The sequence below is a fragment of the Ambystoma mexicanum genome, chromosome 11, assembly GCF_040938575.1.
Source record: "Ambystoma mexicanum isolate Mex_15411 chromosome 11, UKY_AmexF1_1, whole genome shotgun sequence".
NCBI classification, from domain to species: domain Eukaryota; kingdom Metazoa; phylum Chordata; class Amphibia; order Caudata; family Ambystomatidae; genus Ambystoma; species Ambystoma mexicanum.
Window position 1 is genome coordinate 1225062907 of NC_090934.1, and position 144179 is coordinate 1225207085.

The 144179-nt window shown below is 45.6% G+C and overlaps 1 protein-coding gene across 2 annotated transcripts; it reads right to left on the reverse strand.

Moving 5' to 3' along the window:
* Nucleotides 1-9631: 9631 nt before the first annotated feature.
* Nucleotides 9632-101972, reverse strand: STOML1 (stomatin like 1). Of its 2 annotated transcripts, XM_069624595.1 has the most exons (8): nucleotides 101774-101972; nucleotides 97503-97743; nucleotides 73545-73651; nucleotides 48054-48203; nucleotides 47366-47569; nucleotides 44950-45181; nucleotides 28152-28355; nucleotides 9632-18305 (listed from the first exon to the last, which is right to left on the reverse strand). In XM_069624595.1, the coding sequence occupies exons 2-8, from the start codon at nucleotides 97657-97659 to the stop codon at nucleotides 18106-18108; spliced, it is 1254 nt and encodes a 417-aa protein (XP_069480696.1). In that variant the 5' UTR covers nucleotides 97660-97743; nucleotides 101774-101972; the 3' UTR covers nucleotides 9632-18105. The 2 variants fall into 2 exon arrangements, with proteins under 2 accessions (XP_069480696.1, XP_069480697.1); XM_069624596.1 differs by lacking the exons at nucleotides 73545-73651; nucleotides 101774-101972 and having other exon boundaries at nucleotides 97503-97740.
* Between the last annotated feature and the right edge of the window lie 42207 nt (nucleotides 101973-144179).

Consider the following 144179-nt stretch of genomic DNA (forward strand, 5'->3'; position numbering starts at 1 on the left):
TCCATTTCTTTTTCTTTCTCTTCTTCCTCTCTTTTCTTGTCACGCAGTGCTGCTCTGGATACCCTTTCTGCTACTTCCTTTACCCTTTCAGCTTCTCTCTTTCGTTCCTCAGTTCGTTCCCTCATTTTTTCCAACTCATTCTTACTTTCTTTCCTTTCCCGTGCTCTCTCCCTTTCCTCTCTCTCAAGCTGCTTGATCAGTGCATTTTGCTCATCCCTTAATTCTGCTAATCGTTCCTCCAAAATCTCTTCCTTTTGTCGTGACAGCTCTTCCTCCTTTCTTTTTCCCCCTTCCCCTTTCATTTCGCTCTTTCTGTCATTATCCTCGTCCATTTTCCTTACTACCTCCTTCTCTTCTCCTGTTAATGAACCTCGTAATTTTAATAATACCTGCGCAGCTACCCACTCATCATGTCCTATTGCTGCGATTTGTTCTTCGCTAGTCCTCCCCTCCCCTGCGGGCATCTTCGTATAAGTTTGTCCCGTCGTACTAGTCTGCTCCCCTCCTGTGTGGCCACCTGTAGCTGTATATGGTGGCGGGCTGTATGCCGGGTTCGAGTACCCCTCAGACGCCCTTAATTGGTCTCTCACTATTTCTCGTAGTTCCGTTAAAGGATATAACCCCCCTTCCTCTTTTTTCACTACCTTCGCTAGGGGCATGTCGTCGCTCGGTTCCTTTTTTATTTCCTTTTCGTTTATGTTGTTACTCTTTTCTCCTCCCTCTTGTCCGTTCCCCGTGTTCTGTGTGCCCTCACTCTCTTTTTCCCCATTCTCTTCTTCCTCCTTAATCTTCTTCTCTTCCTTTGTTTCCCCCACAGTAAACATTCCGTTTGGTCCTGGTCGGGACCCCTGGAACATCCTCCATAAGTTAAACACCTCCATGTGGTGTGTCAACTTCTTCCCCTTGTATGTGTTATGCAGATGGGTTAATAGTGAATGTTGGGTATATGGATCGAAACTGCCATTAGGCGGCCATGGTGTCGTCATTTTGTTGTCTGCCCCCTGTGTCCATTCTATGCTGTATTTGATCAGTTTCTCCCTATGGGGTGACAGTGTTTTACATATATGCTGTAGCGGGGTAGTGAGGGTGTTCCCCCACCCTCCCGATCCTGTCCCGTATGACATAGTTGCACTTCAATTGTTATCCTCCCTCTATAAATTAGCGGTTATCTTGCTAATAGTGTACGCTATACAATTTCAGATCTTTACCTGGCCCCGTAATTTTGGGGACTTGCGATTGTCCGCTAAAACAAAATAGTAAAATATAGCATTTGCATTTGTATATTCTTTTCTCTCTTTTCTTCCTTCATCGAACACCGTTACGGCCCCCTACGGCCGAGGCGCACGTAGCCCCCTGCGGCTGCGTGCCCTATGTGACGTTCTTATACAGCCGTCCCACTTTATTTTACCCCTCCTCCTATTTCTTCACTTGTGGTGGCCGGCGTTCTCTGTGCACGGCCACGTCTCCCTCTTCACCTTGCCCCGATCTACTCGTTACCGTTTATCTTTGTCTCCACTCCCTTACCATTATTCTCTTCCCCACCACTCTCCAAAAAATGCCTTGTGTTCGAGATATCCTATGAAAGCCCTACTGGTGACGTCACCGACCTCTTCCAAAACTACTGGTAAGTTCTTTACATGTTTTTAAAAGTTTGAAATAAGTTTGCAATCTACCCGCGTTAGCCCCACAGCTGTCCTCTTGTCAGGCCTGTAACAAGGTAATCAACATATAATCAGACTGCGCACGCTGCGTCGCCTCGCGTGTGATACGCCCCTCGACAGGAGGGTTTAACCAGCCAATTATCTTCCGTATTAGGCAACCAGCTAGCTACCGCCTACAGGGAAACGTCATCTATCTATCGAGTTTCCTGCTCGATCAATAGGGATCCTCATCTACTCATTGATCAATAATCACCAAATCGTAGGAAACCGCACACACACACACGCCCATACAGGTGGTCGCGACCTAGGCCAATCAGTGTCTACGAACGGCCGCACGTGATGTTTTCGTACTCCGCCCCCTCCTCTTTCGTAACGTAGCAGACTGCTCTCACACTTGTCCAGCTACCATTCACTTCACCGTCAGCACTAATTTATCAAACCTTCGCCGCGCACCTGTGTAACACCTCCCACCTCCCGTATTCTATTCCTCCCCCCTCCCTCACAATTTCACATTGCTTGTTGGGCGTGGCATACTCACCAAGTTCTCTTGATGCGGGGCCGCTCGACCACGTGCACCCCTCCAAGCGGCTCGCCACCTCCCCTCGTCTGGGCCACGTCTGGACACTCGCCAACCGCGGGCGGGATACTTCTCAACCGGCTCCCGAAGGCCAATATCCGGATTGCGCTGTCCGGTCTTCTCGCAGTTCCGCGATGGTCCTGTAGTCCTCAAAAGGGGGCAGCGGCAGAGGTGGCCGCGCCGTCGGGCCTCCTCGCAACGAGAGCACTCGGAAAAATAAAATAAAAGCAGATCTTAAACAGATCTCAGCAGTGCCTCCAACTTGTCGGGGGGAAATTCTCCTGGGGTCAGCTGGGCCGTCCGCGGACCTCTGGGCAGGGAGGCCCCAACTCCTCCCGCGTATCCCAAAAATGAGTATGAGACACACACAAGAAACAAGGTGGTTCTGCTGTTTATTAAACAACGGCAGGGATGGGTCTAGGATCGTACGCGTCCGTCCTGACTCTCGAAATTCGTGGGGCTCGCAGGCCCTTTTTGCCTCAGTATGACGTGCTACTTGCGTCACCTGGGAAAGTTAGCAAAAAACCTATCGCCACTCTGGATTGGTTCCTCGAGTGGTAGAGTTAGTATAGCACACGTATAGAGGAGATTGTTAGTGGTTAAGGGTCAGTCAGGTGGTATACCTGGGTTGTCCCTTCTATTAGATACATGAAAATTGTTACACGAAGACCCCTGATGATTGGCTAATGTTAATGGCGTCAGTGATGAGTGCCCCGTGTTCTGATTGGTCCACTCGCGAGCCCCCCAGCCTGGGACCATCGTTGTTCCCAGCTCGCGGTGTACCTGTCATTTGCAACAATATGTAACTATGTGTTTGTGCAGACAATACGTGGATTTGCTCATACGCGTGAGAGCAGACCATTCCCACCGCCGTAGGTGTCCATTGTGTCATTTCATTGTTGCAGCCTGTGTCTCAAAACGTGGGACCCAGGCGACTTCTCCCTCCTGGGTCTGGCACCCTGTCAGGTTCGGCTTGGTCACGTGAGGAGAGACCGTGGTTGAGGCAGAATTCTGCACATTTAAAATTGTATTTGCCTCTGCGTGTCTCGCTTAGTTTGCAGGTGTGACCTTGGCTTCGGCTTGTGGCATGCGAGTTGCAACATTGCCCCCTTGGCTGTCAGTTCTCGCTGGGCTCATTCTGCAGGGTCAGCAATTGTTCTCTTGTTCGTTCAATGTTCGTGGAGGCTCTTGTTTGCGGCCTACTTGGGCCTGGTGCATAGGTGGGGATGTTTGATGCACGGCACTTTAAGTTACGGTATCATATTGCTTCATATCCAGTATCATGTCTTCGTTGCATTTTTCATCACAATGCATGGGTTAGGAGAAGCGTCAGCAAGCATTTTAGATGAGTGCTTTGTGCGTCTTGCGTTTCTGCATTTTGAAAACCCTATATGAAAAATAATAAAGATGTGCGTCAGTGGGTGTGTCCATCACCTACGTCATAGCACCGAGTATGTTCTTCGTGTGGATTGGTGTGGGAGTGTCCAGTGCGCATGGTTGCACGGGTGTTCTGACCGTTAGCTAGGTCGTCATGGCATCTCTAACGATGTATTTATTTACTGTTGAATGGTTCAGTCGAGTTCGTCCATGCCGCAGGTGTCGGCTTGAGCAGGGCAGGCTGGTGGGCACATCCATATGTTCCTGTACCAGGGTATTTGGTCGTCTGGTAGATAGGCAAATTCCTCTCATGGCGGGTGTCTGGGGCGCGATCCTCTAGGCCAGGGGCGTGAGGGGATTGGTGGGAGTCTTTTGTCCCATTCTCCCACTTCAGGTGCATAAGGGAGTGCTTAACGGGAGAGGGGAAAGAGTGATTACAGAAATCGGTCAAGGCTGGAGCGAGGGTGTCAATATGGTTCTTTATGGTTCTGGTGGAACAGGAGAGCACCTGTTTGGATGACACTTTCATAGATCGGACTTGTCTAGAAACCTTGTCAGGTGTTGTCAGAGAGAAAAAGGAGGAAGAGAGGTAGAGATGGCCAAAGGGGGGCCGAGAGAGGGTGAGGAAGAGGAGATGGAGGACAGGATGTCCTGAGTTTTAGCGTAGAAATGAGATGACAGAGCCATACAGAGGGCCTGGGAGGGAACAGGAGATGTAAAGACTTCAACAGGATTGACCAGTTCTTTTCAGATTTTAAAGAGTTTGGCCGTGTTGTTAGAGGCCACAGAGACACAGGCTTGAATGTGTGTTCTATTCTTGATGAGTGTTATTGCTTCGACTGCCGTTTTGGTGCAACCAGTCTAGATATGTCTAAATGTGGCCTGGCAAGCTTTACTATATTGTTATTACCTGTCTACACTAGTCTACGTTGTGCAGCCAGTTGGACATGTTTTCATTGTGGCATGGAATTTTTAATAGCAAAGAATTAATGTTCCTGTGCACTGCTGGTGACTTGCATCTATTGGATTGGTGTTACCCTACAAAACAATTGCAAACACTCTGGCTTTTTAGCCAATTTTTCTCAGACATTGTGTAGTATGTTATATTAAAACACATGTATATCTTTCTCCTAGTGCAGTGTGTGGCACATCCGTTCAGCAGCACGTTTGTGCGTATTGAGCAGGTGTGATAATCTGGGCTGGCCCAGTGTGTGGCACGACCCTTGATTTGTTGCTGAGTTGGGGGCCCCCTCAGCATGGCTCGCAGGGGGGCCCTCACATCTTGTGTTACGCCACTGGTGACCGCAGTACAAAAAACAAAGAATATTGAAAGATATTGGTTATGAACAGCCATTTCGGACAAGTCCAAGGTCTCCTGTAAACTTATCAAGTCACTGGAGAACTGAGGATTGGATCCATCCGTTTGCACTACCTCAATGATTTAAATTGGAGATATCTCCCACTCCACGTTTGTAAGGGGTGAGGCACTACTCGTGCTCCACTTGAGTCCTGAAGAAGGTTGGCAAAATAAGAGGGCAACACTAGAAGCCCATCATAACCAACTGAAATACGTGTCGATGAGTTCAATCTGTTGCAGAACAGAGATTCACATGTGTATTAGATATAGGTGGCAAGAAGTAATTGGAAAGATTTTGGTTAGATGGTTATACATAATATGTAGCACAGATGAAATGTTAAACGACTAATGGTGTGTATGATTGAGTAAGAGTGAATCTGTGATGGAGTGAAATGAATGGAGTTGGATTTACATCAACATAGAAATATGTACATGATTTGTTTATGGTAATACAGTATCACTAATTGGAGCATCATAAGTATGAATAGTTATATTTTTGTATAAGATTTAACGAGTTAGTCTTTTCCACCCTCAAAGCTATGCTCCATTTGTTGTATATATCTGGATTTCTGAGGCCATCTGATAGAGGCGATAAGACCAATGTCTGCACCAGAAGACCACCACTAATAAGAATACAATGTACCCTATATACACTGGTGTAAGTGGAATGAAAACCACCTAATCACTGTCAGCTGAACTAGTTGAGCAACACCTTCATAATCGTTTAGATAAAGCATTTTAAGCTCTAGCTTGTTTTGTGAATGCATTTTCCAGAAAGGCGTCCAACATTTGAGGCTGTGTTTTTCATGCTGAATGAAATCTGCAATATTCAAGAAGAAATATTTGCTAGTAAAGTGGTAGGAGAAAAATTGTTTTACTGGAGAAGGTCTTGTAATCAAATGCATATATTATAAAGATTACATTTTGCTAAAATTCCCCCTCATGTCTGGTCGATGTCCTTGCCTAAACAAAACCTCATTGTAGGACTGGAGTAACCGGGTCGGTATTTACTTTTTTTTGCCTTGCTCTGAATGTATAACCATCTAATTATTATGATCTTGTAAGGTTGGGAGGTCATTCTTCACAATAGGATGTCAATTTCTCTGAGCCCTACTAGATGAACAAAAGAAAAACAGGAATATGTTTACAACCTTGTCTGTATCTAGTGGGTGAAGTAAATTGGAAGATGTTCCCCTTCCGGTTCAGAGTCCGAGGGTGTATCATATGCCACATAGTCCCATTGGTGAGGCCAGGAAATTGGAAGAGAGAGATGTTGGGAATTGAGTGAGGCCACCTGCTAAGTGATGCTGATCCAGAGGAGAGATAGAGGGTATATCCCCCATGTCCCCCCAACCCCACATTCCACTCCTCTTGATCTTGGTCACTAACATGTGCAAAGAAATCACAGCTCCAGGCTTTGTAGCAAGAGGGGCGGCAAGCACGGATCACAGTCTGCACTGCAACCACATATGATTTTAGCCATGCTTCATTGAAGGCAGAATGAAGGAGGACCTCTGGAACCAGCAAGGCCTAGGGGAGAGAGGAGACATCCCCAACCCACAAAAGGGCCATGGTTGGGTCATGAGACCACCATGACCGGGATGAATGGTTTCAAAATGTCAGACCCTTTTTAAGTTCTCAGGCAACAATCAATAATGCAGACAATAGTGGTTGCACCAGGGGAGGGGGTCTGACAAAGGCCCTCACACAATCACATAGTATTGCTTTAACAGTTTAATTTTTCTAGATTGAAAACGATCAGATTTAAATTAGCTGCTCGAAAATGCAATACAGTGAAAATTAAATTATTGGAGCCTCAATAGATAGACAAATGTTAAAAGCAACTAAGGGCCTAATTGACAGAAGCGTTTTTATAAATGGCAAAAACCCAATAGAAAATATTCTGTGAATAACTAAAGCTTTAAATAACTATGCAAATTATGTTTCTGAACATAAAAGCAGAGATATTCGCATATTTTGAAGAATGAATGCAACAGCACAGCATGCTTGTGCTTCCCATCTCGCAAACATGTTCAGTGGTTTGTAACGGACATATACGAAGGTTAGTGCAGTCCGTGCTTTGGAGTCAATCAAGGGTAGGAAAGAGTGGGCCTACACCCTTATGGTGAATATTGGAGGGTAGCACAATACATCAAACATGAAAACATGTGAGGCTAAATCAGAAGAATTCTACAATATGCTGCTGGGTTATATGGTCATTCCCCATTAGAGAATGTACTGGAAGCAGAATTGAACATTTTGTTTACGTGCTTTGGAAGTTCTTCGAACTACGGCAAATTAAGTTGCTTACTCTGGAGGTGAACTTATGGCCAATCTTGGCCACTTTGTCCTTAGCGCCTGTATTATTGGGGCTGTCAATCATGTAAATTGAGAAAGCTGCGTTAACAAGATCAACTCTCAGGGATTTGATGGGCAAGTATAGGTGGTCCAAGAGTAAATGATCAAATATGTTAGGTGTATGCTCGCATGTCTTGGCTATGATGGGTTAGCTCTGAAAGAAGTCTCTCAGTATAATCAGCGATGCATTTTTGACACAGCAGAAAGAGGCATTGCTCTAGTCAGAAGCCACTAAATCTACAGTAAGGGCTTATCTCTAGTTTCTGGCTTCATGACACAATAGGTTTTGTTCCCTTTCTTGGTGTTCCAATGTATCAGCCAGGAATTTGGTAACTAAACTAAGATTGTATGTGTTACCTGTAGCAGGTCATAGAGCTAACAGGCCATCGCCTACAACCAATGTACCTAAATGTGGTGATCTTATCGCCATTGAAACTCATTCACCTGCTTGCTTTCTGCACATGGAAGGATATTCTTCGTAGGGAATTTTTTATTCCATTATTAAAGAATGTTCATCAGTGCAGGGTAATTTTTTTATCTGACGCAAGCCAATGCTAAAGGGTGTGATGGAGTTTAGGACATTATCTTCCAAGAGCCCTGTGAATTAAATGTAAGAATAACAATGTCTATGCGGTCTGATGGCTTTGATATTCGAAGGTGGAAATGTTTTAATACTAATCATTTAATTTCTGTTTATTAACTTAATCATGATGGCTTGTGGGCTATTAATTATCTGACAATTTGAATGTATTGTATATTTTAGTTTTGCTATTTAAAATGCTGTTTTATGGATCAAAAATATCTGCAATAAACAATTGTATCATCACTATTGTAAGAGGTGTATTTGTAGGTGGATGGGTGCACGGTGGTTCCACCTGGGTATGTATTGACGTATGAGTGAATAGGAAGGGAGGGTGATTTGGGAGTAGGGTCTCTCCATAATGACTCACTATGCTTTGTTGCAGGCAGGTTTACGACTATCGATACCCCCGAAAATATCGATTAAATAAATGGTATAATTGTTTGAATATCGGCTGTACTAAAATTTCATACAGACGAAAAAGTAGTATAATTTATACCATACTCTCTGGTTATAGGGAACAGGGGGGGAGCGTGGGTTGTTGGGGTGTCCCCGCTCCCTTGTTCGCTATTATGGGACCGGGGGTTGCAGGGCTGTCCCCCGCTTTCAATACAAAAAAAGATATCCTAAAAAAATAAATGTTAAAAGTCCCTGCAGCAACGGTTCCCATGTACGTACGTGAAGGGAACTGGCGTCGAAAGACAGGGGAGTCAGCAGCACACAACGAAGTGTCCCGCCAAAAGGCAAGTAGGGGGGTGGGTAAGGGGGTGTGGGCAAACTAATGCGTGATGATACCATGGCGTGCATTTCGTATTCAGCCTTTTCGAATTTGTAATTTCGTGCCGCTGTGTAATCGCGTGCATTCAGTGACTATAGCAGAGATCTCTTATTTATAGGCAAACTATTATTCATTTTGTAAAAGGAACGTGCAGTATCATTTTGAGATGCATAGGTAGATATGAGCTTCTGGGGTGCATGGGAAAACTGGTGACCAGTTTAATATTATGGGTTATTATTGCATGTTTATTTGAATATATTGCACGCTGTACTGTTTTCAAACCTGCTTATCTTTTCTTCAGGAGATCCATTTTCACTGTGCAGTGCCTTGGGCAGTCATGCTTGCAATGGCAGCCGTATTTATAACACCCAAAGCCTGATTTGACTCCCTTAAAGCATTTGCTCATAGAGCCTTATTTTGGGAGCATCTAGTGGGTTGTCTTGGGTGTACCTCCCCAGGCTAGAAGATGATGTGCACAATGGGTGGTATGGAGAGGATTGCTTGGTCACCCTCACTTACTCAGGGCCACCGGGTAGGGTCAGTCACATGAACAAACAAAAGGCTACTGGCCAATTAAATGAGGTGGCTTAGGAAGCAAGCTTGAGCTTGAGTATTAGAGGTAACGTGAATCTGCAGAAGTTTAACTCCTCTTCACTGCTAGAGTGCACGCACACCAAACAGAAACACGCCACTACCGTGGGTGGCATACACACCAATTAAACAACACTCATCGAACAAACGAGGACAGAAGACACCCAGGTCAGGCTACTGCAGTGACAAGGTCAGGGAGACACGTGGCTCTGCTTCTGGAGCATATCCGCAGACACACCTGAAAGGAAACTGGAATTCCAAAATGGCGAACTAGGCTTTTAGAGCCTTGGTCCACAAAGGGCACATCCGATCCAAAGTCCCACGCACACCAAGACACGAATAGAAATGCAAGTGAACCAATCACAACCCAACTTTAATTTGCCCATAATGGTACAGACCTTTCCAAAACCGGGCCCAAACAAAGGAGACAATGGGGTACGTTTTGTACAGAAAGTGTAGATGCTTGGAGAACAAAGAAGTAGAAGGAGGCTGAGACAGAGAGTTAAACAGAGAAGAATGATGACAAGTGGGGAAGAAGGAAAATAAGATGCTGGCAGGAGTAGAGCATCAGGAGGTGAATAACCACCGGTGGCAGCCGAGAATGTCAGGAGGAGAACATCAGTAGGCGGCAAGGCGAAGAAGGTCAGGAGATGGCAGGAGGAGGTCAGGAAGCGGCAGGAGGAGAATGTCAGGAATTGGCAGGAGAAGAACAGGAGGCAGCAGGAGGAGAATGTCAGGAGGCGGCAGGAGGAGAATGTCAGTAGAAGAATGTCAGGAGGCAGCAGACAGAGACTGTCAGGATGCAGCAGGAGGAAAACGGGAGGAGACGGCAGGAGGAGAAGGTCAGGAGACAGCAGGAGGATAAGGTCAGGAGACAGCAAGAGGAGAAGGTCCGGAGACAGCAGGAGGAGAAGGTCAGGGGACAGCAGGAGGAGAAGGTCAGGGGACAGCAGGAGGAGAAGGTCAGGAGACGGCAGGAGAAGAATGTCAGGAGTCGGCAGGAGAACGTCAGGAGGCAGCAAGGCGGAGAAGGTCAGGAGGCAGCAGGAGACGGTCAGGAGGGAGCAGGAGGAGAATGTCAAGCGGTGGCAGCGGGGAGTATTGGAAGCAGGAGGAATTATCCCTTAGTAGTGAGCAGCTAGATAGTGAGAACAGGTAGGAATGAGAGGGTATGCATTAACCAAGGCAGAGCATAATGGGAGACCCCGATAAGAAGGAGTTTAACGCACCATGGATGGAGGAACAAACGTGTTGTCTGACATCAAGTAAGGATCAAGACCAGAAGAGGAGTAGAGAGGAGGGACACAGAAGAAATCATGACCCGAGTGATGGGAGGTGTTAAGGTCTCCTTATACTGATCTATTGCTGGGTTCTCCAGCTTGTAAACATTCCAGAAATGTATAGGTTTTCTATGTATAATATGTTGCTGACCTGCAGCGCCCAAATGTATGCCATAACTGTATTCAGCAATGCTGCAGTTTTGGCATTTTTTTAATCCCATGAGCTATGTTTACCCAGAGACACACGTGCTGTTTTGTAGCCAGAAGAATGTGACAATCAGTGGAGTATCTTTCCTGAAAATGTTTGGAGGATGGGGGGCATGACGAAAGGAAAGGGGACTCTGCCAAATGTGGGGGGCAAAATGGTGCAACAGGAAACTTGGGGGGGGGGGGGGGTTGTCCCCCCACAGAATTATGCCCAGGGTGACAATGCATGGTAGTAGGCAATGTGGCAATGTGCTTTTGTTGGCGTGTTTTGGTAGGATTTTCTGATGGAAATAAGGGGAAATATTTGTGTAATTGTGCTTTTCCATGCATTACGGGCAGACAAACCTGCATGATCAGCAAAGCCATAGCTCTCCAGAATGTCTGTCATGGTAATTTGTACATGTAGTATTGGTAGGTGTTCCTGGGTATCAGTAGGCCCCAGGTCCAAAACCGGAGACACTACTTGTAAGATAGAAGCATGGCTGGTTCATCATGTGCGTTAAGTCACTGCATGTATGTCTGGTCTTGGGTTTATCACCAGTGAAAGAATGCAAAACAGTATGAAATGTCTTCGTAGAATGTGATTTCCATGTGATTTTAGAGGTAGTTTTGTTTGTGAATAAAAGTAGAAATTAACAAAACGCAATCACAAACCAAAATGACACGAGCACAAAGCCTCGTAGTGCGCCTCACTCAAATAAAATCGAAAGCCCATCTACCAATGGTTATTAAATTGTTGTACCCTACCAATCAAAATACCAATAGCAACAAGAAATTACATATATTTAGGCATGTTATTGTAATTCCAAAAACACATGGCGCGGACAAGGATATTTCGGGCGTTCTGCACACACAAACATTTATAAAATTCAGAAATGTCTCCTTAAAAATATGTACCTTAATGTGGTCAACTATTGCCGGCCCATTGTCTCCACGAGTTTGTTCATTTACATATCTTGTTAGTAGCATTTGTAGAAAAAAAACATTTTATGTGCAGCACTTTATTGACTTTTTAAAAAACATTTCGTTATTTGGGCATTTTTTTAAAACTGGACAACCACAAAGAACACATCCTAACTATCACTAATCACCAACCTTTCGGGGTAAAGGACTCAGATTTGGTGTGGGCATTTTTGAACTAATAAAAGTTGTGCAAGATTGAATGGGAGCGTGCCCAAATGTTTAATTTTTAATTTTAAAATGGGATCAGCAGTGATCTGATTATTAGAATCCCCTGAGCAGCCACGAGTTTCATGATTGCCCAAGTGAGGGAAGATCTGGGCAACCATTAATTTCAAGGGGAGCTGGACCCAATCGTAAGGAATCGCAAACACCTCTCCTAATTCAGGGATATTAGCGCTCTGGCATTTAAATGCTCTCCCCACACCCTTATCAGTTCAAAGTGGTCTCTTTTACGAGGACTGGGCAGGATTCTGATATAGGCTTCGATCTATGGGTGCTTAAAGACCTTTGCTAGTTAACACAGCAATGCTTCTGCTGGTGAGGAGTGAGCATGGCCAAATAGTACATACATGCCAGCGTGCCCCCAGTCCTGAATTTCTTTTGAGCCTTCTACGACTTGTACTTCTGGATTTATAATGGGGGGCAGCAAAACTAAGTCTAGGATTGCAGAGAAAAACCAGGACTGGATTAGCATCTAAAGAATGACATGGGATATGTTAAGGATGTTATGCAAGCCGCAAAGCTACCACTCAGCATGCTTTGAGACCAAAAGGCAGCCTACTACTTTGATCGCGCCTTGAAACGCTTGTGTATAGGCGCGTTACAAATGCCATATCATATATCATATCATATCATATATCATATCATATCATGTGGGCAGTGAATTTTGAATGCTGGGGCGAGGGGAGTGTTCAGCGGTACTGGACTGAGGGAAATAAGAGGGTGAACACACACCTGACTGTCAACAATAGAAACATTAAGCGGCCTAAAAGTGTCAAAGAGAAGTGGAGCTAGACAGCTACTTACATCTGGAAAGTGGCATCAAAACTTTGAAATATGTGAATCCGAGGTACCAGAATGATGCATTGTGGCAGTTCAGCTGAGAGGCACAGCATCTTTTGCAACACAGGACAACACTGCACACGCTACATAAACACATCGACATAAAACATTGTCCTCCTTCCTTTCAACACAATCTTTTCATCCTTTGTGCCAAAAACGAGAATGCTCGTCCTTTTTGTATAGACTGGAATAATAGCCTGCCACTTAAGGGGTTAAAGGCAGAACATGTTTTGAAAGTGCAAGACCACACCTCAAGCTAAGTGTTAGAGGCAGTCGCGTTTACTATCCTGCGCTAATCTGACAATGTCCGCAAGTTATGGCAACTCGAGACCAGCCTCAGCAAGATTGCAACATTGCGATTAGAAAGGAAACAAAGGTAAATATCCCTCATGAAAAAGATGTCGGAGTGGAAAACAAAGGTGGAGCTAATGCAAGAAGGTCAGACACAAAGGATCAAGCCCCAGAAGTCGATTGTTATGTTATATTTGTATAGCGCCTACTGTCATTGTTATGGCTTTGAAGCTTTGTTGGGTGGAATTGTATTGAAAACTCGCACTTAGTGAATGGGCTACAAATGAAAAATGGACTTTGTGCTAGCAGATCACTGCAAGGGGTGGACTTTCTGCCGTGGATAAAAAATTGCCACCTTCATGCTGTGGATGGCTACTGTGCCAGGGAGGCATGAAAAGAGGGCTGTAGGGGCACGGGGCAGTTACAATTGTATAGGAGGAATGGCTGCTGGTGGGAAATGAGAGTTGTTTCACCAACTGGAGAATGTGGGATACAGTACGTGTGTCTGTGAACTAAAATATCAGTGTGTAGCTATTTCGGATGGTGTGATTGAAATCATACGTATACTTAAATTGTTATAGTATGCAATTGTTGTGTGCCACGTGACTAATTTCTACTAATTTCTAAGTAGTAAGGACTGCTAATCACTAATGTCTTTGCCTAACAGTGCCTGGTAGAGCAATCCACGACTTTTATCCCTAGAGACTACCTAGTTTGGAGTTTGCAGGCAGCGCTGACGTTGTCCCTCCCCACTTACCAGCAGCGTGCTCCTGCCACTCACTGACAGCCTTGTGCTGTCCATGTCTTCTGTAGTTCTTAGGAACTACATTTCCTGGGTCTACCGGCCATCAAGATAACGTCGGCGGTGCGTTAGCGGTGCCGCGTTTGAGAGGCCAATTTTCGCCGGTTTGGGACAGGCAGTGGTGGGCTGAACATATTTTCTTTTCTTTGTGACTCTGACCTATTCTCTTTGGGCTATGGCTGTCCCCTTTTGTCATCTTCTACTAGAAGTATCTGAGTCGCAGGTATCCTGTGAAAATATGAAATCATGGACCTTCACCCTGCCAGCAACTTTTCAATACATCAAAATGTGTTTTCTACGCTCACCATTCAAGACGACAGTCAGGTCTGTACTACCTCCTTGCCTAATCCACCTAATGGGCAGGGCTCACTTTATACTGACATTGAACGCTGATATTTGCAATAACATAGTTGCTGCCTCAGTGCACCCCTCAGTGGCAAAAACTGTGGGAAAACGTCCAAAAGTCTCCCTCCTAAAGTTCCCCTGACTGATAGCATATCCACCCCCATCCTTTGTCCCAAACCCAACTGCTGCGCTTTGCTTTACAAGTGATACTAAGTTAGGTTTGCATTATCACGTCACTGAAGCACCCAGTGGTCTTCAGTGTTCAACCAGTCCATCTAAAGAGATTTGGGTTTCCCTAGATCAGGTGAAGCCCACTTCCTCACTTAGAACCTTATGTCATGATGACCCTTTAATGGCTACTCATAAGCTCTTCTCTCTACCTCTGTGGAATCAAACATGAACACCACTAGAAGCACTATATCTCCTGACCAAAGACAGTTAACAGGTCTCAAAGGAGTATTACTGAATACTAGATAATTATTAAAGCACTCTACAGAGATGTCAGATCTTCTAGAGTACAGTGCCTTGACTGAAACGTGGTTACATGATGCTGCAGGGCCTTCGCTGGCACTAGCCATTCACCAGGATTACACCATTTTGAGAGCAGATAAAGTTGCCCTTATCTTTCGTAAATCCTTCAATATACACAGAATGGACTCGGTGGGGATTGGCAGTTGTGAAGCCAACATTTTACTTGATCCTATCACGGTAAACATCTTTATTATTTATCGCCCTCTGCAGAGTATACCAGGTTTTTCTATCCATCCCAATGATTGGATTGCCCCTACTCTTAAACCCCCATCTAGGGTCCTGGTATTAGGAGACACGAATCTAGAATTCAACAACTCAAATGACACTCTAGCTCAGTCCGTCCAGACTTCATTGGAGGAATAGAACTTTGAGCAACACATTCTCATTCCTACACACAATGCAGGCAGGACTTTGGATTGGATAGCATCTTTTGGCTTAGCAATGGATACCATTAGAGTTGTTCTTTGGTCTTGGTCTGACCACTCGCCTTACTTGCTCTAAAAAAGAGAAGTATACCTGGAAAGACCCTCTGTCGTAACCCAGGCAAACCTACTCCACAGGCACTACATCCATTCTTTTCTTCTGTAGTTAACAATCTAGATGGCATGGACTCAGCAGACAAATTAGCCACAGCCTATGACGATATGATGATATTGGCAGTAAACACCTTAGAAGCCCTCCAAACCGTGGTACTCTGCAGTGATACATACATTGAAAAGTCATAAAAGACAAAAGCTTTTAAGCAATGGCAAGAATCCCCCACAGTGGATCACAAGGTTAACTACTTGGGAAGGGTCAAGCAGTCACATGAGACAAGGATTAAGGAAGCTTCCAATTCAAGAGAATTGTCCAAATTCTTACGTGAACTGGAGGACCCCTGCCCACCTTTTTCATTAATTAATAAAAATGAAAAATTGTGTCGGCTCATCCAGGACTCCATGCGCAGTAAAGTGGAAAACATTAAGGCGGATATCTCAGCCAAATTATCCTCTTTGCCCAAATTGCGGTACCGCAAAAATGCTCTTGGGGCATGCCCCACCCTTTGTCTTTACAGAAACAACTATCAGAGACACACTAAGCACTCTGAAGCCAACCAACTGTAAAGGTGACCCTTGCCCTGCAGCTATTGTTAAAACATGTTCCAGTTTACATGCCCCTTTGATCGCCAAGTTTGTAAACTGCTCTTTTAGAGAAAGCACAGTCTGCGCATTCATTAAACAAGCTTGGATTGACCCTCTTTTGAAGAAGCCATCATTGGACCCGCTAGCGGCTGGTAACTACTGCCCTATAACTAGCACGCCTTTCCTGCTTAACATTTCGGATAAAATCACTTATCAACAGATCCAGGATTACCTGAGTCAGTACAAAATCTTGGGTCCTAAACAATCCGATTTCAGAAGCTACCATAGCACCGAGTCTACCCTAACAGATCTAAAAATGAACATCATGCCGTCTATGGATAAGGGAAAATCTTTGCTCCTGATGCTGCTGGACCTTACAGCAGCCTTTGACCTGGTCGATCACACCACTCTAGTTACTAGGGTCCAGGTTTCTGCCTCCTTCTCTAAGGAAGCTGCCGGCTGGGTTTTGTCATTCCTCTCTGATCGGACAGCCAGAGTGTACAGTGAAAAGGAGACTGCAGGGCTCTTGTATGTTGCCAACATTGTTTAACATCTTCACTCTGCCCCTGTACGAGATGCTGGACTCAGAATGAATATCATAGGCAAATTATGCGATGACACTCAGTGTCTCTTCTCCATCACCGGCAATCACGCAGCAGACTCCTTGACCATCAATACCGCCTTTGAAGTCATTTACAGATGGATGATGTCCAATGGGCTGCCTTTGAACAATGCAAAAACAGAGATTATGGTTTTAGGCACTAGTTAAAAGCTGCGTAGGCTAGACCCCGTGTTGCAGTTCTTTAAGGTGCAGACTGTACACTCAAATCTTTATCTAAAGTCTAGACCCTGGGTATCATCTTGGATGCTGAATTGAGCATAAAAGCCCATGTTGGCCACCTAGTTTCTAGCTCCTCATATTACCCGAGGCTTCTAGCACTGATCTGCCCCCTTTTTTTTTAGCAAGAACAGCTGTGCCACAGTGGTTTGACCTACTATTCTAGCCTTCTGCAAGGAATTGGGAAAGGAGCATTAAATTGTCTTGAGGGGGTCCAAAATAATGTTGTTAGCATTGTCTGTCGCATGCATAAAACGATCATATCACTGGTTGCCCATAAGGAAAATTATTTCATTTTGCACCTTATAACCTACACGTGCTTGTCTTGACGGTTAAAGTCTGATCTATCTCTCCTCGCAGCTGAGTTGGCTCCCAGCAAGATGGGTTTTGAGATCCAATTATACCAGTCTGTTGCTAACCCCCAAAACCAAACTCTCCCTGGATCTGGAAGGGTGTTTTCCTCTGCAGCCCCTTGCCTTTGGAACACCTTACCAGTGGACCTTAGGTCCAGCGCCTACCTGGGGATGTTTAAACTTTGACTAAAAACATTTCTGTTTGAACCTGGACTCCCTAATTCAAACCGATCCTCTGCTTGATCTCCTGTTCCAGACACGTGCATTTGTTATTTGGTGCTCGTCTGTTCGTGCTGCTTTGCCCATGGGCCCCTGTCCCTGCGTGTTATAAAGAAAATAAATAAATCCCTGTGATCGGTTGTACCGGCATACTTGGGCATGGACGCCTGCTTGAGGATATGGGCCATGGAGTGAGCCCTTACTGCCACAAGCTGCCATATCTCTTCTACATTTCTATTGGAGCAGGAAGGGTGATACCAAAACAGCAACCTTGGAGGGATGTCAATCTGGTGTGGGGGTTATATGGGATAAGAAGGGGAAGCAAGAAAGGTGAATCCATATTAAGCAGCAGCAAATCTGCTGGGAATTTAGAAGGTGTTTTGGGCAATGAGAAACACCAATGAAAACGCTGGTAGCAGGTGAGGGAGTGGGAGGGAGAGGGAGAGGGAGAGGGAGAGGGAAAGAGAGAGAGAATATTTCTGGAGATGCAGGAAGGAACCATGCCGTGCAGAACATCCTCCATCGAGTGCGTGCTAAACCACAGTCCCACGGACCTCAGAATATTGTTGGCTTATACGGAATAGCGGTAGTCTTAGCCTGCTAATTGGTAGATGTGTGTATATTATTTTAGGGTTTGCAGAAGTGCTATGATTAGAATTTTGGGCTATTGGGGAATTTCCTCTACACACACCTTGCTGCTTAGGTTTCGGAACATTAGGTCTCAGTCCCGTGTCATGTTCACACTTCGGCGGTCCTGCTGCTATGAGAATTGTCCTAAAGATCTTGTAGCGTGGAGTTTGGACCACAGGGGCACCTATCGATTCTTTACAGTCTTGAAAACTTCATCCAACCTCATGGCGGTGTGCAGATCTCCCTCTATGTGCAACCTCCCGTTCATATAGGCACTCAAAGGTCGCAGGTCACCGCTGAACATGGATTGGAGGTCCCCTTCTGTCATTTCCAGAGTCACGTCTGGCCTTGTGCTTGGCTCCCCACGGCCGACTCTTCCACTGCCTGCAGGGAGGAGACACACAGACATGTTTGCATGAGAGTTTCATGGCATCACACAAGACAGGTTCACTTTAAAAAGGTCTGGAGAGTAGGCCCACAGGGCAGCCTCAGATTAAACTGTCTGCAGATCAGACATATGGCACATTTTCTAACATTAAGCGCAATGGGCGTGATGAATTTACTTAAGTCACAGGATGAGGGTACATAGAAAACTTTTAACATGATATGGTTGGTGCCCGAAAATGTCAATGATGATATATTTATTCTGCAGGATTTAGAAACATATATTAGCTTCATTGAGGGTGACGTGTTAAGATGGCCGACGGGTGTACAGTGTCCAAAGGGTCCCAATTGGTTGACCCCTTTTCTGCTACCTTGAAATACAAGCATGAGGTTTTCCAGTTTTTTCCTCGCCGCTCGCTGTGACTGTGTGTATAAATGATAAGGAGGATGTCTTAGTCCCTCGCGTAGACGCTCTGTTTAACTGGTGATAGAAAGCTGTAACTTGGGGTTGGGCTTCCATACTGATTTTCTGGTAGTGGCTGAGAAGGAGAACAGATTTATGATGATCGAGTTGGGATCTGGTTCACAAATATTGGGGTAAGCATGGGACTGGAGCCCCCTCAACTCCCCACGCCCCCTCCAATCTTTTGCATTGTACTGTGGCTTAGATCATGAATAAGACAGATATATTTGTTTAACAGTGTCTAAATGAACATGGTAAATGTATATTGGGAGCCCTAAACTACTGCTAGTTGTATGTAGGGCAATATAGGTTAGAAGTGTGAAACAGATGAAGATTAGTACTCTACAGTACTATTTAGTAATTTATTTATGTTCGAGTTTGATAAAAAGTTCGATTTAAAATAAACTTTATTTTAAATGAGGCATTTATTGGGATTATGTGATATCTTTAGGAAGAAAGAATATTAGCCACTGAAGAGGGAATGGATGTTAAGTTTCTATCAATGAGTAGTGCTCAATGTTGCTACATTTCCTCATGAGAGGGATTGATTAGGAATGGTTGTAATCAAGAAGTGGTTGTATTTATGAACTTGTGTATATTTCTTTTTGGAAAGTTGGATGCTCTTCTATTAGAATTATCACTTTGATTGAAAATGAAAGATTGATGATGCAACAAGGTGAATTAGATTACATTGTTTTCACAGATTAATTTACGATTCCAAAAAGAGCCTAAATAATATTCAACACGTTGGGAGGTTTCCCCTTGGAGGGCATTGGGAGTAACCAGTCGGGTAGATTGGTCTGTGTATTTACATATGGCAGATGCTCACGTCGGGTTCCCGAGTAAGGACACACAGGTTCATCTGTAGTGTTTATTCCATCTTTGAACCTCCTGCATTTCACTATGTTGTGCCTCCATTTTTAAAAATTGGATCTAGCTGTGTTTTATTCCATCTGTGAACTTCCTGCATTTCACTCTGTTGTGCCTCCATTTGGGAATCACAGATCTGGACCTGGCATGGCTTGCCTCCTTTCTTTCTCACCGTCCTTCCCAGGTGGAACTTGGCTCCTTTCTCTCCTCTATCACTCATTCTACTTGTGGCGTCCCCCAGGGTTCTCACCTACCCCTTGGTTCTTCAATGTCTACATGGCCCCTCTGGTCCACAGGATCTCTACCTTCACCTCTAACTTTCAGTGTTATGCAGATGACACAAAGCTCTCTTGCAGGCTACCCTCAGCCTCTTCCTCCTCCTTGCTCATTCCTGACTGTCAGCAATTCAGTCTTGGTGTGCTGCCTCAATGCTAGTAAGACAGAGATCTTCCTCATTGGGACCCCAGCCCCTGCTTTCCCAATTTCTCACTGGCAGGCCTCCCTTGGCCCTGCGCCCCATCTGCTAGTGAGACAGAACATCTGGGGGTCATTTTTGACTCTATTCTCTCCTTTTCTTCTCTCATCTCGGACATCTTCAAAAAGTCCCACTACCAGCTGCACCTCGTCAGAGGTATTCTACCTTTTCTCACCTTCCCCCAAAGGCTCACTGTCTCCAGAGCCCTGGTTTTCCCTAGGCTGGACTACTCCAACAGCCTCTACCTCAGTCTTCCTACTTCTACTCTCCATCCGTTACAACTCATCCAGAACAGAACTGCAAGACTTATCCCTCCACTGGCTCCATGTGGCTGCTAGGATCAATTTCAAGACCCCCTGCATAGTCCACAAGTCTTTCTGGGACCGAGGCTCGCACCATCTACAACACTCTCTTCCTAAATACTCTCCTTCTAGAGCCCTCTGTTCGTCCTTCAACTCTTTGCGGGTGAGCGATTATTTAAAGCATAGTTTTGGGGGTAGATCTTTATCCTCTGCAGGTGCTCCCTCGGAACAGCCTCCCTGACTCTCTCTGCCTTGAGCTGGAGCTCCTTACGTTCCAGAAACTCCTCAAGACCTTCCTCTTCTCTTCTCTTCCTCTTTCTCTCTCCCTTTCCCCTGCTAACCTCCTCTCTTTTTCTTTCCGCCTCACTCCTCCATCTCTCCCCTAACTCTGTTCAGCTTTTGCTGACTTGTCGCCTGGATCACCTCCAGAGCCTCACAGGTCCCAGGCACTCCTGCCAGTCTTTGCACTTGCCTCCTGGACTCTGCACTATGCTCAGCACTACTGAGAGGGGTAACCTCTCTGCACTTAACAGAGGGCCCTGCTGGACTGGGCGCCCTTGTTCCCCCCTCCCGACTCACTTGCAATTCTGTCTGTACACTTGCATGACCTGAATTTACTAGGCCTAGTTAGTTCTGTCTTGTCGCCCCTTTATCTCCCCTCCCTAATCTGGTTGCGCCTGAAACACCTCATGCACTTGCACTAGGAGAAATGCCAATAGGCCTAGTACGCTAGTTATTTTTTTGTTAGATCATTCGGAAACATCAAGACCTAAGAATGACTACTGTATTCCCCTTCTCCCTTCCCGCCTTGAAGCACTTTGAAGCACTGTACAAATAAACAATTACAATATCAATGTCTGGAGAGGTGAAGCATATGCCATGTTCATGCCACAGTAATTCAAGTTCTTACAACAGCACATGAGCTAGATATACAGGGGACAGATTCCAGAGTATGCCACAGAGGCTGCGACACACAGGGTAGGGTTACACCAGAAACGTCCCTGGAGGTACATGGGACATGCTCACACCCAAGAGCGGACAGGTGGCACACCAAACAAGTTAACATTACAACGCCTGAGGTAGGGACACAAAAGACAAATTTACATCATAGTGGAGACACACAGTACAGGTACCATCATGCAGGACAGGTACCATCACAAGGGACAGGTTCACATCACAGTATCTGACTGGTTCCCATGAAAGGGGCGTCCCTGGAGACACACAGGGGATGGTCACATCTCAGAGACCAGATAGGAGAAAAATGGGAGAGGTTGACATAGGAGGCTGGAGTGGAGGCACACAAGACATGATTCACATTGTAGAGTTTGGAGAGAAGAGACACAGGACATTCCGATCTCAGACTCTGGAGAGTAATATACATTTTACATTGATAGCTGACATGGCTTAGCTAAAGACACTGCGCCCTCTTAACTTGTTCTCTGTGACCTGGTAATTTCAGATATTACAAGTACATTTACATGGTCTAGCAGGAATGTTTGCTCTCCGTTGTTGGCAATGCAGCAAGAGCGGATATTAACTGCTAATTCAGTGCCTGTTCCTGGGGCAATGTATGAATGGATTGCAACAGGCACTGCTAATAAACTGGACCAATTGCATTAAATCATTATATTTAAACTAATCTCAGGTGTTCAAAAGCCCTGCCATATATGCAAGCTGCGGCATCTAAACAGAAATCTGGTCGGTGAACTATTTCACTGGATTCATCTCCACATGAAGGAAGCATGCCTTCAGAATGCATTTAGGGTTACCAAATCCTTCATCGGGAGCATTTAATCCTTCAGGATTCCTTGGTTTCAGTGCTCCACTCTGTTCCCTGAATATGGAATGGTGTTTAATAGAGTACTGTTCAATACCAGACGAATTGCGTGGACCAGAGCGGAACACAAACATCAAGGAACCATGAAGGATGCTCCTGATGAAGGATTTAGTAATCTGAAACATGTTGTACACAAATATTTTATTTTGGTGAATTGTCTTTCAAGTGAAGAGGAATTCATATAACATTGTAAATGTTTAAGCAGAACTGAAAATAATACATTATTGAATCAAGTGAGGAACATTTTAGATTGTCTTTCAATTATCAGATTACTCCTTTCATTGGCGCGCAAAGAGCCATTGCTGAACAGTGTCACCAACCAGATTTACATTCCCAGGCCATTGTCACCCATCAGGGGTGCAGGGTAACCTTTTTGGTTTTGTGCTTTGAGGGGAGGGAATGGCTCTACAGGGCCATAGGTTCTACACTACTCTTTTGACGTGAGGCTCAGATTATTTACGATGTTACTCCACCGGGTCTACTCCACCTCCCCCAGAGATGGCCCCCTCATGGATGCAAATTTCAATGTGTCTCTCAGAGACCTTAAGTCACTCTGGGGGCCTGAACACACCCTGTTTCTCCATGCAGGTATCCTTGCACAGCTGTCTGTCTGAGCTCCACTGATTGGTGGCAGCCTTTTTTGTGCTTGATGGGGGTTACATACAGCATGTTACCCCACGGGTACCCATACAGGAAACCCCTGTGTAAATACGGTACCAAATTCAAAGGGCGACATTGTTTTTTTTAAAATTATTTATTTTATTACTTCAACAAACAACACTGCAAACATTACTACTTTTTAGGACGTTCATGATCAATTTTCAAACATCATGTTATTGCTCTCCTCTGTCCTCTCCCCTCCCACCCCACTAACTTGAGCCATCATATTTGTGCCACCACCTTGGGCATCTTCAGGTGACTCGGTTTTGCCACCACCTCCCAACTTTCCGCATCCTGATCCACCTGGTGGGGATTTGTCATTGAGGCCACCAGCTGTCTCCAGGCTATCCAGGGGCCTACCTCTTCCTCTCCCCCACTCGTGACTGCTTCATACCAGACTGTGGTTTCTGCTTCAGCCCATTTCAAGGTCCGCCCACCACATCTCCACTCTGGGCAGCTTTCCAGCTCATCGCAATTCTGCGTTTGGCCAAAATATAAGCCAGGTCTTTCATTTTACTGATATGTTTTAAGTTACGTGGCCTAGGAAAACTCCCCAGCATGCATGCCCACACAGACCCCACATCCAGCACCACCCCCCGGCAGGCCAATCTCGTCTGCAGCTCCACCCAGAATGTCCCCACCTCTGGGCAGGCCCAGAACATGTGTAACAACCCAGCCTCTTCCTCTCCACACCTGGGGCATTTCTGTATGGTCGAGCCACCAAACCTGGATATCCTGCCGGGGGTCAAGTAAGCTCTTTGGCTGACATACAGCTGAATCTGCTGAAGTCTTGGGTTCCGGGACACCTTCTATGGTACCTTTGGGCTCTGTCCCACTGTCCCTCTGTTATGGGTTCTCCTACCTCCTCCTCCCAATCAAGTCTCAATTGAAGCAACTCCTTCCCCGCTTTTGTGCTCAGGAGCTCATATATCCTAGATATTTCATGCCCACCCTCCAAAACATCATACATAATTTCTACAGAGGCGTCAGGTTCTTCTGCCAGCACCGTATCAGGCCACCTCCCCCTCACCGAGTCATGATCCTGGTATAGGTGATGTATTGGCCTCTGTGTACCCCCGTCTCCTCCCGCAGCCTCTCAAAATCCACCGCCTCCCCCTCCTGCCATATGTCCCTCAGAGTGGCTAGACCTACCGGTTCCCAGTATCGGCTGACCCCTTTGATCAGCTGGGAGTCTTCCCCACATAATGCTACCAAAGGGACCTGCTGAGAGAGCGGGTCCGGGTCACCCACCGTTCTCCATGCTCTACGCCAGACCTCCCATCCCAACACCAACAGTCTCCCCATCCCTGCCAACTTCGTTTTATGCAACCACACCGTTTCTTTTAGAAAGTATGGGGCGGGGACGCCTTGTAGGAGCCTGGCTTCCGCAGATTCTTCTTCTGACAACCATCTCGCCACATATGATAACTGTCCCGCCAAGTAATATAGTTCAAAATTCGGCAGGTTTATGCCCCCCTTGTCGCATGAATTTTGTAATTTCCACACGGCCACCCTATTTCTGGAATTGGGTCATATGAAGCCCCTGCACAGGCCATGGAGCTTGGTAAAAAAGCGTTTGGGGAGCAGATACGGTATGTTTATGAAGAAATGCAGAGGTCTGGGCAATACCACCATTGTGAGCAGCACCGCCCTTCCCATCATGGCCAGGGATAGTCTGGCCAAAAATACCATACTATTTCTTATGCCTGCAACCGCCTCCTCTGTATTGTGTTTGCATTCCACTTCTATCTTGTGGTATATGTTTATGCCTAAGTATCTGAACGTCTCTGTCCGCCAGGGTATTTGCAAAATGGGCACGTTTTTTAGTGGAACATTTTTATACCTACCCAGGGGGAATATGCTGGACTTCCCGGGGTTCACCAGTATGCCCGAGAGGGCGGCATAGCAGTCCATCTCCTCCAACACATATTGCAAGTTCTCCTCCGGGAATCGCAGATAGAGGAGAATGTCATCTGCATACATTGATATTAGATGTGTGTTCCCTGTAGTGCGCACCCCCACCTCCCCATATTGCTACCTGAGGCATAGAGCTAACGGCTCCAATGCAAGTATATTTAGCATAGGCGACCAGGGACATCCCTGTCTAGTCCCTCTACTAAGTTGCCATTTATCCGAAATTATAGCGCCTGTCCTGACTCTCGCAATCGGGGAGCTATATAACATCTTGACCCATCTAATATAACCCGGTCCTATCCCGTATCCTTTCAGGGTCACTATTAACCATGGCCACCTAACCGAGTCAAACGCCTTGACTGCATCCAGCGACACTATGGCCAACTCGCCCAGGTCATTCTCCGTTTGGTCTATGATATGGTGCAGCCTCCTGTGATTGTCAGTGATATTCCTGCCTGGAACATAGCCTGTCTGGTCTGGATGTATTAATTTGCCAATTACCCGCTTTAGTCTATTTGCCAGCACCGCCGTGAGTATTTTGCTATCTTGGTTAAGCATTGATAGCGGCCTATATGACCCGCAGTCCACATTCGGCTTCCCCGGTTTCAAGAGTGGGATGATCACTGCCTCTCGGAGGGACTCTGGCAGCTCCCCCTGTTCGTAAGCCTTGTTGAGAGGGCCAGAAGCGGTTGGAGCAACTCTTGCTTATACGCTTTGTAGAATTTGCTAGGTAATCCATCCGACCGAGGCGCTTTGCGCGTGGGCAAGTGCTGGATCACTGCATCCAGTTCATCTAAGGTGATTGGGGCTTCCAGGTCCGCCCTCTCTAAGTCGTCTAAAGTGGGTAGCCCAATATCTTCAACTGTTTCCAGAATCTCGTGGCCCATATCATCTCCCACGTCCTCATACAAGCATTTATAATATTTGTGGAACTCCTCATTTACCCCCTCTTGGGTATTGCGGATCTGGCCATCCTCATCCCTAACTTCTCTAATCACCTGCCGGGGTGTCTCATTTTTGTAAAACCAGGCCAGTAGTATGCAGGGTTTGTCTCCTCCCGCATGTTGCCTCTCGATATATTTCTTATAATTTATCTAGCATAATCTATCCCAAAATTCGCTGCTAGCCTTTTGCAAATCTCGCATCTTGACACTGTCCTCTCGGGTGGTTTCCCCTTTCCACATCAGTTCTTCCAGCTCCCTTTCAGTATACCGTAATTTTTGTTCTATCCCCCCTTGGAGCCCACTAGATTTTGATATGGCCCCTCGCACCACCACCTTAAATTCCCCCCATACTGTTCCCATAGATCTTACGCTTCCTGTATTTATATCAAAATATTCCTCTATGGCCTCCCTCAGGTCTTCCCGGAATCCCGGGTCCTGCAAGGCCTCCACGTCAGGATACACGCTCTGGGGGGGCGGAGTCGCCACTCCAGGACCAAAGGTGAATGGTCTGACAGTACTCTAGCTTTATATTCTGCACCCACCATTTCCCCGCTATCTCGGCAGAGGCAAACACGTAATCTAGCCTGGTATGTAGATCATGTGGCGCGGCATAGTGCGAGTATTGCCTGTCCTGAGGGTGTAGCCTCCTCCACACATCCTCTAGACCAAGCTCTACCAACAGTGTCCCCAAAGCTTTGGCTGCAGGCCTTGGTGTCAGTATCTTGCTGTCTGACCTGTCCATCCCGGGGTCCAGGGTACAGTTGAAATCGCCTCCCCACAGTATTGCGCCACTTAGCAGGGGGCTAACCCTGCTATACAAGGACCGAAAATAAGCTGCCGTATCATGGTTGGGAGCGTACAAGTTTATGATGCTCACTTCTCTGTTTTCGAAGAGTCCCACTACCACCACCATTCTGCCCTCCGGGTCCGTTGTCGACCGAAGCAATTGAAACGGCACGTGCGGTGCCACCCATGTCACCACCCCTCATGCATATGCCGAGTATGTGGCTCCTGTAACGCTACCCTTCCATTTCCTCTTCACCACCTCCAGTTTCTCTTTAGTGAGGTGGGTTTCCTGTAGCAGCCCTACATCCACCCTCATCCTTTTCAGATACATCATTATATTATTGCGCTTCAAATAACTATTGAGGCCCCGCACATTCCAGGTCACTACTCTGAGGCTACCCGATGCCATTATTACACTGTCCGCTCTCATCCCTCCCCTTCCTGTGTCTTCTTCGGTGGCTCATGATCCGGCTCGTCTTCAAAGGGCGACATTGTTAGTACGAGAGATTGAGGGAGAGTACAGATATCCACATCGAGGGCCATGGCTACCGCCTGCCTCAAAGAGTTAGGGATATAGTTGCCAATGCCAGAAATGAAGAATCCTATGAAAGTTGAATATATGGCATCCCCCCAGTGATTGGGTGGTTGGAAAGAATGCAACCCTATGAGAGTTATCCCATCAGCCTACAAACGTTCATGTAAACTAAATGTCATCCTTCTTACCTCGTCGGACCTGGATATGAGTTATGAAGCCCAGAGGACACCCATTCAAAATGGAATCCTGCTGGCCGTGATGCTCTTCCAAGAACTGTTCTGACTGCAAAGTTTTGCCCATAATATGCAGACATTGCACTTCTACTGACCAGAGGGAACCAGACATTGCTGATCTCTACCTTTTACCTGGCAAGCACACCCATGTTGTAAACCCATAGTATCCCTTGTTCCTATGAAGTATTCCTGTGCATACTACAACTGTGGAAGAAGCGTTTAATGAGAGCACCAAGGCCCTGTGGTTGCCAAACGAAGCAAGAACAAAGTCACACCCCAAATGAAGATCGTCTCAACAATTTATGATAATATAGAGAAAAAAAATCCTGTCCCGTCTGAAGTCAAACTCTAACAAGGTCACGTCACTATCCCGACGTCAGAGTGAATTGGGTATCCGTGATGGCAGTGCATCTGTCTCAGATGACTACATTACCATGACATTACATCATTAGGCTGTGCTTTACAGATATCACTCCCCGTCCCCAACCACTTCTGAATGATCCTGCATCAGAGACACAATTTAAGATCCTTGCTTTATGCCTCAGATATTTCACTAGCCAATGGAAAGGACACAGTATACTTGAAGTCCCCTTCTCTGAAAGATCAGATCTTTGGTCAAAGCTAGTCATCTGGTGTACTTTTAACACTAAAGCCTGATAATTACTTCGATGCATACATATTTCCAATGGTTTCACTATTTTGGACTCTAGGTTGCCAGCACTATGACATATTTTAAATGTAATATTCCATGAGCACCATGGTTTTATTGTATAGTGGAATATTGACAATATAAAAACTCACAATAAATCCAGCCTTATTCTTCTTACCTGATGTGAGGTCCAGGAAGTAGGTCCTTTGCTCCCCTCCTGAGAGGGTGATGTTGAACTGGTAGGAAGCCCCGACTTGACTAACCAGAGAGTCGGACAGGAAGAGCTCAATGGCCGAGAGCAGCTCATCTGCGCTAACACTTGGAGCGTTGGGCGAGGGCGGGGCCAGCTCGTCCACCACCTCCATTATTTCTGATGGGCAGCCTGTAAAAAAAAGGCAGAATCAGAGAAAGTGAGGAGCATGGTTCAGGGACCCAGGGGCTCTCCCGGAATTGAGCTAGAAAACAGACTTCCTTGATTCTTCCCCAGGGAATAATGCATTTTTACTGTATTAATATTTCTTGGAAATACAAGCAATGTAAATGGTGGCACATTGGCTATATAACTCCCAGTTTTTATATTGATCCAAGTTACAGTTTGTTTCTGCGACCATGACTTTATGCAGTACTCTAGGAAACGGTGCCCACAGGAAATGGCCTGATTCCATGTCATATGTGAATATCGCATTGAGCATGGTGTGCAGCCACTCTGCCTATTTCTAAAGCCTCCTCAGGGTAGAGCTGGAGGAACCTTCTGTGGGATATTCACCACCCACCCTTGCGTATCTCCGGCATGGACTGCAGCCTTGCCCTCTGCGCTAGGGAAGCCCTTGTGGTTTGCACAAAGCAAGACAGCGGAAGTAAAAGTGGCTCAACCTCAGCCAACCTTCTGTGCCAAGTACAATGCCCACTATTAACCCATGCAAGGAACTGTGTAAGATAGCAACATTCTCTGTTAGAACCTCTTTTCCAGCCAGAGCTAAGGTGAATCCACTGACTGCTACAACCCTGAAGCTGAGGGAGCACAGAGTGATAGCCAACCTGCAGCGCTCTTAGCACCACTGAATCAGGCACACATCGGCCATGTCAACAGGGAAAGTCCAAGTCCCATAAACATTTACTTAGGGAGTAGGTTAGGCAAGAGGTCATCGCCGAACAGACAGATTGCCTCTGAAGCTGCAGTCAGACCGCAGGGCTGCGCTCCAATACCTGCGCATCCATCTCAACTCAAGATAGCGGACCAAAGCTTTAAGCCTTTGCTACATGCTTAGAAAGCCAATCAACTAGCATGGGAAGGGCTGAGCCAGGGGGTCTGGCCTGGCTCTTAGGGCCAAATATGAGCCTATCCAGGGAAATGGGCAGGCAAAATGGGGAAGGAGCCTCTGTCAGGTGCTTGGGGGTGGGAAGCAGCAAAAAGGGCTAAGGGGGGTGAGGGGCAACAAAGGGGTCTGCAGGCAAGAAAAGGGGCTAAACTGGACTGGGGCAACAAAAGGGGCTTATGGTGTTGGGGGCATCTAAAGGGGCTGGGAGCAATAGAAAGGGCTAAAGGTGCAAGAAAAGGGGCTAAAAGGGGCTGGGACGAGAAAAGGACCTAAACATGCCAAGAATAGGGCAAGAAAAAAAGGTTAAAAAAGGTATTTGGGCACATAAATGGCTAAACAATACTTGGGGCAACAAAAGGGGTCTGGGAGCAATAAAAAAGGATTGCAAGTGACAAGCTCCTAATCTGCATATGCACTAACAGTATACAATACGCATATACACAATGCTCTGAACATAGTAACATTCACATAGTCAGTGAGGCCGGATAGCTCATGCCAGGTTGAGACCCTTGGCCCCTGAAGGGGGTGAGGAGGTAGTAACATGCTCAGAGCCAGTGAGGTCAGATAGTCCACACCCCGCTACCAGAGATGAGAAAGATACAAACACCCTGGAGTGGTCAACCTGAAGCCAAGATCCGATGCAGTGGTGAGAGTGCCAAGAGAGCAGATGGTCCAGAGCGCCCCCTAGGTCTGAAAAAGAGTGACCTACGGAGGGTTGAGAACCTAATTCATTTGCACTGCCCCCCGGCTACTCATCACTAGACATCACCAGACAAGATCGCCCCTCTAAATGTGGAGGTGTAGCAATTATTGCCAAATACTGCCTCTCCACTAGAAAGGTAGAGAAATCCATGCACAATAACAGTGACTACCTCCAATTCAAAATCAACCTCTCTCCCACTGCACTATTGCTATCGCCCCCCAGGTCCCACAGGAGATTCTCAAGCCTCTCACCTTTCTGACAACCTTAAAAAACATTCAAAAGCCATTCTCCTTGGGGACGTCAACCTAGGTCTCCTTGACAGCAAGGACCCAGCAGCCAAATCCCTTGACTCGGCCCTCAAGGCACTAGGCTACAAGAACATCATCTCTGGCCCCACCCACACCCTGGGCAGAACACTCGACTGGATCGCACAGCATAACTGCCCACTCATCATCACTGGAAACACTCCCACCCCATGGTCTGACCACCATATCATCACATTTAGTATCCCCACCACCAGCCCGTCCACTCCATCACCCCAACCCCTGCCACCCTGCCTCGCTAGAAGGTCCTGCCAGCTCACCAAGGAAAGGCTACTGCTCTTCTTCCAAGGCCCAGCCTTCAGACCACCTTTCTCCTCAGTCCCACAAACCCTCGCATCAACCTATGATGCTGCAATCAAAGCAGCCATCAACTCCATAGCCCCACTCAAACCCTGCAAATCCAAACCCACTACCCATTCATGGTTCACCCCGGACCTTCTCTTACTTCGCAATAAGAAAACATCTGCACTCGCACAGTGGCAAACGACCCACTCTGACAAAGACAAGACGATCTTCAAAGCTGTCTCCAACAAATACAAAAAGGCAATCACCCAAGCAAAGGCCAAATCCTTTGATTCCAGAATCTCTGAAGCCCAATCTAGCACAAAAGAAATCTTTGCCATCTTTAGGGAGCTAGAGACACCCACTCCCGCCCCCCAGAACTTCACCAAAGACAAAAGTCTGGTGCAATGAAATACAATTGGCCATGCGAACCAAACTCAGCCTTCTCCAAAATAAAATACTAGCTACCAAACAAGCTCTGCCTAATACTCACATTCCCATTCCACCGCCAGCTTCAGACCCCCACAAACCCTTCTCCATCAAAGCCATACAGGAACAAGACATCAACTTAATGAGGAACATCAAACCCTCTAACTGTAAAGGTGATGCCTGCCCAGCTTCTCTCAACAAGGACTGTACCGAAGCCCTACCACCTTTTCTGACTGCCTTTGTTAACGCCTCCTTTGCCACAGGGATAGTCCCTGCCCCCATCAAGGAAGCCTGGGTCCGCCCTCTCTTAAAAACCGGACTCTCGATCCCACCTCCCCTAACAACTATAGACCTATCGCGACTGTCCCATTCCTCCTCAAAATACTTGACAAAGCAGCCTACCTGCAAGTTCAGCACTTCATTGAAAAGAATAAACTCCTAGGACTCCACCAATCTGAGTTCCGCCCCAGACACAGGACTGAAACCGCCCTACTTGACCTGAAAAACCAGATGGATGGGGGCGTGGCTTGGAGCTGCCGCGAGCGGCATGGCTCCTTAGAAGCTCCCGACGGTCTGTATGCACCGTGCACAACGTTAGCGGCTTACCGCTCACACACATAAATGATATGAACGGAATGAGGATGAATTGGTGCGCGTGCCGCTAGGTAAATTATCTCCTAAGCTGCTGGGGTCGAGGAGCAACGACCGAGGGAAGAACACGGCCCGGCACAAAGCTGGGGAGAAGAAAATGGTGGCCGCATACAGCCGGAGTTCCACAGATAGCACCTGGAGGCGGAGTCTGCGCAACTGACCGAGCGCCCAGCCCCACCACTGATGTTTCTTGGCAGGAGGGGCACCAGAGGTCTGACAGTGGCGGATGAGGTCCCGGCTGTGTTCCGCGGTGGAACCCTGATCCTGCAGGTGCCGTAGCGGCCCGAGTTTCCATGCCGCACCACTGCACTGGGGCTCTGGCCAGTGCAGTGAGCAGAGGGGACCGGCGCTGAGGACACCGCGCCCGTGAGGCACCCGGCTGGGTGGCGGTGGCCCGGGCGGTGGCCGTCAGCAGTAAAGCCCCGGCTAGCGAGCAGCGCTGCGGGAGCCCGCCCAAGGCGCACGGACGAGCCGCGGGGGGCTGGCCCCGCTACAGCCATCCAGATTCTACCTACACGGAGCGGAGGTCCTATGTCGCTGCACCACGGAGAGTCCCATCAGGGTGGAGCTGGTGAGTAAACACTCTCCCCTGGGACTCCTTCCACCAGATCTCAGACTCCCAAGCGCGTATAAGCCAGTAGCTGCGGGTCACACTGGGGAATGAAACCGCCTGCTACTCCGTGATGTGAACTCAGGGAGGGAAGACGACTAATATTTGGGCAGGATAACCTAGCCCCACCTCAGCAGCCCAGAGAATACGAGACTGTCTGGGATCCCAACAGCGCCTGGACTGGTTGAATTTATCGGTGCCACATTCCCTCTCCCCGGCTCCTGCTGCGAGGCGCTGCACCCGGGGCTTGTAGCTGAACAGCCCCCTCATGCTCAGGTGATCTGTGGACCTCTGATCGATCAGCCGTATCCTGGAATTGTGTATGCAATAGGCCCATTAAACACTGGGGGAGGTGGAACCCACTTACACGCCCACGGCGGCGAGGCACAGGCTTGAAGAGGCCCCTGCCCTCGGCCCCTCCTGGAACTGCCCCAGTGGAGTGCAATTCTCCTTGCCACGTAACGGTCAGCCGCCACCTACATCAAGGCGAGAAACGGACAGCGGACCTTTCCCTTCTGCGGGGGAGCCCTCTGGATGACGCCAGGTGGTAATAGCTCCCCTCCCTCCCCAGGCTTTCAGAACTCTTGCTGGCAACCAATCTTGCAGAGCTAGGGGGGGTGCAGTGGCCACTTGGTGCAAGCCTCAATCCGCCTCGGAGGTACAAGGGAAGTGAGCCGATATTGCGCCATCAAAAGTGCCCCTCGGCTGAACAATCTCACGCACCAGCCCCAATGGCAAAGAGTGGCAAATCGGCCAGGCAGGCGGACATAGCAGTTCTTATGAGTGGCTCCACCTCAGAAAAGGCAAGGAAGGGCGACACGCAACAAGAACCATTTACGGGGGCTGGCATGAGCCCAGAGCAGTCCGCCACTAAGTCAGACTTAAAGGACCTACTTCACCCTCTAACCAAGGAGATCCAAAAGGGCACCGAAGAGGTCTCAAAGAAGATCAACCTCCTGGACAAAAGAGTAGCTGAAGTTGAGTCCCGTACGGCGGAGCTGGAAAACGAGTGGTGTGACCAGAAATTCGACTGGGAACAAAGGCTAGACAGAATCTCTGCCCTGGAAGCAATGTGTGAATTTCTGGAAGCAAAGCAGGAGGATGCAGAAAATAGGTCATGGCGTAACAACATCCGGTTTTGCGTCAGACCGATTTAGATTTATCATCACGCTCCTGGACGGTGCGCCACTCGAGTTGGACCGTGTGCACAGAGCAACCCCGAGGCAATCCTCCAACTCTCCGCCAGATGTCCTAGCAAGAATCCACTTCTACAAAGTGAAGGAGGAAATCATGAAAGAAGCTAGGTCGATGCAGCAAATCAATTTCAGAGGCTCGACCATCCAGCTCTACCAAGACCTAGCAAACTCCACTCTCCAGAAGCGGAAGGCTCTCAGGGTGATAACAGAATGGCTGCGAGGCAAAAGCATCCCCTACCATTGGGGATTCCCAACATCAGTGAAATTCTCCTGGGAGGGAGTCCAGCGACAGATCCGCTCGCTGAAAGAGGCCGAGAAGTTCTTGGGCGTCGGTGGGGGTTGCGACCCCTCAGAGCCGGAAGATGTCCCACAACGCACCCTCGGGGCACGATGAGGAACGACATGGTCCAGAGCCAGCAGAAGGCACAGGGTCCATGGTCCCCCCCGGAAGACCCCAAGTTGGACTGATCATCTCAGATGCCGCAGGCAGCTTTAAGGTCAGAGCCCCCCCCCCAATTGGGTGTCATCAGGGCTCCCCCCGCTTGGGGGTCTGCCCCATCTGTTTGGGAGTTTAAGGAGGTCTGCGGCCCCGTGGGGGGGGGCGGTTAAGGGAGGGGGGGAAATCGAGATGTCTGAGGAGGCTCAAAATGGCCCTTGGTGGGAGCATCCCATTAATCGCTGCTCCTTCTCCTGCCGTGGCAGGGTTGCTGCCACCCCCGTCTATGTTGCTCTGGGCCCGGTTGGCCTCAGTTGCTCGGTGCCGGAGCACCGTCAGTTGCCCCGTTATGTGGGACATTGTTATTCCTACCAGTTGGTAAAATCGGGGAGGGGGGATGGAGGGAGAGGGGAAGATATGGGGTTAAAATGGTGAGTGCGGGAGCAAGTTCTCCCCGCCTCCCAGTTTCAGTTACAATAAGCAACACACTGACACTGACAACTTTGCTATGCACACACAAGCAGAGGATCTCCCCGAAATAAACTTATGCGTTCGCAAGCAGCGCATCACTCGCGGCATATCCCATTATTGACCCCAATGGGGACAGTTGACGAAAGCGAACTTAAGATCCTCACGTGGAATGTCCAGGGCCTTAACTCCCCAGGGAAGCGCAGATCCATTGAGCATAAATTGGGTCTACTGGGGGGTGACGTGGTCCTACTCCAGGAGACCCACCTGCTGCTGGCTGCTGAAAAGCGCATTAAATTTTAACAGGTACAAACAGGAATTCTTTGCCACATCCGGGGAGAAAAAGCAGGGGGTGGTTATTCTGTTGAGCGATAGGGTCCCCCTGACAAGTGTCACAGTCAAAAGAGACCCAGGTGGGAGATTCCTACTGGTGAAAGGATACCTTGTGGAACGCCCCGTCACCTTAGTCGTGGTTTATTGCCCCAACTCCGCCCAGGACAAATTTATCGCCGCCCTGATTTCCAGAATCCTTGCCTTCGCTGAAGGGATCCTGATCATGGGTGGAGACTTCAACCTAGTCCCGGACCTCCAGGTAGATAAAACTCTCCCCCCGTCCATAGTGGATTACACACACGCTCTCTCTATTGCCAGTCTTCTCATGGAAACAGAAACTGTTGACACGTGGAGACTGCATAACAGTGGTTCCAGAGAATACACACACTACTCTCACGCACACAGGGGAGAAGACCTCCTTCTGGTCTTGAGCATTCTCTACCCAAGCCTGGACAAAATAACCATTCACACTCGGACAATCTCGGACCATGCCCCAGTTACCGCAAATCTTAGTATAACAGGTTCCCCTCCGGTCCCCAATAGATTTTGGAAGCTGCATGACTCCCTTCTGGACGAGAGCATAAAAAGGGAAACCGGTGAAGCCCTCACCAACTACTTCACTGAGAATACAACTCCCAACACCGCGTTAAATATGGTCTGGAACGCCATGAAGGCAGTGATTAGGGGCACTCATTAGCACAGGGGCAGAGCAATATAGGGTCTCTAAAATAGCTGCAGCCAGGTTAGAGGGCGAGGTGGTAGCACTGGAAAAGGAGCAGGTCACGGAAAACCGAGAGAGCATGGAAGAGAGCTAAAACGGCCCTCGAAATGCACTGGGCGGACCGCACGGACAAATCGCTAGCCTACACCAAACAATTTTACTATAGTAAAAGTAAAAAGGCAAATAAAATCCTTGCATACAAACTAAAAAGAGTCCACAGTAGGAACAACTTTTTAAGTCTCATTGGAACTAACGGCAGAACTCTTTATACTGAGAAGGATAAAATGGAGGAGCTGGTGAATCACCATCGAGCAGTGATGTCCGGCCCGCCCGCAAGCCGGGAGGACCTGCCCAGTTATTTACTCCCCCATAACCCGCCCCTTGTGACCTCCCTGGCGGCCCTAGAAAACCCAATCTCATCAGACGAAGTCATGGACGCCATTAAGGGTCTAGAAGGCACTGCGCCGGGTCCCAACGGGCTAACTGCAACATTTTATAAAACGTACGCCCATATCCTGGCACCACAACTAACCGCCTTGTTTAACTCCTTTCTGTCCACAGGCTCAGTTACCAAAACAATGGCAGAATAAGTAACGGTGCTAGTCAAAAAGCCAGGAAGGGACCCCAAACTGGCCTCTTCTTACAGACCTATAACCCTTATGAATAACGACAGGAACATTTTCTCAAAAATACTGGCAGCTAGACTCAAGCCGCACCTCCCAGACATAATCGCCCGAGACCAAACAGGGTTCATTCCGGGCAAAGGTACACAAGATAACATCAGACGCACCATAGACCTGATAGAGAGTGCAACCAGGACTGGGGAGGGCATGGCAGTAATATCGCTAGACGCACACAAAGCGTTTGATCTGGTCGACTGGGGGTACATTGGCAAGGTTCTAGCCCACTTTGGGTTTGGCACGAGATTCTCAAAATGGGTAATGGCGAACTATCACAACCCCTCCACCCAGCACCGCATCAATGGCGCTAGGTCGGAGCCCATTAATATAACTAGAGGCACCAGGCAAGGCTGCCCCCTATCACTGCTTATCTTTGCCTTATCCATGGAGCCTTTCGCAAACAGGATCCGGCGGAACCAAAAAATCAAAGGGCTCACAGTGTGGAAACACGAGTACAAAAATTGCCCTATATGCAGACGACGTGCTCGTCACAGCAACGGTGCTGAATACATCCCTGGGGCCCTTATGGGAGGAAATTGAGAAATTTGGCCAGGTCTCGGGTTCAAGGTGAACTTAGATAAGTCTTCAGCGCTACCAATTAACCTCACCAGAAGGCAAAAAGCAGATTTTAGCCTCACTCTTCCGATCCCATGGGCAGATTCTACAATTGACTACCTCGGGGTGCGGATCCCCAAGGACATTTCTCTCCTATACTCGTGTAACTTTCCCCAACTCCTAAAAGAATTCCAACGAGACCTGAACCAGTGGGACTCTCAAGAAATATCCTGGTTCGGGCGCATCGTCGCAGTAAAAATGAATCTGGTCCCCAGGCTATTATACCAGTGCGCAGCGCTCCCAATAAATGTCCCAGCATGCGACCTGACTACACTACAGAGGAACATCCAAAAATTCATTGGGGGGTGGGGAGGGAGGGGAAACCCAGAATAGCAAAAAGGGTAATGCGCCGAAGCAGGGTTTCAGGAGGTATGGGAGTCCCGGACATGACTAGATATGCACATGTCTCCCATGCCTATACATGGTTCCAATCCACAGACCGACCGCTCTGGACCCAGCAGAGCTCCCTCACTTGCCCCCGATTAAAGCACACGCTAATCAGGGCACACTGTTGGCAACAATCACAACCACTAGCAGTTGGAAGGCAGCAGCACGAAGATGGGGTAAAAAAACCTCCAGAGGGACTCTCACCCACCATATGGAACAATCCAGACTTCACCCCGGGCAATCCCCCAGTAGGATTCGCAGCATGGAAGGAGGGAGGGCTGGGGAAAATATCTGACATGTTGGAGGGAGGCTCCCACATCACATTAGAGCGGTGTAAAGAGAAGTTTGGGGTTGGGGAGAACAAATGGTTCCCCTATGCCCAACTTTGTCACTGGGTCTCCCACAGAACGGTCAGATAATGTGGGGCCAGAGAGTTAACAGCGCTGGAGAGTTCACTATTGTCCCCCGCCCCTAAGGGTAGGATCTCAACACTGTACCGGCTGCTGGACAGACTGAACCCTGAAAAGAAAGAAAAGTATGTGCTAGATTGGAAGAGAGACCTTGGGCGGGAGATAGAAATTGAGACATGGGATAAGATTTGGTCCAGACTTCATAAGAGCACGCAATGTATCTCCAACAGGGAAGGAGGCTACAAACTCTGCTACAGATATTACATTACCCCAGCCCAGCTAAACAACGCGAACTCCAAAATCCCACCCAAACTGTTGGAGGGTGTACCTCTAATGGCTCCTTATTCCACCTGGTATGGACATGCCCGAAAGCCGAGGCCTACTGGAGGGAGGTGATAGACCAAATAAGGGCAATCACTGGGCTGGCAATCCCATGGGATCCCGGAATTGTGCTCCTGGGTGACACAAGAGGGGGGGGGGACCCATTAACGGGACAGATACCACAGCTCTGCACTCATCTCCTGCTCGCAGCAAAAGTCGAAATGGCCAGACTTTGGAAACACTCAGACGGCCCCTCGATCCCCCTATGGTGTTCAAAATGTTGGGAAATAGTAGTGGCCGAAAAAGTAACTGCAATACGGACTGGAAATCTGAACTACTTTCTGAATACCTGGGCGCCATCCATGGATTACGCCGAGAAATACCCTTGTCTCACCAGAAGGCCCCCCTGTAACGCGTTAGCTCCAATAGGGTCCGACCCAGCAATATCAGGGCAAGGAACGATCTGCGCAAGGCCCTGAGGGCTTCAAAGGACCATGGCCGTTACCAGACCACTGTTGAGTTTGATCCTATGTGAACATGCAGAGTGATGTCTCTGTCTAATTGTGTGACGACACAATATGATGCTTTTGTCAGTGTATTTACTATTTTCTATGTTAACCCTAATAAAATGTTTAATTGAAAAAAAAAAAAAAGAAAAAAAAAAACAGATGGACGATGCCAGAGACATGGCCAAACCAGCACTTCTCCTACTTCTTGACCTCTCACCGGCATTTGATCTCATAAATCATGACGTTCTCTGCCACCACCTCTCCTCCAGTGCCAAGTTCAACCCCGACGCCACAGCCTGGATCACCTCCTTCCTACAAGACAGAACTATGCAAGTATTCTCGGATTTAGCTTCTGCCTTGCCCACCATCATGCTTTGTGGTGTGCCCCAAAACTCCTGCCTCTACCCCACGCCCTATAACATTTTTACACGGCCACTCTTCCTCATCATCGACGCTATGGGCATCTCCTACACCAACTACGCAGACAATACCCAGATCCTCCTCACCCTCACTGGCAACTATGACACAGATTCCTTGAGACTCAACCTCTACAACACCATCCAAGCCTGGATGGCAGACAATGGTTTATGCCTTAACTCGGACAAGACTGAACTCCTCCTGGTAGGTTCCCCCGACACCTTAAGAAATCTAGACTCCCAATTCAGTCACTTCTCCATTGACTCCATCAAAATACCTGTCTCAGACTCAGTCAAAACTCTTGGAGTCTACTTGGATTCCAACCTATCCATAGACAGGCAAATCAATGCAATAGCCTCCTCCACCGCATATCATGCTAAATTAATCAAAGCAGTTAGGCCCTTTCTCTCCAAAGAGAACTGCACAAACATAGCCAGAGCCATTACTCACTCTACGCTAGACTACTGCAACATACTCTTCTTAGGTACCTCAACAAAAAACTTGGAGGCTCCAAGTCATTCAGAATAGTGCTCTCCGTGCAGCCCAAGGCATTGCTTAGAGAGAACACACCTCTGAAGCCAGGAAACTAGCTCACTGGCTACCAATAAAGGAGAGAATCATCTTCAAAGCCCTTACACTGACCCACAAATGCATTCACCTCACTGCTCCTGAGTACCTTTCACAAAGGATCCACCCAGTCTCCTCCAAGAGGCCAATCAGATCACCCTATACCAACATGCTATGTGTTCCCCTAGTAAAATGAGCCAGAGCAGGCGGTTCCATCTTCCCGTACCTCGCACCCACACACTGGAATACCCTCCCTCCCATGCTCCGAGGTGGGGCTTCCCTCATCTCTTTCCGTAAAGCTATGAAAACCATCCTCTTCTCATAATGCCCACTCTATCAGACTTGAATACTCACTTCTACTGCTGACCCACTGCATAATCTGTATTGATGGAATTATGTACTGATTTGTAGCTTTGTAATGCGCCATACTACTGCTACGACTTCTGTAAACCTGTAACTAAGCTCTTGCAAGTAACATTGCCTCAATGCACTTGAGCTGTTTGCACGCTATATACATTTAATAAATAAATAAATACATAAATATGTCCTCAATGCCTTTGGGGGCTCTTGGTGTCTAAACCCCACGTGCTATGAGTCTTGCAATGTCCTCACCCCCTCTTGGAGTGATTTGAAGCTCCACCGCCCTACTACCTCTCCTTTGTTTCTGCTGCATGCCTGGGTTCAGGCGGTTCTACTCGTCGGAGGAGGCAGTGGTTGCGGAGCCACACTTCAATTGTCTTCAGCTCTCTTACAGCAGGTCTTCAACTTTGCGTCGGGGCATCGGTGCATCGTATAAGCGGTGGCTCTGTCTCCCGCTTCAGGGGACAGGAATCTTCAGGCATTCTGGCCTTCTGGCTTTGGCAGCATTCCGGGGGCTGTGGGATTCCTCTTCCCACCACGCATCTGACCTGGTCCTGCCTCCAGAATTGATCCGTCCAGTGGTACACCGTAGGCATCCACTGTACGCAGGCTGGCTCAGGCTGATACTTCCTTCGCAGGTACGTTCTTTGGTCCTTTTATGTTCCTCTCTGGAAAGGGAGGGGAATCAGGATTGGTTTCTCATCTCCAGAACAGAGGTCAACAGAGCGCAGTCAGCAGCCAAACCATCCACAATTAACCAATAATGTAACCAACTAACAGTGGGGGTTCTGTATCATAGGGAGGTGTAGTGACAGCCTTACTTGGCTTACTTCCTGGATTCTAAGAGGGGGGAGGAGGATAACCCCCAGTGAGATCCCCCTTTGCCCTATGCCCTAGGGTGTGTACTGCATGTTGGGCTCACTTCCCTAGTCCCACAGGTAGAGGCTCTACCTTGGAGAGAAGAGACACATTCCTTGGATTGGTCACAGCATACACAACCAAAGACATCCCAAACAAAACATTTCCCTGCCCCCCCCCTACACCCACACCCACACACACACACAGTCAAACAAATAACTAAAACAGGACATTTGTGCAGCAAGAAAAAACATGTTTTAAAGAGGTAAGGTTACTTGCTTCCTATGAAAAGGTAAACTCTACAAACGTGAATATATATGCAGATTTTCTGGTTGTACTTAAGTTGCAGCTCTGAGTTACAATTAGATTTTTTATTGAATTTAAATGTGTATTTTGATTTAGAACAAAACAAGTGCGGATTAGTACAGATATACAATCCTCAACTCTGAAGGACAGGGTGTGCCCAGAATTCCAACTATTACAGCCCCTCTGGTTCTTATTTAAAGGGAGACTTAACATTTCTAAAGCAAATCAAATGCTGCCACCATGTGGTCGTTTAGTACAAAGGCCGCCTCTGTGCACACTGATGATTGATCTCTAGCCTATGCCTGTCGCCATGCATTTAATTGTAAGCACCTCATTTTAGGGGCTTTGTGGGTATATTTTTTATTTTTAATACATTCTTCTGATTTCAGTGGAGTACACTGCCACCTGGTGGTTTTTGGGGTTTAAGGTGGATCTCCAACAATTGGTATGAGAGGGAGATTTAAAGATGTGCTGTTCATATTGGACCACTGGGCACCTCATATTGGCCGTGTGAAGACTAGGTAGGTTTGTACAGGGCCGGGCCTAGGATTTGTGGGGCAAGGGGGCAAATTAAGTGTGGGCCCCTTAATCTGCATTTGATGATATCACAGGAAGTGACATCACAAGATACTGACCACTAAGTAATATAAATAATCAGAGAGGAACATTTCCAATAACTACACTGGGAAAGTATAAAAGGGACCCACCTTTTAAGCCCAACAATTTAAAATGATATATTCCAACTAAAACAAAATCCAAACATGAGACTCGTGCTTTAATGGCACTTTCATGTGCTCTTGTGGGCAAGTGTCTGCATTGGAAACATGACAACCTGGTGGAAATCCTAGTAGCTGTACACTTGAGCAACCAAACTCATTTCTAATGCTGGCCTAAAAAACTCATAACAGAGGTTGCGTGCACCCATTGGAAATAGTATCAACTTGTGCCCTGATAATCCGTAGAGGGCCAGAACCAGAGAAAATATCCCCTCCAGTCTCCAGGATGACAACCTCGCTTGTCACATCCTTGGCAAATATTCATGGCTCACGTGCATGCTTCATATACAATTCGAGGAACAAGTTACATTCTACTAAAACACTTTTTGGCTTGGTAGACATAAACATGTGGAAATAAGGCAAATAGCTAAAATGTTTTTGTGCAATTTGTTTCACTGTGCCGGAGGAAGGCACATATAACTAACTGCTGCGTTGCATGTGCTTTCAAAATAAAAATGCCCCTTTGCAGTTCTTAAAACGTTAAGAATGCCTTGTCCACAACAATGGTCTCTTAAATAGGCCATCACTAGTAAATCACACCCACTTTAAACGCTCTGCTTTAAGAATTAACGTGATTAGCAGTGCTTGCGAGGCCCACAGCGCCTATTAGGCCACTGGGGGGCATCTGTCTCTCCAGGGTCGCAGCACAACGACGACAGGGAACAAGTTTCCCCACCAGAAGAAACAAAAGGGAGCCAAACCTCGAGGGAGAACGGCCGTTTTTGAAAAATGTAAGCTTCCCCTTCCTCAAGTATGCTGCAGCGTCAGCCGCCCTTGCGCTCAGAGTGGACTGCAGTAAGCTTAAGTACACAGCCCATGCTGTAGCCTGCAGGGAGTCAACTGTACCCTCGGCGCGGGCCCTATGAGTGCGCAGCCAAGTGCAGCTGCATATGCTGCACACGCCTAGCGCCGGCCCTGGGTTTGAGGCACTGTTTATGATCATCGGCGATCCAGGTGAGAGACCTTATGATCTACTGATATGATAGGTTATTTATCACGTGCTTAATACCCAGAGGTTTCTAAGCGTGGACCCGGGGATCGAACCAGTTTAGCTCCATGTCGTCTTGCTTCCAAGGGGAGCACGCTGCCCCCGAGCTATCCTCCCGAGATACTGGAAGGAGCATATGTCAAAATAAGCACCTAGAGGATCATTCTTCAGCTGTGGCCTGTGAAAAGGCCTACAGGTTGAATGGTTTATGAGCGAGCTGCATGTGAGGGCAAATGGGAAGTTAGCACTATACAAATGCCGTAAGAATAACCATAAACTACACAACTGAGTGGAGTGTCTGTGTGAGAGGGAATGCCTGCAGCTTTTGAGATTCTCTGGCCCTGCAGCCGAGTGTTCTGAAGGGAGTGAAGCCGAATTTTTATCACAGAGATGATTTCTAGAATCGGTCGACCTAAGGCAGGGATCTGCAACCTATGGCCTTCCCATATGTGTTGATCTACAACTGCCATCAGCCTTCACCAGTAAAAACCTTAGTCAGAGATTCTGGGAGTCGTAGTGTAACACATCTGGAACTCCGCAAATAAAGGACCTTGACCTGTGGGCTGGTCTGCCCACCTAATGCCATGTTGAGCCTCTCCCAAAATCTGGTCATGATGAAAGTGCGGCTTGCAGCAGTTACCAGCCCCTTTCCTGGTTATCCAAGAATAAATCCCTGCAGAGTATGGTCCCTCCCTGAAGATTGGGCCTGGCAGAAAGGAGAATGCCGGGTGGCCCTATGAGGATGCACCTCAAAGTGAGGGGCGGAAGTACCTTACTCACATATGCCCTTGAGACGGGAGGACTCCCGATTCATGGGCCTCTGCCATCATGCATCAGGACCCATGTTCTGCCCACTATGATTCAATAGAATATTGGCAGCTCTGCCTCTTGGAGGTTCCATGTGTTAATTCCGCCGCAAAAATATCGCGATGCAAAAATATTGCCATATTTTTGCTGAAAAATACACACATGGACCCTGCGGGGGACACCCCCACAACCCCAGCATCATTTTTTAATGTGCAGGGGACACCCCCGCAACCCCTGCTCCCACATATTTTTGTTGGGGATATTATCGCCTATGGCGAACCAAACGGCCATATCTACGGCGATATTTTAGTTGGGGATATTATGCAGTGATACCCTCTTGGATAGGAGCCTTGAATCTTCATTAAGTGGCTCGGGTTGTTTGGGGTTTCACATTCATCATCTCTGAGAAAGGTGGTGGGGATTCACTGCAGCATTATTTTAGTTGGAATTGTTGAGACTCTGCCATCAGCAGCTTGCGGGGGTACTGGTACTCCAAAGCTGAAGACAGGATGGTACACAATTGACACGAAGGGACGGATTCCTGCACGCACAAGGGGCTAGGCTGTAAAAAATAGTTTAGCAACAAAGGCAGCGAGCCGAAAGGGGCAGGGAATGCCACCAAGACAAACATGGGAGGTTCTCATTTGGGTTGTACACAGAATGGCTGCAGTGTTATATTCAATGTCCAGGGAATCTGTAGCTTGCAGGGCAAGTTACCTTTACAGTGCCTCACTCTGAACGTGTATGGGAATGATCAACAGGAGTGGAATCTGAGGCACGAGCAAGTAAACAATACTCACAAGACAGTTGCCTGAATGGGTCCAGCAGGAACAGAAAAGTGACTGACTCCTGAATCAGAAGTAGTAAACTTAAGAAATAAGAGATGGTGTACAATACAGAAACAAAACAAAGGAAAGGGATGGTGATTGCTTGCTGGGAACCCAGCAGACAATCTCTAGCTAAAGGGCAAATGCAAATGCACATATGAAGACAAGAATAGAAAAACAAGCCTTCATGGAAATAAGCAGGAAAAGATCAGGCAGGCTAAAAGATTAAAGGTTCAAGACAGAAAACAGAGAGCATTATCAAGACTACTGCAGGCTAATAACAAGGGTACTATGGCCTGCAACTGCAGACTGGAGACTATGGACTGGAACCTAAGAACTTTTGTCATGGTATGAGGTTTACTGGGACATTTGATGCTGCACTTGACGTATGACAAGAAAAGCCAACTGCCAATGCTGGTTTGCTCAGAGCATGGCCATTTTGCCCATCTCGTCCCGCATGCACAGATCATTGGAGGAACACCATTCTTAAGGGAGGGGTACAGCATCGCAATCTGCAGTCAGGAGTTTGATGCCACTGAAATTCACTATCATTTGCAGTAGCAAGTGTGCATAAAAGAGGCAATGTAACATGCTAGCGATCCCACCTGACCAACCCATCCTATGCCCTGTGCACTTCAGGTCAAGACTTGTACAATGCTGACATCTACATGACTTACCAGTGTCAACGCTCTGATCTGTATTCTGATTGGCCACTGCAAGGCTGTTGCCGAGGAAGTGCATGGCCAGCTGCTGGAAGGGTCCCGCGAGACCTTCCATTCCAGGTATAGAGGGTGGCATGATTAAGTGGCTGGGGGTCATGTCTTCAGGTGGCTTCAACACTGCTTCCAAAATCAACTCGACTCTGTCCACCTCCAGGCCCCAGCTTTTGGTCTTGATGTTGATGTCGACCTGAGAAACACAAGTGTAGGCCAAGATGCTCAGTGAAGGAGGCAAGTCAATAGCCGCGTAACCTGACCAAGGATGGGTGCTCAGTGAAGGAGGCAAGTCAATAGCCGCGTAACCTGACCAAAGATGACTCGCATCGGACTCAAGCCATCGATTCAGCATGTGTTAGTGTCCCAAAGTGATTGTAAGTAGCCATACATGATGGCATAACATTTAGAAAAACACAGGAGCCAGGATCTAGGTTGTAACTTTTACCTACTGTGCCAGTCTTGCTATACATATATGTATGCCAATTTTTCCATTTTTAATAGCGGTACCTCTTGGTACACTTTTCATATCAATGCTCCCCAACCCCTGAACTCCAATGGACTCTTAGTACCATCTGACGTAAAAGAAATCCTTATGCACACAATCCTAACTCTGACGAACAGCAATGGACCATCTCCCAATTCCTCGTTACACTCAATTCAGCAGAGTCCCCCTCAGAGACACTTCTTTGGCCTTGTACCCGTGAACGGAGTGCGATTCCATGAAGTAAACTTCAGAGGTTTTTTGCTTTTCTTGAAGTAAAACTACCCATAACGGTACAAGGTGGTTAATTGTGAATAGTGAACCCTTTTTGTCACATAATTAGATAAATCTCAAATGAGATGGCCAGCCATGCAGCACACCAAGAAGCAGTACTATAGATAAGGGGTTTATGAGCCATTTATACTCCCTAAAAATAGGCAACTACCAAGGAGAAAAATAGGGAGTAAAAATACTAAACACAAAAAGAGAAACAGAAAAATAGGAGCATGTCCCCCTGCTTTCACGGACACAGTTCTTTGATATGTTTGAACTAGTAGTACACATTGGGCCTCATCACGACCCAGGCGGTAAGTTACCGCCTGGGTCGTACCCTTACCACCATGGCGTAAACTATGTTTACGCCATGGTGGTTGGCGGATTTACCGCCCCATTCCAAGGTGAGTGGGGCGGTAAATCCCCATTTCCCATTTTACCCTTCCCCATTCCCATTTTTGCCCCATAGGGCATAATTGGAATGGGGAAAGGCGCTAATTACGCCACCGTAAATTACGGTGGCGTAATTAGCACCAAGGTCCCTTTGCGGCATGGGTTTTAACGACTGCAAAAAGCAGGCGTTAAAATCACCATCCCGCAAAGGGACCTTGGAATCAGGTGTTAAGGGTCGGCGCTGTTTACGGCGCCGTAAACCCCTTAACGCCTGGGTCCTAATGAGGGCCATAGTGTAAGAAACGCAACTAGTATTACTGCCTAATCGAATATGATAAAATGTGTAATTAGGTGCAAAGAAATATTACAAAACATTTCTGTTTCACAGTTAAAACCTATTTTGGACTTGCCTTTAAAATATTCCCATTAGGAATGGAACATACTTTTTTACTCCCTTCAAATCATTTTACTCCCAACTTGAAAAAAATGGGACTAAAATCCTCCCACTCCAAACTCTTATCTGGAGCACTGCCGGCAAGACCGCAATGCTGGAGTAAATTGACTCACAGACGCACCTTGATTTTACATTTTGTACATAATGTTATATATATATATATATATGTATTTGTACGGCAACTGAAAACCAGTGACATTTGGGTGACACAGGAAAAAGGGATTGAGGGAGGTAGGGGAGGCAAGGATTTAGACGTGGGTCGTGAGAGACAGCATCAGAGGGCATTCCAGAGTCTAGCCCAGGTGGATATACCAGTGGCAGAAGTTAATATTCAGAATATAATCTCTGTACCATTTTATTGACTTAGGTGGAGAGACAATAATCTAGAATCAGGGTTGTCCTACTACGGGACTCGAGGGCCGGAATCCTGATGGGTTTTCAGGATATCCCTCATTAATTCTCATGAGGAACGATTTGCATACATTTAGTATCATTGTATGCAAATTTATATCATGAATATTAATTAGGGGTATCCTGAAAAGCCGGCATCGATCCTGCCCTCGAGTTGATAACCCTGATTCTAGATAATGTTTGAGGGAATGAAGGGATTTAGATCGCCTCACAGAAAAAGCTACCCTGCTTTAAACTGCTGTGGGGAAGGACAGGGATGAAGATTATTCAGGGTGTCTGTGAATGAGGATGTACGCCCCATTTCCCCAATGAGTGCCTTGACGACTAGTGAAATACCTAAATGAGTGGAGCCAGCGCCCACTCACCAGCAGCTGGTCCCCTATGCGCAGCTTCTCCATCTGAATCTCACGCAGGTTCTTCTTGATCAGGGTCGCCGTCATTAGGTTCTGGGCTGTCATGCGTGTGGCAGTGTTCAGGTCTTGCACGGCCATGATGGACAGGACGGGGTTCCATACACGGAATTGGATATCCGCACCTATTGAGATCAGCGCCCCGTCCTTCGAAGTCACCTGGGTGGAGGGACAAGTCAAATGCACTTAGTGAGTGGGGGAGACCAGCATCAGTCGAGACTAGTGTGGAAAAATAGGGAGGAGGGGCAGGCATTAGTTGGACCATCCCCTTAGGCAACATGTACAACTGCCTTGGGGGCCAGCCAACAAGGGGTACCATCATGACTGCATGCATAATGCTTTCTAAAGAGGTTGGGACTATGAAGGGATTGGGTGGGATGGTGGCAAATGAAAAAACCTATTACCTTTCTTAGATAGATTTAAAAAAAATGATTGTGCTGATCCTGTTGGGTCTACTGACACCTTGGGTAGAGGAATCATGGTGCACAAGGCAAAAACATCAATCCTTTTTTCTAGGAGAACAAAACCCCTGATAGTCTTTCAATATCACAACAGCCCCACATAAGCCAAGGGGTACAAGCACTAAGCATCTCTCTTACCCCACAAGTGAAGAAACCAGCCATACACTTGGGGTTGCACTTACCTTGCACGGGGGAACACTGAAGGCTTTGGTCCGTAGATCTACACGCTGCCACTGGTCAATGAATGGTAAGAGCAGGATGACGCCAGGACCCCGAGGTGCTTGAATCCGGCCCAGGCGGAAGAGGATCACTCGCTCGTAGTTGGGAACAGTCTGCAGATGAAACAGAAATCTTTTCATCATTACAGAAAATATTGTTTAAAAATCAGAATATTAGACTCAGGAGTTGAGGAATACTGATAAATGGAGCCCTCAACAGGAACCAAGATTGACACCACTATGTGTTATAGTGAATCCCTCATCAATTGACACAAATATTTGTGAGATTTTTTGAGTGGCAGGTGGGATTTTCTGGGCAGTAACTTGTTAATTTAAGCTCGAAATCCCCTTTCAAATCTCCCAGAGGGATACAGGAGCCCACAAATGAACAACTTCTGTTTAACGTTTCAGTTCTTAATGTCCTGCGGCACAGATCAGGCCTGCTTCTTGAAAATTAGAAGTAGGGATGCAGGTGTCCCATTCGGATTTATGTTATAAACATAACAGTAGGACTACATTTTGCTATGTTGAAAAAAGACCATCCATTAACTTTCCACTATAGACACAGAACAAGGCATTCTTTCTACTATGTCTATAAGGTAAGTGACCAATGGGCACAAAGGATTGCTTACCAGGGGTCTCCAGCCTTTATGTTGGCAAGAGCTACTTGTAGTTAATGGCCAATAGGTGGGAGATACTGGCGAGAGCTATTGTGAGGGAGGAGCGAGGGAGGGGAAGGTGAAGTCCATGAGTATGAGAATGCGTACCACAATTTGTCTGTGTGGCTTATTTGATCTTCACATTAAAAAAAAAATAAAGGAATAGCATATGCATTTACCATGATACTTCAAAAACATTTTTATTTCATTATTTCTTTTTGTAGCTGTCTCCTAAAAATGTTCAAGCACATCAGAATGTAGGAAGCCAATCAGGACATTCAGTGTGAAGGCTGACACTGCATGCTGTCCACCAGTGCTCAGTAATCTGGTGTGTAGCTCCAAACAGCAACAGCACTCAGATGCTGTCGGATGGGATCAACGTTTTGATCTCAGGAAGTTTGTCTGAAAAAAGAAGATTTGCAGAGATGGGCAATCACATTGACCTATAGAGCAGATACCCTCCTTGAATAGTGTCTACAACAACTAAAGGCACACCTGACAGGACAGACATGAATTTAGAACAGTTTTAAAAATCTCTCACAACAAACTCAGCCACGGGAGTCACTGTGCCCTTCACAATTGCACGATCTGTAAAAGTACATTTGTTTTTCATCAAATAATTAGCAACTTTGAAGGATGGCTCAGTAACAGCATTTCCACTGCAGCGTTTATTTTATCAACTGTTTAGAATCGTAGACAGCTTCCTTTGGGAAAATGATTTATATTATTTATGCGTATTATTTCAAAATGCCTATCAATGTTACTCTTTTTTTTCACTGTAATTTGGGCACCAGAGATTAAAGATGCACATTTTCCTTTTATGCTGGAAGAACAAAAAATTGGTTTGCTACTTTGGATGGAAATGGTACATCTTTTGCTTTTTATTGGATAGTGCATCTGCAGCCAGGATTTCAACAAGGGTAGTTTATTTGTTTCTTTAGGAGCTGCATGTGCAAAAACTATTTGAGAAGTATTTCAATCAATGTGTTCCAAGGTTTCAAAAGAAAACAGCTTATACCATGTTCTGCTTGGTCAATAAATAAAATACACTGCCAGTTTAGTATATCCCCAATTCCTGCAACTTTTCTCACATGACAGGTCAGAGAATTCAGCCAATTAAAGTAAGCCAAAGCCTACTTTGTTGACTACCCTTAAAAGTTATGTCAAAATAATTGGCAGTATTGAAAAAATGAACATGTGGAAACCATGTGATCAACTTATACGCAAGAAAAGTGTAAATCACAGGGCTTAAATAACATTCAGTTTTATAGCGATGACTTGAAATGGGCACAAATCATATAACAACCAATCAGACACTATATGAATCACTATATTAACATTTTGAGCAGAGAGTATGGTTGTAGCGAGGGGCAACCTATTTATAATGGGTGGCAACCTGCCACCTGTCTGCCCTTCATGAAGGAGGCAGTATCACAGAGAACAGCTCACAGGATCGCTGCCTCCCCCGGCAGGAATCATGGAGGCCATTCTGGGTCATGACCAATAGACCATGCTCGGCTTGCACGTAGAGCTCTCCAAGACATACTGGAGCATTCCTTGTGTTTTGTGGCTCGCGATCTACTGGTTGGAGATCCTGGCCTTAAACAGTACAATCCATTAAGAAGTCATGTAACAAATGCTAGATTTTAGATCTACAGGGCTGTCCCTTCAAAAATAGGGATAGTTGAGGAGACAGACCTTGCCAAAAGAGCCAGGGTACAGAAGGCAAGCCCTTTATTCTGTGTACCTATGAAATTCCGATGAAGAGAGATGGGGACTGAGAAAAGAGAAAAGTTGAGGGGAAAATAGGTTTAAAAGGTGAGATTAAAAGGAGAAAGGATAGAAAGAAGGTTCAAAAGGGATGCAGAATAAAGGTAAATACTGGAGAAAGATGAACATATAACTTCTCCAAGCACCGCTTTGTTCTCCAATGTAATTGTTGTCTCTTGGACAAGTAGATGCATTCGAAATGTCTTCACACCTATTCCATTTTCAGATGAGGGATTCCAATTCATAGTGAAATGTTTCAAAAACAAATGCCTATTCCATCGATACCTACATTTTATTTTAAATTCATCTCCCATCCTAAGTGGCAAAGCACATAACTGTTTATAAACAAACTGATTATCAAGGGAAGGTATGCGCAACTATTTCACTGGGAAGGAGAGCTTGGCTAGAAGAGTGTAGCCGGGGATCAGCGTGCGAATACATCAGTGTCACATATGCATCCACCTGACCCATAGATACGTCCTCTTGACCACACTTCGCTTCCTCCTACATGGTCATGCTCAACACTAGTCGAGCCTTGTTCTGACAATCTATACATTGGAAATATTTTCAAAGATAATGTTCGATTCAACCTGATGCTCATCCACCACTAATTTTTTCTTTTGTAGCATGCACACCACTCTGCGATTCACAAATCTACTCTTGCCTAAGCTCGTTGGCATTCACAGAAATGGAAAACTATTCCTAACCCGTAGTGAGACAGGCAGAGGATGCAATTCTCTTAGATTTAACCCAGGAAGGCTTTTAGCAGTCCTCAAAATGTGCACTCGCTGCTAGCCACTGGGGAGTGATAATTGACTCTTGGCGAGTAAGAAACAGTGCACTGTGTGCAGGTGGAGAATTGAGTTGGCAAGTGACTTTCTATGCCTGGCCAATAGCTTGCATTGTGAACTTGCAACTCCTGGTTATAGGCTTAGCACAGACACAAATGAACAGGTCTCCACTAAAGGTCAGACTCCAAATTTAATCAAAAACAAGACTACACATTTTGGCAATGGTGAGAAAAAATAAATTTGGAAAATTGTATATATTGTTCCAATTAAAGTATATAGTAACAGCTACCTTGGCCTGATGTTTGCTAGGTCCGTCTCCTCCCCTTAGCAGAACACTGGTGGTCTTATTATAGTCTACCATAAATGTGGTGCTCAAGGGTTTCAAGAGTCAATAAGAGTTTTTTCTTTTATGAAAAATATGAAACGCTATTTTACACAGCAGCAAGATATGGGGTCCCTTTCATCAGCATTCTTTAGAATCTCCAAAATTCAGAATAAAGGTCACTCCTCTGGGTTGTCCTGTTTGTGCATCGATATGTGAAATAAGAAGTCAGCTGTAGCACTCGGCCCTATCAGCTGGAGCTTAGCCGTTTACTGTTAATGCTGTGTGATGAAAGTCCAAAAAGCCTTTCGCAAGCTACCAAAATAAGCAACTAATTAAAAAAATATTAAGGTAGAACCTTTTCCAAAGCATGGTAGCCAGACATTAGTTTCCACAGAAGCGGATTAGCACCTGTTCCCCTTCTTGGCTGCCCTACAAAAGAGGTTGGCAACCTTTGCCTCTCCAGATGTTTCTGACCACAACTGCCATCAGCACTAGCCAGCATACTCAATTGTGAGGGATCATAGTAGTTGTAGTGTAGACATCTTGAGAGCTGAATGTTGCAAACCAAAGATCTTCAAGTTAAAAGGAGAAGCATGAAAGGCCTCACGTCTAGTGAGAAATATGATAATGCTGTCTGGTGGGTTCAGACATAATGAGATTACATTAAGTAATCCTACTCTGCCCGAGTGGGCAGAAAAAACAAGTAGAGTGGCCAGTTGTACAGAACTCCCAGACAGTTCTAATCTATGGTCCATGTGAGACCCGATCTGGGGAGAGGGCCTCAGTGGAATGTTTCCCAAAACAGCCCAGAAAAGGATGCAAGACATCTAATAACGTACTATAATAAATAAAAAAACACCCCAACATGCATGGAGTATGTCTCAATGAGACCCAGAGGTCCAAACACCTGCATAATTTGGCCAATGTTAGTGCAGCTGTGGGCTAATATATAGTTGGGCAGATTTATACTCTACATCGCTTGCTCCATAGTACCGATTCAGACCTACTACAAGGTCACCCTTTAGCCTGGCTTTGGTACACCTACTTAATGTCTCCCACCCAGAGGAGCAACAGCATATATGCTTTTCTGGGAAGATTAATTTGGATACAATTGAAATGTATTCATAGGACACCAACATGTACATGACTTATGTCTGTGCATTTCTTATATATGTGATTTGTTGTATTGCTCTGCACTGGTTTGTAATTTGTATTAAGTGTTGCACATTGTGGACTTACCATTCAGACTTTTTGTTGTCCACCACTGTTGAATACCATTTTTGATTATATACCCGTGCAGAGCATAATAGCTACGCTACCCCCCTGCAAAAGAACTATGGTCTATATTCTGTGTATAAAAATTGTTTTTCATAGAATACCCAAAATAATAAAAGGTACAGCAATATAAAATGTTGATTAACACCATTTAAGTTGAGTGTATATTTGAATATTGTATGTTTACCCACAACATGGCTAAAAGTAATGTTTGCCGTTGAGGTATTTTGACACAGTTGAATCAACTTGCATTTAAATAATTGCAATCACCAACTACCACAGGCAGGACACTTCCCCTCCCCCCAGTGACAATCCACAGTACTGATTCAGCGTCGTGAGCTACTACTGCAGATGGGCAGGACAGGCTAATGCATGCCATATCAACTTGCTGGCGGGCTCTCCATCCAGTACTTTCAGAATTAGGCAGTGAGCGGCACAGACTGCCCAGTGGCACTGGGTCTGCTACTGCCCTTTAAATAAATAAGAAGGGCGGAAGTGTTCCTTCTTGGTCGGCTTGCCTGGCTGAAGATCTGCACTTCTATTCGCTTGTCTAAGCCGGAAAAAAAGAGTCATTTGAAATTTTCCCATGTCTCAACTTCATGAAGTCCTGCCATGTGCTATTTTGGGAGCAAGAGCGATTGCACTACCACCTAAATATCATCAGAAGAATTGGCAACAAAAAGCACTCAGCCGATTGGAGCGTACATGCCAGGCTGCCAGAAGGGATGTCTTGAAGTATTCTCAATTTAGTTTGCACTTTCTACCACCGTTTAGGGTGCACTTTACTCAAGCCCCTTTTATTATGCAAAGCTGTAGCTACGCTATGGACTCTTTACTTTGGGGGTAAACCCCTGTATCATATGCCATAACAAGCTGCATAAAGGCAGCCTTTGAGATACAGGAGAACCGGTTGTTAGAATGGTTCTATGTCATTCCATCGCCAGGGTTTTTTGCTGTTTTTTGCTGCCAATTGTTTGCCAAAAAAACTCATTGCCATTTTTTTATTTGAGGAGGTATTTATTTTATAGTTTTTTTAATAACGCGCCTAATACCGTACCCGAGTTCGGTTTCTAGGCGCGGATCCAGGATTCAAACCTCTGTTGCTCTGTGTGTTCTTGCTTCCAAGACCAGCACGTTGCCTCTGTGCTATCCTCCGTTCCACCCCCAATCCACCCATTCCCAGTTTTTACTACCTATTCCCCACGCCCTCCTACCCCTTACATCCATTTACCATCCTCCCATATTTTTTGCTGAGTTTTTTGGCCAGAAATCCGCGGAAGAAAACTGTGAAAAAAACCTGGGTGAAGAATGAACGTATTACCGCTAGAATAGATCTCCTGTTGCTCCTCATCACCGCTAGCATGACTTCTTGAGGTTACACTGACCACTTTGCAGGTTACACTATAATCAAAGAGCTCATGTTTTGGGCTTCATTTAGATATACCATATTATTCGTAGATCTACAGATTCAGCACTTTATGGCGCTACAAGTTGTTTTTTGGAACCATTATTTTTGGAGGTAAATGAATTGCTGTCCATCAGCACTAGAAATAGATATATATTTTCTTTTGCTGTATGAAATTTGTAATTGTCAATACATATGAATGTGTTTATTTAGGAAAAGGAGACATCTGAAAAACAATGTGACCTGTGCTGAATGCAGCTTCAAGACTTCAAGGTAACATTAGTTGCCTTTATATAAAATGGAACTCAAACTTTGTTTGGCAGGTGTAGACGACTGGCTCTAATACAAGAAAATTGAATTAGCCCAGTCAGTAAGTGGTAAAGGCTGCCTCTATTGCCCCTCACCGAACCATTACCAGCAATGGGCAAACACATTTGTGAAAAAAACTCTACATTTTCCAAACTTTTCGTGGTACAGACGATCATCGTGTGACGAATCAACTTCTGGGGCACCAGTGGTCTAGGGATGAAATTGGGTTCCTAAACCATCAATCAACCCCATACCTCTAGTACACCAGAAGGGATCTGAAAATATTGGAATACAAGTGAATTATAAGACCTCCTTGTCCAATTTTGGTAACGTGGAAGGAAGGGCAGGCTTGTCTCCGCAAGGTCGTGGATGGGTGGTTAGTTGCAACATAGCGAAAATACAATTATTACCCAATGATAAAAGGGACTATCCAGTCAAGCTTGTGTACAAATATCTACTTTATTATTACTACAACAGAATGTTCTAGCACACTACAAAACACAACCCACCCTGTAAAGGAACACAGAGGACAGACAGTTTCACGAAGGAAAGGGATGCACTCTGGATACTGACAGGAAGATAGTTGGTAAAATAATTAGTCTTACTTTTCAAGATTATTTGGTTTCAGCACCAACGGGACAAGGGTCGTAACTGTCTCTTGCGGCCTTCAGAGAAGGACCAGGGGGGCAGAACCACAATGGACCTGGTCCTGAAGAAGTTCTTGGTGCTCGATAGCGTTGAGGTGGTTCCAGGGAGCTTCGCAGCCCTTGAGGCAGAATTAGTGGTGGGAGACAGCTGCGGGTAGCAGGCTGCAGGCAGTTCGGCAAGTGAGGGTGGATGGATGTCTGCAGGCTGTCCAGCGTGACGGCTCAGGGCCAAGAATCGTTGTCTCTGTGCTGGTTGGCAGATCTGGAATGCTGGTCGAGGCGGCTCGGACGGCTCTTGCTACTGCGGTTCGAGGACTTGACTGCCTCGAAAATGTCCTTAAAAGATGAAACACTGGATGATGCTTGTGTGTAACTCCTGCTAGCTTCTTCACAGAGCTTGTTTCCTTTCAAGGCGGACGGCCCAAAGCTCAGGAGAGTGTTTGCAGGCAAAGGCCTTGTCCTTTGTCCAGAGACTCTCTGGCCCTTCCCACCTAGGAAACTTGCTGGCAGAACCTAGCAGGGCACGCTGTGTGCTGGCTGGGTATCGGTTCTGGAGCTGCTGGCTGGGTCCTCTGAGTCTGGCATCTCCCTCTGTTCCCTGGGAGATGTTGGAGGGATCGTGCTTCCCTCTTGGAACTCCTGGCCTTCCTTCACTGGAGGAAGATGTAAGGTAGACTGTACTTTCAGCTTGGGTCCAAATGAGTCATCCTTCCTACTCTTTTCCGTCTTCAGATGATCTGCTAAGTGAGGGGTTCAGCCCTCTTTTAAAACTGAAAGGGCCCCAGTGATTAGTGCAGGCTAAGCCCACCATAACGAACCAATACTGGGTGCACACCAACAATCTTCTGTTATGCATGAGGCCAGGACCAGAGTGCTCTGCAAAAGGACAGACAAGTCTGGTGACAACATATACTTAAGTCCCACCCATCTCCGTCTGTTGTATATCAAAGTGTCTCTCTGGTTAACTGAGCCCTCTGTGACTCTTGATTAATGTGCAGGGTTCCCTTGAGGTTTGTGTTGGAAGCAGACTTCCTGTCTCCCCCAAACCACAAACCTCTCCCCTCTGAAAGGGGTCAGCTCTGCAGGGGTTTACCTATGGTAAATAGTGGACCCAGACATGCATTGCACTGCCTTTCATATAGAGGGGCGGGAACTAGCTTCAAGTTGACACATTGCATACCAAAGGGGTGTTAGTCCCACCTTCCTATTGTCTGTCCGGCAACCAAGCCCCTCTTCTAGGCTTGCTTCAATTATCTCTCATTAGTATGCACTGCCGCCAGCCGGAGAACAAAAGGAATGCAGATCCATGGAGCCTTTGATATTTAAATTAGGCTGCTCATGGCTGAAGGAAGGTGTGCCTTCCCCCTTCTTGGAATGCTTTGATGTACCCGGGCTGTCACATTCCAGCTGAATATGAAAGGGGAAGACAGCGCCTATAGGCTGCGTCTTCCCGGAGTACATGTGACTATGCGTTTTGTGCAGGAAGCAGATAAAATGTGCATGGAATGGCCTTGCACATTTCTTGGAGGTTGGTCTCACATCATTCATTTTCACTATTAATAAATAAAAAAAAGCCTAGATGAGCGCACTCTCCCCGTGCGGATGGTTGAATTCCTCACACACAGTTTGTTAGGAAGTGAATTTTGAAAATGTCTGTGCCAGATGCTGCCTGGACAGGATATGCATTACTGCAATTAATGGGTTGCAAGTTCAGGCAAGTCATTGCTTGGCACTGGCAAATGAAACAATTAGCAAGTTTTATAGGCTTGATTGCATGCACCCGGAACCTGGAGCAGTTACCGGTAAATTGGGATTAGTCATTCCTTTTTAGCTGGCAAAGACAAGTGAAGCCTTTATGATAGCTAAGCGACTTGAGTGTCTACTGCATAGATCCAAATGAAACCCAGGTGCTCCTGGTGGAAATCCCAAACAGGGTTACCAAAATGTCTCTTGGCTTCTTTATTCTAGCCTTACACACCAAGGATACACACCAAGGAGCCGGGACCATTTTTGCAGGATAATAACCAGCCCCCAACTTGACACAAGGCCAAGCTAAGGGCCTTAAATCGGAAAACTTGGGAAAATGACACATCCATAGGTTTATATGGTTGTTAGCACATAGTGTTAGCAGCAATAGAGGTTTTGGAGTAATGATGAAGAAAAACATTTTAAGCAATTAGTGAGTAAAGTAAATATACAAAACATGTTGGTACATTAAATGTGGCTTCATGACGTATTATTTAAATAAGGTGTTTATAAAAAGGTAAGCATTTTAATTATGCACTTCATTAGACTGGCTCAGTGTTAGTATGAGCGTGCATTAGATGCAATATAAAAGGGAATGAGTGCTTCATAGAAAAGTGAAAGCATTGTTCCATCTTTTACCTTTCACTTTGGTGTGTTAAACTGGAGTCACCTGCAACAGTGAAGGTGAAGTGAAAAAAAAGATCCTCCCAGGAAGGAGCGTCTTGCTGAAAGAAATCTTGCTGGGGAACTGCATGCTTGTTTCCAGAATGCAAATCTAGCTCCCCTTCCAGTAGTTAATGATCATCCCACATCAAATCAGTCAGTTATCAGCAGAGATGGTTCAGATATATCGATATTCGCAAGTCAATGGGGATCTCCTATATCCATATATAGTGAACAAACAATCCATCGGGAAAGATGCTCAATTGACTCATTCAGTCTCTCTATCATACGCACAGCCAATCCTGCATACAAGAATAAGGTCCTTAACGCAAGAAGAAGTAAATTTGAATTCTGGCATGATAGAATTGACACTTACGGCAATCAATACCACCGATTTTGGCTAATGCATATCTGTGACAGGTCCTGTAGATAATGCATATTCATGTGAGCAGTCCAATTTATTTATAGGTTTATCTTCTGAACTCCCCCAACACACCGTTTATTTTTAAATCAGACAAAACTTTATTCTTTGACCAAACATCTACGAACCAGAAAATAACTTGTAACACACAGTGTCACACTTATACATGTCATTCTCTAATTATGAAGTGTCGTGAAGGACCTTTTAGAACCTACGATCTCAATAGAAGAAGTGTATTAAATATATTCAATGATGTGGTGGAGTTAGAAGATATTGACTCTGGAGATATAGACCAGGTGGAATTCCTTTCGGATTCCAACCTTTCAGTAGTGAGACTTTGGATTCCTTCTGGTGTTGTGTTAAATGCCACCTGGAAAGCCAAGACAGTGTTTTTTAATATGGGATTTCTGGTTGCTCAAGATCTGGAACGGGTGATAAGTGGCAATCCATGGGTTCGCCCAGGAAAAGATTTAACATCTCAGACTAATACAACACGTTCCTCTATGGCATAACCACTAAAAGGGGATTCCCCGACTCTCCCCTCACTAGCTAGCTGGAACACTCAAGGGAGCTCTCATCTTCAAACCTCTAGAGCTAATCTACCTAAGACATTTGACATATTGGCGTTTCAGGAAACGTGGCTTATTACTATGCCTATTTGGGATAATTATGAGATGTCTCTGCTTCCAGCGATTGCCGCTGATAAAGGAAGACCTTCTTCTAGACTACTATTAGCGGTGAAAATAAGTGCTGGTGTTTCTATTTCATCTTGGGCCTCATTCATCTCTTTTTTACTACTTGTTAGAATCCCGTGGCAGAAACGCAATATTGCACTTGAGAATATTTATCGCAATCCAGTGGGTTTAGTAGATGAGGTATTTTATCAAGAGTTAGCTAAACTCCTAGACATGATACTCGTGACAGTAGTTATATCAGCCACCATTTTAGTTGGTGATCTAAATCTAGATTCCATGAACAAGAAAAAAAGGCCATAAGCTACAGGATTAAGAGATGGACCAGGTTTATGTCGGAAAGGAACTTTCATATGGTCAATGGTGCTGTATTGGGCGACATACCTGCACAAGATACATGGCATAGAAACACCACGTCTAGCATTATTGACTACATATATGTTGAACCAAAGTTATTTATGGCATTATACAGTTTAGTGACGATAACTTACTAGCACTCCAATGGGGGTAGCCATCAGGTGTGATGAAGAACCAAAGACAATGGTCCAAACAACAGTTGACAAATAATTGTGCCAAGACATGTTTCCCTTGGTCTGAACCCAAGCTGATAGCTTTCAGCCATTCAATTGATGCCAACTTGAACCATCATTCGTCTTTGCAATATACAAATATCAGCTGCATATAAAGACACCATCACAATAATAGGATCAAGAGCCTTTAAACACGCTCATGTGTATGACCAGCAGGTCAGGAGCAGGCGAGCAGAATATCGAAGAGAAAGAACATTAATTCTTACTCTCCCAAGGCCAGTTCAACTACAGGCTCTCAAAACGGCTAAATGTAAATATCAAAACTGGGTTCATAGTCGAAAAGCTTTTTTATATCAGCAAGACAGTGAGGTCATGCTTAAAGCCATGATCAACAAAAACTCAGCTGAAACGTGGGCCTTGCTCAATAAACAGAACCATGATGCCCAAGCTGGAGCACAATCCAATGGGGTACAAGAGCATTGATGGATTACATACTATATGCAACTATATGCAGATGAACAATTTGATAAGCTAACTTATCCACAGCGATCAATCTCCTTTTGGTTAGTCGAATGTTAGTTCTGATAATTGAAGAACTAATCAAGAAAGTCCTCTCATCTCGAGCTGCAGGCCCTGATGGGTTACATAATGCAATGTTGAAAGTTAACTCCTATCTTTGGGTGATAATCTTGAACAAGATCTTTCAACAAATACTTGTCAACCGAGTGATACTGTTGTCTTGGACATCCTCGTTGATTGTACACATTTTCAAAAAAGGATCGCATGTTAACACAAAACTATCGCCCAATTGCATTGTTAGATGCTCCAGGCAAAATCTTCGCTAGGTTAATCCTGTGAGATTTTAATACCTGGATGCTTTCTGAACAATGCCGGGACCCGAATCAATCGGGGTTTGTAGCCGGTATGGGTACTGCTATAAATCTATTGGGCCTGAATGCATTAAACAATCCATGCCAGACCATGAAACGTCCGTCTATTTTGCGTTTGTGGACTTGCATTGCGCATTTGACTCCATCTCTCGAGTTCTACTTATGTCAAAACTATGTAGAGACAATTTTCCACCCACGTTAAGTGATATTATTTATGCCCTTCACTCAAACACATCAATCTAAATTAGACTGACAATAGAAGGGTTAATATCTCCTTCCATTCTGACGTTTCAGGGACTTAAGCAAGGATGCTTACTTGCATCGGCTATCTTCAACTATTTTATGCACGATGTGAAACAAGCATTTGACGTAGTGTGTTCTAATTCTCCAGAGTTTAACAATTCTCCAATTAAGGCATTACTGTACGCAGACGATCTTGTACTCATTTCTAAAACTTCGGCCGGTCTTCAAAAGTTACTAGCAGCTTTTGATGCTTATATCGAACAAAACGAATTAAAAGTTAACACCAATAAAACACAGATAGTAACTTATTCCCCCACTAAATCAAATAGAACCCAGACAATTTGGACAATCAAAGTTAAATTAGCAATTGTCCCGAGTTACAAATATCTGGGGATGGTTTTTGAGGGGTTGGTTCAAGCAAAAGGCCAGATGGATAGTGTTGAGCGTAAATTAGACACAGCTATTTCGCAAACGAAGATCATTCTATGCCGATATGGTAAATTCTCGTTAATCCCTGCACTATCTTTTAGGAATATGAAGGTGACACCATCTGCAACCACCATATGGGGCAGTCCGTTCCGCGCACTGGTTCAGTTAATAGTGTTACCAGCGACAAGCCTCCAGAGCAGTTCATTACAATTAGCGCAGGAGACGGCACACGAAACACCCCTCGTGCAAACTACATGTTCCCCAAAAGGAGGACTACCGAACGGGTCCCACAAGAAAATCTAGTGGACTTAAACAAACTGGGACACTTATCATAAGTATAGCGAGCTGCCACTGAAAAGACCCGGCGAGTCTGTGCACAATAGGGTGTGCAGTGGGTCTTAAACCACCCCTTATTGATTCTGATTGCTGTAACTCAGCCCTTGGGGAAGGGAAAGACTGCAGCTGGCTCGAGCAATGGGAGCAGCGATGGGGAGAGACAGTGGATGATACAAGGAAAGGCAGGAAACAGGAAGGTGTGGGTTGTTCAGGTACGGTTAGAGGAGGCAGAGGCAGGCCAAGAGACCAGGCAGAGAAGGCGGTGCATAAGAGCATGGAGGTGGATTATTCAAGCAGTGTGCAAGGCGAGTTATTGGTTGATGAGAGAAGGCAGCACTTGTGTTTGACTCAGCATGAGTGGAGTGGAAGGGGAGAGGAGGAAGTGATTGAGAGGGTGACTGTGGAAAGGTTCATTGATGGAGAAGGTGATGGTGAGAGGAGGGAGTAGTAGCAGGAGAGGAAAAAGAGGGAGTTTAGACAGATAAGGTGTTTGCTTTTAGGCCATCACCTTGAGCTCTGCAGTTTATTTTTAGACAGGTGGGGTTACTGATCTCTAGTCACCAGCCTGGGGATGAAGGACACCTTGGCCAAGTAGAGACAGACGGCCCTTACAGACACTGTAATGAAAAATAAAAACTCTTGTACTGTCTTTGGGAGTTGGTGTGTTCTTGATACCATCTGTGACAATATTGATTGCTGTTATTTTAATCCAAATGCACGTAATAAAAAACACACTAAATGAAGGCATTGCTGCTGCATGTGGTACATTGTGGGTATAGAAACGTTATTAGTCCCCGGAGAGAGTCAAGCAGAATACAAAACGCATTCTGATTGGCCTTACCCGGCCAGGATTCCAGTCGCCTTGTCCTCGGAAGGGGGGCGTGTTAATCCCTCCAGCAGTGTGGAGACTCGGAGCGGGGCCATCTCCGCTCCGCGCCTCCACACGGTTGGAGGCTTCCATTGTCCCCCGCCAGGGACGCAAGTACATTTTTTTTTCTCCCCCTCCCTCCCTTCCGCCTTCCCAACCCCACTTACCTTCTGCTTCTTTATTTTTTCCAGGAGCAGACGCGCTGGGAACAATTCTGTTCCCAGCGCGTCCGCTCCTGATGGCCGCCATGGAAAGGGAAAACGGACTCCATTTTCCCTTTCCCGGCGGCCATTTTCTTGGTCGTTTCTTTTTTGTTTTTTTTTTTCTGTCCCAAAACGCTGCAGCGTTTCGGGACAGAAAAAAAATTGCTTTTAGTGCCCCGGTCAAGCATATATTGCGGGCCGGGACACTAATAGCAATATGACCCAAGCGGTGGGGGCATTACCGACTCAGGTAATGCCCGGGGCCTTCGTTAAGGCCCTCGCTTCGCTCGCCGCTCGGGTCATATTGCTTAAATAGTGCAAATGATATTGCCTTCCTCTCCCTCCACCGTTCCACCACTCTCCCTGTCCCGCTAATAAAATGCCCACATCAGTCCATGATCTTCATACAAAAAAACAGTAATATGTTACAAATCAGAATAAGATCACACACGTTTTGATTTTAATTATTAGAACTTAATCCACATTCATACTTTCTACAAGACCACCACATCCTTCTTTCCTAAAGAGTTTGCTATACTTCAGCTGTTCAGCATGTAATGACTGACCCACAGTGCACAGAGCTCTAAATGGAAAAAAAAAACACTATCTTGTTTTCCCCGTCAGCTCTTTGCTGCATTGGCACTTTATTATAGCTGAAAGCCAAGACTTACCAGATGGTAATGCTCACCCACCTTTCGATTCTCCTCACTTCGCTCAGCGCTGTGCAATCCCGCCAGGCTTCACCTCCGTCCCGCCTCCCTCCACCTGCTGCCATGACACGCCACCATATCTTGGAAGCCTCCTCTGTGAATCATGTTTCTCTGTCCAGTCTGTCCTCTACCATAGCTCTACTTTTCCACCGCATGGCCACCTCCTCTTCATATATTCCTGTGTTTCACCTTCCTCTTTCCTTTCTCTGTATTTCCTGCTTCACTCAAGACTTCTCCCGCCTGTTCCCTCGCTACTTCAACCTACAGCTGGCTTCCATCTCTTTCTTGTCAGTAAGCTTCTTCTCTGATCATGGTATTCAGTCCGCAGTTTGTGGTGATTTGCTGCCCTGCAAGGATGGTACCAGGGCCTTTCAACTTTTTCAGTTGAAATTGGCCTAGAGCCTCAGGGAATCCTCCCCCACCCCCCCAACTGCTGCCCCCATGTTGGAAGTCTTATTAGTAGTCAGCGAGAGTCCAGCAGAATGCAACACACATTCTGATTGGCTCTCGCCGGGTCCTTACCTGGCCGAGAATCCTTGTATTCTCGGCCGGGATTCCAGCTGCCTAGTCCTCGGCGGGGGGCGTGGCAGCCCCTCAGCCAATGAGGAGGCTTGAAGCAGGACCATCCCCGCTCCGAGCCTCCCCATGGCTGAGAGGCTGCCTTCGCCCCCCGCCGGGGACTCAGGTAAGCTTTTGTTTTTATTATTTATTTATTTTACCCTTCTCTCCCTCCTCCCTCCCCTCCCCAGCCCACTTACCTTCTTGCTCCTGCATCCCCGGTGGGGGACGATGGCAGCCTCCAGCAGTGTGGAGACTCGGAGCGGGGCCATCCCCGCTCCGCACCTCCACACGGCTGGAAGCTTCCATCGTCCCCCGCCGGGAACGCAGGCATGTTTTTTTTTCTTCCACGTCCTCCCTTCCGCCCTCCCACCAACCCTACTTACCTTCTTTAATTTTCTTTTCCGGGAGCGGACGCGCTGGGAACACTTCTGTTCCCAGCGCGTCCGCTCCCGATGGCCGCCATGGAAAGGGAAAATGTACTCCTTTTTCCCTTTCCCGGCAGCCATTTTCTTGGTAATTTCCCTTTTTTTTTTTTTTTTTTTTTTTTTTGGGCGTTTCGGGACAGAAAAAAATAGCTTTTAGTGCACCGGTCACGCATATGTTGCGGGCCGGGGTACTAATAGCAATATGACCCAAGCGGCGGAGGCATTACCCGAGTCGGTAATGCCCCAGCCACTCGGGTCATATTGCTTAATTAGAAAGGAAAACTACTTCTTTAATTCAGCACATTGAACCTGCACTTTGAGCGCGTAAGTTTCAGGCCGCTTTTGTTGGTGCCTTCCTCAGGCCTTGCAGCATCTAGAAGCGCTCTCATCACCTTGCTGTTTTTTTACTCTGGTTTTGCCTTCATTAGCACCTTGCTGATGAAGAGCTTAATAGATTTTCATGGGACATTTAGTATTTCATCTGGCTGCCTTTCGTTATTCTGTGCAGAGGCCAATAAACCTGTCCAGCGACAATCTCTAGCTACTCACCCCTGCCTCCATTCCTTATCTCGACATAATTTTCTATGCATCCCACAAGCGCCTCAAACTAGTTTCCAAGCTGTAGGCAAGGGATCCCTAAATACCATTTTGAAATGGGCCCTGTGACAGGGTCAAAAGAATATGACCCCGTCAGGGGGTGCAGGAGTGGGGCGTGAAGGTCTAGCGCCCCAGAGTGCCAGAAAACATGCTAGGTCCAAGTCTCTGTAGCTAGGAACCTTTCTCCTGGCCAGGTCTCTCTCTGTCATTTCAGAACATCCAATTCCAAAAAGACATCGAGATCAAAGCAGCTCGAGAATCTAGTCCTAGAACCACGTACTACAACGACCAGCAGCCCTAGTGCCCCGCAAAAGAAAGAAAGGTCAACTAAAGAAAAAGTACATCTCCCAGAATAATGGGTGCAACAGACAAAATCAGTCCCAGACCACGTTTATTTTAAAGCCTCAAAACTTATTAAAGGACAGGAACCCCACAAGCATCCTGGGCTCCATGAATTTCACAACAAGGGTCCCGAGTACAGAAGCAGCAGCCTCCAGTAGCTCAGTCCAGCCCAGCACCACAGACGAGAGAGAGAATGAGAGAGAGAATGAGAGAGAGAGAGTGAGAGAGAAAGAGAGATAGAGAGAGAGAGAGAGAGAGAGAAAGAGAGAGAGAGAGAGAGAGAGAGAGAGAGAGAGAGAGAGAGAGAGAGCGCGGTATGAACTTACTAACAGCAGCAGTGCGAGATTGCGCAACCGGGACAATACACAAGGGAGAGATGAAAACGTGAAGACTCCAGGAAACAGAGGGAAAGCTAGAACACATATGGCCAGGAGCAGCAGGGCCATGTGGCCTGAAATAGAGTCGTCTGGAAAGAGGGGCAGGGGTTAAGCTCCTTTTGAAGACTTCCTGCGTTAGAAAGGACAGAGATTGGCCTAAAGTGTCAGCTGACCATATTGTGCGATGGGAGACATGGGGCGGGTTTAGAAAATGAGCTATACAAACCAGCCAGAGTCCATGTGTGTTTAAAGGTATTTAAGTGAGGTCAGAGGAGGGTCATGGGGACCAAGAGGACTCGGGGGAGTGCAGTGCCATTGGAGGAGGATATGGAGAGGAGCAATTGGTATGTTTGCAGAGAGTGGTACCAATTGTTGAGTTTTAAATGAGAGAGGGACTGGGGGGATAGTTTTGGAAGGAGAGACGGTGATGAAGGTTGTGAGTAGGAGAGAGAGATTGAAAAAGTGTGGGAGAGTAAGAGTTGAGGGGGTGGGATTGGGATCGAGAGAGTAGGTAGAAGTATGGTGGAACGTTGGGAGGGGCGAGAGTAGGTGTAGTAGGAGGGTAGGAGAGAACAACAGATGTGCGGGAATAGGTGTAGTAGGAGATGGGAGAGAGCGACGGAGGAGAAGGACAGAGAGTGGCGGCTCTATATCCAGCACCAGGGCAGAGTGAGGGGCAGGCTCTATATCCGAGTGCTAAGAGAGCGAGAATGGTGGGCTCTATATCTCAGCCCCTAGAGGGAGAGCGAGTAAGAGGGGTGACGAGAGAAGCAGAGGGAGAGAAAAGAGAACACATTTGAGGTGTGGAAGGAGATGAACTGCGTACCGCTACAGGAGTGCCATCCCTGACTAGGTCATTAGACAGGTCTGGAGGCCATCACTAGCCTCCGGACCTAGTTTAGGCAGTCGGTCATCCTGGGCAGTAGTCCGGACACTGCACGGCTCACACCAGTGTGCAAGGGAAGCCTAGGCTAGGGAGGCGGTAGATGCCTCAAGGACCAGGAGAAGCTTTGAATTAGCGCCACTAGTTTGGAGACAAAGAACCCTGGAATATTTGCCCACTATTGATGGAACAATCAATAAAAAACAATCCACTGTACTGCCTTAGTAAGGAAGTAACTTTATTCGGCAACCACTGCCATAAAAGTAGCACAACCAGCAAAACAAAAAAAAAACACATTCAGCATAAAACGCTAAAACATTTGTAGTAATCACAATTTTTAACACGGTCTAAAAACTTGTTACAAGAATAAAACCAAGGCAACTCATATACATTGAATACATTCTTTACAGAGTTAATACATACTTAAGCCTGCAGAACCAAGCTGAACATAGAAAATCAGCAACAGCTATCAGCCAAGGCAGAGTATCTGATTTGTTAAGAGCTGAACTGCGTCACCAGTGCCCCCAGAGTCATTGAACGTCTTTATACCCATGCCACTTACGACCATTAGGTATACTCCAACTTGACTGAAGTTACATTTACCTGGTGGATTTTGTCGTTTATATAAAACATAGGCACAGAAAGGCACCTGATACGTACTACAGTCACCAGGGGCATTTCAGGAGTGACGGTGGGCCAATTTTACTGGTAAAAGTCCATTGGCTACCCTGAGCTCGGGCACAGGTAGCGAGGGGGAAGAGTCAGACTCTGGGTGCCTCCTAAATCGGATGGACGTTGCTTGCTCCAGTGGCTCTGCAGCTTTCACGGGCGTGGGTACAGGTGCCACAGGGCAGGGGTGCGAATTGTGATACAGATTGGTTTTGTCCCCCATTATTGGGTGCCCTGACTCTGTGCGCGACATTACAAGTTCCTGAACGCTAGCTGCCCGTCCGTTAATTTGATCATTAATTGTGATTGCAATTGGTTGAATTGGATGCCTATTTTATGTTATCTGTGTATGGTTTTATTTAGGGGTACATAACTTGTTTACTCTACATTGAGTTCTGCAATTTGTATTGTATTTTGGGAGAAATGCAGACTCCACTAAGGCCTGAATGGTAATACTAACTTAAGTATAACTTATTTTGTAAACAATGTCTAAAAGAAGGGGCGTCTCAGAAGCACCCCCAGGGAAAGGCTAAAAAATGATATAAGATGTTCCAGCATATTAACAAAGTTAAAGTGGTACTAATCACTGAAATAAAGGATCTTTTGTGGGATTTAGAAAGCAACAGTATTTCCCTCGCTAGAAGGCCCCTTAAGTCAAACCCCGTTCTCACAGACAATAACATTAACCTTTTAGAGTTAGCAGTATTGAAATCAGACCCAATCACTAACCAACCCTTAACTGGTCCCCTAAGGGGTAAGATTGGGGGTTTGCAAAAAGAATCCCTGGTCACCTTTGAGATTGCAAAAGAACAGAACAAGTGGGGAGCGGAAACTGTTTCCAGTTGGAGAAGCAAATTCTGATAGTGCATCCCTACTGTGTGTTATTGAGCATTTGGATTCAAATACACAGGGATGCACCTATGATCTGGTGCAACTTATTACTCCGGAGCAGCCACCTTTTAGAGATTACTGAAAACAGTAGGGCGATATCCACCTTGATTCCAACAAATAATAGATTCTTGCCTCAGGACATACCAAACTCTGATCTAGATCCAGTAGAACAGGGAAGAAGTGTGGTAGAGAAGGGAGAGGCCAATAGTAGGGGGATTAAGGATTCTAAGGACGAAAACTCTAAAAACAAGTTTCAAAATGATGGCGAAAAAGCTGCCCCCATGGGTGGTAATAAACAAATCCCCAGTAAAATAAACAGAAGTAAGCCAAATGATCGAAAACACATTATATGGTCCACATATAAACCTCCTGCAGGGTCTTTCTCCACCTCCAGCTAATGGCCTCTGTCAATTATTTGGGGGCCAGGTTGGAAGAATTATGCAGTAAACAACTTGGCGCTGTAGGACCACCTATTGTTAAGGAAAGGTTGATTAACCATCCATCGCCATTAGTCGGGAGGGTCCTAGATAACACATCTACGGGTAGGATCAACTTTAATTGTAGTAATCTACAACAGGGAGGTTCAAACGCAGGGGCAAGGATCACTGGGGAGCAGTGGAGTCGCCATACCTGCCTACATTTGAAAATCAAAAAACATGAGAATGATGCCCCGCCCATAGCCATACAAGACTCCGCCCATTTACACAAGTCTCCGCCCACATGTCAAAATGGTAAACTATATTGAATGCGTGATCGGCTATGTGCACAAAACTGTAATAAATTTAACTGTGCCCTCAAAAAACGGATTTTCCCATTTCACAGGGCTTTTTTGCATTTGGAAGCATTACACTAATCCAGACAAAGGCAGGCAGGCCTTCTCAGCTGCAGAAAAGGGGACCTCCAAACATCACGCACCCACACACCATTCCATTCCCAGACGGCCTTCCAGCCTCTTTAAACTGATTCTGGGAATATACCCTGGTTTCCTATTCGAACTAAAAGACTACGAGTCCCAGAATGCAGTTCAGTCATTTCACACTGGCATGCATCTTGTTGTGCAGGACGTAACTAAAATGTGCAATGTCTCATAAAGGGTGAAAACATTGTTCTCATGTCAACCAAGCAGACATGGCACAGACTAGTATGCACTGTGAGTCTGGTATGTACGTTTGCATTGATGAAGATTATGGGGCTTTCACATGCTAAACAGCCCATCCCAGTGAGCTACGGCTGATAGAGAAATTGACCATTCCCACACGCTTGTCTGCTTATGCCTGCAACAAGACGTGCCAAGTGGGCTACTTAAAAGTAACAAAGAGAATGCGGGGAACATGCCTGCAACCTGTATAGGTCTGCTAAGACATCTCATTAACATTTTAGCAAGCCCTTGATCACTGCTTGCCTGTCCGGAACAAATAAAAGTAACCCTTAATTAGAAAATCACAGACAATTAGGTAGGAGAGGCACAAGGGGGATGGCACATGATTTCAGAGGGGGTGCATGCCCCCCTCCAGCAACGCCCCCTAGCGACGGCACTGCTGGGGACCACACGAGTTGGTCTAAAAGCATCAATGATGTTATTACCAGGCATGCAGAACTGAAAGCCCTGACTAGGCAGAATAGATCACACTTTGCCCCATTCTGTGATGACAAGTAGAGCCCAAGTCAATGGGTGTAACTATTCCGTTCAGGATAGGAGCCCAGACAGATTACGTCCCCTCAAAGGGCCCAGTGGGAGGGACCCAAACGCCCAGTTTGTCGTCATGTATAATGCTCCAAGCTTGGAGCAGGAGAGTTAGGAAGACCATGATGCATTCATTAACAAAGTCATTCACTGGATTTGCTACAAGAAGGGATGCCTCTTTTTTAATTCGGGAGGACATTGTTGGGTGCAGATGACAGTGTATGCCTAGTGGTCCAGATGATTTTATACAAATATGTCAAAGGGATGCATGGCTTGTGGAGGGGTTGTTGGCAACAGAACTTTAAGTTTACCTGCCACACGGATCCAAAATCATTTTGAGGGCTAGCACTCCACCCGATAGCTCCCCATCCTCGAGTACCTAATTAGGAGGAAGAGGGGGGCAGCAATTTCTGAAGGTACAATTTCGTCCCAGCAAGTTGACAGGAAATGAATTCCAATCTGAGAGGGAGGGGCTGGAAGAGACTGATTGACTGCTACCGAACTTGATAATTACTTATTGCACTGTCAGGCCATTTTACACATTTTTATCTTGGAATATTGCTGGGGCCAATAAGCGAAATGTGGGCTGTGGAAGATATTGCCATACAGGGCTACTTGTTTTCATTATAAATGCCCAGAAGGGGGTTAACAGGCGTCCATGTGGGGGTCTCCTGACGTGGGTGTATGCGAGTCTTCATTGGGATATTGAGCATGTTAATACAGGCTCGTTGGACTTGTAACAGTTGGTTATCAAAATTCCCAATAGCAGTCCTTTGCTCATATTCAATGTATTCAATAGACTCAATGCCAAAAAAACATTTGGTTCTGTTGCCATTTTGCAAGAATGTCTCTCCAACTGGGAAAGCCTTAATAACAGAAGATATGGGTTAATTGTAATGGGAGACTTCAGCCTTCAGTTTGAGCCCCTAAAAGAATTGTAAGGCCTATGGGAGGACCCAGATGAGGCCTGGGATATTCTAATACTTGAAGCAAATGATGCAGTGAGGACCCACAGTAGTGCTCTGGTGGATGCCATCGGAATCCTGTACAACCTTGGGCTACCGCCCTGCAACAGTTGCCTCTTTTCTGATCAGCCGGCCAAGGATACTTAACAGGGACCCAATGGCAGGTCTAGGATAGATTATGTCCTACTCTTCGATTGGGACTGGCACCAAGTTGAAGATTTTCAAGTAATTGACCGCCATGAAAGGATGAAAATACACCTTCTCAACAAAGCTGCCCTAATGCTACTGATTGTGCTTGGGCATGCTTGTCAGTCGATCAAATAGATTCCCAGTATTTATGGACTCATTCTTGGGCATATTGAGAGGCTATGCTTTGGGTAATGCATAGATATAGATGCGATTGAAGAATATGATAAAATATTAACTTTGATACAGCCATTTGTCACTAGCTCTAAGCCCTCATTTAAAAAATGTGCAAAGAAGGTGGAACCCTGGTATGACAAGGACAAGGAAGCAAAACAGGCCCCATTTTCATACTTACATTTGGAATCTCCAGTGAATAGGACTCATCTCCAAATGTTGACAACGACTTATAGGAATTTAGTGAAGACTAAAAAAGGATTTGTCTGGGCACCAAGTGGGTTACTATGTTAGAGGCTGTCAAGACGGGAAACTCTGCAGGGTTTTTGGAGGCTCATTTCAGACAGAGAACTTGGGGCTGATATTTCTCTTCAGGCCAGTATTATACTGGACATGTGTAGTGTGCACTTTGAAAATCTATCTAAAAGTCTGCATGACAGTGGATTGAAGTCTATGTAATTCCCACAAGTTCTGATGGATGAAATAGAAATATTGCCTCCGGCCTTGATGAACAAACCATATGGGCCCCGGTCTTGATGAGAGTTTTCAATGCTATGTTGGCCACAGACAAAATCCCAGAGTCCTGATGGACCACTGCGATTGTACCGATTTATAAAAAGGTTGGTAGGGAAAATCCATCCAACTACCACCTTATTTCTTTATTGGACGTCTCAGGGAAAATACTCATTAAAGTCCTCCGAAGGCATCTCCTTGAGTGGGGCGACAGAAGGATTACTGAGCCATTGGTTCGGGCTTCACTTGATCATCCAAAGCACGTATCCGAACTTAGTCTTTGTCAACCTAAGCATTCGACAGTGTACCGCAGAGATCACTTTCGGACACGTTATTGTCTAAGAACATCCCGGAATTATTACTATCCCCGATATCACTTCTGAACACCAATAATTCTGCTGTTGTGAGATGGAATTTAGCAGAAGGTGAAACTGTGCCATTCACCGTCGATAGAGGTGTCCACCAAGGAATCGTTTTGGCCCCCTTATTGTTTTGCATTTATATTAATTCTGTCATTGATGAACTGACTAATGTTAGTCTAGATTCTCCGCGCTTATGGAAGGACAGAATCCCAGCGCTGTTTTTTGCAGACAACACAGTTCTTTTGTCCCCTACCCCTGTAGGCTTGAGAGTGTCCCTCCTTTGCTTTACTAAGAAGTGTGAGGAGCTGGAGCAGGAATGTAATGCCAGCAAAACAAAACCAATAGTTTTTAGCCCAAAGAATTCTAAAATCAAAGCTTTCCAATTAACTGTAGGAGATTGCAAATTAGAGCAGGTGGTATGGTAAGATTACCTAGACATTTGTTTTTCAAGCAACACCGGGTGGGCCTATCAACTTCTTAAAGCCCACATCGACCTTGACACAAATACTGGATTTGTGAAAAGATTGTATTTTAATCATGGTGGAGGTGCAATCAGACCTGTCCTCAAAGTCTATAAACTACAAGCAAGAGCGGCGGCTTTGTATGGGCCGACATCTGGGGCCACCCTAGGATTCAATCTCTAACCACAATTGAAGGGGAGTCTTAATGTTACCCCAAAGTGCCCCGAGCATTCCTGTATGTATGGAATGCGATTTGAGCCCAATTGATGAGTTAGCTGCAATTAGACCATTATTCTACAGGATAAGGATAGGGGGGGAAATCAACCTTAGTTAAATATTGTGAAGCTTTGGCTTATATAATGAAGTTGGACTGGGGGGTGTAATATTCCGTGGCTTGCCCATGTAAAAAGAGATGTCTTATAGCACTGAATTTGTCTTGCTTTTGGGCGGCACCAGATTCTATTACCAAGGATACAAAATTCAGGGTCAAAGAGGCCTATGCACAATGTAGAAGGACTAAAATGGAAAGTTCATGTACTGGCTTACTTCATGGTATTAATTACCTAAACTCAAAAAATACATTTGGGTATGAGATATCTTGACAACATCAATCCAACTTACGCACAGGCACTTCACAGTGAATTTAGAATGGATTCCTTCAAGGCATGGGCACATACAAGTCATTAGAAAAATATGCCAGGGTCAAGCTGTCCAATGTGAGGTGCTGAGAGGGAGTATGTTAAGCACTTCATGTTTTTATGTGTTTGGTTACATCATTTCAGAACTGCTTATCTTAAACCTTCGTTTTTATTCCACAAAATGTGCACTTTGTCTAAAGCCATGCAACTTTGCAAATACTCATCTAATATGGATGTGGTTTATACTGTGTCAAAATACATCCATCGGTCATGGCTAAGAAGGAGCACTTTAGTATTACCAAAGATGGAATGGTCTTACCATTTAGATTTGAGGTTTTTTAGCTTATGAGATCAACTCTTTTCTTATTATAAAACTTCGGCTTTTTATATTGGATGTCAATTTTGTAGGATGCTGTGTGTAGATGTTTCCTTATGAATTCTTTATTTATGATGTTGACATTTGGTGTTGTTTTGTACCTGATGACTCCAAAGTCGAATAAAGGATTCTGAGAATATTCAAAAAGCAATTACAACATATATGATATGATATGATATGGCATTTATAACGCGCTTATCCACAAGTGTTTCAATATGAAGAGTATTGTTGACCTCTCTTGGAAACCCAGTATGGGGCAGCAATGCACTACTGAATGATGCTCAGTGCTTTGAGGCCACACTTGTGGCAGTTTAGCGCTTTACAAATATGATACGGCTTAGCCCATTTTTTTAGGTAATGGAGCAGGAAGAATGTGGGAGAGTTGGGAGGGAGAGGAGAGAAAGAAAATTAGGGTGTGTATAAAAAGCATTGCCCTTACCTTCAGAGCAAACCACCCAGTGATGGGGAAGGTGAGAATCAGCAGCAGGAAGACCAAAGAGGAGACAAGTCCATGGCACATCCACGAGAGCCACCCCTGGGACCGATCTACAGCAAGGAGACAGACATGTTAAGATGCCCTTGCCGTCCCAGCGGATGATGGTAGAGATTGAGACAAGTCTACCGCAGCCACCACCGGAACCTGCACACAAGGGCTATGACACTGCAGCATATTTGTGCACACAAGGAGCGTGAGAGCAGCCTATCCGCTGTTGCTCTAAATGATATACATAAAGTAGTCCAACAATCTTATTCTACTCACTGCTGAAACCTACCTGGCTCAAGCAGCTTCTGAGAGATGGTCGGCAAACGTTTACAGCCAACTGCGTATTTGGTCTGGGGTGACCACTGAACTGCCTGGCAATGTAAGTGCCTATGTGCTCTGGGGCATAGGACTGGCGTGGGGTTCCCTGGCCTTAACTTAACTTTGTGGAAATTTTAGTCTGCTGTACATAATTATATCAATCATACCAATGATATATAGAGTGCTATATAAATAACAACATTGTATGTATTTTACATGTGAAACATTCCATTAAAAAAAAAAAAAAAAAAGCGTACAGAATTATGGCTTATAAACACATATGAACCACGAAGTGAGACCTGAAAGCGCCCATCCTAGAACTCTAGAAATTGAGAAGTCTGTTTGGCAAAGGACTCAGTATGGCGGGAGTCCGCCTATGTATTCTGCTCCGGCTCCTTTAAATTCCTCTATTGCCCTGCAACAGTTCCTTCCCCCTGCTGGCTGCCTGCTCTGTGCTTTCAGCAGCGGGAGAAGCTGCCATGATGGACACAAGACACTTTCATGTCACCCACATGCTTAAATTCATCATGAGATTTCCCCTCCTCTCTTTCAATGGCCTTCCGAGGAGTTTACGGACCCAAGCCTTAAATCTTTACTCTCCTAGACACATCACCATTTACTGCTCTCTGACTTGTGGATTTTATTTAAGATCAAACACGCCTTCGGGGAGCATAGAATACAATGTGTGTGGGGTTCAAGGGCATGGATGGGCTCTCTCTCTGCTCACAGCTCTCCTGAAATCCGATGCCTTGAGCAGACTGAGGCGGTAGATATGATGGGCCACTTATTTTTCCTTATTTCGCACTTTTCCTGGAAGGAACGTTACTGAACATTGATATTAACTGACTTGAAGGCTCCCTTTTCTGTCTTTTTTTTTTAAAGTTTGAAAGTGCCAAACAGGCATAAAAAAAAATCATAACAAAAAAAGAAATATGCTATGAAAGGGTGTCACAACTACAGCTCCCATGAGACCTATCAGCATAGTAGTCCTGAGCCTCAGTCAGTCCTGTTGCCCAATGATAGCTCCCCTGCTGGTATAAATCCTGCTGCTCTAGGTCCCTTCCTCTTCTTTTTTGCTGTTATCCAACAAGCTAAGTACCATTTGGTGGCTTTTGTCATTATTGATATGCTACATGTTTATTATCTTAGAAAATGTGCCTAGAGCCCGTTATGTTATTATTAAAGCAGCAAAAATGTTACGTAAAGAACTCGCAGCGCAATTAGTATAAAAAAGAAAAATCAAAATCAAAAAAAAAAAGGAGAAAGCGCGTGTTGGTATTTCATTGAGTTTCTAAACTGTTGGGTGTCCTGACCCCGTTTTGGACTATTATGCTGCAACATTTGGGGCTGTGGGCTCAGAAAATCCAAGATGGCCAAAAAAGCCCACATTTGCGCCAGAATCCAGGAAAACCGCGCAGTTTTGTGCGCACCAAAATGGTCGCCTGACCTGCCACCCACCAGTGCAAGCGTGATGGGCCAGAAGCGCCATGAGTGAAACGTGGTGCCAAAGGAAAAACAGCAGTGCCTGTTAGCTTAGAAAGCACTTTGAAATCATCTTTGTTTCTCTGAAATGCAAGCTAAAAATGCCTATTTTAAACATTCCAAGATATTCAAAAATCTCACTGAACACCAGCAGATATTTGGCAGAATGTATTCTTGTGTGCATACAAAATCTGGAAAGAGAAAGAACCTAAAATAATGTTCATAATGAAACTGGCTGAGCTGTGGATGTCAGCAGCCTAAGTTAAATTGGACTTAAAGCCACTAAAATCGAAATGTTTAAAATAAATGAGTGACCTACTTTGAGTGTCACATAGGTTGCAACTGTTTAAAGGTCATAGTTCTGAACTTAGAATCAGCGTTCTAGCTGCATGTGTAAAAATTGTAAGTTTGATTTGGATGAAGAAAAACTGGGAACAAAAGTGACATTTAGCTGAAGCGTGGCTTAAAGAGATTGAATTCTCCCCGACAACTACCCCCGACGGGAGTTGAAACTTGCTCAACAAATGTTCCAAGGCCTGGCCTGCATTCTCCTGCCCTCACCAAAGGGAGATGACACCTCTCTGATTGGATTAGGGGAGGAGCAGCTGGGGACTGCAGGAAACTGAACAATGAGCCTTCCTTGGCTCAGGCAAATGTTAAATTAGGGGGGGGTCGTAAATGGCTTCCTCTTGAGAGAAACTGGGAGGGGCAGTGCCTCTTTGAGCAACTTGAGTTGGAGGGAGTGGACAAACCAGAAATTCCACCATGTGTTTTGGGAAACCACACCCCTCTGGGCCAGCATAATTTTAAAAAGATGGATAATTCATAGTACGGACTTGTCAAAATGATATAATTAATATCATTATTCTTGTGATTTTTCTGTGCACATTTTAAGAGGTGTTAGGAATCTGTGGTATGTTCTTGGGGGTAGTAGTGGAAAATAAGGTATTACTCCAAATGTCTGTATGTTAAAAATCTGCCACTTTATCATCTGATGCCCATATTCCTTGTGCATGTTTGTGTAAATTCTGGAAAAGTTTAGAGGTTGTGTTCTTGATGAAAAGGGCAGAATTCTGTCATAAGTGGACACAACATCTTACAAAGACAGGGATCGGATGGTTTGGTGCTACAGAAAATATGTTAACTGGACATATAATATTAGAAAAATTGTACGTAGATAAATATGTATTTGGATCAAGAATAGATTTGTGTGCAAATTGACATGGGGTGGATCCTCTGACCCATAAACTACCTCATAACGATGACACTCCATTTCCTTCCCCCAATCAAGGGAGAGAGGAAAACTTGGCCAATGATAAGTTGCGAGGGGCAGGCTTAGCTATGCCAACACACACCCATTTTTTAAAGACATAAAAAGAGCCACTGGAAGCCAGAGAGGGACATTCATTTTCCAACCTTCAACTGAATTCCTGCGCAGCACGCTGACGGAGAACTCCAGAATCCAGACTAACTTCAGAACCAGTACCCAGAAAGCAGTGCTATATCCAGAATCCATTTGATCCAGACCAGCAGAACCAGAGATCAGTGCAGTGCCGAGTGCCAGGCCAGACCGCTGTATCCAGAACCGCAGACCAGACCCAGACCCCTGTGAGCAGAACCGGTGCCTGATTGACCTGCCGAGCAGAGAGAACCGCAGCTAAACCTATTGACCAGATCCGTGACAAGGCCATTCCGTTTAAATGTATAGCGTGACTATCTCGCCAGAACTGTGCAGAACCAATCTCTTAGTTTAAAATAATCTAATTCAAACTATTTTAACCTATTGAGAACTGCATCATAGGAATCGTGTGTTCATTCTGTCATTTCAAAGCTGCAAAACTGTCATTCTGAGATTGACTTTTATTTTGAGAATCTACCTTCACAAAATCGTCTGTATCTCTTGAACCGTTAGTGATAGAAGCGAGATTTAACTTCTGTGTTAAAGCTGACATTCTAAGCTGTCCAACAAGCTCCGACTTGCTACTCCTTATAGTTCCTCCGTAATTGCGCTCGACGCACGCGACTAAATTGCCACGATTTGACATTTTGCTTCATTTCAGCCACGTGTAAAAATATTTGTCTTTTGCTTCCATTACGGAATTCCGTTTTCAACCTGATAACCATCCCTGAATCATTGATAGTGCTGGCCTCAACTGATTTAAAGTATCTCTCACTCACCCTGAACCTCTAGAGGGAATTAAAAGCATTTTTAGCATATTTTTCACTTAATTGCCACCACATTAAAGTATTTTGGGCCGGTGTTTAAAAATCATCCCTGGTGCTCTCAGCTTGCTGGGGGGGAATTGGAACTTTGTATTGCATTTTTGTTGGTATTCTTGAAGACTGTGTGCTCTCCTTCCATTTCCTTATATTGCATAAAGGGGGGGGGGAGTGAATTGTCAAAAAAAAAGTGATCACATTATCTCTTGTTGAAATCATATCAAATTATTTCTGTGTTGCATTCTGTCCCACCTTGCATTTCCTTGACCCATATAAAGCATTCTCTGCTACCTTAGTCCTCTGTTCTTATTCATAAGTAACCAAGAACTGTGCTACTGTAGGATTACCTATTGCTGATTACTGCTCATATTCACAAGTGTGCTATCAATTATCAATTTATTTATAAAAGTGTGATATATATCTATTGTTTAATTTTTCAAATAAACCTTTTTAATTTGCAAAACAAACCTACTTCTTGGCTCAGTGGGGTCAGGGGGATTCTAAGAGAGGGGCGTTATACAAGGGTTCATCATCCAGATTATAACTTGTCATAAAAATATATAAATAAGGGTTTCCATCAGCATCCCAGACTAGGCGTTGACTTAGCTGTAGTGTTGAATTGAAGCCGTTAACAAAACAAATATTAAGCTTACTTCTTCAAAGACCAAGCCGCAAGCGATCTCTCTCGCATTGAGCTATGGTCGTTGTTTCGTTAGCGTTTCGTATCCCAGTCAAGTTTTGCCCACTACACGGCATGCTCGCCTTTCAGGAGCCGGTGACTCATTAGCTAACTATTCGTGCATGCGCGAATCAGCTCTTTGTTTTCCAACGTTCAAAATCCGAACGGGAGACAGTCCGTATGGAGCTCCGGACGGCACGCGAGTGCAAATAAAGCATTTACACAGCGTTTCCAGGAAAATACAGAGGCGATTTGAATAATAATAATTTTAATAAAAAAGCAAATCTGAAACGCACGGCTTTGCAGCTGCTGAGTTTTCAGCCAGGTTGAACTTTACAGGCTGTGTGTGCCTGCAGCAGCGGCCCCACCCTCCACATACATTCAGATAATGGCCTGTGACAGAGGAGAGGAGGCCTGTAGCGAATAAAGTGACCAGGAGCAGGTACTAGAGGAGCGGGAAATCGACCTCTCCCACAGTTTTAACCAAGTATTGGGAGACTCCCTGGTAAGAGCAGTGGCTCATGGAAAGCAACTTCTGCAGGACAGATTACAGACCCTGGAGGATTTATTGAGCACCAGAGCTGGCTTACATGATGATCCAGGTGAGGGGAAGAAAGGGTAGCCCCAGGAGGCAGCTGATGCATTTAACAGGCTTAAGAGCGCCTTTCTATTAAAAATCAGCAGTGCCCAGCCTTGTACCCCCTACCCCAGGGGCGCAAAACATAGGGGGAGCTCTTTCATCCTCAGAGGAGTTTGATCAGGAAGAGGAGTAGGAGGATGACGACAGAAGTCTAGGTAAAGAGAGCGTAAAATCGCCTGTGGTCGACAGTACCCCAGACAAAGATGACATATCTGATATGTTTGAGCCGGATACTATTAGGCACCCTGGGTCCACAGAGTGGACCCCATCACCAAGAGTGGCACTGTACATGTCGCAGAAAATACGGAAACCTCTGGAGAAGGAAACCAGGTTCCGCCTCAGGGCAGAATGCCCTAGGCCTGACCTTACCGGAACAGTATCCGAGACACCCGAACTCCACCCAAAAATGCGGACTTTCGTCACAAAGGCATGGAAAGACGGCAGGAAAGGTATGGATTGTGCCTGGAAATCTTGCCAGGACAAGATTCGGGACCCGACAGGGCCCATCGTGAAAATCATGGACCTGGTGGAGAGATCCAAAGACACGGGAGAGCCAGTAGATCAGTTCATTTTGGCAGGCAGGGCTCCGCAGGCCATGTGCATGTTAGGGAATGCGAATAGCGCAATTTCAGCTGAGAGACGCAGGTCAATGCTGTTAAAAATAGACAAACTCTGAGACCTTACCACCTATGAAGCGAGGGAGGGAGCACAAGGGTTGCTCTTTGAAGACACATTCGTGAAGGAAATGAACACATTTGTGGGCACCTATACCGCCCTAGAGAAGGCAAAAGCATCAATAAGAAAGGTTTTCCATGGAAAAGTTTTTGCAGGGGCCAGTCGATATAGAGGCCGCTCGACTGGCCGATACAACTCAGACGGCCCCAGGGCCTGAGAGCCCAATACTGGGAATCTCGTCAGCAAGACGCCTTCTTTCCAAACAGAGGTAGAGGATTCAGGGGCCGCAGAGGCAGAGGATACTTCAGACATCAGAACAATGCCACAGGTGAGAGAGCGCATAGTGAGATACCCCCCAGTGGGAGGGAGAACCTTGCTTTTTATGCACAATTGGCGCAAGCTATCATCAGATGCATGGGTTCTGCAAACTGCTCAGGGATTCCATATAGAATTCTTGGAGACCCCAGTGCAGTTAAACCCCCTGCCGCGCATGCGCAGCTCGCAAGCCGAGACCAGGTTATTAGATACAGAGATCCAAGTGCTTGTGCACAAACACACCATACGGAGAGCACAACCACACACACCAGGGTTCCTGAGCAACATGTTTCTGGTCCAATGCAAAGGCAAGGTGCGACCAGTCATCAATTTAAAGGAACTAAACAGCTGGTTAGTTTACAGACATTTCAAGATGGAGGGAATCCATCTGCAACGATTGGCTAGCGCGTCTAGATTTGAAAGACGCATATTTGACGGTGCCCATAGCACCTCAATACCGGAAATTCTTGAGATTCACATGGAGAAACGAGACGTGGCAATTCAAGAGCCTGCCATTCAGGCTGCCTCAGCGCCATGGGCCTTTACCAAGCTTACAAGGCCACTCGTGACAGCTTTACGAGATCAGGGAATTCGAGTGATCGTCTATCTGGACGACATCCTACTTATGGCAGAAAATAAGGAAAGGCTGCAGAAGCAAGTGCAATGGGCGACATCCTTGAAGTCAGGGCTAGGATTTCTGGTCAGCACAGAGAAGTTAGCACTGACACCGTGCAAGAGGTTGGACTTTCTAGGCTTTACGATAGATACGAGAAATGCCACGCTAGAGCTCCTGGCGCGGAAGTTAAGGTCAATAAAGAAGGATCTGAGAACAGAGCTCGGGAGACGGGATATATCGCTTTGGAATCTACCCAGGATAGTTGGACTACTCGCAGCCTCTATCCGGGCGATGTACCCCGGCCCATTACATTATCGAGCTCTTCAGAGGCTCAAGATAAAATACTTACAGAAGGGATGGAAATATCATCACCAAGTACCCCTGGACAAAGACAGCAAGATGGAGCTTCTCTGGTGGCTCCACAATATGGAATCTTGGAACGGCCGAGCCATATCAGGCGACGTACCAGAGCTTATTATAGAATCGGACACCAGCAGGTCAGGCTGGGGAGCCACATGCGGCCACAATCAGACAGAGGGGAAATGGTCTCAGGAAGAGCTAGCTCTCCATATCAATTGCTTGGAGCTTCTCGCGGGATCCTTCGCCATCAAAGCATTTACCAAGGACAGGGCGCAATGTTGCATCCTACTACGGATGGACAATATATCGGCAGTGAGCTATATCAACAAGATGGGGGTCACGAAGTCCAAGATGCTAGTGGAGTTAGCAAAGGATTTCTGACACATTTGCCTAGAAAAGAAGCTCTCCATCAAAGCAGAGTATCTTCCGGGAGCAATGAATACAGTAGCAGACTTGAACTCCCGTTTCGTAACAGACTCCAGCGACTGTAGACTACACAGCTCAGTCTTTGACAAATAACAGCAGAAGTCGGGACTGTTACATACGGACCTATTTTGCTCAAGGCTAAACGCACACCTGCCAAAATATTTCAGCTGGGAACTGGATCCAGAGGCGGCAGGGACGGATGTATTCCTACAGCACTGGGGAGACCACACCCACTATGCCTTTCCACCCTTTGCGATGCTGGCGAGGGTACTAGCAAAGGTATGCAGGGACAAGGCAGATCTGGTCATGGTGACACTGGAATGGAAATCGCAAGCTTAGTTTCCAGTTCTGATAGAACTTTCCATGGATTTCCCCCAGAAGATTTCTCACAGATCGGATCTCCTATCCGATCCAGCGGTAGCCCCGCATCCTCTGATACAGGACCGGACGCTGACCCTTCTAGCCTGCAGAATTTCAGGCGCAGATGGTGTTTGCCAGGACTTTCAGAGGAAGCTACAGAGTTTATCAAAGTTTCATGGGCCCCTTCCACAGTTCGGAGCTATAATTCTGCTTGGCAAGCCTAGGAACTATGGGGCAGGTGGTGGGGTATTCCTCCTGTTTCAGCTCCTATAGTTCAAGTTATATATTTTCTAGCGTCCCTACCTACTAGAGGAAGAGCTTTTAGGACGGTGGCAGTGTACAGGTCAGCTATTTCAGCCGGGCACGATTTAGTAGACGGGGTCCCGGTAGGAGAGCACCCAGCAGTAGCTAGACTTCTCAAGGGGGTTAAAGTAAGCAAGCCCCCTCTACCGAGATACTCATCCCGTTGGGACGTTAACAAGATCCTCCACTTTTTAGAGCAGTGGCCAAGAAACGACCTGCTATCAGGGAGACAACTATCTGAAAAATTAGCCACACTACTCTGCCCAGTGTCATGTAGAAGGGTTTCAGATGCCAAAGCCCTGGAAATAGACAGAAAAATATTTTATCCAGAGGGCATAGCGTTTAACATCGCACATCGTACTAAAACCAACTCTAAGATTAGTACATACCCATATTTTCCAGATAACGGCAAGCCCTATGTAGCACAGTGCATAAAATGCTATGAGGCAGCAACAGCAGCGATAAGGCCACAGAATGTGACTCAGCTATTGATAGCGCACAGGAAGCCATATAAAGCAGTAGCGCCTGCCACTATAGCGAGATGGGTAAAAGAAGTTAGCTAGCAGGAATAGACACCTCAGTGTTTGGAGCTCACTCGACCAAAGGGGCTATGGCTTCCAGAGCTTTTGTAGCTGGAGTTCCGCTCCAAGAGATCATGAAGGCAGCAGACTGGTCCAGCGACTCGGTTTTCAGAACCTTTTATTTCAAGCCATTCTCCAACTTTGTCTTAGCAGTAGTGCAAAGCTTTGAACAAGCATAATGCTCGCCTCCGGTCTTGTCATAGAATGAAGATTGCCAAAGCGCACAGCGCAGGCAGTCTTGATTCTATAACAGACACGGAGGTGAGCATTATCCCTCCCACTGGGAATTTCACTAAATGATGAAATGTATAGTGTATTATGTATTAAGATCAATATGAGCGAATACCCCTCCCTAACAATATCAATCTCTTTCTACGTAGAGGAAGATAAAAAGATCTCTCGAGATTGATTATTTATTTTAATTTTTGTAACACGCCAACATGCCCGTGGGCCTCAGGGCGCCCACAAATACAAGACAAGGACAAACAGGCACATAAGGCAGAAGAAGAGGGCATAGTCAATGAGTTATTCCAGGTTGAAAAAGTGAGTTTTTATGGCGCGTTTCAATACAGTATAGCTCTGGATCTGCCATATCCGGGCTGGTAGTGCATTCCAAAGAAGGGGGCCCTGAGCATCGAGAGTGGTGCCTCCAAATTTAGCTGTCCTAAATTTGGGTTGTTTGAGGACGACTGCAGTGGATGAGCGAAGATTTCTCTCATTAGGCTTGGTACTAATGCGGGCTGACAAGTATGTCGGACTGCTGAGACTAAGGCATTTGTGGGTCGTAGTCAGCACCTTGTGTGTTATACGATGTTTGACCGGAAGCCAGTGAAGTTTCCTCCTAAATGTGGAGATGTGTGTACGACAAGATTGGTTGAAGATATTGCGTACAGCATTATTCTGAGCCACTTGTAGTGATTGAATGTTGGAGGCTGTAGTACCAGCTAGGAGACTATTAGAATAGTCTAATCTAGAATTAATCAGTGCTGTGGACAAGAGGGCACAGTTCTCTTCCGAGATATATGGGCAAATGTATCCTATTCGCTTGTTTATGAGACCGCAGCTGGACTTAATGCTGGAAACGTGGGACTTCATGGAAAGTTCTTCGTCCAGAACAACTCCTAGGGTCTTGACTTTCTTTTGGACGGTGATAATATTATCTGCAATAGGGAAGCAGGCGTAGTTGGAACCAAGTTTGGTCCAAATATTTTTGGATCACACAATAAGGAGTTTGTTTTTTTTGTCATTGAGAGCAAGGGAGTTGCAGGCCATCCAGTCATGTATGGCTTTGTATATTTTATTGAAGGTTTCAACGTCATTGCTATAAGAGCCACTCAGCTGTATGACTACCTGAGTATCGTCAGCGTAGTTTGTGTATTGCTCTCCTAATTTGCTTAGGAGGTCTAAAAGGGGACGGATGTATAGATTAAAAAGCAAAGGCGACAGGCAGGAGCCCTGGGGAACACTGCATGTCTGAGAGATGGGGGAGGATTGATTGTTGCCTGCACAGACCCTAACCATTCTGGGACCCATGAGGTCAGCAGGGAGAATATGGAGAGGGGATCCAATTGAAAAGGAGAGATGCAAATCAGTGCAGTATAGCGAGGACAGAACAAGTTATCTAAGACTGTTTACTTAGACTGTTGTACATGTTGAAGCAGCTCGGAAAAATAAGAGGAAGGGACCTAGAGCAGCAAGGATTTGTACCAGCAGGGGAGCTCTCATTGGGCATCAGGACTGAACCTCAGGACTACTATGCTGCTAGGTCTCATGGGAGCTGTAGTTGAGACACCCTTTCATAGCATTTTTCATTTTTTGTTATGGATTTAGTTTTTTATGCCTGTAAGGCACGTTCAAACTGTTAAAAAAAAAAAAAATTAAAAAGCTGTTGAAAGCAATAAGAAAAGGAGAATAAGCATCATTTTCGCCTCTGTGTCTTTAATAGAATGAAGGCTTCCTGCGCTGTGCGCTTGGCCAATCTTCAATCTCCTCCATATGCATCACTCTGCGTCAGGAAAGAGAGAGCAGAAAGTCCAGGCTCTGCATCTAATGTAACATTAGAGAGCAATATGGGTCAATCAGGCTGTGCGGACAGAGTAAAAGCGACAGTCCAAAAACCTGAGTGATTCTGTGCTCAATATAGAAAAGAGCAGCGATGTCTGGCACTGAAGACAGTATAACTATGCAGAAATTCTGGGAGGATGGATTCTGCAGCCATGAAAGAGTGGGTCAGGCCTACAGAGGCTCTGCAGTCAGTGAAACAATGGAGGGAAGAGGGGATGCTAGATTATGTACCCGGTGCAACAGGACCGATGGGTGAGGACTTGCAGTCAGCATCAAGGAGCAAACCTATTGAGGCATGGTTCCACAGTCAGGGCAACATTGAAATGTGTAGAAAGACTATGGGCTATTGTAAAAGTTAAAAGGCAGAGGAGCCGGGGTCTGTATTTGGCAACAGCAAAGAGAAAAAAAAGAGGCCAGGTACCCTGCCCCACCATTTTCCCTGCTTCCTCTTTTCTATGCCAGTCTTTCTATCCTATCCTGAAAACATTTTCTAACTTCTGTTTCACCTCCCACCGTTCCTACGAGGAACTCAAACCCCTCCCCCGCCCCCCTTTCACAACACAAACACTTTCTCTGGGACAGCCCGCTATGAGAGAAAACAGACTAACACACAAGCCGTATGCATGACGTGTCCCAATACAATGGTCGGGCAATTACTGACCATCACACACACCTGACTTCCATTACACTTCCCCACACGGATAAAAGGCGAAGCATGAGAGCACACTCGGAGCGAGACAAAGCACACGAGGAAACAGCAGTTCCAAGATGGAAGTTTAATATGAGGAGAAAGACGGCGAAACCGAAGGGGATCACAAGGAGGGAAGTTCCTTTGACCTTTTCAACAAGGAACTGTTACTTTAATGAAGCCTTGAGAATAGAAAGCATAAGATCAGGAAACCAGGCTGAGGAATCCTGCATTGTATGTCAGAGGTACCCGGGACCCTTCCACATTTATAATCAAGGTAGGGAGAATTGCCAGCTGCCGTGGTACTGTCCTTGACTCCAACAACAAAGCAGCATCAGTGAAATCAACACAGCTGGTGAATTGGGGAGATTGATACAAGACTGGTCTGTGTTGAAACCAAGGTTGCAAGGGGCAACATTGTATGGCGAGAGCTGGAAAGAACATTGTATGAAACGCGTGTGATAACCAACGCAAGTAAAGTTGAACTGCAATGAGTGATTGAACTTTGAAACCAAGATATATGATACCTTTGACAGAGTGGTCTGGCACTGCGTACATGCTCAATTGAAGGGCATTGTAAGGTGTCCAGCTGAGAGTTGACAAAAGTGAAAGAGAGGCAATGTATTGCGAATCGAAGTGGTCCTGCAACGGGTCGAGCAAAATCCTGTGCACAATTGAAAGTCTTCGATGTTGATACAGTAAAGAAAGTTGATGGCAAAGTAGACAAAGTTTATCCGATCCCAGCAGAGGGAGATCAATTGAAAGCTTTGTGTTAAAGCAGGTTTGTGTTCCAATAGATAAATTGGTCCAAGCCCAGCAGAGAGAGACTGATTGAAGATTTTGTGTTAGAATGGATCTGAGAAATTGGATACATGGAAATCCTATGAAACTTAAATTTATGTGAAAACCGAACTTTGTGTTAAAGTGGATCTGAGACCGGTGGAGGGGGATCCAAGGTGAACAGTAAATAACCTGAGAAAAGTGTGCGTAGAAGAATACTGAAAGGAAAGGAACTTATTTGTTTGTTGCATCAGACCCTCTGAAAGAAGAGACTTTGAATGGCAAAGAGACTTTGGCACAGAAGGCCATGATGGTGGAGTCTTGAACTGCACCCTCGTGCTAGAGAAGCCAGCGACTGTGCTAAGCTCGAGTGTGCCGCCTTGTCTCGTGCTGAAAACGTGGGGAAGGGAAGCCAACAGCTTCAATATCCTGACATATCATTTCTTGAACACTTTTCTTTTGCATAACATTGTTTCCCATTTGTATTTAGAGGTATGGATTCGCAATAGGTTTAGTAGTATAGGCCCTTTTATTTTGACAAGACACCACTAGGACTGCGTTATTAATATTTGATGCTCATAGCTTGCTCCCATCTTTTGATTTAGGATTAGATAGGGAAACCCAATTGAATTTCAATAAACACCCTTGAACTGTGGTCACGTGTGTCTGTCTTACTGTTGATACCATGCCTTCCTTACAGTACGAGTATGTTGATTGACGGCGCCAGAAAGTCTGGTCTCGCCACAGCTTCAAAGGAGACTTGCCGCTTTAATCATGAACCACAGAGAGCTCCATTGCTCCATTAAATAGAGAGAGCCTTTGATCTACAACAGACAGGAAGATGGGTGGGACTTAATAGTACATGTTTTCACCCGTTTAACTTTTCTGTTGCAAAGTACTCTGGTTATGACCTCACACATACAGGAGATGGTTGGTGGGGATCCAGGATTGGTTCATTAAGGTAGGCTTAGCCTACACCAATCCTTGTTGTCCATTTGGCTTTAGAAGAGGGCTGAGCCCCTCTTTTGGAAGATCATCTGAAGACTTTGCAAGGAGTAACAAGAAGAACTTATTTGGATCCTGGCCGAAGCTACAGTGTGCCTTACAGCTTCCGCCAGTGAAGGAAGACCGGGATTTCCAAAGAGGGAAGCAAGATCCTTCCTCTAAACATCTCCCAGGGAACAGAGGGAGATACTGAATCCAGAGGACCCTCCAGCAGCTCTGGAACCGATAACCAGCCAGCACACAGCGTTCCCTGCTAGGCTCTCCAAGCAAGCTTTGTAGGTGAGAAGTGCCAGAGAGTTTCGGAACCAAACCAAGGACAAGGCTGTTGCCTTCAACACTCTCCTCAGATTTGGGCTGTCTGCCTTAAAGAATGACAAGCCCAGTGAAGCTAGGAGGAGTGCATAGACAAGCATCCACCAGTGTCCGCCTTAAAGCACAATTTCGAGCCAGTCGAGACCGTCGAACTACAACAGACTGCTCAGCTGACTGTTGTCATGCTGCAGTCGGTAGTGTTGTTCGAGATGCCTCGACCAGTGCTTCAGACCCGCCAACCAGCACTGAGACAACAATTCCTGACACTGAGTCACCATGTAGGCCAGCCTGCAGCCATCCATCCAGCCTCACTCACCAAACTGACTGCTGCCTGATACATGCAGCTGTCTCCCATCTTGAACTCTCTTGCAGGAGCTACAAAACGTCCTGAAACCGACTCGACCCTGTCGAGCACCAATAACTTCAACAAGCTGTTGTTCTGTCCTCCTGGTCCTTCTCTGAAGGCCCCTAGTGTCATTGTATGACCCATTGCTCCCTTTGTATTGAAACCAAGTATCCCTGAACTATTGCGATTAATTACTTTACCAACTACCCTCCTATCAGTATCCAGAGTGCATCCATTTTCCTTCTTTGAAACTGTCTGTCCTCTGCATTCCTTTACAAGGTGGGTTGTATTGTGTAGTGAGCTATTACTGTGTTGTGATACTAATAAAGTAGATATTTTTATACAACCATGACTGGACATTCCCTTTTATCATTGTATGTTCGCTGTGTTGCAACCAACCAATTATCCACAAGCTTGCAAATATAAGCCTGCATACCCGAAACAGAAAGAAGAACTCATCATTGGACCCTGGCTGAAGGTACAGTCCACTTTACATCTTCTGCCAGTGAAGGAAGGCCAGGACCTCCAAGAGGGAAGCAAGATCCCTCCTTTACACATCTCCCAGGGAACAGAGGGAGATACCGGATCCAGAGGACCCTCGATCCGTTCCAGAACTGGTACCCAGCCAGCACACAGCGTGCCCTGCTAGGCTCTGCAGCAAGCCTCCCAAGTGAGAAGCGCCAGAGAGTTTCTGAACCAAACCAAGGACAAGGCAGCTGCCTGCAAAACTCTCCTCAGCTTTGGGCCATCCGCCTTAAGTGGCAACAGAAGCCCAGTGAAGAGGCTAGAAGGAGTGTATCGACAAGCATCTACCGACGTCCGCCTTAAAAGGACATTTTCGAGCCAGTCGAGCCCCTCGAGCTGCAACTGACTGCACCACAGACAACTGACATTTGTTAAGCCGCAGTCGCTAAAGTCGTCCGACACACCTCGAACCGTGCATCACAACCGCTGACCAGCACTGAGACAACGATTCCTAACCCTGAGCCACCGTGTAGGCCAGCCTGCAGCCGTTCGTCCATCTTCGCTCGCCGAACTGCCTGCCACCTGATACCCACACCTGTCTCCTGTCTTGAACTCTGTCGCAGAACAGCAAAGTGCCCTGAAACCGACTCGACCTTATCAAGCACCAAAAACTCCTACACCACAAAGTACATTGTGGTTCTGTCCCTGTGGTCCTTCTCCGAAAGGCCCCTAGTGACGTTTTACAATCCATTGTTCCCTTTGTCTTAAAACCAAGTATGCTTGAACTATTCCTGTCAGTATCCAGAGTGCATCCCTTTTCCTTCATTGAAACGGCCTGTCTTCTGCAATCTTTTACAGGGTGGGTTGTATTTTGTAGTGTGCTACAACTGTCTGTTGTGATAATCATAAAAGTAGATATTTCTATTCAACCTTGACTGGACAGTCCCTTTTATCATTGGGCAATAATTGATTTTTGCTGTATTGCAACTAACGAACGATCCACGGCCTTTCAGAGAGAAGCCTGCCATTCTGCCCACGTTACCAAAATTGGACAAAGCGGTTTATAATTTGCTTGCGTTTCCAATCTGTTCGGATCCCTTCTGGTGTACTAGAGAGAGGTGTGGGGCTGATCGATTATTTAGAAACCGATATCAGCCTACCAAGGAAGAGATCCAGAGAAGACAAGTGCTGCCATCAGCCTACCAGGGGGGCTACCCAGAGAAGATGGCTGCTGCCATCAACCTACGTGGGGGGAAACTCAGAGAAGATGGTTGCTTCCATCAGTCTATCAGGGGGGGGAACCCATAGAGGCCAGGAGCTGCCATCAGTGTAATGGAGGAGACCCAGAGAGGCTCAGCTCTTCAGTGAGTTGCACAGACTAAAGTACCAGAGAGGCTGGGGTCAGCTGTCAGTAGAACAGCGGAGCTACTTAGAGTGTAGTATCTTTAGTTTCTGTAATACGGGAAGAGACCAATGGAGATCAAATTCTGCTGTGAAGTGTCCCAAGGCCAAGCAGGATCAGCATGATGCAAATGAAAAAAGGTAATTTATACAGAGACTTATTAAGACTACTTACCTGTTGCAAAAGTGCAATAACAGCATGGCTTCTCTGTATACCATCGGCTTAGACTCTAAATCCCAATTCAGGTCTCTTCCCTGGTGTTGATGATCAATTCACAGTCTCTCCTATGCTGAGGGTTTTAAGGGAAAACTGCACCCTGTTTTTCTGTCCCCATATGTTGATCAACTCTTGTCCTCCTCTTATTTTTGGGAAGCCTCCCTGCCTCCTAGATCTCTGGGTCCACTGGTGCCCACACACTAGACCTGCAGGAGGGTGCAGCCTGGGGATGAATAGTATTTGGCAAAGCCCCAGAACTTCCACCAAGAGGCTGGAAACCTGAGCTTGCTTAAAGGCTCAAACCCGGCTTCTGCGTCACTTGCGTGTCCCACAGTCCTAGCTGCTGACTGAACCAATTTCAGGTTCAGACACCATCTTGGAGGTCAAATGGGTGTTCAGGATGCATCGAGAGGTCCACCCTACCTCATTCTCTTGCAGACTGACCATGGCTGTGGCACCGCTTTGCCCTGTGGTATGTTGCCATGAGGTCCAGTGAGTCAGTAAGAATTTAAGCATTTTCCTCCAGCAAGGCTATCGTACAGAGGCACCATATCCTACAAGGCCATCAGTACAGTGGCTCATGCTCAGCATATTAGGACTCCTTGTACAGGCAGTAGAGTGGCTCCAGTCCTCCCCCTTAAATCTAGGGCAAGGTAGGGTTGTCAGGGATAGGATGGGATAAGAAAGGATCTGCAATCACTACAACAAATGAGCAGAGAAGCCAGACTCCCTAGTCATCATAAAATCAGATCAGAGAGAAGCAGAGGTTACGCTTTGCAGTCATCTTAACAGGGCAGGGGATATTTAATGAGCAAAAGACCACTTTTTTGATAGGGGCTTGTGGGATGTGGTCAGAACATAGTGAGAAAAACAGTTTCCCAAAAAACAAGCTACCTATTGGTGTCACACACTTAGACTCAAGGTCTAGACAAGGATTTGGCACATCTTGAAAACAATCTTGTGTTGAAGCAAATATCACAAGATATAACACATAGGCTAGTATTTTACCACAAATATATTAAATTTTATTAATCATCATAAAATATTGAGCCCAGTGGGTCCAATTATTAAAAGAACACACAGAACAATGGAGATCAATCACAATCCTGTTAAACAGCATGAAATATTCATGTAGAGATGATTATGTGAGTCAACTTGCTTCATCCTGATCCTATATCAAAAACACTATTGTTTTATCAAGGTGGTGTTAGTAATTCTATAGGTGACTTTATCAACATGAATATTTTCATAGTGCAGCTATTGCCAAAGTCCCCAGTTGGTATGTGGGCATAAGCCCATCTATATAAAGTGTCGACAGGATGGCTCTGTTTCCAGCCTTATAAGCACAAAAAACAAGAACGTTTTTTTTAGCATTTATAGATGACTGTTCTCCATTCGGCAAGTATAGGACCAAATAAGGCTTTCATCAGGACACGATAGAGAGGTGTTTTTGACCCAGACCCCAAGGTCTTCACAGTGGGTTTCGAATGTTGACTGGTATATCTCTAAAGACAGACAAACAAATAGATTAAAAACTAGCTGTGTTCAAAATATCATTCATAAACATGCCTCATCACCATTTCTATGACCTGCCCTGTCTTCTATTGATCGTTGTGCACCCAAGAAAAAATCTTTACGTGGTTTCCCATGTATGACTATGACAAAATTGAATTAAGTGAACTATTTTATGTTGTCTTTGTTACCACTTTTGGAACACCTTAGTGTGCATATACATTTACTATTTTTGCATAATTCTATTTCTATTGATCATTTCATTATGACAAGGTGTTTTTTTATATTTTTAGTACCTTATAGTGTAGCTGAAGTTTGATATTCTTCAAAAAGGTTATTTCGAGGTCTTAAAATCCCTCCTGCATTTCTGTAACAACGGAATGTGTCAAGAACTTGCCTTCCATGATTGAAATGGGAACAGAAGAAAAAAGTGCATGTGATGCACATGAGATGTGATGACGCTATCTCATAAAACCGACCTACATATTAAGATGGAGATATGTATCACTCTTCCTACCTTCCGTGAGCAGTGGATACGCTGCCGTCGGCGAAGAGTTAGTTAGTGAACGATCGGCGTGATGCAGAAATGATGACATCTGTTTCAGACGCCGTTAAAGGAACTCCCCGTGCTGCAAGATAGCGGGGGCACATAAGAAGTTTGTAAGGTAAAGCGTTTCTAGTGCATACTACGATGTAAAGAAACGCCGCATGCAGACAAGCTTACTATTGCGAGGAGAACGGGACTGCTACTTCTCTCCCTCAGACGATCGCGTTGTCTGTACGGAACGTCACGATGGTCATGTGATCATTTTTACGCCTTTCTAAAGGTTAAAGACCTGACGCTGACGTGATGACGTGTTGTTTATAATGGTGGCCGGATGGATTAGAAATATACCCCGGCCATCTTGAAGTAACTTGTTGTATAGCTAATATGCCGCCATTTCAAAGTCAGCATGAGCAGCATGGCAAAATGCTGTATATATCAAAAGGGCAAAGTATTGGTATCATTGTAAGATAATGTTGAAAACCGCATGTTCATGCTGATTATAATGAAGTGAAATTACATTGTTGCAACATTATGTCTCATAAATACAAGATTGAAGTTTTTTTAGACATGGATAAACCCTGACTTTGAGGATATTCAAAACTGAAAAACAGGGCAAAGCTAGTTGCCACGATGTTATTTGTGTAAAAAAAGGTTCCATTCAATATACAGATTTAGTCCGCTGTTGACCGAGTCTTGTTTGTGGATCCATTTTTGTTCTAGTTTGCGTAGATTGAGGTCCCTATCTCCCCCTCGGGGATGTGAATCGAGAGTTTGTAAGACAAACCAGGTGAGATCATTGAAAGAGTGTTTCATTTTGCTATAATGATCTACTAATGGTTTGTCTTTGATATTGTTTTTGATACATGAATGATGTTCCCCTATTCTCGTTCTGATGGTACGTTTGGATTTGCCGATGTACATAAGGTTACATGGACAAATAATGCAATAGATTACCCATTTCGTTGCACAGTTGGAGAAGGATTTTAAAGTCCATGTTCCCGTTTTTACTTCAACGCTTTTGACATTTTTAGTGAAATTGCACATTAGGCATTTTCCACATTTAAAATGGCCTACAACTGGAGGAAGACTCCATAGTGTTGATTGAGTCAATGGCGTGGTCGGTTGTCTGGGATACGTATGAACCAATCTATCCCCGATATTTTGTAACCGTTTGAAAGCAAAACGGGGAGGAGGAATAGAAAAAGCTTCAGTATTTATCATTTTCCAATGTTTGAGAATAGTTCTCCTCAGAGCATTACTGATCGGGGTGAAGGTTGTTACACAGGTGATTTTTTCCAACTGCGTGCGATCCTGTTTCACAAGACAGGCAGCTCTAGGAGTGTTTTTAGCCCTTTTATAGGATCTTCTGATGGTATGAGATGGATAGCCCCTTCCTTTTAGGTTATTTTTTAGTTTTTCGCTATGGACTAGGAATTCTTGTTTTTCTGAACAGTTTCGCCTAATCCTCAGAAACTGTCCGAATGGAAGGTTTTCTTTAAGTGAGTGAGGGTGGAAACTTTCAAAATGCAAGAGTGTATTTTTTTGAGTCGGTTTTTTATACAGACTGGTTCCAATGTTATTATCAGAAGTACGGTATATGAGAAGATCCAGGAAAGGAATTTCTTTCTTATTGGCTTCCCACGTGAACTGAAGCGATAATTCGCATTGGTTCAGCCAAATATGGAAACTGGTAAGTTCTTGCATCGTACCGCGCCAAATCATAAAGATGTCATGAATATAGCGGTACCATGCGTGGAGATTTTTCTCAAAAGGATTCGTGTCGTTGTATATATGAATGTTCTCAAAATGATCCATATATAAATTGGCCAAATCGGGGGCAAAAGTAGCCCCCATACTTGTGCCATTAAGTTGTTGGTAAAAGGAGTTTTTGTGAATAAAGAAATTTTTTGTGAGGGCAATATGTATGCACTCTGCAATGAATGCTGACGGAGGTTGTTTATCAGTCCGTGTTTCCAACAGTTTGAACATTACGTCAATACATTTCATCTGCGGTATATTAGTATAGAGTGACGTGATGTCAAGAGTGACAAAAACGTCATCTGGTAGTATAGTGACGGAGTGCAAGATGTTTATCATTGCAGTGGAGTCTTGAATATACGATTTCATTTTTTTGACAAACGGTCTGAGGAACACAGATCCCCATAAAACAATACCTCCACCTTTGTCTGCCGGTTTTATTATAAATAAGGGATTAGTTTCCAAACTTTTCTCTAATTCTTCAAATAGTAGTGATTCAGACAGCTCTACAAATATCCCCAATTCAAGTGGCATCACTCAACCCCAAAGAGGACAACAACAGCAGTTTTTTCAACGGCGAGGAAATCGGGGAAGAAACAGACAATGGGGCAATCACGGGATGCGGACCCGCCAATGGATCCCCCCGTCAACATGGTAACCCCGATTTTCAATTTAAGCAAACACACACTATTGCCTGATGAAATAAAACTTCTGTCTAAAGGTCTATCTTTCGTTCCGGCATCTCGAGCAGACTTGTTTCAAACAGAAATCGAAATGAGAAATTTCTTTCGTGCTGTTAGACTACGTTTTTTCTTTCATGATAAAAATGATCCAGTTCCAGAGAGTGACAATAAATCTGGAAAAAAACCACCCTCTAATTTCACCCCCCTACAATCTATGGTATCTCCTGAAATTTTGGCCTTTGAAAATAGAATATTAAGAGATATGAAATTTCTCTATACCAACAAAAATAAATACACATATAATCTCTCAAAAGCAGAACAACTGGCTTTAAAAAATTTGGAAACTAATCCCTTATTTATAATAAAACCGGCAGACAAAGGTGGAGGTATTGTTTTATGGGGATCTGATCTCTATGATCTAGAAGTTAACAGACAACTATCCGACCCAATGGTCTATAAATCCATTCTATCAGACCCCACCACAAAAATCATGGAAGAAATCGTTAGTCTCATGACACATGCGGCCCACCAAGGGTGGATAAATGATGATGAAAAACTGTTTTTGGTGAACAAACATCCAGTCACCCCGGCTTTTTATTGCCTACCAAAAATACACAAGAACTTAATATGTCCTCCTGGACGACCCATAGTTTCCGCTATAGGCTCACTGTTGGAACCTCTGTCAGTCTATGCAGACGTGTTCCTCAGACCGTTTGTCAAAAAAATGAAATCGTATATTCAAGACTCCACTGCAATGATCAAAGACAAACCATTAGTAGATCATTATAGCAAAATGAAACACTCTTTCAATGATCTCACCTGGTTTGTCTTACAAACTCTCGATTCACATCCCCGAGGGGGAGATAGGGACCTCAATCTACGCAAACTAGAACAAAAATGGATCCACAAACAAGACTCGGTCAACAGCGGACTAAATCTGTATATTGAATGGAACCTTTTTTTACACAAATAACATCGTGGCAACTAGCTTTGCCCTGTTTTTCAGTTTTGAATATCCTCAAAGTCAGGGTTTATCCATGTCTAAAAAAACTTCAATCTTGTATTTATGAGACATAATGTTGCAACAATGTAATTTCACTTCATTATAATCAGCATGAACATGCGGTTTTCAACATTATCTTACAATGATACCAATACTTTGCCCTTTTGATACATACAGCATTTTGCCATGCTGCTCATGCTGACTTTGAAATGGCGGCATATTAGCTATACAACAAGTTACTTCAAGATGGCCGGGGTATATTTCTAATCCATCCGGCCACCATTATAAACAACACGTCATCACGTCAGCGTCAGGTCTTTAACCTTTAGAAAGGCGTAAAAATGATCACATGACCATCGTGACGTTCCGTACAGACAACGCGATCGTCTGAGGGAGAGAAGTAGCAGTCCCGTTCTCCTCGCAATAGTAAGCTTGTCTGCATGCGGCGTTTCTTTACATCGTAGTATGCACTAGAAACGCTTTACCTTACAAACTTCTTATGTGCCCCCGCTATCTTGCAGCACGGGGAGTTCCTTTAACGGCGTCTGAAACAGATGTCATCATTTCTGCATCACGCCGATCGTTCACTAACTAACTCTTCGCCGACGGCAGCGTATCCACTGCTCACGGAAGGTAGGAAGAGTGATACATATCTCCATCTTAATATGTAGGTCGGTTTTATGAGATAGCGTCATCACATCTCATGTGCATCACATGCACTTTTTTCTTCTGTTCCCATTTCAATCATGGAAGGCAAGTTCTTGACACATTCCGTTGTTACAGAAATGCAGGAGGGATTTTAAGACCTCGAAATAACCTTTTTGAAGAATATCAAACTTCAGCTACACTATAAGGTACTAAAAATATAAAAAAACACCTTGTCATAATGAAATGATCAATAGAAATAGAATTATGCAAAAATAGTAAATGTATATGCACACTAAGGTGTTCCAAAAGTGGTAACAAAGACAACATAAAATAGTTCACTTAATTCAATTTTGTCATAGTCATACATGGGAAACCACGTAAAGATTTTTTCTTGGGTGCACAACGATCAATAGAAGACAGGGCAGGTCATAGAAATGGTGATGAGGCATGTTTATGAATGATATTTTGAACACAGCTAGTTTTTAATCTATTTGTTTGTCTGTCTTTAGAGATATACCAGTCAACATTCGAAACCCACTGTGAAGACCTTGGGGTCTGGGTCAAAAACACCTCTCTATCGTGTCCTGATGAAAGCCTTATTTGGTCCTATACTTGCCGAATGGAGAACAGTCATCTATAAATGCTAAAAAAAACGTTCTTGTTTTTTGTGCTTATAAGGCTGGAAACAGAGCCATCCTGTCGACACTTTATATAGATGGGCTTATGCCCACATACCAACTGGGGACTTTGGCAATAGCTGCACTATGAAAATATTCATGTTGATAAAGTCACCTATAGAATTACTAACACCACCTTGATAAAACAATAGTGTTTTTGATATAGGATCAGGATGAAGCAAGTTGACTCACATAATCATCTCTACATGAATATTTCATGCTGTTTAACAGGATTGTGATTGATCTCCATTGTTCTGTGTGTTCTTTTAATAATTGGACCCACTGGGCTCAATATTTTATGATGATTAATAAAATTTAATATATTTGTGGTAAAATACTAGCCTATGTGTTATATCTTGTGATATTTGCTTCAACACAAGATTTTTTTCAAGATGTGCCAAATCCTTGTCTAGACCTTGAGTCTAAGTGTGTGACACCAATAGGTAGCTTGTTTTTTGGGAAACTGTTTTTCTCACTATCATCTTAACAGGGCAGACAATCTATGCAAGAGGGAGTGACGATATCTTAATCCAGACTTCACTGAAACTTATCCGCATGAAGACAATTTCACAACAGATTGCACAAACATAGTAGATATCTAGAAGCAACTCTTACAGTGCCCCCCCATAAACTGTCTGAGAATGATCTGAAATATCAGCATGAGTTGTTTTAGTCGAGACATACCGTGCTCATATAATGGAACTCTTAATTATCGTTCGAAGGAGCCTTTGGGATGCATGTATATGCCAACTCAGTTGAGTGCACCTTCAACACTCTGGGTGTTTTCTATGCTAGAACTAACCCAATGGAGCTTGCAGAACCATTCACTCACCTGGAAATTCACAGGCTGGGGTTGCTTTCGAGAGGGGATCGTAGGTGCTCTCAGAAGGTCCAAAGTGAAAGAGCCTCTTCTGTGATCCATAGATGCTGGACAGTGAACCTTCACAATCCCCCACAGGGAGAGCCTGGTATCCCGAGCGACCAAACATGTTTTGTGATGGAAACCCCAATGGCTGTGTCTGAGGCAACTCCAATGGGAGATCACCGTTCAGGGTACCAGGAAGGGTCAAATGCTGTATGTGGAAAAGAAAGAAATGTTACAATTCTCCAACAATCACAGCGTGTGGTACTCATAAGATTACAAAAAAATAAGGTATTCAGCAGTGCCTCAACCATCCAATTAAACAGAACAGAGAAGTCACCTAGGTTTCCGTGTTGCACAATATATGCGTACATATCGTGTTAAGATGGAGGCATCAATGGCCTATTATCCATAATACTGGTGTCTGTATATGCATAGTGGTCTTCCTATACCCCTTCCTCGTAAATGATCCTTGCGCTACACCAGCAGGGAAGTCGGGGGTGGGGGGAATACCTAGCTAGGAGATTCAAGAGTAGACTCCACAACCTACAAGGAACAGAAGGTTGCAAGTTGGCTTCCGATTGATATGCAGGACTACTACTGTACTCGAACATGGCTAGAAGGTGCAGTGGAGTAGTAAGTCTGTGCGTTAGAGTATTAGTCGCAAGCTTGCTCTGAGTGAGGGATTGAGACGTTGCTTCAAATAGGATCTGTTGGAAACTTGGATAGACTAAAAGGGCAGCTGGAAGTAATACTCCAGTGGGTGGTCTCCAATGTTGGCCAATAATTAAATCCCAGAATATCTGTAAACAGAAGATTGTGCATTGAACCTATGGATAGGAATGTTATGTTTACAGAATTAGATAAAATGCAACAGATGTTTTAGGAGGGAAAAATGTATGCTATATTTAATAGATAGATAATGCTTTATGAATATTTGAGTATTTATGATTTTATGGAAGCGTTTTTCCCCCAAATTACATCAGTTTTGGCTGTTCATATTCTGAACACTGCACGCAAGAAGTAGTATGAATTTTAATGCAACTAAATACAAGTAAATACAAAATGGAATCCTGCAGACGTCTATCACCCTCTGTGTCAATCTCATGGCCTCACAACATGGAATTAAAAACCTTGCTGGGTTGGTGATCCCTTCCGTCTGGGTGAACTTGGTCAGTTGTGTAGTGTGCACTGCAGACTATCCCCCATCTTCAGGATGATCGGCAGGTTCAATTCTATTTGGCGAACAGGTGGTGCATGAAAATTTTGAAGAAGATAGAAACATCTGCTTCAAGGTGAACACCAAGTGCAGGAAAACCCCACTGAGCAGGGTCACAGAGGTTGAACCCTGGCTTTCTGGAGGCAATCCCCCTCGGGTAATGCTTATATTGCCTCAAGAATTGACTGATAATTCGGTGCACCTGGGAATGCTGAATCAGTCCACCAACCAACAGCAAGAATTCTCCCTAAATGGCCAAAACCAGTACACATTACCCTGGCTGCGAAACAATTACATTTGTGGCTAAGAGCACAGAAGGTGAAGTTCAATGCGTGATGCCTGACCCATGAGGGCTTCCATCAAACAAGCCACTTTTTTTAACAGACATTTTTTAGATAAATACCTCACGGCTCCCCCAGGATAAGACCACAGGAAATCTCATGTAGACATGCGATAAATGAGGTATTTAATCATTCTCAGTGCAGCTGCAAAAAAACGGCATACCATCCACAAATCCTTATGCAATGTAGACATGGTTTCCTAAATGAATAGAATCCTGCATACCAGCAACTAGACGAGATTCCTTTAAACCGGCATAGTGTCAGCGCCATGATGCCCCTTCTGTGCACAATTTGCGCTTCAGAAATATTAACTTATGTTCCACCATTTTCTATGTGACAAATGGAAAAATTCTAAGTGGTATCGTCAAAGTACTTGTCTCTGCTTTGATATACCCTCATGTTGTAAGACCTGCGATTAGGAAGTGGCAAACATGCCATTTTCACCTCCGAATTTACAGCCTAGACTACATCAACTTCCTCTATCTAGGCACCCCTGCCTTTCAGCTCAGAAAGCTCTCGTAGATTCAAAACTCCGCAGCAAGGCCCCTCCTTTCCCTCTCCCCAAGAGAACACATCTCCCCTGACCTCAGGGCCGCTCCACTGGCTTGCGATCAGCTGACTAGACACTTTCAAAGCCATGTGCATCACCCACCATGCCCTCCACAAGAAAGGCCCTGAATTCCTCCAAATCAACCTCACATTGTACCAACCCAACAGAAATCTCAGATCTGGCTCTGCACACCTCCTAGTGATCCCCCCCTTTCAATTTCACAAAAATAGGAGGATCCTCTTTCTCCGTTCAAACTCCCACACCCTGGAGCTCCCTTCCGCTCAACATCAGCCTCTTAGAGGACCATCTCTCCTTCAGGAAGGCCCTCAAAACCTGGCTTTTACGTCCTGCAACCTGACAAACCCTTCTTCTGCAAAAACAAAAGCGGTAATGGCTGGAAGGTTTAGAATTAATCTTAAACTCTGGCATTGCTCTGGGCAACCCTCTAGACCATCATTCTTCGCCTGCCAAGACATTACAAAAGGGGAAGAGTATACGCAAATCAGGCTTGTTCCCACGCCAAAAGGGTCAGGCCGGCCCGGACTGCTTGGTTACATCCCTTCTGCATGAGACCACAGGCATCCCCAGATATGTTTCGGCCTCGTTGGGCCTCATCAGTGAGGAGTAGCTTGGCTCTCTTGGCCCAGCAGGCACAGAACCCACGTCTGGGCCTACCCATCCCACTCTGGGTGACTAAGCAAAACAAAAGAGGTCCCTTCTTCTGCACAACCTATATAAGGACACCTAGGCTGCGATATCTTGTTCCCTCTCCTTAGTCCCGGATTGGTCTGTGATTCGAATCACATGACCATAAGACACACACCTCAGTGACTCACTCAAGACAACCTAGCCCGGGCAGCCGGCTTTGGGCAAGAGGCAAATCGTGACTCCCTGGGGCAGCTCCCATCCCCAGTTGGCCCAGTTTTACACATGGGAGCCCCTAAGCAGGTCACAAAACCAGCCATTATCAATTGCCAGGTAAGAGATGATGTCCTTAATTCTAATACTCTGTGGTGCGTGCACCCATGACTCTGCCGGGATCTCACTTCCTCTCCCACGCTGATCTGTCTCCTTTGGCACCCGGCACCTGAAATACCCTCTGATTTCGGCCCCAGATCCTTTCCCTCCCAGCCACACACCTGCACTGCCTCCCGGCAACCCTTGCACTTGGGTTTGTATCTGCTACTCTACAGTCCCCTTCCAGCACTTATTAGACACCCGTTGTCTACACCTTATTCTTGCACTTACCACCTACTGGCTGCACTACCCTTTCATTCTTTTTCTATTTGTTCAGCACATTCCACTCCTCCCCTGCCTCTCCCTCTCTCCTGCACTTGTACGTTTGCAACGTCACTGGGCCTAGTAAGATCATTGTTTTGTCCTCCCTTGTTCCCCCCGCTTGCCTCATCGTGCTCTGAAACACTTGTGAATGGGCGCGATACAAACAAAATATCATACATACACAATTCTAGAATGTTCCTATTTACCAATGCATATTCAAGTAGATTTCGCTTTTTAAAAATGGCAGTAATTTACCAGGATATTTCCAATTAGCAAAACCAAGTTTGCACAATCTCGTAATTCCAAAATCTCAAATCAACCCCAAATGGCATGGAGAGCAAGCTGCAGTCAGGAAACCATGCATGCCCCAACTTCCAGGAGGTAACATGTATCCCTACACCCCAAAAGAATGCTAAGATGTCTACATCAATGTTCCCTTCTAAACCCATAGAACCTTGCTTTTGGAATATTTGATTTGCAATCCTGTGGACTGAATAAGCTACCCCAGTGGAGAAGGGGTCTTTTTCAGAGATCTAGTACATGGAATAGAACAGCAGGCCAGGCAGGTGTACACCTTCTGTGCTACTGTATCACACTGCATGAAACTTTATAACATCCTAGCTGTTATGCTGCATCTATATACCGGATCACACATGACACCAAATATCCTCGACGTTCTCCCCTTTTTACACTACTGTGCACTGCATGACACATAACTTCCTCGCCATTATACCACCTTATTCTGTGCCACTGTGTCGCGCTGCAGAGCATAAACAATAGCTAGGGAACGCTCTCTTACTTCCTCGTGCCCCCATCTCACTACGTGTTGACAGCTAGGGACAGAACACACCTGGGGCGGGGGCGCTCCTGCGTGGTAGCAGCAGTCAGAGAGAGGTGGGGGAGGGGGCTGCTAGTGGACCCTCCTGACTCCATGTCCTGCTCCCCGTGTGCTCTGCGCAGCAGCAGCAGCTATCACTGACGCCTCTTGTGCTTCCTGGTTTGTTATGGTTGTTGCCAGCGGGTTTCTAACAGGAAGTAGCGGCGCACGCAGAGCAGGGGAGAGCGCGTCTGTTCTGAGCATGTGCAGCAAATCTCTTTGCTCCTACATACGCAGGAGCTCAGACACAGGAGGGCGGGTCGCCTCTTTCTGAACTACTGCCCGGGCTCTTTTAACTGAGTTGTAGCATTGTAGTTATATATTCAGCTTGCTAATGCCCCATGGCACGTGTCACACATATGCTTCTTGAGTAAATCATTTGACACTATGGTTTAAAAGGAGTTCTAATGCCAAATTTAATGAGTAGGATAAACATTGAAGCAGTCTGATTATCAATAGCAATATAATTAAATACATTGATTAAAATAAAATAATATAAATACCTGAAATACACATGTTCAACCAAACTAGATAAAAAAGGTCAGAAAAGATCAATGCCCAAAAACTGGTCACGACGAACCCCAAAGATGAAAAACAAGACACCACAAATGCACACATACTGCACGAGTGACCGGAACAGATATAAATCACATACAAAAAAGAACGAAACTAAAAACACTGAAACATAACTGCACAGCTAGAAATGAATCCTGTACATATACCCACCTCGATCTGTATCAGCCTGTGCACCAATAATCAATCAAAAGTGTGCAACATTAATTTAACATAACGTTTCCTTATCCTAGAGCTGTACATGTTTGAACTCTTCAAATAACATCCAACAAGTGCAGCTTATAAGCTCCGTCAGCAGGTTCTAAAATACTCCATCAACTCGAGTTACGGCTGTTTGGTGGCCATCGATTCGAAAAAAGAGGCCAAGCCTTCTTCAGGGCGAAACACCAAACTTAACAAAGGGGCCGCCAAGGGGTGTTAGTAGGTCTGGAAAACATCCGGGGCTAGTGCTACGCTAATGTCGGTACTGTCGAGACTCGGGGCTAGCTAGTCTTTTGGTTGTAGCTCCTGAGCTTCTATCTGGGGCTACAACAAAAGACCTGGGGCTATAGCCCCCTCAGCCCCTCCCCTAGTAACGCCTCTGGGGCCGCCAATAGGATAATACCTTTCTGGAAAATAATAAACAATAGCGAGCAGGGTCGAACAATGGCCCAAGGTAAAGAATTACACAGTGAAAAACAATTGGAAAGACTGCCCTCAGCATACGTAGCGTACACGGGTATACACCATTACTGCATGAAATCTTTAAGAGCACGGAGTTCGAAGACCGCAGCAGTCCTTGCTGTTTCGGGTGTCCCCTCATATGGGGGAGCCCAAAAGAGGACAAGGAAATCCTCAGCCAAATATTCTGAAACCATGGCGCTTCAGTTAAGAGTGTCTTTGAGCTGTCAGTAGACAGTCAGAAGGGAGGTCCCAGGCAACTGACTGAAAACTGGGGGCCCTGCATTGGTACCATGGAATAGTGTCACCATATGTAGCATCACTTAGCCTAACTGACATAGCATGGCACAACAATGCATACAAGTTGGAGAAGGCATGTTTTGCATGAAGAAAAAAATGAAGGCGGCCAACGTTGATGCTTCCAAAGCGACAAATGGTGTCCCCAGATGTTATTTTGTGGGATGTTTGCAAGGCATCGTAACAATGGCCATATGAAATCCTTCTACCTCCCACACTAGCCAACAACACAGCTCAACACACAACTCTAGAACCGAACAACAGAAGTGAAACAATGGAACATGCACCAAGTGAAAACACATGTCTACATTAATTTCTCTAAACAGCACTCAAACCCACCACAGACACACCAGCACAACTTCCCACACTCCTTAAAATCACTATGATAGACACCACAGACAATCACACAATTTTCGTTAGCAACTTTGAATGCACAATAACCACTACTCTAAAAAACTCACAACATATATTATGTTATGTTATTTGGCATTTATATTGCGCTCTATGGGGCTGATTCATGTAATTATTTGCACCGAAAAACGGGGATTTCTGTGCCATTCTGCCCGCAAATCCCCATTTGTTAAACAGGGATTTGCGGGCAGAATGGCGCACAAATCCCTGTTTTTCAGTGCAAATTATTCCATGAATCAGCCCCTATATATCATTGGTATGATCTCAAAGCACTGGTAGGTTGAACGCCCTCGGAGACCGTATTCCAGGTAAGTTGAAAGAGTAGGGTGTTGAAGGGTGCTTGGGTGCACCAGTTAAGTGTGCAGCTGATGTAATTGCTTGATGGTAACTGCATTCTATTATTAGATGTGGTGGTATTGGTATCGGTTCAATGTGTGCAGTCTGGCCAGTGGCCACCAAGACTGGGTTTTAGCTGCGTTATGCCTGTGGGACGTTTATGTGTGCATCTAGGCCAGTTATCGTGGGGTATAGCTGCGTTTTATTAGAATGATGAGGTGTTCATGGGATCGTTTTTCGTATGTGAGCAACTAGGCCGAATTGATCGAGGGGTATAGCTGCACTCTAATTGTGTGAAGGTGCAGAGTAGAGAGTAAGCATAGTGATATTATATGATATCATCCACATAGCGACCAAAAACAATGGGAGCGAACAAGGGAAATGCAAGGACACTCCCACAGGCCATGAACCGCATGTATGCGAAGACAAGCCACTGCATTTGGTCTAGAGAGACCTGGACAGTGCAAGTGCCAAGACACAGACAGGAAGGAACGGTACACAAGGACTGGGGGTGGGGGACAAGCAACATCGCGATGACCAGGGGTTGGAATACGCAGCAACAGAATGGAGGGCCATAGGGGGCTGGGTGCATAGACAGACATCACGGGGACCAGAGGGGCAGGGGGTGCATAGCGAAAACAAGGGGGACCAGAGGGGCTGGGGGCCCACAGTGACAAAACGGGACATGGGAGGGGGACGGGGCACAGTGATATATTAGGGGACCATCGGTTCTGGGAGCTGGGGCACATAGCAACATCACGGGGAGCCAAGGGGGTTGAGCACACAGTGACATCAGGGGGACCAGGGGGCTGGGGGTGCAGTGACGAGGCCCTGAGGGGTTGAGGGTACACAGCAAGGTCAAGGGAAAACAAGGGGTTGGGGCAAACAGCGATAGGAAACATGGGAACCAGAGTGGGCTGGGGGTAAGCAGTGACATCGGGGAACCAGGGGGATGGGGGCACAGTGAAGAGACAGGGACCACAGGGTCTGGCACACAGTGAAACATGGGACCTGAGGGGTTGAGGGTATATAGCAACATCAACGAGAAACGAGGGGCTGGGGGCAAACAGCGACAGGAAACATGGGGACCAGAGGGGCTGGGTATGTGGTGACAACATGGGGGATGGGAGGGGGTGGGGCACACAGGGACATTGCAGGGACTAGAGGGGGCTGGGCATATAGCGACAGGATGGGGGACCAGAGGGTAAAAAGCGACATCATGGGGGACCAGGGGGCAGGGGTACCCAACGACAACACAGGAAACCAAGGGGCACTTAGCGACATCATAGGAACTAGAGGGGCAGGGCATACTGGGCAGGGGTTAGGGGGGTACACAGCGACATCTAGGGGAACTTAGAGGGCCGTGGTACATAGCAACATCACGGGGGACCAAAAGGGCACACAGCGACATCACAGGGACTTGAGGGGCAGGGCATACAGAAACAGTACAGGGGACCAGAGAGTTAAACAGCGACATCACGGTGGACCAGAGGGCAGGGGTACACAGCGACAACACGGGAATCAAAGGGGAATACAGCGATATCATTGGGACTAGAAGGTGGAGGGTATACAGTGATAGCACGGAGGACTAGAGGGGTACACAGTTATAACACAGGGGGTACACAGTGACAACACGGGAATCAAAGGGGTACACAGCGATATCACTGAGACTAGAAGGGGCAGGATATAAAGCGACAGCACGGGGAACAAGAGGGTACACAGTGATAACACAGGGAGCTAGAGGGCATGGGGATAGAGGGTCTGGGGGCACACAGGGCACATAGTGACATCACAGGGACTAGAGGGTTGGGCATACAGTGGTAGCTTGGGGACCAGAGGGGTACACAGCAACATCACGAGGAATCAGATGCAGGGGGTATATAGTGACAACACAGGAGCCAAAGGGGGCACACAGCGACATTATGGGGGGCAAGAAGAAGCTTGGATGCACGCAGTGATAGCACATGGGACCAGAGGGGCAGGGCATAAAGTGACATTATGGGGGACAGGAGGTGGCTTGGGTGCAAGCAGAGATAACACATGGGACCAGAGGGGCTGGGCATAAAAGTGACATCACGGGAACTTGAGAGGAGGGGGTATCCAGTGACCACACGGAAGCAGAGGGGCTAGGGGTACATGGTGACATCGCGGGGTCGGGGAGTGTACCTGAGGCAGGCAGGGAGTTGACAGAGGCTTAGTTGTGGGTCTAGTGGAGAAGAGGAGGAGAGGTAGCAAGGTACTGGCAGGATATGGGAATATTGTCGGGAGAGGGAATTTACGTGGAGTTATGATTGAAGGAGAACATTAATGTGCGTTTTTGGCATGTGGTTGCTTAATAGCCAAATTCATGAGTGAATTCATTGATGACATTGTTGGGAGATTCTTTGAGCATTAGTCATTAGGTTGCTACGGTTTCAGTCGCTTCAGATGGTTGTGGTTGGTATTACGGAAATAGCCAAGTTTTTAGAGCTTTGTTGAATGTCAAGTAGTCTTGGGTGTGTCGAATAAGTGCGGGAAGCGAGTTCCACAGAGTCAGGGCCATGGTGGAAAAGGCCGATGTTCCAATCCTGACCAAGTTAGAGTTTGGAATCACTAAGAGAGCAGTGCTTCATCTTAGGGTGTTGGATGAGAGGTATGGTTTTATCTTTTCTTGCAGGTATAATGGTCCGGTCTTGTGCACTGCATGGTGAGTGATGCCCAGGGTCTTGAAAGTGGCCCTTCGTCCAACTGGGAGCCAGTGGAGCGTTTGGAGAGCAGGAGAAATGTGGTCTCTCGGACCCAGTTCAAGGAGCAGTTTGGCAGTAGCGTTTTGCGCGCTTTGGAGGTTGTTAAAGTGGTATGCCAGGGCTCCTAGGTATAGGTGTTGTCATAGTCCAGTCTCCACATTACAATAGACATAACTGCAGCAAATCTGTTTGGGAAGGAGAGATAGGGAAAGATGCATCTGAGAAGTTTGAGATGGAAGTGACAATATTTAGACACATTGTTGATCTGACGGGAGAGGGTTAGGCCAGAGTCCATAGTGCAGCCTAGGTTTTTACTGTGTCGGGGGCGGCCCAGGGACAGGACCAAAGAAGGGGATGAAGTAGAAGGGCAGTGTTGCTGCACACCATGATTTCAGTTTTAGTGGGGTTTAAGAGGGGGTGGTTTATTGTCATCCATCAGTCAATATCTTGAAGACAGGCTTTGAGGTCGGCCTGGGCGTTGGTGCCTGAATTGTGGATTTTTAGAATGATTTGGGTATCGTCAGCATAGTTGTAGCACGAGATAATGTGCAAGCGGATGATTCCCGGAAGGGTGGACATATAGAGGTTGAATTGGAGAGCAGATAGGCGTGTACCTTCCAGTACTCCAGTATTAACCGAGCGATCAGCTGAGACAAAAGGGGAAAAGAGGGTTATTTGTTTCCTGTTGCTGTGGAAGGAGGCGATCCACTTGAGAGCAGTGCCACGGATTCCAACGGAGTAGAGGCGGTCAACGAGGATTGAGTGGTTAACCGTGTCAAAGTCTGCAGAGGATAATTAGTGTAGCACATCCTTCAGAGTCTGCAGTGACCTTGAGATCATCCCAGATCGAGGTCACAGTGGTTTTGGTTCCATGTCGTGGTCTGAAGCCTGATTGTGCGGGGTTGAGGAGGTTGTTGGATTCTGCAAATGTGTTTAGTTGGGAGTATGCTGTTCAATCGATGAGTTTTGCAAGGAATCTGGTGTTGGAGATGGGTCTGTAGTTTTTGGGGTCCAGGGGGTTGAGGGATGGCTTTTTAAGAAGAGGCTTGGCATGTGTAATTTCTAAGGCATCGGGGAAGATGCCAGTGCTGAGGGAGTCATTTAGTATGGTTCTTGCATGTTCTCCTGTGCAGGTAGACGAGAATATTTCTTTTAGGATAGATGCGGGGCAGGGGTCGAGAGGGGAGCCAGACGGTTTTCTGGAAGATAGTAGGTCAAGAAACTCGTCTCTGGAGTTGGATTTGAAGGAGTCGAAAGTGGGGAAATTGTGGGTTGGGGTGAAGGGGGGGGGTTGTTGGATTGGTTGGTTGTGGGGGGGAGGAGGGACAGTTTGTTGTTATGGGAGGTCGTCCTGTCAAGAGTGGTGGTGTAGAAGTGTAGGGAGAGGGTGTCGCAGAGAGATTGAGATGGGGTGGATTGGGTAGAGGTGCAAGTGGCTTTGACAAATTCAAATATGATTCTATAGAGTTCTTTGCTGCGGTTGCCACAGTTGAGAATTTGTTTGTTGTAATAGGCTTTTCGGATTTCAGCTTTGTTGTTACAATGGTGCAAGGTGAAAATGGATCTGCTGAGATTGGTTTTTGATGCTCGCCATTTGCGTTCCAGAGAGTTCTTTTGTTTTTTGGCGTTCCTCAGTTTCGGTGTACCATTTGGGGAATGGTCCATGGCGTGAGGAAGCGGGGTGCAAGGGGGTAAGAGGAATTAGTGATTCATTGAGCCAAAAGTCGAAGAGGTCGACGGTTAAGGATCTGTCATGGGAGGGGGTGTTGTAGGGGATCTAAGAATTAGGGCTTCAGCAAGGTCAGGAAGGATCTTTATTTTGTTCCAGCATTTGATGTCATGGGGGGATTTCAGAAGGGTTTAGGGGGAGGGTTAGGGGTGAGGATCGAGAAGGGGATGACAGAGTGGTCAGTCCAGATGAGTGGTTTGGGGGGGATAAATAAATCAGGTTATGGGAGCTGAAGATTGCATCAAGGGTGTGTCCCCTTGAGTGGTTCCATGTAATAATGTCGCCACAAAAATCTCGCCCTGCAAAAATATCGCCGAAAAATGGCCGTTTTTTGTGGCGACATTATTGCAAATTTTTTTTGACCCTGTCCCCATATATATGGTAACCCAAATAATATCGCCACATTTTCCCGGCGATATTATTTACGGCGACCATATATATGGGGATATTATTACCTGATACCCCTTGAGTGGGTTGGACCATTCATATGAAGTGAGAGGTTGAGCACATCAAGACTGTCGACCAGTGGATGGGTCATGGGGTTGCTGGGAATGTCCAACCAAATATTAAAATCGCCAAGGAGAGTCAGAGAGGAGCGACTTACTTGAATCGTGGCTACGGAATCACAGAGGTTGTTGGAGAAATGTCTGTCGTAACCAGGGGGTCTGTAGATGAGTACGAAGCTGTGGGAGAAAGTCGGAGGTAGCGAGAGTTTAACTTGAAGGGATTCACAGGATGGAATGCATGTCTGAGATTCGACGAGTGAGACGGAGAAATGAGAATTGAAGAGCACTGCCACTCCGCCTCCTCTGTAGGGTTTATTGTGCAATCTATTATCTAAAACCTCCTAGACTACTCAGAGCCCTTTCTTTTCAGATCTTCACACATCAACACTGCTGGAAGGCAACCTTGCCCTGCCCCCCTGCTCCTGCGTTATACCCCACCCCACCGCAGATTCTAAGGCTCAGAGAAACTATGGAAATGGTAGATGTGCTATGGAAAACTCCATAACATAGCAAATCATAACAGGGCATGGGAGCAAGTTTCACTTCTTCTCTTCTGGGTCAGTACACTGGATGGCCCAAACAATTTCAGTGACTGACAGCATAAGGGAAGGAAATTAATGTTGGTTCTGCTGCAGTCAGTCTGCTACACTAGAATCTGGTGCCATGCGCGTCTGGTGACACTATATATCTGCCTGTCAAATCAAGTGATATGGGACTGAACGAGGGCAGTTGCAACCCCAACGCAATTCTAGGTGACAGCCTAGTGGGCCACGAAAAGAGGAACTTGAGTGGGCATCACGTTTTCCCTAAAATTATTTAATCTGTACCATTGTAAGGTATTATTTTGGTTTAATAATGTGAACCAAATGACTTTTTATCTGGATTGAATTTTGATTTATTAAATGTTATTGTATTTAATTCTGTTACTAGCTCTCTATTAAACCTGAAATCGATTAAACTTGATTCGAACAAGAGGATGCCGATAGTTCCAACTGGTTGGCATGATTCACAGTATTATTTTAATGATCCAAACCATGATTTGAGTCAAGTACTTTTAAGCCTTGCCCAAGTCTACCTCTGAAGATGAGGGCATTTCAACAGGGGACAGTTCCACAGCAGATCACTAAAGGTGGAGTGACGTACTTGAAGTCAGAGCCAGGTCTTAGAATCCATCGTATTTACATAGAAGAATTGATATAAGACAATTCTTGAACTAATGCTTTGTTACCCCTGTAAATTGTACTGGCAACATTTAATTCCATTTTTGTAATCTAATCTCTGCTATTACAATATTGCGCCTACTAGATGTAAGTCAGTCTTGACCTTTGTCACGGTTTTATTACACGGCACACTCCAGCCAAGGACTCGTTCCCCGACAATGAATGTGGCGTAAAATAAAGCGCTTTTTTATTTTTAATAAACCACGGGTTCTTTTATTTGAGTAGGCCTTCAAACTACACAAACACATATGTCAAGCTGTCAGATTCAGACTCCCAGGTGAACTATACCACATTCTTCATAATAAACTAGCCAGAGAAATGGAAACACTCTGCTGGCCAATCATTTAAACAAAGGGTACCAAGACAGAAGTGCCACTAGGCACTCAAAAATTGAGAAAAACAATCAATAATCAAGCAGAAAAAAGGGTCCATAACCCTTACATCAAGAACAAGTAGTACCTGAATCCAGACTGTGGAGGGGTGTATGGGAACAATGACACCAGGGCAGAGGAACATAAGGGAATGAAATGTAAACAGTTGTAGAACTACAGAAGAGGGACATTCTTGGGTCAGGATAGCCCGTATAGCAAGGCCAGTTTTGTGAAGATAACTGCTTGCCTTAAATGGCCCAACAATACTGAAATTAAGGGGATTGGGAATCTATTTTTAAGGGAATTTTGGCTAATCTCTCTCGATTCTATACAGGGCCACATGTCCCCTACTCTTTTGGGCACAAAGAAGATAGAACTGGCTGCTGGAGAACAAGAGGGTCTGATGTGTCTGTTCCAGAGGGATTTATCGCTATAATGTTGCAATCTCTGTGGGCACCCATGGTCAGACATTGCTGTGGCCCATCCTAGAAGATCCCCTGGCACCTCTTGGACTACCATATGCACTACCTTTCCCATCGGTCCTCGCAGCTACCAGGGCGTGCAATGTCATCATGCGCATAGCTACGTGCAACCTCGCTACGCCTCTAGCGCCAACAACATGGAGATAAATATCCATGTCAGCTCTCGGCTCATTGCTTCTCAGCCATCTTCCCGATAGTACATACTGGTTTCCTGTAGTATTTGATCTTGTGGTTCTGACCTTGTTTCGTCCACGGATTGCACCTGCTGTTTTCCACCTGGTTAACCCCTCCACAGCTCTGAATTCACACTGTACCTGGATGGTTCTTCGACGTTGGCTTTGTTCCTAGACCTTCTCTTTCTTCGTCCCATGGATACTGTGGTGTTGTAAATTGGATTTCTTTCCTTCTTTGGGAACTCAAACTTGAGCACTTCCTGGATTACTTTTATTCTTTTTTATCCTTTATGTTTACGCCTCTCCCTTAGACAATTATCCTTGTGCCACCCGGTCAGCCCCCACATTGTGATTTTTTTTCTTTTCTTCTCGCCCTTCCACCTTCATCCTCTCCACAGACTTATATTTATTATCTGTATGGTGGGCTGAGGATGAAGGTCTGTCACCTTCCAGGAATCATTCGGCACTCTGTGAGAAATCTGAGGGCGTTCTCACATTTAACCAATTTAGGAACCGCTCAGGTAACCAAGAGAAGGGTAAGACTGGCAGATTCTGACCCTGGGAGTGAGGCTGCAAAGGGGTACTACTGGAATGAAGTGTCTTAGAAGAACAGAAGTGGGATGCCCAAAGATGACATCTGGCATTCCCCTTTTCCTAATCCCGATCTATCCTACCTCCCCTCTACTGTCATAGAACATCACCTTGGCTCCCGAGAGCACTACTTAATACAGTTGGCTTCCTTGTTGCAGAGTACTATCAACCTCTGGAACTGTATTCCATTCAGCATTGTGCCTCCTTGCTGGCATTGATTGTCCCCACTTGCTCAGCCTAGGCTCATGCTTTGTTAGACTGGCCTTACTATGAGACATCTACCCTGTATACAGCCTTCATTCGGCTCTCATTAATTATTTTTTAAAGACGGAAAGCCTTTCACACTCATTCCGCTTGGCCCCTCTACTATGATCAATATTTCAAGTCACTAGTTGACAAAATTTGAACAATCAACGCTACAGAAAGGCGTGACATTTGTACCACAATACAACAGCTCTCTTCTCAAAGAAAAAATCAGCTTTTTCAAATTGGCCAGGAAAATGAAATTAAAACTATTTTTGAATCAGACCAATGGGAAGACACACAGAGAATTGAGTCAGAATACCTGGAAATGAGACCTACCAGCACATTTATACCACCAATTCAAAACGCAATTCTAGACTCATTTCAAAAACAAGTTCTTAATGATCTACAAAGAATTTACTTTCGGAAGAAATCTCAATTGAACTTTTCTCACAGAGAACAAGTGTTAGATCGCCTTTGTAAAAACTCAGAATTAACAATAAAGCCCTTGCCCTTGTCCTGATGGACACAATCAAATATAAAATGGAGATTGAGAACCAATTATGCGATCAAAGTACATATCTGGAGGTCTTCACAAATCCAGCAGAGACGGTACGGAAGATAATCTCAACAGTTCTAGATGAAGCAGAGGCAGAAGGATTTATAAGTCATCGAACTAAACAATTCCTTATGAACCAACATCCTATGATGCCAGTAATCTACACATTACCAAAGATACACAAAGATCTCCAAAATCCACCAGGGAGACCGATCATAGCATCTACGAACAGCCTACTAGAACCTTTGGCCCAATATATCGATAGAGCTGTTCAACCACTTACAAGGAAATTTGCTACTTACATCAAGGACACTAATGAATTTTTATTAAAGTTACATAACATACAATTTGATGACCAAACAAACTACCTATTCACAATGGACGTGTCAAGTCTATATACGAACATCACATACCAAGGAGGCCTTGAAGCAATGGAGTGGCTACTACTAAACACACAGGAAGCATGCCCAGCTGACCGTCTGTTCATTCTGAAACTGTTAAAGATTGTGTGAAATAACTTCTTTATATTCGAGAAGAGATATTTCATTCAAATCTCAGGGACATACATGGGGGCCTCAATGGCTCCTACCTATGCTAACACCTACATGGCATACCTGACGGACCAAAATATAATTAACAACAAGAAATGGAACAAGCATCTAAAACTATTTGTGAGATACATTGATGACTTGTTCGGAATTTGGGATGGCACACGAGAAAACTTGGAGGAATTTTTTTAATTTATGGACACAATGGCCCCTAGAATTAAATTTACCTCTAAAGTGATTCAATCGTCAATAGACTTTTTGGATGTAAGAATCTACACAAAAAAAGGCAAACTACATACTACGATCTTCACCAAAGAGACAGATCGCAATAGTCTCTTACATGCAAGGAGTTTCCATCCTAGAAACACATTCTCAAGCATCCCACTGAGTCAATTTCTGAGATACTGACAAATTATTTCTGATCACATTGATTATAGAAATAAGACTCAAAATCTGGCTGAAATATTCATACAGAGAGGATACGATGAGACGATTATAGAACAATGAGCCAACAAAGTAAGTAAGATCCAAAGGCAAGAAACCTTAATTTCAAAACAAAAGAAGAAAGCAGAAAATCTTGTGTATGTAACAACTTACTCTAATCAAAGTAACAAGATCAAAAGAATTTAAAAAAAATTGGAAAATGTTATCATTGGATCCAACCATGGCAGAGTTTTTTCCTACTCCTCCTCTTTTTGCTTTTAGCAAAAGTAGATCAATACGAGACAATCTGATTAGAGCTGACTTTTCAGCTCAAACATCAAAAAATGAACAATACAAGGGGACCATACCATGCAACAACTGCAGCAATCTAATAAAAGGAGAATACATTACCCATCCATATATGGGATATAAGATCAAACTATGTCACACATCTACATGTGACACTAAAAACATAATTTATGGGATAAAGTGCCCATGTGGGATCTTCTACGTGGGGATGACAACGAGGAAAGCAAAGATTTGCTGGTCAGAGCATAAGTCGAACATTAGACTTAAAAACGAACGTTCGCTCGCCAGTAGCACAACACTTTCTGAAAGAATCCCACTCTATTGCACAAATAAAGTTTACCATTATTGAACACGTGATCCTTCCAAGAAGAGGAGGCAACATGGCGAAATTACTCCTACAACAGGAACTAATCTGGATTGATCAACTTAACTCTATGTGGCCGAAGGGAATGAATGTAGACTGGGACATGAGCTGTCATTTGTAAAAGAATCTGGGATAAACCAAACAATAAAAGAAAAGATACCGTTACCCCTTATTTTCAGTCTTCTGCAATTCATCAACTGAGCAGATGCACAATGATATAAAATCATTATTAAAACAAGGCTTCAATTGTATGTTTTCAGACTAGACCATTGCTATGCAAAACCCATTCAGCGACTAGCTCACAAAGAGAACAGAAAGGACCAGTACTAATGGATTTCTAACTATTCGGATATAAAATCAATCTAATGAAATATAAAGATTAACTGTGACAAATATATAATAAAAAATGATGTGAGCTTCATGTTCACACCGGACGCTACATTGAATTGAACCTTTCACATATACAATCAATAGAACTAAAACCATTCTAAGATGGTGCGCACGTGATACAGGAAGTAAACAAATACGTCTCCATGACAATTCCCATGTCTCCTGGACAACCGCACAGCACACGGAGAACCCTTGCAGAATCGCTGCCCGATGCCGAAGCACTAAGCAAATAGAAAGTGCTGGACTTTGTTGTCACTCGATACGATCACGATGTCAAGACACCTGACTCCATGGGGGTAATGTGTACACTTTAAATTTATAGGCTCCACCATAACAGAGATAATTCCGCCAGACGAGCGGAATGCGAGACGAAGAGAAAGACATTAACACATACAGTCCCAGACTGCACAAAGTCATAGCGGTAAGAGCTAACAAACGAATAGACAAGACATGTAACATACAAAGATGTTCCCTATATTGCAACGCAATACAAACAATATCGTTCCTCTCTGAACAGACAGATGTTGCAAGACACGGGTGGGATTTTGGCAGAAGACAAACAGTAAAAATCAGTAAACAGCAATCACCGTAATTCGGTGAGTACTCTTCAAACTTACCTGTTCATTAACAATAGGAACTGTCTTAAACATGACCATGTCTATTTTCTAGCAACTGGGTCCCACGCATGGTTATGTTAAATTTCCCCATGAGTACTCACTGACATTCCTATCTTTTCATTAGAATGTACTCCAAAATCATTTGGACCACCACAGTGGAATATAATGAAATAAGCATTCCTAATTAATGGGTTGACATCAGGAGGTTACAGGTTAGTGGATTTACAATCAATTGAGAAACAAATTAAGTTTTACAAGTAGATATGAGAATATGAATTTAGACTTTAAAATACTATCTATCTGTTACTTTTAGGGAAATGAATACTGCACATGATGAAGGGTGTTGTCAGAAACGCGTCTTACACTATCATTGTGCCAGATTATCGTGAAATATTGCTCACAATTATGCTGATAGAAGAAATTGACTTTTTTTAAAACTGTGAGAAATTGTTAACACACAATTGATTACACTGATGGAACTATCACTGAAAGAATGAATATAATTCTTCCTTTTTGAGTTCAAGATTTCAAGATAAATATGTGTATATATATGCTTTGATCTAAAAATCAGTAAAAGCTTTTTTGTGAAATTGTTGAAATGGTAAAAACTTTGTTTACATATAGGAAACATTCACTGACTGTGGTCAGGTAGAAGTGTGCCCTGTGATTGTCCCCCGGGTTTTGGGGGACCTCTTCCTTTTTATTCAATAATTCAATCATGTAGCCGAGACTTACACAGGAGCACCTGAATATATAAGTAAAACTGACACCTACGAGAAATTACAAAACACGACACATTAGGTGTGCACCTCTACAACCATATTTTTGCTACCCTCTACTATGACCCAACCAGAGCTTCTGGGATAATACACTTGCTCCATATCCCTGGGCACCCAAAGAAGGCCGCACACCTCTTTACCCACCGAAATGTGCATACCTAGCATCAGGCACCATCAGGACATTTATGGTGCCCGGTGATACTTACTAGGACATAGACTTGGGATGTGTCCATGGGCCTCGAACAAATTGAGTTCTGGCCTTGAATATCTGGATCCCTATATAATTCCCTTATTCTTTAGATCAGGATTAGAATGGGGGAGGGGCGTTTTCTTTCTTTCTTCCATGCCTTTCTAGGGGGGGGATCTTGTAGACAGCAACAATAAAAGTGCAATTTATTTTCATGTTTATAACTAATGTGTGAAATGTTCCCCTTCTTTTTGTATATCTACATTATTCTGCTGTATGTTGCTTACAAGAGAATAAGAACTTTGTACAGTCTCTAATTAATTCTGTATTTGTTTCATTAATGTTTTGTACGATTTATTGAATACTCTAATCTAGTGGACGATTCATTCGTCTAAAACATTTAAAAATAGTTTGTTTATTAATTATTCATGTTATGCTATATTATTTTGTCCTGACCTAGCCCAGAACTGCTTGCAGCTTCATTCATTGTGTGGTTACATTACTTAAACCATTATCAGGTTTTTGAATGGTCCAGTTGGGAATAAATCGCCTTGTCTTGATAGAATATCATCACACATGTCCTACCCTACCCCAAGTTCTTCGGTCGAACACTCACACTCGGAGGAAAGCAAGAGAATGTAAAACCCCTTTTTCTAACTTTAATCCAGACTTATCCTCCCATCCATTTAATATCATAAACTACTGTGAGAACCAATCTTTCCCTTCCATGTGAACCTCATTTACTGAGGGTACGAGGGTAAAAGAACCAATACCAATTTCCTATTCTAAGATCACCCCTAGACCAGAGGCATGTTATCCCCCTTCCTTGACAGTGACCTACCCAACCCCCTCAGCCTGCATAGAATGTATTAAGATACACAATCTTCTTTTTCCCAAGTATCACTCACGGTCTGTGACGAAGAAAAGGAAATCAAGAGGAGTACACATTCCCTATGAGAAACACCACTATGGTACTGGGGCGAAGAAGATGCAGATAGAGGGACACCAACATTTTCATAGCCCATGTCCCACTAACAAGGCCAGGCAGGGCCAGGCAATTGAAATCAACCATGCCCACCTGCAGCCTATCAAGTCTTCAGGAGAGTATAAAAGGAACACTAGCAATCAGCAAAGAGAGCGAGTAGGCAGGAGAGCTGAGGAGCTGTGGCTACCTAGGACCAGCTGGAAGAAACAGGGACGCTGAGACGCCAAGGGTCTGTGTGAGGGAGCATCCGGGAGAAGCATTGCCAAAGACTTCTGTTTCCAGCAAAGAAGAGAAGTCCAATGAAGGGATCCGAGTGGCATGCTGATGCCTTGTTACATTGGTAAAATGAAATGCTTGTTACCCTGGGCCAGGACAGGAGCCCAGGAGTGTGTGAGGGGCAGGTGGGGAAACCCTGGCCTCTGATATCAAAGATGTTAACATAAGAACGAAGAAAACACCAGCGGTGAGTGAAGCGCAGTGAGAGCCCAGTGTGTATTGAAGTAAGCAAGCAAGATACAACATTGCAGCTCGAACCCGTAAGAGTGGAGATGCGTCGGGTGAAATTGACAAATGGAATTTCAAGGATACATAGTGGCAGAGTGGTTGTGTGTAAAATTACACGTTCTCGAGTGACAGTGTAAATAAAGGAAGTGTCTGCAAAGAGCAGAGCAGTGGGCGCACACGAAAAGTGAGCGAAATAGAGATCCTAAAAAGGGGGAGCTGTGTGAGAAATTAAGTGGGAGCAAAACCCTCAAAAATGATATAAAAGTGTTGACAACAAACAAAGTGTGTTAGAAAATCATAGGGGTGGCCACCAGGCAGGAGATTGGTCTAGGCTGGCCACAGAGACCCCTGAATAAGCAAAGAGTATTGGAATAACATTGGGGTAGCCACCAGGTGGGAGATTGATCCAGGCTCCCCACAGGTACTCCAGAATAAGCAAAGAGTGTTGGAAAAGCATTTGGGTGGGCACCAGGTCGGCGATTGATCCGGGTTGGCCACAAAGACCCCAGTATAAGGAAAAGAGAACTTTATTAAGGATAAGGCACCTGGTTGCGTGACCTGTAATGGGTGGACCATGTGGTCTGACAACTGTGCCACGACCAGAAGAGCCCAATTGAAAGCAATGAGCTGCATGATATTGTAAAATAGATGGCTTCTGGGTTCACAGAAAGGAGACCCGGAGAAGCCTAAAGAACTGAACAGGAAAAGGTACAGTGAACTTCTTTTGCCAAGTGACATTTTTGCCAAGTGAACTTTGTGCCAAGTTAATATTTCTTGGCCAAGTGAAACCTGAGAGACTTGTGGAACATTTTAATCCTGACTGCCTTAAACTTGGGGAAGGGAGCTGCAGAAAGGCTCCATTGTCACATTAACTTTACTCTGAACACTATTGAGTTGACCAAACCCCATTCACTCTAATATTCTGTAGAAATGACGACAAGCATAGGTTTTGACACAGACAGTATAATGTTTTGGACTGACAGACTTTGACTTCCCTTAGTTTTCTTTCCATTAGGGAACATTCCCATCTTTGAGTTAGGGCAAGTTAGACGTTACACCATCCTGACCATTGAGAATAAAGGTTTTCAAACTGTGTTTCACTTGTCTGTGTCGTCTCTTGATACCATGTTTGTCTCACAACTCCCTACATGCCATTTAGTTTTTAACCACCACATCCTGCATGGTGGTCAGTGAATACACCCGCCCACAAGTGATTGAAGAGGGAGACCTAAACATGGCCCTTTTTGCACCTATCCCACTGTCCTCTTGGTGACAGAGAAATGAGAGGTGTACTTCGTTCCTGATCCCCTCATCTCCATCATCGATATACCACAGGTGTGAGAAACACAATTCACTCAGACAGCCCCTTAGACCTTATCCTGATGACGCCACTGAAGATATAAGTTTCAATCAATGGAGCAGGTAGACTGACTGTGACGATGCAGAAGCTGATGATGGCATGGCGGAGACTACGATGTAGACACGTTAGACATGAAGCACATAGGCATCCCTGCATGAAGCTATGCAGACACTTAGATTACATTGCTTGCAGACACCAAGAACATGCTTATGACTCATTTAGACAGAGGACAGACACACTCTTGTTATGCAGTAACCACAATTTGCACAAGAATACATATGAACTGCTTACCGATGTTAAACGCAACTAACATGGGCGGCCATGTAAATCAAGATGGAAGCAGCGGGCACATTGAAGTGAATGGAAGGTGCTGAAAGGACTCGAGAATACAGGGAGAGGCTGATATGCTGATTTTGCAGAGACACGCAGACCAGACTCCTAATGTAGCCACTGTGCCTGTTCCTGCCGAGGACGCTGAGGAAGAAAAGTTTTGTATTAACAGACGTGTTAGGACATGAGCGTGTGTAAAAGCTGAAAATCCTCAAAAAAGCTGGCAGGGAAGATCAGGTTTGTGGTTCCTGCACACATTATCTGAACCTGGGAGAAAAAGCCTATTCATTCGAGCCAGACAAAGACAGTAGTTCCCATCCAATTGAAGGCAGGATCATACTAAGGTAATACCAGGTACAAAGCCTAATGTTGTCTTAAGACCTAGAGAATCGGAGATGGTAACTTGTTGAGAACAGGTAGCACCTTTGGGGCCGTTCTCACCACCTTGAATAGTTGTACTTGGGCTGGTAACTTTCCAAAGCCCAAAGTTTTAGAAGACCCGTCTTGACCAATACCTATTCACTTTCTATGCTAAGATCCCACTTTGTCTCACTGTCCAGTCACAGCACATTAATCTGAAATATTTGTAGTTGCAACATTTAGGAGGTGGGTGGAGGAGGAGCCATCAGATATGTTTTACCCAATTAGTGTACTAATCCCCTACACATTGTATATGTAGTCAACTCTATCAACCAATCCCATACCATCTTAGGTTTATATTGTGTATCATTATGTATCATTATTTTGTGACATCACTGTGCCTCAAAAATGTCTGGATAAACATGAGATCAATGAGAAAGTATTTGAATTTGAGAGTGCTCCATTGTCCATTGTTCAAGAGCTCTTTAATAAAACAGTTAACTTTTGCTACATTGTTGGATTTTTCAGTTTTTGAGTGATGGGGATTTTCTTGGCCCAGTTCCTCTTGCTTTTTATCAGGGAGATTAACAGATGCATTGCCTTAATTCAGGTAGTAGCAGAGGACGGTCGCTGAAACCCCCAGCAAGTGCTGTTTTTTCCCACTTCGTGTCCGAAGGGATGCATTGCAACCCGCGAGTACGGGATCCTTGACCATGCGTGGAAACTGAGATGCTCATCAGGAGCGTCCTTGATGAAATTCCTATCTGCTCCCCATGGGACGCCATTCAGACCGGAAGGTAGAGTGGCATACTGTGGGAGTGACAGTGTCTGAGGGCTACAGCGGATCCGCAGAGTGTGGGTATAAGTCCAACAATCTAACAAATATTGAGGATGGGGAAGTGTGATTTGTTTTTGTTATTTGTAAGGTATACCTGCTTCTAGGTGCTAGCTTAGTTCACGGATGAATTATATATGGATACCTGTTTCTAGGTGCTAGCTTAGTTTGCAGATGAATTATGTATGGATACCTGCTTTTAGGCGGTTAGCTTAGTTTATGGATGAATTATTTATGTATACCTGTTTCTAGGTGGTCAGCTTAGTTTACGGATGGCTAGAGGAATCCCTGTGTCCAGGTGCTAGCTTAGGTCGCAGAAGGCGGTACCTTATTGACTCTTTATAGATGTTTTCCTATGTTCCTGTGTAGAAGAATGTCAATGCATTTTTAAGAGTTGGTATTCCCTGTGATTTAAAAAATTGGATGACGGCCGTGGGGGATTTGTGTTGTTGTGTTTTGGTGTATTGTGGGGTTTGAGAGTGCACTATTGTTCTTGCATAAGGGCTTGTGACATCACACAAAAAAAGCTGTTAATAGAACATAACACATTGGCGCGAGAGTGAAGGCCTGCAGCGGGACACGGAACTGGAGGCAAGAGAAAGAACAAAGCAGGGAAAAATTGTAGTTTATATCTAGACAAGGTGGTGTTGAAGCTTTAGAGGATCATTGTACCATTGGGGTTGGGGTCAAGGAGCACATGGAAGAATTGTGGCTTGGCCTTTGCAGGCGGAGAGTAGAGTGTGGGCGATGTGTGGAACATGCCCTTGCTGGCAGTCTGTGAGCCGAAGAGGCTGGTGGAATAAAATTGGAGACTGTGATTTGGAGAAGTTGATTAATTGTTGACAATAATTGTGATATTGAATTTGACATTGTTGAAGTGTAAAAAATTACAATTTGAAGTCAAGTAAGTATCGGCAGTCTGAAAGTGACTTGTCACCATTGGGGATAAACCCCTTAAGCACCTGTGCCTTCCGCTGTATCAAGACAAAATATGCAAGTTTAGCGCGGAATGGACTCGCGATACTGAGGACAAAATGGCTAAGCCATGGCCCAGGGAGGGCTCTCTTTCGAAATATGTGCTGCAGCTAACTACACTGTGCGTGTAAAGGAAAGAAATTAAGGAGCAGGTTGGCCATTTTGGAGCTATGGAAGATGTTTGAGGACAAGGAAGAGGGCCCACCCAAGCAGAAGTGGAAGCTTGGCCAGCACAATGTTGTGGGTGAAGCACCCACGGCTCCTCTTGCTTCTCAAACAACCCTCCCACAGTGAGACAGGGATTCTACCCCTTGAAGGAGCTAAGAGCAGCAGCAGGATCTAACACTGTTTAGGAACCTCCTGTGTATAGTAGCGAAGCAAAGGTGACTGGGGGCGACGAGGTAGCTGAGGGACACAAAGGGGATGACGAGGCGACAGTATCACCAAACAAGTGGGTGGGAGGACAGATATTGCTTAAACTGGATGGAAGAAGTGTGACAGAGCCCAGAGACATTGAGGAGGAAGATAGGAAACAAAGGGAAAAAGAGGAAGAGGACAGGGACTGGCCAGAGATAATGGAGGAAGTGAGCAGAAGAGAATGGGAGGAACAGTTGAGAAAGGAGGAAGAGAAAGTTGAAGAAAAAGAGATAGGAAAGAAAAAAGAGAAGACGGAAAGAAATAGAGGAGAAGGCAAATGAGAAAAGTGGCAGAAGAGAAGGAAAGGCAGACACATTTAAGAAGGGGAAAAAGGAAAATGGAAATTGAAACACTTTCTAAAGAACGTCAATGTAGAGAGGAAGAGAAGAGAGACAGAATACAGGAACGGGAGAGAGAGAAAAGTAGGGAGAGACACCTGAAGGAGGTAGAGGACATAATGACAGGACCTAAACGTATATATAAATGACGGGGAGGAGAAGGGAATACAGAGGCGAATTGGGATGCTGTATAGGAACAGAAGAAATAGCGCTTCTGCCCCTAGGGCAAGCAGAAGTGTAGCAGGGTCCCCACAGAGGGGCGTTAGCGACTCACTGGACAGCGCAGTGGGGAGACAAGGGAATTACATGTTGATTAGGCTCAACTTTGAGGACAACAAGGGTAAAGACAGCAACAATAGCATAGGGACAATGGAGTCAGATGAAGAGCTAGGAGAAAGTGATGATGACGAAGGGAGGAGGCTACACCGCTCCCCCGAGGGAGTAATCCCAGAATGGAAGACACTGTGGGATGAAGGGGATGACACAGATAGGTGAAAGCTGGAACTTGAGGGGCACCTTGAGCAATCCAAAGGTAGATGGCGTAGCGCAGATGAAGTTACCCCATATGCGCAGTGGTTAAGGGCATTTCACGGACGAAGGAGAACTAGCATGATGGGAGCATTTACTGTTACGAAAGACGTAGGGAGACAGGACAGAGGTGTGGGACTAAGACAGTTTCCGTTGCTTGAAAAGGGCGATGGATGACCACAATACATACCGTGGCAACAGATTGACAAGGACAATCTCAGGTGTAAGCTACCTTCATTGACTGCAGGAGCAGGGAAATAGATTCATGAGCTAGAAAGACTGAAAGCAGGAACGACATTGGCAGCGGGTGACATGAAGAGCTTACTTTCAGCCAATTTTCGGGAGGTAGATGACGATGATTGGAAACGAGCAACGTATCCCAGGGGGACAGCACAGAACACAGCGCACAATGGAGCACTGTTCAATAACTACAGAGCAGCCACATGGCCATATGGCAGGCTCTCAGAGTACAGTACCCAGACACATCGGTCATAAACGCCAAGATAGGCCATATATCCCGATCATGAGGAACGAGAGAGGGAATGCAGCAGGGTGGTTAGGCGGCATACCCGCCAACACATAATACTGAGCAACACGACTACTATGTGCAAGATCACACACAGACATATGCACTTCAAGTGCCACCAGCAGAGCATGCACCAGTTTAGTCGCAACAGCCTATGGCATATGCTTCGCAGACTCGGGTGTATACATAGCCATCACAAGCAGTATTGCAAGCACCGGCGCAGCCGAACGCTGTAGCCGTGAGACATGCAGACGCTGAAATGCAGATTACCACACAGAGACTAGGGGGAGCGACCGTAATAGGAGGGAATCCTTTAAAGGGGACAGGGATGACTTTATGCCCACAATATGACAGCCTACAGACTGGCTTGATGTATTCAATCCTATCTGTTACACTCAACCCGAATGAGGAACCAAATGTGGGTTAACCATAGGTGACAAAACATTCTCTTTTCTTGTGGATACATGGGCGACTAGATCCTGTATTAGGAAGGGGAGATCTGGCAACAACTCGAAGGAATTTTTTGGAGAAAGGCCCTCTGCCTACCTTTCGCATTTCCCATGTCGCGACTCAGGTTCGAAATGGCCATACAATCACTAGAGTCAATAATCATGTGGAAAAAAACTAGACCTCCACAGGAAAATAATCTCGGAGATACACATTCCAGCACTGAAAATTCTTAAACACAAGTCTACTACAATAAATGCAGTCAGCTTCACCACGTACGAATGCCACATGGAAAATATAAGGATATCAGCAGAAATCTCAAAAGAAATGCTTCTCCTGCGGCCAGAAAAAGTGAAGAAGAAAATAGCGCTTAATGACTGGATTAAAATAATAGATCAGAAATCGCATTACCAACTGAATCTTCACTCAAAGCTTGACAATAGACCAATAAACTGTCTACCAACCTATCTGCAAATCTTCCCGGATTGTCAAGTAAGAGACACCTTAATGCGGCTGCGGCTGAACCTTCTCCCCACCGAGAACTCATGATAGTAAGGAAAATGATTCCACAAGAGCAGGGAAACTGCCGGTTATGCAGACAATCGAACCAACCGGAAAAAATACAGCATATCATAATGACATGCACTGCTTTATCAGAAAAGAGGAACCTATTTAGAGATATGTACTCTAAATCTACAACACAGCTAGACCAGGAAAACAGATGGGCTAAACTGCTTTTGGGAGACAACAAAAAAGAAATGTTCACGGTAGTAAAATTCGGGAACAGCATCACAAAGGAATAAGACCATTAACATTGATACAGATACTAGTTCCACTTTACTCCGAAGCTTGCCAAATAAGGAAATCAGACAATTAAAGTTAGGAACTACCCAACAGGAAAAACCAACCACAAAATGGTGAAAGGTTTAACGTAAACCATACCACCAAATATAAAATAGATACTTAGGAAGGGGAGATATTCAATGTCAGGCATTGCCATCAATGCTCAAGGTTTCTCTAGTGCTATGGATTTGGTTCAGTTTACTGACGAATTGCCATTTTCCATCAGAGAACATGACCTCACCATGCCATTGTTATATTCCCGCCAGACGCTAGTTAACATAATCGGGAGGAACATGATGAGTAAATTCAACATGACCATCTCATTTACTGAGCAAGGGAAAGTGTGTTCTACACCGAGTAATCTACTAGGCGAATGCATGAGAATGTATTCATGCATTTTGCAGGCAGACTGTACAGAGGGGGGTGCCCATAGATCCTGAGATATTTCAATATGGTTTGGAAGTGCTATTAGCAAAGTGTTGTTCAGATCAGATATTCCCTTAGACGAGGACCAAGGGCAGGTATTCCCACTCGAGTTGGAGACAGCTATAGTAAGAGATGAAAAAATAGTACTGCACGGAACTGATGATACAGGGCGAGCATGGAGAGTAGCAATTGCAGTATGAGAAGGGCACAGGCTGACCGGCTGGACTGACAAAGAGTTGTTTAAGGACGACTATTCAGACCTTGTGTTCTTTATGAGCATTTCGTACTGGGTGAGAATTTATTACAGGGAGGTCCCGCAGATAATAGCCCTGATGAAAAAGGTGCCACTGTCGAAAGGGAAAGTATATTGTGCCTCCTATTGTAATAAATATATTAATATTGGCCTACGCCAAGCTGCTCGAAAAGTCGCTTGCGAAAGAAATCCGTGTTGCAAGGTCCTGACCTTAAATCCATGTAAACTGCCATTTTAGGTCAAACCGCCATTTTAGGATTTGTTGTGTTAAAGTCACCCTTTGAGTTAAAATGGTGGACGATGTCATTCCAGAATACAACATGGCCGTCTTGACCTCTGTACATAGCTAATGTGTAGGTTGCCTGCAGGCCACTTGTTGAGGTGGTGAACTGAGACCTTGTCCTTTGTTGACCTATGTGTAGAAGGATTACTCATGCAATGAAACTAATCCACGAGCATATGTTGAGACAATGTATTCAAATACTAAACGAAGAACATCCATTTAACTACATTGTATTAATGTTTAAGAAGGCATGCATGGAAACTCTTAGAATACACAGTTATTGCATAGGCTTGTTGATACATGTATTAAAGGCAAACCAGTTATATGCGGTTGTTTGAGACTTGGCACAAACCCTAGATCGGTGATGTATTAAAAGGAATATTAACCCAAAGGTGATTATCGCAAATCTGGCGATAAAAGTAGTGAGGTGTAGAGTTCTAAATCCGGTGACCTTTAAAACAGAGCCAATAGAGGAAAGAGACTATATATGTGACTGTGCTACATATACTGAATATTATGAAGACATGTGCAGAGCATGGGAGACTGCCCTTGGAAGGGGGGGGGTTACTCTTTATTGATGGCTCCATGACAATTGACCAGTTGATGGGAGAACGACATACTGGGACAGCAGTAGAGAAGTCAGAGCAGAGTGGGACAGTTGAAGTGGTGAAGAGAGTGAGATTACCCTCTCCTTTTTCAGCACAAGCAGCAGAATTAGTAGCAATCATACTAGTGCTAGAGATACATGAGGACAAGGAGTTCACAGTGTACTCCGTCTCCGCATACTTGATGTCAACTATACATGCCGGACTGTCACAATGGAAAAGGAGGGGCTTTCGACATGCTAACGGCACGCTAGTGCAGCACGCGGCCCTATTGGACCGGCTCATAGAAGCACAACAGCTCCCAGCAGCTATTGCGGTTGTGAAATGCCAAGCCTACACGAGAGGGGAGTATGTGGTTTCCAACAGCGACAAAGCCACAGATGCAGAAGCAAAGAGAGCAGCCTATTTCTTTTAGAAATAGTTGAATTCGACACTCCACCTAACAAACGCATTAGAGCGCTCAGCATGGTATTGCAAGAAGGGTATAGTTCATTGCCCATTACCCAGATAATAGAACTGCATGGGCGAGCACCAGTAGAGGACAAAGAGCTGTGGATAAGGAGGGGGTGTTCAATATCCTCCACGATCGCGATGTGGCAACAGGAGAGCACTGGAAAGCCACTGATGGCCCGAACATTATTGCAAGTAGCGCTTATGCATTTACACTACCAACACATCTAAGTAAAGAAGTTCTTGCAGTACAGCTAACGGAATACTGGTTCTGCCCCCCCCCGCGTTGCCGCCTTTATGAATAATTGCCTTGTATGTCAGCAATTTACATCAGGACACATTTGCGTGTAGTGAGAGGAGCAATACCCCGCTCTAATGGGCCTCTCCAGCACCTCCATATGGATTGTGTATATATAGGATTCAAGTATGTAATGGCTAGAGGTATATGCTTGTAGCAGTGGGCCCATTCTCTTGCTGGATTGAAGCCAGTCCATGCTCACACCCCGATGCCCTCTGTGTGCGGCGAAATTCCTCATCAGAGAGGTTTACCCACAGTGGGGTGTGTGCGAGGTCCTACGATCCGATAACAGACTTCACTTGGTAAATTAAGTGTTTGAGTACCTCACAGCCCTGCTGGGAACTAAGCACAAGTTTTCCTGCACTTATCACCCACAAGGTAACAGGATTTGTGAATGCCTCAATGGCTTGCTCAAAGAAAAAATAGCAAAAATAAAAACAACACTGAATAAGGGATGGCTCTATTGCCTACTCATTGCATTATTTGCACTGCACAGCCAGCCTGCATTTGACCACCATTTAACTCCTAATGAGGTGGTGACAGAGTGGCGCATGCGCCTCCCACTTGCTCCTCCCACTAGAGTCTTGATGGATGCCCAAAATGTTGCTACTATTCTCGGTAACGAAATGTACGAATATGTCATGATGCCTGCCTCTAAGGAGCCAGGCCGGGCCCAGCAACCCCAGAAGCAGACATCATTTTCCCCTGGGAAGTCCCAGCGGGCCCAAGTCGGGGCCCTTTGGACTCAGTCCTGGCGCCTTAGGCGCCAGGCTCATAGGGGCCCCCAGTCCTGGCGCCTTAGGCGCCAGGCTCATAAGAGAGGATATGTGTTTAAGTGCTTGGGTGCACACTTACCTGATGCAGACCATGCTGCTTCATCCAGGCCCTCTTGAGGCCTGAATGGGACTACTTTACCTGTGGGACTACTTCACCACCTGGGTGTGATCGGGGAAGGATACATACCTGATTGGTGGAAGGATACATACCAGGAACTTCTTCCAAGGCTATTTAAACCACACCCGATCAGCCACACGTGCTTCGTGTTGTTCTGCACCTAGCAGCTGGACGCTCACCGTGTCTGCTCCTGCATCCTGACTTCAGCCACGCCTGCCAGCACCCTGGAACACCTGCAAGGGGAGAAAGGAGAGATTAGGTGAAGAAAAGCCCTTACCTGCTAAATCTGCATTCCGGAGTCACTTCACCGACGATCCTGAAAAGGAAGACATCTTTTTTAAAGCATTTCGTTTCGATCGCTGCAGCGCTGCATTTCACTCACCTTGGCAAGGCGCTTCCATCTTCAGCAGCGATCTTCCGGATTCAGCTATGTTCCGGTGCCTAGAGGAAAAAAGACAAGAACAAAGGTGAGAGGGAGAAAAGGAATAAGGAAAGCTCAGTTTCCTTTTAAGACTTACCTGTTGGATATTTCCCTCTGCATTTCGGGTCCTGCCGCTTCCTGGCATCTCCGGACCCCGGCCCCTATGGGGAAAAAAGACAAAGTCATTGTTGAGCGTTTGTAAAGACATTACCTGAGCGCTCATTCGGAACTTACCTGCCATTTACTGAAGCGGCACGCTTCACTTCGGGTTGGCGCCATTTCTCCGGCATCTGAACCCCGGCCCCTAAGGGGAAAAGGACATGAGCATTAGCGCTTGCTGCAATAAGACAACGGACATAATTAAAGAGCTTGAACTTTTGAACAGAACTATTACAGCGCCTTACCTGAACTCCATCAACCCTCAATCCAGTGAAGTAACTGGGTTTCAACGCGCCCCTGCATCTGAAGCAGGACGGAGAGCTCACCATTCCAAACCCTAAGGTGAGGCTTCACGGGGAACCGTGGAAGAGGTTTCGTGGAGGGTTGGATGGGAGTGGGAGGCTTGAACATTATTTCCACCAGTTGGTAATACTCCCTTTCCACGTACAGGAGGGTATTCTTGCGAGCCAGAGAAGCCAGAATAGAGGGGCCCTTCCAGTCCATCTTCAGAGCCGCGCCTCCGTGGGAATCAGGTGAGCGTTACAGAACACGAAGCCTTACCACAATTTCCCACCCGGGCGCTATGGAGACTTCCGAGACAGATCAGCTGGCCCAGCTTTTAGGGGAAGTACGGGCAGAAGTGCACTCAGCCCGCCAGGAGACTAACGCTCTTAGAAGAGAATTAATCCTATCCGAGGAAAGAACTGATGATCTGGCCAAAAGGTTGTTGCAGGGCCAGGCAGGGCACACTCCTTTACCCGATTCCGGGGGTACTTCTACATCAATGGGTTCGACTAACCCGGCACAAATCAATCTACCTGGACACATGCCTTTGGCCCCGCCTGAACGTTTTGCGGGGGATCCCAAGAAATATGCCGTTTTTATGAACCAATGCCGTTTACACTTTTTATGCAGGCCCGGGGCCTTCCCCAACGACCAGACCAAAGTAGCCTTTGTACTATCTTACCTCAGTGGCTGTGCTGCCGATTGGTCTATTCCATTGGTAAATCAGGATGATCCCATTCTCCGGGATTTCCAGGGCTTCCAGGCCAGCATGGAAAGATTGTTCGCTCGACACTCGCAGGGACAGGCCCTTGACAACGAACTGTTATCCTTACGGCAAGGTAATCAGGATCTTTTGTCCTATATCGCCACCTTTAATAGACTGATTGTGGAAACCGGATGGCATGAAAATAAAAGGATCACCTTGTTTCATCGAGGCCTGCGCGGAGAGCTTAAAGATGTTATAGCTCAGATAGTAGATCCACCCCAGGCCTGCACAGACTACATAGACTTAGTGGTTCAACTTCATCACAGACTTCAAAATAGAAAAGCAGATCGGCTCAAGTACGAAACCAGAGTACCCATCAAGACCCACGTTAACTCCAAGAGTACTGACATTTCCGAACCGATGCAAATAGGCAGTGTTAAAGGACCATTAACGCAGAAAGAACGAGAGAGAAGGCGACAAATGCAACTTTGTCTGTATTGTGGGACTTCCGGTCACTTTCTCCAAAGTTGTCCAGTAAAACCACCCAAGAAGGTGGTTGGAGCCACTGATAACGAGTTATTGACACCTGGTTCGGGAAACGACCTAGCCCGACAAGCGTAGGGGTCCGCTTGCCGAGCTTGAAAACAAACTCTTTGACCTCGCATTTTGTCATGCCAATGGTGCTAGTGAATCCAAAACAGCCTCAGCAGTTGCATGCCATAAAAGCATACATAGACAGTGGAGCTATTGGAAATTACATAGACCATGAATTGGCTTCCAGGATTAAGCTTCCTCTCCGTCCAAAAGTAACCCAAGATGTAATTACCACAGTTGATGGAACCGAAATAGCCTCAGGGCCTGTAACGCATTCCACTGTTGAAATCACACTGGTGGGTCAAGATGGACACCGGGAAGCAATCGTGTTTGATGTGATCAAGGCCCCACAATTTCAAGTACTTCTTGGAATCCCTTGGTTAGAAACACATAATCCAAGAATAGACTGGCGAGCAAAGAAGATAACTTTTCCTGATTGTGAACCAACCTGTTATCCAAGGAATCCAGTTATGGGTCTAGCCTCTGCAACTGCCACCCCTGTACAGCTACCATCCGAATACCAAGAATTCCAAGTCGTTTTTCAGAAAGAGCAGGCTAACACTTTGCCTCCCCATCGATCTTACGATTGCCAAATCGACTTGGTACCCGATGCGCCACTACCTTGTAGCAGGATTTATGCTCTTACTGAACCTGAGAACCTGCATTTGCGTCAGTACTTGGATCAATACCTGGCCAATGGCTTCATTCGCCCGTCAAAGCCTCCAGTCTCTTCCGCTTTGTTCTTCGTACATAAGAAGGAAGGAGACCTCAGGACCTGTATTGACTACCGCGCCCTGAATCAGATAACGATTAAGAATCAGTACCCTTTGCCCCTGATACCTGAACTCATCGACCAAGTAAAAGATGCTCGTGTGTACACCAAGCTAGATCTCCGAGGAGCTTACCACCTGGTGCGTGTACAAGAGGGCGACGAGTGGAAGACTGCATTCCGCACCAAATTTGGGCTCTTCGAGTATCAAGTAATGCCCTTCGCTTTGTGCAACGCACCTGCCGCCTTTCAGTACTTCATGAATGATGTTCTTCGGGAACTTATTGATGTTTGTGTCATCGTTTATATTGACGACATCCTGGTGTACTCTTCCTCAGAATCTGATCACAGAAAACATGTTAGGGCAGTTCTTGAGAAATTGCGCCAGCACAAGTTATTTGCCAAGCTTGAAAAATGCGTTTTTCATACCACAGAAGTGGAGTTTCTCGGATTCATCCTGACGCCTCAAGGAATCCGAATGGACTCGCGGAAGGTGGACGCCATTCTCAAATGGCCATCTCCTAGCTCAGTGAAGGGAGTGCAAAGCATGCTTGGCTTTGCCAATTTCTATCGAAGGTTCATCCCGGAATTTTCTCGAACAGTTCAACCCATCACAGCTCTCTTAAAGAAAAATAAACGCTTCGAATGGACTCATGAGGCAGAACAAGCCTTTCAGGACCTGAAAACCAAATTCACCTCTGCACCTGTATTGAAGCACCTGCACCCAGATCTCCCTTACATTGTGGAAACCGATGCATCCAGTTCGGCCATGGGAGCTGTCCTGTCGCAAAGAGACCCAGAAACCAACCAATTACACCCTGTAGCCTTTTGGTCGAGAAAATTCTCTCCAACTGAAATCAATTACGCAATTACCGACAAAGAACTACTGGCTATTAAATCGGCTTTCAAGGCTTGGCGTCACTATCTTCTTGGGGCTAGACATACCATCACCGTAATTACGGACCACAGAAATTTGCAGTATCTAAAGACGGCCAAAGCTCAATCTTCACGACAACTCCGATGGGCTTTATTCTTTGCGGAATTTGATTTTGTAATTACCTATCGCCCTGGCTGCAAGAATGGTAAAGCAGACGCCTTATCCCGGATTGGCATGGAGGAACCCTATTTGAGTATAGAACCTGTGCCAATCATACCTGAACAAAGAATTTTGGGCTTAACTTCATTGCAAACTATTGAGGACATCCAAACTCAAGTAAAACAACTTTTAGACTCTTCAGCCTTACAGGAATGGAGTCAAAGGGGTCCTCACTACACCGTTAAGGATGATTTACCCTATTTCCAGGAGCGGTTGTTTCTGCCAAGTAAAGAATTACAGGAACTTGTCATCACCCGTCATCACGAATCATTAATGGAAGGACACCCTGGTATCGCGAAAACAGAAGAAAAGATCAAACGCCACTTCTGGTGGCCTTCTTGGAGAAAAGACATAAAGTCTTTTGTGTTGTCTTGCGGAATTTGCGCCCAAAATAAGAGTCAAAAGAAAAGGCCTGCCGGTTTACTTCAACCTTTGGACATTCCACCAGCACCTTGGCACACCTTGTCAATGGACTTTATAACTGACCTGCCTCCTTGTGGAGGTTACAACACTATTCTCGTCATAGTGGATCTGTTCTCCAAGATGGCCCATTTCATCCCTCTAAAAGGATTGCCGTCAGCTTCCACCTTGGCCAAGGAATTTTTGGAGAGTATAGTGTGCATACATGGTTTCCCCTCTATACTAGTCTCAGATCGTGGAAGTCAATTCATCTCCCATTTTTGGAAGAAATGTTGCCAACTGGCACAAATAGATGTGCGGTTATCCACCAGCCACCACCCCCAGACCGACGGACAAACCGAGAGAACCAATCAGACTCTCGAACAATATCTTCGGTGTATGTTACACCAATCCGAGTTAAATTGGAAAGACATCCTTTGGATTGCAGAATATGCATACAATAATTCAGTGCATTCTGGAACCGGACAGACTCCTTTTTATACTTTGTATGGTCACCATCCTCGGACTTCTGACCTTGATCCACCTCTGACCCTGGAAATGCCCGCGGTAAATCACCTACATTCCACTATCACCCGAGCCTTCAAAGATGCTACTACGCACTTACAACAAGCCAAGAAAAGGTATAAAGAAAACGCTGATGTGCACCGAAGTAAGACTCCTCCTTACCAAGTAGGAGATCAGGTATGGCTAGCAACTAAACATTTACCCCTCAGGGGCCCGCAAACTTTTAATCCCAGATTCATTGGACCTTACCCCATCAAGGCTATAGTCAACTCAGTGGCCTTTAAACTCGATTTACCATCTAACATGCGGATTTATCCCGTTTTTCACGCATCTCTTCTGAAACCAGTGCAACCTGGAACCAGACTGTCTAAGCCTCCGGATCCTGTCCAAATTGATGGAGAATTCGAATTCGAAGTGAAAGACATTTTAGATTCCAAGATAGTTAAGTCGAAACTTTTCTATCTTGTTGACTGGAAAGGATATGGACCTCAGGAAAGATCTTGGGAACCCAGTGACTTTATTCATGCACCACGACTGGTACAAAGATTCCATCGGAGATTCCCGCACAAACCAAAACCCCCGGAGGAAAAGACCTTGGGAGGGGCCTTGAGGGGGGGTACTGTCATGATGCCTGCCTCTAAGGAGCCAGGCCGGGCCCAGCAACCCCAGAAGCAGACATCATTTTCCCCTGGGAAGTCCCAGCGGGCCCAAGTCGGGGCCCTTTGGACTCAGTCCTGGCGCCTTAGGCGCCAGGCTCATAGGGGCCCCCAGTCCTGGCGCCTTAGGCGCCAGGCTCATAAGAGAGGATATGTGTTTAAGTGCTTGGGTGCACACGTACCTGATGCAGACCATGCTGCTTCATCCAGGCCCTCTTGAGGCCTGAATGGGACTACTTTACCTGTGGGACTACTTCACCACCTGGGTGTGATCGGGGAAGGATACATACCTGATTGGTGGAAGGATACATACCAGGAACTTCTTCCAAGGCTATTTAAACCACACCCGATCAGCCACACGTGCTTCGTGTTGTTCTGCATCTAGCAGCTGGACGCTCACCGTGTCTGCTCCTGCATCCTGACTTCAGCCACGCCTGCCAGCACCCTGGAACACCTGCAAGGGGAGAAAGGGGAGAAAGGAGAGATTAGGTGAAGAAAAGCCCTTACCTGCTAAATCTGCATTCCGGAGTCACTTCACCGACGATCCTGAAAAGGAAGACATCTTTTTTAAAGCATTTCGTTTCGATCGCTGCAGCGCTGCATTTCACTCACCTTGGCAAGGCGCTTCCATCTTCAGCAGCGATCTTCCGGATTCAGCTACGTTCCGGTGCCTAGAGGAAAAAAGACAAGAACAAAGGTGAGAGGGAGAAAAGGAATAAGGAAAGCTCAGTTTCCTTTTAAGACTTACCTGTTGGATATTTCCCTCTGCATTTCGGGTCCTGCCGCTTCCTGGCATCTCCGGACCCCGGCCCCTATGGGGAAAAAAGACAAAGTCATTGTTGAGCGTTTGTAAAGACATTACCTGAGCGCTCATCCGGAACTTACCTGCCATTTACTGAAGCGGCACGCTTCACTTCGGGTTGGCGCCATTTCTCTGGCATCCGAACCCCGGCCCCTAAGGGGAAAAGGACATGAGCATTAGCGCTTGCTGCAATAAGACAACGGACATAATTAAAGAGCTTGAACTTTTGAACAGAACTATTACAGCGCCTTACCTGAACAGTCAAGCTTACCTGAACTCCATCAACCCTCAATCCAGTGAAGTAACTGGGTTTCAACGCGCCCCTGCATCTGAAGCAGGACGGAGAGCTCACCATTCCAAACCCTAAGGTGAGGCTTCACGGGGAACCGTGGAAGAGGTTTCGTGGAGGGTTGGATGGGAGTGGGAGGCTTGAACATTATTTCCGCCAGTTGGTAATACTCCCTTTCCACGTACAGGAGGGTAGTCTTGCGAGCCAGAGAAGCCAGAATGGAGGGGCCCTTCCAGTCCATCTTCAGAGCCGCGCCTCCGTGGGAATCAGGTGAGCGTTACAGAATATCTCATCTCAATGATGGCTAGTGCTAGTGCTTCTTTTATACAGCTGTACAGCTGTACACGAGGCCGGGGATACTGATTATCGGCGAGTAATTTCACACTTGCACAAACATTGAAAAGCACCTTACGAACTCATAGGGCCTCATCACGAGTCGGGCGCTAACCCAGGCGGTATTACCGGCAGGGCTATTAGCCCTACCGCCAAACCCCCGAGCGCTATTAGTGCCGGATCACCAGTATGGCAGAACGGTAAGTCCCCATTCTCCATTCCCCATTCCCCCAATCCCCATTGGGCCCATTCGGGAATTTCCCATTCCCTATTGGGCCCAATGGGGAATTTTCAGCGCTATTACCGCCGGCAGTCTTACCGCTTGCATTAATAGTGCAGAGCTGGGGGAAAATCTGCCAAGCCCGTGATTTGGCGGACCCTTAAATGCAGCAGTAATAGCGTTACCGCCGCATTTAAGGGTTACTGCCAAACTCGTGATGAGGCCCTTAGGAACCTCAGAACAAATGATACCAGCAAAGGTTTTCGCTTATGCTTTCCTTCTTTACGTTTCACACACCTATTCAGCACTGACAAGAAGAAACGTGCCCATTGTTGTTTTGCTTGGTCAGCCAGAAGTACAGTTTCTTTTTGAATTACTGTTTATTACTGCATTACCACAGTATTATCACAGAATAGCCTGATTATCCCAACAAATGATAAGACAGAGAACAGAGCAAATGTACTCAAGACCCCTGGTCATTCCTGTGGCTCCAGTCAGTTTTGCAGATTCGTCTCCAGAATCCATGCAATCGGTTGCCATACAAGGTCCGTTATCTGACTCTGAAAAGCAACATCAGCGTGCCAATTGTCTTTGCCTGTATTGTGGAGCATCTGGCCATTTTATGGGTATATGCCCTCTACGTCCTCCCAGGCGTTCGGAAAACTAGATGGCTTGTCGTCAGAAAAGAAGGCAACGACAAGCCCACAGTTTACTCCAGCCCTTCTTCCTGTGGTATCCATGCACCCAGTAACTCTTCTTGTTCTAAAGATCCAGATCATTTGGGGCAATCGCTACAAAGAAACTACAGCGTTGCTCGATAGTGGGGCATCCAAAAACTATATTGACGCAGCCTTTGTCTCCTGGGTACAGATCCCCGTGCATTAGAAGGAGGTTGCTACTCCTGTGGAAGTCATCAATGGGACACCACTATATTCTAGTCCAGTCAGTCAACATACTGGACGTCTCTCTGTTCATATAAATGACCATTTGGAACAGATCTCGTTCAATGTTATACAGACCCCCAACCTACCCGGTAGTGTTGGGTTTGCCTTGGTTATTGCACCATAACCCTCACGTGAACTGGGAAACACAGACCCTAATCTTTGCATCCAGTCAGTGTATTCGGCACTGTTGTGTTGAAGCAGCCTCCGAAATAAAATCCACCTTGTTGAAGCCTTCCTTGATCAACTCGACACACCTACTCTTTTCTTTGGAAACCATACCAAAAAGGGGCATACCATTTGGTCTGGATAAGGACCGGTGATGAATAGAAGATGGCCTTCAAGAACCCCAGTGGGCATTATAAATATAGAGTGATGCGTCCCAGGAGGATAGCTCAGGGGCAACGTGCTCGACTTGGAAACAAAATGACACGGAGCAACACAGGTTCGATCCCTGGGTCCGCGCTTAGAAACCTCTGGGTATTAAGCGCGTTATAAATAACCTATCATATCATATCATGCCATTCGATCCATGTAACGCCCCCTCAGTTTTTCACCGTTTTATGGATTCAATCCTTTCTGATTTGATTGGCTTGAACATCTGGATCTACCTAGAAGACATCCTTGTTTGCTCCACCTCCTTGGAGGAACATGTCCTTCATGTATGGGAGATTCAGTCTTGGCTGGCCAAGAATCAACTTTACTCCAAGGCAGAGAGTGCCTTTTTCATCAGGAAAGAGTTGAGTTCTTGGGATATGTGACCAGCAGCTCTGGCATGCAGATGGATCCCACCAAGGTAAAGACCATTCGTCAATGGACACTTCCTCAAGATCTTAAATAACTACAACGCTTCCTGGGCTTCACAAATTTCTACCGTCATTTTATCCCCGGTTTTTCCCATCTTGCTTCTGTCTTGACACGACTCACTAGCACCAAGGTGCTGTATGTTTGGGACTCCGACGCTAAAAAGTCATTTGAAGAACTGTAGAAAGCCTTTATCTCCATGCCCATTCTTCATCCTCCCACAGAAGAGATGCCCTTCATCGTCGAAGCCGATGCATAAGACTTTGCCATCGGAGCGGTTCTTCTACAGAAGGAAACCAGCATGGGAATAGAACATCCCATCACCTACATGTCCCGGAAATTATCCTCCAGTGAACAAAACTTTACCATCATCGAGAAGGAACTGTTAGCAATCAAGTCAGTCTTTGAAGAATGGAGGCACCATCTTTTGGGTGGACGGTCCCCGGGGGAGGTACGGACAGACCATAGAAACCTCCGATTTCTGCGTTCCCTTCAGTGCCGGAACACCAGACAGGCTCGTTGGGCCTTTTTCTTTTCCCAATATGACTTTACTATCTCATATATTCCAGAGTTGCAGAATCAGAAAGCTGACACCTTGTGCCAGTCTTCTCAAGATTCGGACACACCTGTCATAGCTCCAAGAAATTTCTTGTCTGCATTGCGGCCTCATCTGGAAAGCCTACTGCTCAACACCTTTTTCGACCCAGCTAGATCTCATCTTTTGTGTAAGAAGGGAATCAATGAGAAAGGCGGCTGTTGTTCTACCAGGAACATCTGTATATACCCACCTTGGATCTGCATTTGGCAATTCTACAGTGATTCCATGACTCCAAAGTTGGTGGGCATTGAAGTGTGAAGGCAACCCAGGAACAGATCGCTCAACAATGCTGGTGGCCAGGATGGGCTTGTCAAGTCAAGAAGTATGTGGATTCATGCCATGTTTGTGCCCAAACTAAGACTGTGCGCGTGAGACCCTTGGGGTTGTTGAAACCAATGGTACTACCTCCTTTTCCCTGGCATACCTTGGTCATGGATTTCATAGTGAAGTTGCCACCTTCTGAGGGACATGCGTGTATCATGGTTGTGGTCGATTGTTTCTCGAAGATGGCTCATTTCTTTCCCTTTCTTGGTTTGCCTTTGGCGGTCCAGACGGCCAGAGCCTTCCTGCATGACATCTATCGGGTACACAGCCTTCCTGAGAAGATCCTTTCTGATCATGGGTCTCAGTTATTCTCTTTTTTCTGGATGCAAGTCTGCAAACATCTGGGAGTGCATTGTGCCCTAAGCTCAGGATATCATCCACAAACCGATGGTCAAACTGAGAGGACCAATCAGACTCTTGAACAATATTTGTGCTGTTTCACAAATGCCGCCCAGGATAATTGGTATCCAATCCTGGATGTTGCAGAGGTGGCCTATAACAATTCCTTACATGCTTCCACCAATTGCAGCCCGTTCTACTGTACTTATGGTCAACATCTGAAGGTGGTTCCTTTCCGTTCTGTTTTGCCTAGTGCCATTCCATTGGCGGATGTCTTGATTGTCATGTTCCAGTCTCAACACCAGTTAGCCAGGAAAGTTCTGGAGATGGCTAACATCTGCATGAAGGAACAGGCAGACAAGCACCGTACTCCTGAACCGGTACTTGTGGTTGGGGACAGGGTTTGGTTGTCTTCCAGGAATCTCACTCTACGGAACTGGCCCACTAAGCTGGCCCCTCATTTCCTGTGTCCATTCCGGGTCCTCCAGTGCCTGTCCACTCTGGCATACAAATTGCAGCTTCCCTCTTCTTAGCACATTCATCCTGTCTTTCATGTTTCCCTTCAGAAACCTTTTGTGCCGGATTCCTTTGAGTGGGCCTGTCCCTGCCCGGCTCCTGTTCTCTGTCATGGGGTCACTGAGTTTGAGGTTCAGGAGATCTGAGATTCTCGTATCAGACATGTAGTTCTACAGTTCCTGGTTGATTGGAAGGGCTAGCCGGCTTATGATCGTACTTGGGAACTGCAATCTCATGTCCATGCTCCGTGATTGGTACAGGAGTTCTTTCTTCGGCACCCAGGTAAACCCAGGCGTCTGGCCTTCATGGGAGGGGGTATAGTGTTACGTGCCACCCACTATGAGGCTCCTCCCACCACCTGCTCCAGAGCCCCCCCCCAGCTCGCCTTTACTTACCTCATGGGGGCTGACTTCCTGGCATCTTCCCTCTGGGGCAGGATCCTGGCATCTCTACCCGATTTGGCTGTTCTCTCTGCTTCGCGGTATGGGGTCACAGAGGGTCCAGGGCAGGTCTGTTGAGGGCTTCCCATGCATACACAGATTTCCATATTCCTCCCTCCTCGCATGTGTGGTATTTCGGGCAGTTGGCAATGGCGGCTTGCTCTGAAAGCCTTGTTATGGTGCCGACAATACAAGAGCTTCCGGGGTAGCATGGTGCATTGCGTCTTAACGTGTGCACAGCACTCATGCTTCGCTCGGACTCTTGTCCTTGCTCCTTGTTGCCTTGCTCCTGCTCTATGTGTCTCTTAGGTTCCTTAGCCTAGGGCCTTCTCCTTGCCTGCCCTTGCTCTCTCACGCATTGCTTGTGCTGCTCCTTTCTCCTTCCCTTTGCTTGTGCTGCCTGCTTCCCTCCTTCCTCTTCTGTCTGCCTCTCTATTCTTGGGCTACTGGTCTGAATCCCGTACTGCTTGGTCCACTGTCATTGTTCCTGGTCTGATGTCATCTGCTCCTGGTCAGATGTCATCTGCTCCTCTTGACCGGACCTTGGATCAACGTCTCTACCCACTCAAGATCTGACCTTTTGGACATAATATCACCACCCTTCCCAGTCAGAGCTTGCACTGCCCCTGCACAACGTAAATCTGGAAAGTGTAGTCTTGTGGCGTGGGGACCTGATCCAGGGCCCCCTAGTCACATTCTGGTGGGTCTTGGGTTGGTTTCTCGTGTCACCTTCTCTATTGATCCCGAGGCAGTCTGGCGTCAACCTTGCCATCACCAGGACCTCAAGCACGAAGCACCAGTGATACGCTCTGCTTAACAATGTGTGAGCAAAGCTTGGAGAGGAGATGAATGTTTGTGGGGGTGAGTGCGAAGGGAGGACATTTGGCAGAGTCGAATGCATAGGTTAGGGCAGCAAGGGATTTCTTGGATGCTAGGAGTTGGGAACAGGTACATTTTTTGCCCGATTGTCATAGGTAATGGGATATGTTTGTTTTGAGAATCAGAATTTCAGTGATGATGCTAAGGCTGAGCACTGGGACAGGAAGGTGTGACTGTGTGAGCAGGATTGTGCTGGATAAATTGAGTCATCAGTGCATAGTGAAAGTCAGAAAAGGCATGGGCAGTGGAAGAGGCCTGAATAGGGGAGAGAAACAGGAGATAGATCCTCACGTCATCAAGGTAAGAGGCAAGGGAGTCCTTTCTCAATTTCCTCTTAGTCATTCAAGAGGGGAGAGGAGGAGTTGAAGGCGGAGGGACCGAAATGCTTAAGTGAACAATGGAGTGATTAGAGGGACTGTGGTCAGAGAAGGGGAGTGAATTAGAGAGAAAGACAAGGCTAAGAGAGTGTCCACCATACTGGGGAGAAAGGTCATGGAGAGTGTAGTGGAAGTGGTCAGATAGGATAGATTTCAGTTTAATGCGAGCGGCTGTAGAGGGATTGGGAAGGTTAAAGTCCCCCAGCATGACACTGGGAATGTTGCTGAATGTGACTGAAGGAGAAGGGTCAGATCAGGGAAGAAGGTAGTCAAGAGGACCAGGGCCTCAATAGGGAGCCGGAACAGTGAGAAGAGTAGGAGCGAGGAGTTGAATAGTGGCACATTCAAAAGAGCAACATGGGTTGAGGGGCATTATTGAGGACCTTATTGATAAGGAACCATACTCCTCTACCCTTCTCAAAGGTCAGGAGAGTGGTAAAAGGTAGCAGTAGAGCTACTGTGTAGAGCTACTAGTGTAAGAGAGTCATGAGGGAAGAGACAGGTTTCTGTGATAGCAAGAAGTGAAAGTTGAGGGTGCTAAGAGTCAAAGAGGTCAGCGATGTAGGAAGACTTGTTGCAGACGGATTGTGCATTTCGGAGGACTCTGCTGGGCTACAGTGGTGCTTTTGGTAGCCAAAAGACAATTAACAAGCCAAAATCACTGTTCCTTGGTCCTGTGAGGTAACAGAAGCTCCGCCATGAATTAATAGTCAATGGGGAGAAGGATCCCTATGTGTGGGAGAAGAAGTCAGGTAAAGGTAAAGGTTGAGCTCGGCAGAGTACTAGCTTGTGCAGGAATTCTGACCATTGACCCTTGACCCTTTCCAGCTCTAACAGGCCCAAACAGGGATTTGGTCATTGCTGCATTTAGCCCTTGGCTACAGATGCCCAGGGTGGACACCCAGGAGTGACTGAATAAGAGAGGCAGTGTGGCACATGACCGTCTTGGAGCCAATCACAGTCCTTCAGATGGCTTACAGATATGCAGGCATGGTCCTGGGTGTTGTAGGTCCACAGCGCTTCATTTTGCAGGCATGCTCCCCAAGACCCCTTACTTCGTCTCAGGTTAATAACCTAACTACACCCACATTCAAAAGACTGAGCCATGATGGGAGACTTCTTGCAGTATTAGATCTGAAATTCTGAAACAACCTGCCCAGAATCCTGAAAATAGAATATACCCTGAAGACATTGTAAAGGAATGTAAAACTCTGTCTCCATGAATTGAAGATGCAACTCAGAAATGCTTGTGTACATTAACCAAATAACCTCCCACCCCGCCCAATGACTCCTATCCTTGCCTCTGAAGCATGTATACCTTATGACAAGGACTTTGACCTCACAGCCACATTTAGCCAATACCTGATTACCTCAAATTTGCCTGCCTTGACCATGAGAAAGACTGCCTGCCTTGCTGCTATGTAAACATGTTTTATGTTTGTTGTACTATGAATAATATGCACGCGGCAGAATTTCTGTATCCAATGGCACATTAGTAAAGGTATCGACTACACTACATAGCACAACTGTCAGCTCACATCCCTGATGCCAACTCTTACTAAGAAGACTATTTGGGCTTATAACCTCATTAATGATTTCTTTTCCTTGAATGTATGTGTTTTGCTCTCCCAAATATCAGTGCACGGATGTCTATACATCTTATTATTTTCCCCAACACACTGACCAGGAAGGCAATGTACTCTTGGAACGCAAGAATTCACTCACTCTCAGTGATTATAAACTGTCACTGATATGGCCGTTTATTAACTCAAATAAACAATACAAAATAAAAAGCAGAATTAGAAAAAAGGTTACATCACCACTGGCATAGGTTCGCACCACTTCATCCCTGCCAAGAACTTCACTGGACAGCTTCTCAAACCAGGCTTGGCGCAGAGATACAGCACAACAAGACTGGAACCAGATTTGATGTGTCCACCACCTCTGAGTTCAGCTGAAGCTATGTGTCTCTTTTTGCCAGCCTCGTCTGATGCCTCTCCCCCCCCAATCTAACTTACTCAACTACAGACTAGTACTTTTCCAGAAAGGTCACCTGCTGATAGCACCTCACAGAGACCCGGCCAATGTACTCTGTGGAATGCCGTGATAAGTAAACACTCTCTGGTTCTGATGGGAGCCAAAAGAACTCCTTTCGACGCCTGCCGAATTCTAAGCAAATCTTGACTGGCCTGGGCAACAACAAAGTTTTTCCAGTGTTTCAGAAAATGCAGACAATATTAAAAAATGAAGCTTTCACTAAGAATTGGAAGCAGACGTCCACTGCTGCACCCAGCATGCATTTCACATAGACTCCATATTTGAGTCAAGGATATTACATTTTTTAAATGCCACACCTTTGTATTGTACCAAATGTCCTCTTTTGTTTCTTCCAGGGGCTTTAAAGTGGCACCTCCAAGAATTAGCACATTATAAAACTCAAATAAATAAAAAATTGCGCTTCATGATGAGATATATATATATATATATATATATATATATATATATATATATGTATTCACTAAAAAAACTTTGTTAAGGGGACGTTATGGTTAAGTTGCCCTACTAAAAACCTGTGCAATTCACTAAACAAACGTTACAAACGTGACATAATGGTTCAAAGTAAAACCGAAAAACCCCTGAAATTCACCAGTTATGGTAGGCTAAGCAACCATACCTGCACGCCCCACGGGCCCGGACGAGGTTAACAGTACCCAAACAGTCCGGGAGTATCTGAAATTGTACTATTGTGTTACATAAAAAATGCACAACTTTGAAAAAGGACACATAAAGACTAATAAATAAATAGGTGAACCTAAACGTCTGGAACAATAACCATGCATTTAATAATCATGTAGAATGAAATGGATTATACCATAACAAAAAAAGGTATGCCTCCAACGTAATTACCTCACAGAAACTGTGCAGCCAGGAGCGACAGTAGACGCACACAGTACAACAAAGACAAATTACAACAACATAGTAAGTGAACTTCATTTTTCTTATATGTGTGTGTAATTGTTTTGTATGAGGGGCAGAATAAATAATGTGTTTCTGTTGTTTTGACCCAGAAATGTGCAATACTTTGGAGTGGCTGGAGGAGAATTTTCCGATTGGGGAAATGTCCGAAGATAGCGATAATAATGATACACACTACTCTGCAGAAGCAAATTAATGGTCAGTATTTTATGGGCATTTAACATATATATATTTATTTTTAACAGACCAGGTAAAAAAAGAAGAAAAGCCAACAAACGACACAGAGGAATACAGGCTGAAAAGGATAGAAGTGAAAATGGACATACTAAATAACAATTTTAACAGTGTAAGGCAATTTGTGGAGGAATATGTGAGAGGAAAGGTATGATATCACTGTCCCACCTGTATCTGCCCCCCTTCTCCATTTCCTAGTGAACCATCCCCAAATCTTCAAGAAGAAAATAAACGTTTTTATGAAACATCCATCCGTTCATCCCCTCACAAATCATCCCCTCCCAACCAGCCCATGTTAAACCCTAATTCCCCTGTATTTGTTTCAGTATCTGCTTCCCCCTGTATTTCTCTTGATTGATGTGTGCGTGTATTGTTTTTTTTTATGTTAGTTGTAGTGGAAGGGTTTGAGGCAAAAAAAATCTTTTAAAAAGAGTTAAAATGTCAGCGGACAGCGCGCCTGTTCGAGCTAGCTGTAAGCAATAGAATATGGATGTTCTAACGGCAATGCACCTACCCATACCAATGGCGCCTTGAAACACTTGTGTA

Excerpts from the sequence above, each read along its gene's own strand:
- STOML1 (XM_069624595.1), bottom strand. The coding sequence starts at position 97,659 with ATGTTTGGTCGCTCGGGATACCAGGCTCTCCCTGTGGGGGATTGTGAA. Across the intron at positions 45,182-47,365 it reads GCATAGGGGACCAGCTGCTG|GTCGACATCAACATCAAGAC; the intron begins GTGAGTGGGCGC and ends TGTGTTTCTCAG. Across the intron at positions 18,306-28,151 it reads CTTCCTGGACCTCACATCAG|GCAGTGGAAGAGTCGGCCGT; the intron begins GTAAGAAGAATA and ends TCCTCCCTGCAG.